Here is a 144,179-nt window from a genome sequence, read left to right as displayed (position 1 = left end):
TTCACAACAAAACAATGATAATGAAGTAGTTAAACCAAACCAGATATTAAATGGAACTCAAGTATTACCTAATGACAGACAATTTCATCCTAGTAAAACTATGCATGAAATGACACCAGGCCCAAAAAAATATCAAAATATTAAAAAGTCACCTGATAAAGAACCAAAATTTGTTCCCTATGAGCCATACAAGGCAGCAGTTCGTTCAATAGTGCCAGAGTTGGGTCAACCTTCAGTAGCCATATTTAAAAGAAGACTGTCGACTGCATCTAATTGCAGTAAAGTATCCAATGTAACTGAAGATAAAGAAGATGTGATAAGTATGCTGACTCAAGAAAAACAGGTAAAGAAATTAATATTACTTAATAGTTAATACATATTTTTAGCAATGAATTAATATTATATGCATCTTAAAATTTTATTTTAGAATCTAGAAGAAGAGATTGATAAACTTAACATACAGTTAGCTAATATGGATCTCCAAATGGGCTCGCAGGCACAAGTTAATAACGAACTTAAAAATATGCTTGTTGCATCTATTGGTGAAGACATCGAAGCCAAAATACAAATGTTGACCGAGGATAAAGTATTATTGGCACACAAATTGCTCAATTTTACAGGAGCATTAGCTGGTCGACAAGATCAATTAGAAACAGTAGCTGGAGAACGAGATGTGTTACGGAGTAAATTTTTAGCTGGCAGGTAATGTTATATAACACCACCTTTTTATTAGCTATACAGTATGTCCCAGAAGTCCCATATCACCCTTAGTATCTACGTGGAAAATCAATATATTTAAATGCAGTTTTTTTTACAGTAATAAGTATGGAAATTCTAATTGAATATGTGCCTTTTTTTTTTCAAAAATTCAAAAATTATCAACAACATTTTTAGGCAAATAAGTTTTTTAAATTTCCAATATAGCCATTTTGTTGATTGTATTTTATATATTATAATAAATATTAAATAATATTAAAATTAAATGAAAATCGCCCAAGTTAGAGCTAATTATTATTTTGAATTTCTAAGAATAATAGTTTTGTTACCTATGCATACGGAATTAGCAAAATACGATTTGCATGCTTTAATCAGAAATTGGAACGCTGATATTTTAAAAACTCAAAATAATAATTAGCTCTAACTTGGGCAATTTTCATTTAATTTTAATGTTTTTTTTTTTTTTTTGAAATGTCTTAAAAAATACGATCAACAAAACGGCTAACTTGGAAATTTAAATAACTTATTTGCTTAAAAAATGTTTGATCATTTTTGAATTTTTGAAAAAAAAATTGAATATGCTATACAATCAGAATTTCCATACTTATTACTGTAAAAAAACTGCATTTAAATATATTGATTTTCCACGAAGATACTAAGGCTGATACGGGACTTCTGGGACATATTGTATGTTATATTTATTTAAGTTAAATAATATTTTTATAGTTTAATAATAGAAGATTTATCTAAGTGGAAGACAATTCTGTGTGACCGCGTAGATAAATTAGAAGCTTCGTTACAAACCGTACTGGACGAAAATCGAAAAAATAGACATCTACTAAAATCGGCTCATGAGTATGTTAAAAATGAAATGTATGAAGCATTTAATTATTATGATTATTATGATTTAGGAATTTGAAGATATTACAAAATTATTATAAACTTGAAGTATCGAATAAACAAAAATTACTAGATAGTACTATAATAGCTGAAGATATCAACAGGATATCATTGTTACTTAGAAAACATTTATTAACCCCTCAAATTCAAGAACTCCAAGTACATGCTGCTATCCACCAGACACAAGCTGAATCCCAAGCTCAACAAGTATGTTTTTCTAAATTAAGTTTGCACATAACATAAATGGACCTTAGGATAAAAATATTAGATTAAAAAAGTGTGGACAACCGTCAACCAACAAATAGACTATAAGTCCAAAAAATATACAAATGTTTAAAAAAAATTTAATTATTTATTAAGTGTCAAACAATTTGACAATTATTGACAGTAAGAGAAATATGTTCCTACAATATTATAATGTGTTATGAAATAATATTTTATTATTTTGATAGCATTATTGGATATTGTTTTAAGAAAAACATCAAAAGTTATTATCAACAGCAATTGCTTTTTCTATGTAATAACTAATAACGTTATTAGTATACGAGTTGTTATACGAGTTGCACACTTGCTAATGTCACCAATTTATAGTCAACTTAGTAATTTTGTACTAGTGTAACATTCACTAATTCGTGTTTTTTAGTGAATAATCATTCAATTGTTTAATATTTAAAATACAATTTAACGTAAGATTAGCATTAGGATCGAAATTTCATAAAGTGAGATAATCAATCTCAATTAAACTGCAAAACAAATTTAAATATATTTTTATCAAATTAATAGTTTAGTTTGTGCAATGAAAATAATAAAGTTATGTTTTATATCAAAAAACAGTCTGTATCAAATTCCCTTAGTAAAAATAATTTAATAATTTTTGTCGTATTTTGCACAGTGTATTTTTTCCCCATTAAAAGTTCTAAAATTAAAATATAAAGCTAAAAATATTTATTATTTAATATAAACAAATAATCTGCTTTATAATATTGTTAATATAGGTAAGGTAATAATGTAAATCGTGTTCAATTGACAGTTAACTAGAGGTAATTAATATTTACATATTTAAATATTGGTGATTAAGTAGTAAGTACTGTTTGAACCATGTTTAGAAAATAAATTATTTAAGAATGTGCTTTTGTATAGACATGAGAATGATTGAGTTTAGAAGAATTAATTTTGTGTGGTTGGATTTAATATTAGAGGAAATTAACTTATCATCTTATCTTACAAACTTACAAAGGTAAAAGTATAAACATTATCTATGAGTGTACATTGGTTTTTTATGATATTTTATTAATTTATAACTCACTAGTCTTAAGCAGCTTGAATGAGAAATTAAATAAAACAATTTGTGGGATTAAAATTTATCCCCGCTGGTAAGAGTAATACGAATGAATAGCATTTCATAAGAATACTACATTAGTCCATTGTTCTTTCAATAGTCGATTATTTGATATAAACTATGCAAAACATTTTTCAAGTGTGCTTCTAGGTTTCAAACTCCGCAAGATATGCCCAAATGTTCTTTAGTATTTAGAATAAGCTCTGCCAATAGAGCAGTTTTAATCTATTTTGTTTTTGAAAATTAATAAATAATTAACTTGTTTTAATGATATTATAATTTTTTCGGTTTACTGCATAAACACACCGTACTATGATGAAATTATTATTTACTGTAGACATATTCCATTCATTTATGTGTATGTGCGAGTCTAGATGAGATCAAATAATAGTTTTGTGAATAATTATTATAATAAAATTAAAACTTACCATACAATATATATTTATTTTAATTATATTATATACTTGCTGCCTTGCCCTTGTCAATACAAAAAATATCATTATGATTGAGCATTGAAGTAGTTTTTTGTGTGAAAATAGTTTTGGTATAAAAATACTTATATTAACTTCTGATAAATAATTATATACATATAACTTATTTGTATTAAACTAAAAATTGCTTACTATAAATTTAATAATTGTATATAGTATAAGGGAAAAATTTAAATTTTAAATTTTATAAGTGACTACATTATGTTTATAGTTATAATGTATATTGTCCGTGAGAATTAAAATCAATTATGTGCATTTTTAAGGGGGCTCCAGTCGGTCACGTTGTAAGGAAATGAATATAGGCAATTTAACATGATGACATTAAAATGACTTGTAAGTGTATGCAAAGTAAACGAAGATTAGTATGTGTAAGTTTAATTTGTAATCCTTTTCAGTCAATATTTCCTAGAAATGTCCTGAATTATAACAGTAAGCCCACATATTACTACCCAGTAGGTCAGTTGTTATTTATATTCGCAGTCAATTAATTTACGCACGCGCAGGCATTGACAGAAATTTTAAACTACGATAAACTTTTTTCAATTTAAAATAAGCAGTTTTTAGACCAATAAGCTAGACAAAACTGGAGGAATTTGGTTTGACGAATTTTAATTTTGAACACGGATTATGATTGATTAACAAGTTTACTAGGTTTTGCCAGAGGTTCTAATTATTGTTAGTGTCATAATGAATGATATAAATACAAAAATATAATTTTTTTATTCTTGGATATTACAGCTGAAAAAATTAAATCCATCAAACCAAATTCCTCCAGTTTTGTCTAGCTTATTGGTCAGAGTCAATTTTTTTTCATCGACTGGAGCCCTATTAATAATAATAATAATAATATTTTATATTCTTTAATACAATAATTTATTTTTTTGTTTTAGATATTGATACAGAAAATGTCTAGAGAAAAAATGAATAATGTTGATGCAACATGTAATGCCATAATGGAAGCATCACAAGCATTAGAGTCTAATATTCAATTATGTTGTGGTCATTGTACTGGAACCGTTAAACTTATTTAAAAAACATTATTGTGTTTACTAAATTTAAAAATGTTTAAAATGTTTAAATATTTTATTACTTGTTTTATAAGCTAGAGTAAAAATTTTATAATTTATGTTGATGTTTAAAATTAAATTAACTTTTTTATACACATAACATGTTGTTTTTCAAATAGGCTAAGGAACAAAATATATAATATTATTATGGCATAACTTGAAAACTGTTAAAATATAAATATTTGTTATGTACTTTTCTGTGTGTGAATATGACTTGAATTAATTAAAAGAAACTAACAAAATATATTTTAACACAAAAGTAAAAAATTGTGTAGGTTTACTTAAAACCCATATTTAGGCAATTTCATGAGTACCATGTAGCGATGCAAACAAAAATATGTACACAAAGCCAGTTTTTGACAAAATCAATCAAAAATGAATAACCATAGAAACTTCGAATTGTCAGAAAATTATAACTTATAAAAGGAAAAAAAAAACATTGAGATGAAAATTCCCCTCCCCTGAAATATTACCGCTGTAAGCCTGTGCTTACTTTGCTTATTGGCTATAATACCACTGTATTATTACAGAAACTTGACAGAAATAATAATGATCCAGTAATTAGGAAGGAAAATTTTATATTAGATATTTTTTAATTGGACTGCAATTACCAATCTTATAAACTCAAATGATATTTGAAAAAATAGGTGTTAAATTCCTAAAGTACAAAAACAAATTACTACAAAGGAAATCAAAGTAAATATAACCTTAACACAATATTAACAAACTGATTGCAGATGATTGAAATGATATACTTGTAAGTTATAAAGCTTATTCAAAAATGTATATACAAACAAATTTCAAAAACAATAAAAAAATAACATTTATTATTGAAAGTTATAGACATTAAACATAATTTAAGTATTTATATTTTAATATGTATATCAATGCTTCATTTAGTGTTTATAATGTTAAATTTATATACAAATATGAGTTGAGTAAAAATGGAACACAATATTTATCACAGATAAATAATAAATACAAACAATAAATAACATAAAGTTATAAATTTAAAGGTTCAAGTAGTTCTGATACATTTTTTGAAATGTTAGATTTGTTAAACATTGATGAACAGCAAATCTGAAAATTAAATATCAATATAAAATGTTTATTTGTGATAATGTACAATGAAAATAAATACAATAGTATATTAATATGTACCTTTATCGTAGGAAGTCGTGCATTGTCAGATTTAAACTCGTATTCGTCTACATACAATGATTGTAAATATATCCATACAAAATCGGAATGTTTTGCATGCAGTTTTCTGTAGAATTCTTTAGATATTTTCTATAGTAAATTAACAATATTTATTATTTTCAATATTCAGTTATTTCATTTAAAAGATAATAAATATTAAATACCTGCAATTCGATTGGCTGATCTTTTTCTAAATAATGTGCAACAGAATTGGACACATCATACATATCTTTCTCTAAAAAATTCAAATTTAGGACAAAATCCGCTAAACCACTCAATATGGTATATTGCATTTTATATTTATGGCTTGTAAAGTAAACACTTCCTTTTAAAACATTATTACTTTCCTTTGCGTTAGATGCCAAGCGTTCTATTATAGTTGGCAAAACTTGTCTAGAAATTTTTAAAAACCACACGTTAGTATTTATTTAGTATTTCATTTTTTTCTAACCTACTTGAGTGAACGGGAACGAATGAAGTCTTTGGCTGTGGATGCCATTGTGGTCAACACGTTGAATGCTTCGCGGAATACTATATCATCAGTATTGTTATTAAATTTAGTACACAGTGGTGACCATATTTTATGAACCATTGGCAACAATTGGTTCTCATAGTTAGATATTACATTTAAACCTTCATTAAGAATCTACAAGAACAATTATATTCATTAACTCACACAATCTATTAATTTATAATGAATAAAATACTTGTAATGGAAGAGAATTGTGTTTTGATGGTAAATAATGCAATACGCGTTTCATTATAGAGAGGACCATTTGTATGTATGGTGGTAATGGTTTTTTGTTATCTTCATCATCTTCATCAATGTTTTCATTGTTTTCACTGAAATTAAAATTCTTTAATTTAATTATAAAAGTTATTAAAGAACAACAATGCAAATAATTATACCGCGGTGCATTGCTATTGATTTCGTTTTCCCAATATTCATCATCCAAATTATTTTCCAAATCCAAGGTCATCATTTTGTGATACCCCAAAATATTTTCTATTACACAGTTACTTGAAGATTTTGATTTTTCTGTATTGTCAGTTATTGTTGTACATTTTTGTTCCCGTTTTCTTACACACATCACGAAGATATGAAACACTTTCATGAAAGAATGCATATTTTCTGTACGATGGACATCACAACTCTGAACAAGAACCTATAAATTATAGAATTTAATAAACATTTAAACGTTTATTGAAAAAAAACATTTTTCCAACTTACTTCAGTAACCATTGTGTGGAAAGATTGTAGAAGATCATCACTGCCATTTAGATTCATCACCACTTTTAAAGCGTTTAATACTTCTGGGTGTTTACTAAGGGACCATAGCTTGTTAGTGAAATGATGAGATAAATAATCAGAATTTTTTACAACAAGATCAATTGGATTGCTGTATCCACCAGAGCGAGCAAGTAATGTTATAGCTCCTTGACCTAAAGTATGAAAACTATGTAAATAATCTAGTTAATTTACAAGGTATCAAAATATTACCAGCTAATGAAATAGGGCCATGTTCAGAGCCAACACGTTCTAGTATTGGATATAAACAGTGAATTAGGCATAAATGTTGTTGAGTCACAGGGAGTGATGAAACCAATTTAGCTAATCCCTCGGTCATGAGACAAATTTGTACTACATTTTTTTGTGCATCAGCTATATTTGTTGTAGAATCATTTTCAATACTAGTAGGCAAATACCAAAAATTACATTCTAAGTACAAATCTATTACATCCCTCACAATACTGTAATGGCACTCTCCATTGTCTATAACAAATAAAATCAAGATTATAATAAAACAATAAAATATGTAATTTATGATACCTACTTTCCGACAGAATCATATTCATTAATAGTGTTATTTCTTTTCGATACATTATTTTTGATTCAAATAAATCCATTAAATATCGACCAATAAAATTACAGTCACCATACAACCCAATTAATTTACAAATACATTCTATCTTATATAATGCTGAAGTATCGTTAAAATGTATTAGTTGCTTCCAAGGTACATTTATGGACATTTCAGTAGTTAAAGTTTGTATACAATTTAGATCTGATTGAAAAAAAAAAACACAACAATCAATTAAATTTTGTTAAAAAATATAATTTTTAGGCAATTAAAATAAAACAAATATTTTCATGATTCATTATTAACAGTAGTTGCATTTAAACAATTACTGCTATGTAGGATAATTACCTCCATTAATCATATGAGTATTTATGAGTTATAAATTGACAGATTTCACTAGAGCATATTTACATATACCCAGTTGTATTGATTATAAATACATTTTACAATGAATAAAAATAATAAACTATAGGAGTTGGCAATTGGAAAATGGCTAATATTATGCAAATATTGTTTTAAATTCTAACATCTATTTATTCAAAATAGGTATATTGAAATTATATTTAAAAACTATAAATACTAAACTCAATAATATATGGTTAAAATTAAACAACACATTATAAATTACCTCTAATTGATGACTCTTCTAATAAGGTAATTGTTTTATATTCTAGCTCTAATATTTGAATTAGGACTGTTGTTAAACGATCTAGATGAGCATATGAATTAAGCACTCGTGATAAATGAGTCTTTCCAAAAAGTTTTATATATCCACACAATAAGGATAATTCAGTTTTTTGTTTAATATAATCTAAAAAATTATATAATAATTAACTATGGAACAATATATAAGGTTTATGTTGAAGCAAATATCTTACTAGATGTTCTAATAAACCGTGGGATTCTAGATAATAAAATATAGAAACTTTCCTCCAATAATTCTAAAAGAGATTTCTTATTTTGTCCATCAAATATTTTATGTAATTTATCTACAGACTCATTAGCTAATTTTTCAACTTCCGGTTGTTCATCATCAGACAAAACAATTAACGTCTCAATTAAATTTGTGATTGAAGATTTCATAGAACTAATAATACATAAAATAATTAATAACATAATATCACAGGATTTAACAAAAGTATCATGAATACTATTTAATTTATAAGCTAAAACATCTGAGACTAGGAAAAGCTAATTGTTTTACAGTGAACCAGTGGTAGTTTTTATTGCGTAAAAAAACGTCAACACTTTTGTAGGTATAAATTTAAACTTATTTTTTTGTTTAGTTTCAATCAGCAGTGCAATAAATTAGAACAGAATAACATAATTTATAAAAAGTAAAACTATGAATACCTTATTAAAATGTCAATGCTGAAGATATATATTATATTTTCCATTATGTATTTGTTTACCTTGTACATTTACTCAGCAACACATCACAAGAACTAACCAATTGAAGTCTAACTCTCCAGTGTTGGTGCTCCCTTGTTTTAATCATATGTGTGGCTACAAGATTAAAATTTGTACTGTTTTCTTGAATCCAATCATTTAATATTTTCTTGTCATCATTTTTAACATTACAAATTGATTCTCCTAAATATGTATTGCAATCCTCTATCACATGATCATCACAAATTATTAGAGAAGTAATTGTGCTCCACAAATTTAAAGCAGCCTTGAAAATATTTACAAGATATATAGACTATCAAGAGAAACTAACTAATAGTTATTATCTTACCACTGTTATGGAATGGTGCTGGATATCTGTAGCATTAACTATGATACTACTAACAGATAAAACACCAGGTACGAATTTAATTAATCTTTGAATAATTTGAAAACGAATATTAGAATCAATGTTTTTATCCCAAATTGATGATAGAATTCCAATGCATTTTAAGGCTTCCACTCTATAAAGTTTAAAAATAAGCAAATTAGTTATTAAAAAAATGTACAAAAGGTTTATTTAGAAAATGTAAAAACAATTATATTTTACATCAAAGTGAAGCCATTAAGTTGTTAAATTGCTAGTACCTATTTATATGCTTTTAATTGTGTTGATAAAATTATAAGTTATATCTCAGATAATTCAAATAATATAATATAATAATTTAAATGTTGATTACATACATTTACTAATATTAGTATTTATAAATAAATGGATCATAAATATTTGTTGAAAGGTGGATACATATTATATAGATAATATACTGGACCAAATTACCATAATAAATTATTAGGCTGTTATATAAATGCATTTAGTAAGTTTAATGTAAGTATAATAAAACGTACAAACCTTAGAATATTCATTTTTTCATTTTTTATAACTATTGTGCAAATATATATCAAGTAACCAACATGTTTGCAATCAACTTCACTAAACATCTGATTCAATACAACTATATCAGCTTTTTCAACCAATGAGTTAAGAGCAACTATGATTGACAGTTTGATATCTTCGCTCAAATTCTCTGCTATAATACTAATAAAAATTAACATATAAAATTGTATAATATTTAAAAATTCAAACAAACCTTTATCTGATTTTTTTTCATGAGACAACTTTTCCACCAACATTTTATATATTCGCATGAACGTAGGCCACAAACTAATAGATGTTTTTTTCAACAAAGTCGTCAGCACATCCAACACATTTAACGTACAGTTTGATCTAGAAAATTAATTGTACATGATCATTCAATTGAAACAGATATAAATAGAATACAGTCATACACACTTGTTAGTTTTTAAATGAATTTCCAACGGGATCAGTACATACGGCTGAAGTTGTGTTAGAGCATATTCTGGAACCATTACCAATGCATTCTTTAAGAGCTTGGTGTTTACATCGTTCGGTTCCGTTATGAAAGCATCACAGGCAGGTTTTAATATGCTGAATGCTTTTTGGAAATGTGCCTTTTCGGTAGACATTGTATCTCGGTAAGTCTATTTGACAAAAAGGAACACATACGTTGCCGGGGATAAAAATGTATATTATTATACCCTTTGCACTGTAGATGACTGAAGCCGACTGGCGACGAGAACAATATTATAATAAAAATATTTTACTTATCCAGTATGACGTCTAGTGATTACTAGAGATTAGTACAGCCAACGATTAAAGATATTATATTTTTAATCGTGGTACAGCCACAGAAATACAGAATAGATTAAATGGTACAGCGATTTCGGACGGTTTGATTTGAATTTGATTATGAACAAGGTGAATCATAGATAATATAAGCACAGATTATTTTCATATAATCTGTGATATAAGCACAGAATAACCATAGATAATATAAGATCTATGAGAATAACAACACGGAATATTATTCTGTGATATAAGATTCTTATATTATCTATGGGTTCAACAGTTGTCCTGCGTGATAACGATTTCTCGGTTTGGATTTTTGAAAATGTTTCGTACTTTTGGTCGTTTTCAAAATATTTAAATATATTTAATATTATTAATATATTTTGTAAATCATTTACAGTATTTATTATGTTGATATTTTTAAATTTTTAATGTTTACTGTTAAAATACGTTGTCAACAAGAGAGTTCAGAGTTGACAAGTTTATCGACAGACGAAAATGCATTTATTATAATACCTACCTATCTACCTTGTACCGATACTTGATTATCGGTGTGGAATATTATTATATCCTCTACGCCATTATACGATGGACCTAATAAAGCATTACTGTGGAGACAGCGATGACGAGCATGAGTAACGTTTTACACTATTGTTACAGATTAAAGATTAAACTAAACATATTATGTATATTTAAAGTTTTATTTAATCTGTAGTATTATAATTTAACTATTATTGCACCAACACGCTTCAAGTTTTTCAATCTATCTGCCTACGATTAATAACATCTTCTCCTTGGTATTTCACAAACAATAATCTTCACAAAGACCTAAAAATTCCTACACTCAATCAATTACCAAAAGCCCATTACTCTAAATTTCACTCCAACTTAAACTCTCACAGTAATCCATTAATAAAGAATCTTTCTTCCACCTCACTTCCTGGCAATGTAATTAGAAGACACAAAAGACAGTATCCTAGAGACCTACCAAAAAAAAAAAAAACCACGACATCTAAAATGTACTCGGTCGGGTGGTGCTGCTGAGTGCCTGCCCAAAAATGTTGAATTCTGCTACTTATACTATATTAAATATACTATTTGCTCATTGTACATGTTGTATAGATTGTAAATTACTTAAATGAATAAAAAAAAAAAAAAACTATTATTGTTTTATTATATTGTGCTTGTGACTCGAACATTATAGACTAAAAGTTTTTATTTATGATAATAATTGTTGTTTTGCACCATAGTGATTCTGAACGAAAAGTGTTGCCAGTACCTGAAGCCATTGCGTCAATGTTTGATGGTAGACTGTATCATCCAAAGCCAAAAGACGAACCCGATTCCCACCAAGGACGCTCTCGTTTGTTTGAACATGAACGTGGTAATTGGGCTACTTACGTATATATACCGTGTGAGTCGGTAGTTTCATATCTTGTTTCTACTGTTGAGTGGTTCTTTGGTCATTATTAATAATAATGTACCTATATGTTTTTTTTTGAAGGTCCAGACATGGATTTAGTAGAGATTGTTCAAGATCAATTGACCGAATTTGGCCTAGAAATTATTAAACATCCCCATATCAGCCTTACAAAAACAGTTGTACTGCAGTATCATTGGATACAGCGTTTTATCAATGATGTAAAATCCAAATTGTCAACAATTCTAAGGTTTTTCCAATATAACATTATTCATTTATGTTTGAAATAATTTTAACATGTGAATACAATTTTTTTTAGATTTACAGTCACTTTTGGAGATTTAGAGGTATTTTGTAATGAAAATTGTAGTAGGACATTCATTGGTTTTCTTGTACATCCTGCAGGAGTTTTATCTCAATGTGTTGATCAACTAGATACTGTCTTATCCGATTATAATTTACCGAAATACTATGAAGTGAGTGTATAGAAAGAAAAATTGCACCTTATTATAACTACAGCACACTAACCAAAATAAGTGACTGACAATTAATAATGTTGAGATTGTTTTTTCATTATAACACAGAAGTTTTTTCTTTTAAACTATTATTCAAATAAAATTATTATATGTTACTCATAGTTACCAATTTTTAAAATTAATACGCGATTTAATTTTCTTTAATATTTATATACTCAATAATAAATTTTCTTTTTCTCACTATTTGATATTATCTTTTAATCTAATATTAATATTTAACTTTTTTAACAATATTTATAAAAGAAATTCCATGGTTTATCTGGCTGTCTACAATACTTAATAGTTTTTATCAATATAATGACTATATAACTATAATATGTTTTTATTTAATTAACACACTGTTAATTTTTGTTCAAGGATCCAAAATTTCATTTGAGTGTTGCCTGGTGTTTGGGCGATCAATCTACTCAGCTAAGGACTAAGTTAAAATCATTAGAATTAGAAATAGAAGTTGACACTTGTCGTAGTTTAAGAGTTGACAAGCTTATGTGTAAAACTGGTAATAAGAAATATAATTTTGATCTCGTTTAATAATGTCTAATGTGCATAAAAAGAAATAATATTTTACCCATTAATATAATATTTATTTTAAGGTTATATACCGTTATTTTATTAATTACACCAATTTCCTTAACAGTAATTACTAATTACTAATGATCTTATTTGAATCAAATCGTCTTTTTAGGATTTACATTTACATTGCAAAATAGTTTTAAATAATTAATTTTTTGTGGGCATTGATTAGATTGATACAGTTGACTTTATATTATAAAAACTTAAATGTTTAATCAATGCCGTAGGTTAATAGTACATATTATTATTATTATAAAAATATGATTTTAAATATTGTGATGGTGTATATTCAGGGCTGGGCAGTATCTTAGATACTAGTATTTAAGATACGTATCTTAGATACATAATTTGAATGTATCTTGTATTAGGTATTTAAATACTTTATTGACTTGTATCTAGTATCTTTTTATGATTAAGATACCTACATTCAAAAAATATGTTTCATATTTCATTTATATAAAAATTTTCCTAATTGCCCAATAAGTAATAATATGTTAGATAATAATATATTAGATTAAAGTAACTGGTGTCTGCCAATAATATTATATCAGCGATAAGACTTCGTTGATCACCAGTCGCCGACTGACGACTGTCGTTTCATATTCTCTGTCTGTCTCATGTGTATTATGCATCTGTGCGGTGTTTGTGTAGATTGACAAAGTGGCGAAAAAATTATATTTTGTGCATTGTTTTAATATTTGTAAATATTAATTTAATATCTAAATATCTGTTATTAAAAATATGGATAACCAAAATAATGCAATTGTAATTGTTAATATTCCAAAATGCTTGGATGGCAAATTTTATACGAATTTAAATTCTGATGAAATAATAAATGTGAATTCTAATGTAAAAGCCATGTGTGTAACATGTAAAGAGAAAAAAAAAGAAAACAGAACTATTTCAGGAGCAATAAATTCCACATTAAATTTTCGAGTATTTTATTGCAAAATAAAGACATTATCATTGTCCCCCCCCCCCTTCTATAGTTGCAATGTATCATGGTCAATCTGGTCCTTTTAAATGGGAATATATTATGTTTTATTTTTTACCTAATATTCTGAACAAGTTCAACCCAAGAATAATACACATAATGATTAAATATTAACAATATAATATTGTTTATTTATTACATTAAGTAAAAGAGTAATTTAATAAAAAAAAAAAACTAGTATGAAAGAGAATTTTTTTTTTAATGGAAAATTAAGAAAATAATTTAGGATTTTGTAGATCATATTTATTAGATAAGACCATTGAATATTCTGTATACGAATCGCTGACCTAAATAAATTTGTTGATAAGTATGTTTTCAACTCTTTCTATTTCAGATAAATAAAACAAATGCATTTAATTCATATAATGAATATCTACCTATATCAGTTTAATAATAATAATAAATAATAATTATATCATGTACATAAGCACATTTTATTGAAACACGTCAAATACAAACCTGTTTAGTAACAGTAACCCAAGTTTAAGCATATTGTATATTAGATACATTAAAATTCAAAATGATAGATCTTGCTTGTTACAATAAGGCGTCAGTCATTCATGAACAATTGTTATATAATGCTTATACTGACAAAGTAAAAACAAAATAAATAAAATACATTGTTTATCATCATGTGTTTTGTTGTGGCCTAGGTCTAAGTATTAATTTACCAGAATCATCACAAGACATATTAAAATCAGCCAGCACTTGCCTCGCACGTGATGTTATTATCGATGTTGCTATCACTTTTTTGTGCACTCCAGTTAAAAGTAATATCACTAGTTAAAATACAATTAAAACAATAAATTAAACACTATTGTTAATTGTTAAATATCTTAAGCATTCTTACTAAGCATTATAGATGAAATGGTGAACAATAAATGATTGTACAGCGATTGGACAAATGATACTTTAGCTGTTTGTGGATCTGTCAACCAATAATATGCACCTATTGAAGCACTTAATGTTGAAATAGCTAAAATTGCTGAAAAAATTAAAAATCACAATTACATTATATTATTACATTCAATGTGCTTTGAATAAAAATCCTCTTACTTCGCCATCGATTAGTTATTGGCTTGATGGAAGCAATCACCTCGGTTAGTCGCCGCTCAAAAGCTTTAAGATCTATAACATTTATTTATTTTTATGTTTAATGTATTATTCAAATTTATAGAACATATGTACTTAGGTTTTATAATATTGCTTTCAATACCTACAAAATTATTAAAAAAAAATTATATCTATTTATTAAGATTAGATTTAAGTGTTATTTTCTGCTGATTTAAGCTTGTTGTTTGCTTTTATAAATTAAATTTATATGTATTCAATTTTGATTTATACTGAGAATTAAATGTATTAATATATATATTGTAGTCAAAGCTCTTGTAAGTTGTAAGTAGGTATGAAAATTAATATAGTATAAAGTTGGAATAAAATAAGAATTCCTGTTTAATTTTACTTCATTATTTTACCAAATACCTCCCACCTAGTGCACAGTAAAAAAATATGTTATAAGACTACCCGACAATGAGACTGCTGTAGAAAATAGAATGCTCGGTGTTCTATATTATAAAAATTTACTGCGACTAAGTCGCTTTCGTTTGAAATCCAACAGAAACGAGCAAGTGTAGTGTTATAACGGTAGTAAAAAATGCAATTGACCGTGCCTACGACACTGTATCCAAATAAACAATGGTCTGTTGGAGCTGTACATCGAAGAGTAAATGGTCTACGCTGAACCGAATGTTATAAGAGTGAAAACCTTTTAGACTTTCGTTCAATCCGAAATCGATATGATAAAATATGACATATTTTACCGTCGCAAGCAGTCTGTTCGTACGACATTATTTCGTCTACTAGCGAGTTCAGTTTCTCGGGTAGTCGGTCGGTGTTCCCGGTACGATCGATCTTACGTTGTCCTACTCATCGCGATTGGGAAGAAGACGTCCGTCGTTCTCATCTGGCCATGCCAAATACAATTAATTCGACCACAGCTGCTTTCATCGGTGTGTTCCTTACGAATTAAGTGTTATGTTGCCCGAGGGTAAGAAAAAAATAAAATTAGATTAGTATTGAAGCAATATTTTACAATGTTAAAGTCGACAACAACGACGGTCGACGAGCGTTGACAGTTGTAGATTTTTTTTTATCAACGACCGCGAACAGTAGTTGTAAACACGATAATATGTCGTCTGATATCCAAACCGACTTTTTTTATTTTAAAACAATAAGCTGTAGTCGAAACTCGAGAACTGAGAACTCGACATCGGAAAAACGTTCGTCACTTCCATCTGATGATAATACTTCTCCCGTTATTTGTAGGTTATGTTCTTATGTGACTAAATAAAAAAAACAAATTGTGTATTTCTGCCATTTTTCTATCAGATTTTTGATTGATCGATGTTTGTAATATTTACTATAGTTACGAGTTACTCAACGCTTTTTGCAGCTCGTGTCTCGTCTCTCGTGTGTGATTTAAAAAATTAAACTCAGAGATAGTCGCAAATCAGTTTACCTCCTCAAACTACCATGTCCGTAAGTATTTTCGCGGTTTTTGATGTTTTGCTAAACCTATTACCCTATCAATAATTAATTACCATCTTAAACCACAAATATTTTTGATTTCAGGCAGCGGCGGTAGCCAAGGTGCAAGAAGTCCGGGAGATTTCCCGAGTAGAACGTATCGGTGCTCATTCTCACATACGTGGACTTGGGTTGGACGACAACAGGGAACCAAGAAATGTTTGTATATCATATTAAGTGTCTCCTGTTAATCAGTGTCTGATAGGTTTTGTTGATTTTAGGTTTCACAGGGACTGGTTGGTCAGTTGAAAGCTCGCAAAGCCATGGGCGTCGTGTTAGACATGATAAAAGAGGAAAAGATTGCTGGAAGGTCTGTTCTACTCGCCGGCGAACCAGGCACAGGTAATTTGACACTCACTGACTACTTATTGAACTAATATTAACTGACATATATTTTGTTTTTTTCTATAGGAAAGACTGCTATTGCCATGGCATTGGCACAAGCTTTGGGTTCTGATACACCATTTACTTGCATGTCTGGTTCAGAGATATATAGTTTAGAAATGAGTAAAACCGAAGCACTGACACAAGCCATCCGTAAATCAATTGGTGTCCGCATCAAGTATGTTTACAGTTGTTGTAGAATGTTTGGTGACACCATTTTTAACCATAATATTTTACAGGGAGGAAAGTGAAATTATTGAAGGTGAAGTAGTAGAGTTCCAAATAGAACGCCCAGTCACAGGAACCGGGTCTAAAGTAGGAAAGTTAACTATGAGAACTACAGACATGGAGACTGTTTATGATCTTGGAAACAAAATGATTGAAGCTTTGTTAAAAGAAAAAGTAATTAAAACTACAAACCATAATACTTAAGGTCGAACCGATCTTTTCTCTAAATTAACAAACCCGAACAGATCCAAACCTACACACTTTTAATCGAACCCAAACCTAACTCTTCAAATATTTTATCGATCTCAAACCCAATATTAAAAAAGTCAAAATTAGATATTATTTTATTTTATTTAATATTTAATATTTATTTATCATTTAGCCACCATACTACAGAATTATTGACTAAAGATTTTAGATTAGTGATACCTTATAGAACTAACTTTTATTTTTATTTCTCTGTTTCGATTTTCAAACCAAACAGTTCATAACATCTCTAATTAAAATCTATTTTTTTGATGCTTTTGAATAACTTATTATTGAATTTTAATTGTTTTAAGGTTTTGGCTGGAGATGTAGTAACCATTGATGTTGCTAGTGGAAAAGTTAACAAAATTGGACGGTCATTTACCAGATCAAGAGATTACGATGCATCTGGCCCACAAACTAGGTTAGTTATTAGTATAATTTGTAAATTTATACCATATTACACTCATTATATTAGGTTTGCATTCTAAGTAAATTACTCTAACAATCAATTTATGTTTAGATTTGTGCAGTGTCCTGAAGGCGAACTTCAAAAACGCAAAGAAGTCGTACATACAGTTACGTTACATGAAATTGATGTGATTAATTCCAGGACACACGGTTTCCTTGCTCTGTTTTCAGGTAAAATAAAATACCATTAGTTATTCCATGATGTGTGTTTAATTGAATGTAATTTAAAATAAATTATTTGCAGTTTTTGTTTCATACATATTTTTTTAATTTTGACAATACAATTTTTTTTTATTTGTTCATTGGCCATAAAGACCTTTTCCAGTTACTACAAAGTTTCACTGTCTGTCCATCGTTATTAAAATATCTTCATTCATCTTACTACCATTGCTGGGGTCTAACTGCGCTTACCATTTGTTTTATTCTTCAGTATTCAGTACATTCTGTAGTATACTCCCCTCTGATCGCTATACACCATTAGCCAATTCTAACAGAATTGATTAAACTTTATATTAGGTTTCTGATTTAGAACTCTCAGATCAATGTTTTTTTTACTGGATATACTTTCCTTGACCACTATTGATATCGTGCTTGAACTTGAGAAAATTATTCAAAGAAAAATATACCTGATTTGCTAAGTTGCTCCTAAGCTTATCTCATAAATCTTTTTTCAAAAAACATTTGATGTACTTTTGATTATCAGCGAGTGCTAATAATATTACTAGCTAATACTTAATAATAATTAACAATAAACACAGAATGCTTCTTCTAAAATATTCAACATTAAAAAAATAAATGAAAAACACAATTTTTAGAAATTATGTGTTAAGATCTTGCTTTGATAAACATAAACACTAAAATGCATTAATTAAATAATATTTTAGTATTAAAACTTATTTTATTTTTAATTTTTTTGTTTGTAGGTGACACAGGTGAAATCAAGTCAGAAGTTAGAGACCAAATTAACTGTAAAGTTAGCGAATGGCGTGAAGAGGGAAAAGCTGAATTATTAGCAGGGGTACTATTCATTGATGAAGTAATTATGATTATTATTTATTATTATTGATACTACTGTATTAATATTTCATGTTAAATATTAATGTAACATATTTTAGGTGCACATGTTGGACATAGAATGTTTTTCATTCCTGAACAGAGCATTAGAAAATGAAATTGCTCCAATTGTAATAACAGCCACCAATCGTGGAGTGACAAACATCCGAGGCACAAACTATAAATCACCCCATGGTGTACCACTTGATTTGCTTGACCGCATGGTCATAATTATGACACAACCCTATTCTGAAAATGAATTAGAACAAATCTTAAAAATTAGGTATTTGTCCATCATTCACAGCTTAAATGTTATTACTATTATTTTTACTGCAATAAAACTTATTGTAATTTTAATAAAATTTATTAGGGCCGAAGAAGAAGACTGTGAAATATCCAAAGATGCCTTGTCCATTTTAGCCAAGATCAGTAAATCAACTTCGCTGCGATATGGCATTCAATTGATAACAACTGCCCACTTAGTATGCCGAAAACGTAAAGCGACTGAAGTAACGGTAGATGATGTAAAAAAAGTGTACAGACTGTTTTTGGATGAAGAACGTTCAACTCAGCTTATGAAAGAATATCAAAAAGAATACATGTTTGATCATTATGCAATGACAGGTTGGTGTACAAGTATTGTTATGTTCTAATGCAGCTGTGAAAAATGTAATATTTTTTACATCAAGGTACAAAAATGTATTAAAGTGCAGTAGATTGATAGTTAGTTAATTAATGCTTTATTTTATTTTATAGTGACATAAAAATAAGTCAATAATTTAGATGTTAAAGTTTTTAACTTGATATATTATTATACTCAAACAGTGTAAAAATAATAAATACAAATAACATGTAATTAACTTAACAATAAATACTAGAATATGTAGATAATACGCTGCACAACATTGATCGTAAAAAAAATGATTTAACAGATACCAATATTCAATCACATCAACATAGATAATGAGCACAATATTTTTATCACTATGAATTATATTTATTTTTATAAAAATTGAATACTATACATTTATTACATGCTTTACAGTAAGTTGCTACGACCAATGGTTGACATCTCCTGATCTAATGTATTCAGGGTTGTTATGTTTAAAACACAAACTTTATAAACATTTTGTTAATTGTTTAGGACAAATATAATTAAGACAGTGTAAAATCCAATTAAATATTGTGATTTTTTCTGTTCAAAACAATGTTTTAAACAAAACAAATTGTTTGAAATTTAAACCGTTTTAATATACTGTTTAAAACTCAAACAATTTGTTTTGTTTAAAATAAAAAATACACCAACTGAATGTATTGGTTGGTTACCAATGTCCAATAATAAATTAATCATTTGTATAGGATGTTTAGATTTATTACATGTGTATGTGTACCCTAAATTATAATATAATTTTTTTAATGTTTTAACAGATGCTGAAAACGAAGAGGAGAAACTTGATGACTCGATGGAAGTCCAAAATGACAGCACATCATCCACATAATTAAAATTTTAAATGTTAAATCATTTTAGGATAGCAAAGTTTCTGTTTTTATAATTGATATAATAATTATAATTTACTCACACAATTCCATATTTTATGTTGTCTCAAACATTGTGAAATTTTGAAAATATAATGTTTTTTTAGTATTTTCTTATTTGATTGTTTTTTTATTTGTTTTAGTTTTTTTACAAACATAATTTATAAAAAAAAAAAATGTACAATTTATGTGGAAGAAATTATTAAAGATAAATTAAAAAAGGTTAATATAAATATAAATTAAAATGATTCTTTTATGTATTAGTGAGGATTTAATAGACGAACAGGATTGAAATGTTCAATATTTTTAAAACATAATAACTGAGCTAAATTTGCAATCATTATACTTATTAATACTAACTTATACTGCACATCTTAAATATTTATATTTTTTTTATTCAACACATTCTTAGAATTTGGATTTTTGAATTGTATCCTTAAATTGCTTTCACTCCGATATATCAATGATAAATACAAATTTATTTTTGGAATTACACCAGAAAACACCTTCAAAGTTAAAATTTGAATATTTTTACAGCAATTAAAGGTGATGACATAGTAATATGACATGGCAACAAGGCCAAATGATGCAGCTTCTATACTAACAGTTTACCATCTAGAATTGCTTATTGAGCTTCTATACTAAGAGTTTACCATCTATAAATGCTTATTGAGTAATATAATATTTTTATTATAAACTATAATATTATTAATTATTATTTTATAAATTATAATAGTAACAATATGTTGGCTTAGAGGTGTTTTAGATTCTAAACGGAACAATGAATGTGTATGGATTTTACAATGTGTGGTATTTTTATCTATGTGTGCGAGTTTGTTATCAGTTATCACTTTTTGCCTTTTGGGGCAATAGAAATGATTCAATTTTCTATTTCTGCGTCTTTTCTGGTGGGAATAAGAATCTAGTTGGTAAATGGGGTTTATGGTAAAAAAAAAAAACAAGTTTTTGATTTTGGTGGAAATTTAAAATTGTAGATACATGAAATATTCACCGAATGTTTATATGTATTAGAATTTTTTATACACCATACTATTTTGACTCTTTTTGGACTATTTATAGGCATAAGAAAATTTCAACTTTTATTAGTTTTAAGATTCTGAGTGGAGCCAGGAAGCTAGTGGTTTTACAATGATGTTTATTTTTTTATCCTGTAAAAAAATTTCTACCAAAAGGACTTATATTTCAACATATAGTATCTAATCTTTTAGAAAATTGGATAAAGATGGTACTTTAGAGAGATCATATTTCCTTGTGACCTAGCTACTTGTAACCTACTGTACCTATAGCAAAGCGACATCCACTTACCTGCTTTTTTTATAATTATAACCGATAAAAAAATTTTTGCTCGTTCATAACTTGAAAATTTAATACGAAGTTTATTATAAGTTTTTGTTAATGGAAATAAAAAAAAAGTTTAGCGTAAATCCACAAATTTTTTTTATAAGCGTCTGAAGTAAGAATTCTAACAAAACTCGTAAAAATTACAAAACTGAGTTTGAAATTCATAAAAAAACTTTCTGTTTACAGCTAAGATTTTAAAAGTCAATACAAAATTCCCCAAAAGTTTTCCTACTTTAACCAAAATAAAACATAAATTTAAATGTTTTCATAAGGTATCATAATTTAATACAATATTCCTCATAAGTCATAAGTATTTATAACATCAGTTGAAAAATATTAAAGATACAAAATTTATAAGATTCAACAACATTTATCAAAAGCTTAATAATTTACAAATTATTTACTAGGTAGTTACAAATGTATGAAATGTTCGCTCAGAATCGTTTTTCGTATAGGTACATACTATTATATACCTATTCATATTCAACCTATCCGTTAAGCGTTTTTTTAATAATTATTAAACAGCAATTATAATTATAAATATTAGGTATAATTATATTACAATAAATTACAATAATATTTATTATAAACCTCAACTCTTAGCTTTCGATGTAATAAAACGACCAAAGTATTTTATTGTATTCATTCAATTTTTGTTTCAGATTGGTGTTAACAATGATCGCACAACCTTAGTATGCGCCTACACCTATAGTCAATAGTCATGTGTGGTATAGCTATACAGGTTTCTAAGTAAAAGATGTATGCTTGTTGTGGGGCACTTAACGAATGCATTAGTGTAAGTATTACTATTACAAATTTTAAAAATCCGAAGAAAGGCAACGAATATCCAAGGCTGGGCATTAACGAGTCAAAAAGTTAAAGTTAAGTTAAAAAGTTAATTTTATTTTAACTTTTTAACTTAACAAGTTACTTTTGGGTTTTCATTAACTTAACTGTTAACTTACTACATTTCTTTCTTAATTAACGTGAAATTAAAAAGTTTATTTTTCATTTTAAGAAGTAAGTTAAGTTAATTTATTTTGTTTTTAATTTTAAAATATTTCACTATTTCAGTCTATTTTGTTTTCATGTCAAAAAATATGTGTCGTAAATTGTTTGAAGTTAAAAATTGACATCATTCGAATCTAACTTATATGGAAATACTGTATGAAGTATTAATACTATATCCTAAAATTTAGTTTTGGGTTGGAAAAAAATTAATTGCGCTAGCGTTGTATAAACAAATTAACTTTTTTTTAACTTAATAAAAAGTTAACAAAAAGTCTGTATTAACTTTTAACTTAACTGAGTTAAATAAAATCATTAACTTGCCCAGCCTTGCGAATATTTAATGAGTGTCCGTTGGCGATACAAACTTCTGTATTTTAAATGAGATCCCCCTTTTTTACAGTATATCATTTAGTGAATTAATTTTTTTGAAAATATCGTACCTGTTTGTGATTCTAGCTAGTAGTTGCTCAGTTATTAAAATGTTTATTCTAAGGATAATAGTTCTTAAAGATGGTTTTACAAAACTATAGGTAATATCAGATCTAGTATTTATTATACTTGGACCATCTTTACAAATTATAAATGTTGATAAATTAATATTAATTAGTAGGTACTTTAGTCGGGTTAGTTTTCTAATTACTACAATTTTTTAATCACCATAGTCCCTACTCTCTACATATCTTCTAAACCGCTTATCATGGACTATTCTCCTTAGAACACAAAGTTAAATAACTTAGAACTATGTACTCGTTTGAATTTTGATTTGATAAGTCATAATTTTCAGGAAAATTATGTGATGAATAATTTATAGTAGAAAAGGAAGACTATTATAATATGACAAAGAAAAGTTTGAATCACCACAGGACACTCCTTAAGTAGTAGATACGAAAAATCTCAATACTGAAAATATGATCTTTAGGTAGATACATTTAAAATGTCCAAAAATCAGCTTTTGAATAACTGCATTACTGAAAATAAAAGGGGTGCCATGTTAGGTGTATCACCCTGTATACTGTATATCTAATACATAATATATTATATTATAATAATATTCAATTCTCTGGTATAAATTATAAATAATACTAAAATACATTTGAAAATTGTATCATTGTTTTATATACGTCGGATTGTTTATTATTAAGTACCTAGCTGTATACGGTTAGGTTAGGTACGGCTATACATACCTAAAACATAATATTATACGTATTTTATACGTGTTGCAATGGTTTTAAGTACGATTTTCGTCTCCTCGAACCTCTGCACACAATGTGCTCCGTTGCACAACAATGATATTATGCAGACAAACCATTGAATTGCACGTGTGTGAACCCCCTATTACACCCCCTACCATGGTCAATATAGCTGCTTAATATTAATATTATTATATAATATTTGAGTTGAAAGGAAGTAAAACACAAACTAAAAATTCAGTCGTTTTTTTTAAGACAAAGGGACACGCAAAACCGGCTAGTCCGCAGAATAATAATAAGAAAAATCATATAATATAATAATATAATACACGAATAATTTATATTATAAATTGTAATAGGTACGTCCTTTGTATTCACTGAAACGTTCTCTTTTGGAGAAGAGGACTTCAACGAAATCCAATCTATATGTCAATCAGAGGTCACCGCCCACCGGGAAGAAATATTTAGTGTAAACTTTAAAAGGAAACACACTGTACTTGGCGTACTGCAGTTTACCTATACATCGCGGGGGCCTGCAGTGTTGTGGCGAACGTACAACTATTGTAAGCAATAATATTGTTGTCAATTCTATGGGTATAAACACAACCATCAAAACACATGTTCTAATGTTAGCTATGAGTAGGTAACCATGATCTGCTGACTGGCGACTGTTTTACAGTAGGTGTCGAATGTACCTCGTCATTGTGTAAGTCACTGTAATGTGTGTTAAAATAATATTTTTTGTAAAATATACATAGTGTCATAGTGATATAGGGTGACAAATCGTCATGGTTTTTCGTACTCTGAAATCTGAATGACTAACTATAATAATTAATAAAAGTAGTATCTCTTTATTCGTATGTGTGTCGTGTATGTGTGTATGTATGTATGTGTGTGTGAGTGTACGGGGGTAGAGACTAATAGGGTTTAACCAGAAACTAAAACTTAGCTAAGTTTATGGTTTTTGTATTTTTAAACATAGCAAAAACCCAATCACCCAATAAATATTGGTCCTCTATACCTATTCATTTAACCGTATAGGTAAGTGCGTATACCTACTAATTAACTATTATTGTTCAAAATTCAACTTTCATTATATTTTTCGAAATTCTAAGAAAAATATTCTGTTTTGAAGAATCAAAAGTGAAATAATGTACGCTGTATTGCTGTCACTAAAAAAAAGTTAAAATGTATTACGATATAAAAAAGTGAGTATATAATAATATATTAATGACTTAAAATAATGTTAAACAATAATGTATTTCCTAAAACAGAAACGCTTTTTGATAAAAAAAAAAAAAAGAGAGTTTAATTCGTGGCTTGCAGTACCTATTATATTATAATATAGAATATTAATGTAATATATGGATGCGTGTAATTCACCCTGCGGGACTACTCGGTGCTCGCGAAATATTTATGCTAAAACGCGGTCGCGAACGTCGAGTACCTATGCCTACATTATACGCATAATAATAATATAATATTATTGTTTAGGACGGCCGGCGGCAGCTGGTCAACGCAGTTCGCTCGGGCCGGGTCATCGCGGTCGCCGAAAGGGTGTAAACACAAAACAGACGTACAACTCGGGTAGGTACCTATGTATGGCAGTGTGCGGAGTGACTATGCGGATGTGGCCTATAGGTAACTCGGGTAATACAATGCACAATTGTGCGGGTATTATATACAACGTGTGCCGAAAAGAAACGGAACTAATAGGTACCCATAACGCGATTAGCCGCCGTTTATGGCCCGCCGAAGCAACACAAAATACAAACAGCTGACCAGATGTTTGTCGGAATCCGCTTTTATAATTATTATTATGCAGATATTCAACCCTCGAGATTCGTCCGTCCGTTATAATATTTTAATATGTATTACCTAATACATATTATATTGTACCTACCTATCGTCATAATATAATATGCGTATTATTATCAACATATTGTAAATGCCCGCAAGCGAACGGACAACGGACCCGCGTTATAATATAGCATTATTGTTATTATTATCATCATTATATTATTTTGTCCTGATGATTTTTAATCATAATAATACAATGAATATTGTTCGTTATCGCGTAGAAAAATCTTAATTACCCCACACATAAACATAATATTGTGCTACTATAATATATTATATAAGTATTAAGTAGGTACCTATACTACCTGCCTATATAATAATAAGGGACGATTCGCTTGAAGTACAACACTGAACGGCTGAACTATCGATTATCGTTACAGTATAATATCCATTATCCACACAGCAAAATTATGTTTTTAATACAAATTAAAATATTTTATTTAGACTGTCACAATTTCATTTTAAAATATCGTCAAAACATTTATAAATATTTTTTGGCAGACGATTACACCTTTTCACAATATTGTAGCTATATTTCACAAAATTGCCACTAATAGAACATCGACTCGTTAAATCAGTATCGTAATTTCAGGACTTAGAGTGGAATACGGATTATACTGTTGGTAAAATATAATCTGCATTCTACGCTGCAAACTAAATCAGCGCCGCTCGCTTCGCTTTCAAAATTCTTTGAGATTTTAAAACTATTATCATATTTTAATCAACAAAATAAAATGAAAATAATATTTTATTTTTATGTGTTTTTCTTCATCTTTGACTGCTATAATTGGCGCTGAATAGTGAATACAACGATTTAAAAATGATTTACTCGGGGAAAAAACTATAATATACGCCTTATCGTTATTCTAGACAGCATTAACTTTTGCTGATACAAAATGAAAACTTTAAATGTTTATCAGCCCAGGCCCGGGCATTACAATTTAAAAAAGACCAACATATCTGTAAACAAGATAATTTAAAAAAAGGAGTTGGTAGTGTAGTTTGTATTATACAGACCATACGTTAGATACTCAATACATCAATAATATTATGTAGACACGTTCTAAGTAGGCACATGATCGTACACGCACAAGTATATAATATGATATTATATAGTATACATAATATAATAAGGAAATTTCGACCTTATACCTTCTAAAAAGTATTCTTAAAAAAAAAGCACGCGCAAATAATGCATTATACTCGCCGAGAGTCATTACAAAATCGCGTATGCATATATGTATAGAAAACCATACCTGCACAATAATTTTAATAATGAATAATATATAAAATATATATTGTGCAATTTAACGGCAACTCGACGAACACGAGCGGATTTAACGAACGGATTTAATGCGCATAACACATGGCAATCGAACAATATACACCGCGTGCGTATAATATACGAAACGCAAAACGGGAGAAACGCGAGAGACTTAAACACACGCACTGAATGTATAGGTAAGTACGGACTATTATTTTTTTTTTTTATAAATATTCATCGGCTTGTCCCGCGGGGAGACCCAAATAAAATATTAACGCCTCTTATATTATATATTTTATTTTGTACACATTATCCGTCATCACCAGCAGCAGTGAGTCGCGATTTGGTCATCTGCCACGGCCGTAGATGACGCGCTGGTACACCCTTCGCCGCTACCCCTGTCGCGGTGGTGGCGTCCCGCGGAGCCGTTAAAACAAAGCGATCATTGTTTCCGGACAAGTGAACCGGTTGCCGCGACCAGGTGGACGGCGACCAAGACGCGCGCATTATAATATATTATATTGTAACCATATACGTGGTACCTACATAGTACCTATATTGTTTTATAACCCATTCGCGCGTACCTATATAATATAGTATATGTATAAAATTTTTAAACGCCGTGGAGACGTTATAATTTTTTTTTTTCATTAAAACATTTCCCTCCGCGTAATGTTTTATATACATGTGCGCGTGAAGCACAAAAACAAAAGGAATAATAATATTATAACAATGTGATGGATGGAAGGAGAGTGTAAAAAAAAATCGTTTTCGCCGTGGACCCGCGCACAACAATATAATAATATGAGACACACGTATTCTGTGTAGGGGCCACATGCTAATGTGTGCATATTATTCGTGAAATTATAAATAACGCTCCGGTGGTGTGTGTAGGTACGATGTAGAATGTATCCGATCCGGACCGGAGCGTAAAACAATGGGTGACCGGTTTGTGAAAAGAGTCCGTGACATCTTTTGTCTTAGGGTGGTGGCGGTACGACATATGCTGCAGCCAGCTAGCAACCCTTTTGGCGGCGTTCAAACGGGGAACGAAATGAAAAAAATTTGTTCTTCCCGCGGAGGCCGTGAGAAATTCACGTGTAGTCTACAATATAATAATAATAATAATAGTAATGTCATAGGTTGAGTAGGTACACCTTATATGGGGATTTCCAACCGGTTTCCTTCGTCAGAACTCTGCATGCTTATAATATTATTAGAGACTCATTTTGGGTGAATTTAATCAGTACCTGCTGCTACCTAACTCGCTCAATGTGTGCGATTACATATTATAAGTTCCTGCTTTACACGCAGCGACTAGGTATACTTTCTACGATTTAAGTAACAGCGAATAAAGTCTCCGTCTGACAACGTATATTCGCTGTGAACGATCCAAATTGTTCACGACTTCGAATAACCGCGGCTAGTAGACTTGATCATGTTCGTCGTATAAGTTGCACCATGTGACAATTCAATTGGCAGTCGTTACTAGTTATACGCCTATATACCCACCTAGTTATCGTTATTATTTATCAGTAGGTATTAACTTTGTTTATGTATTATTATCAGCCGTTGTTTATTTCATTAAGTACACTTTTGTTTATTTGTCATTAACATATTTCGTCATAGGTGACAAGCAATACGAGGCCTTAAAATAGAGAATATATTGATTCCACCGACTCATATCGATTCCGTTGGCTATTGATTTCGCCAGGTACTGTTCATATCAAGTACATATTATCTATATTAGTGGTTGATTCCATCAAACTATAAATTTTTTTAAAAATACAAAAAAAAATAAGACTTGCCGTCAAATATTAAGTATTAATATAGATATATTATATTAAAAATTTATAAACTGCAGTCCCGGCGGTGTCGATATTATTAATCAGTGAATCGATATAAGACCCTTAAAATTGTAATCTGGTCATAACATAACATAATTAAGATGTTTGAAAAAAAATAAGAACAATTAAGTATGCATGAAGCAAATAAAGTTAAAGAGTCTATATGAAAAGTGGCGCCGGAACTGAAGATTTCTATAAACCGAAGCTAAAATGTTTGAAGAAGCTGGTTCTTTTTTAAGAAACGTCATGACTGGTCGTAAATCCAACTCAAATCTTGTAAGTACCTTGTATTTTGTGAGTTAAAAATAAAACAATTGTAAATTATATAACTATAATGATAATACTAGTACTTACTGCCTACTGCAGGTAAGTGAATTTACTAGCTACTTACCCACTAATTTAATATTTTAATCGCTTTCAATCCAAATATTATCTTAAGATATAATATAATATACCTACCTAGTATTGCTTACTCACCTGCAATTGTATCCTCTGGCAAGTGGAACTGTTTTGTGTAATCGACGTGGTTAGCAAAATCGAGCGATCGGACGAGTTTAAAGTCTCAAGTGTAATCAACAGGGCTCGGATTTCATAGAATGTTCTAAAACTGTTATAGGATACAAATAAAATAGCAGAATGAGCTATAAATTTGTTTTATGTATCAGCTAGGGACATTAAATATAACATTTTATGCTACTATTTTTTTGCATATTTTGCACATTTTAAGTTTTTAGTGCTATTTTTCAAATGTTGGTGCTAATTTTTGCTAATTTGCATAATATTACGTTTTATTTTGTATTTTAATAAATCTAGTTGTATATTGTGTGATATGAAAAATAGAAAACTTTTGTCATTTATTTAAACTATATTTTATTTGAATCCATAGAAAAAATACGTATTACCAATCAGACTAGTTACCAAACGGTCATTCGCAAATGACTTTGTTCGACGACTCAGGGGAGGATATCACACATTACTTTTATTATTATTTAAACATGTGTATTCTTAAATATACTCAATTAATTATTCCATAGTAAATTGCGTACACATACCTATTATTACCAATATAGTTAGGCTTTTTCATTTATCCGCTGCCGTAAATTATATTCATTGCTTAAGAGATTATTACTTCACTATTATTAGTTTCACTATTTTGAACGGATACTCTATATATGTGTTGTAGCAGTGATTCTATATACGATTTATACAGTGAGTGAGTATCTGCCATCTGGAACATAATAATATGTCATACCTGATACTTATAATTATTAATAATTACCTATGTGATTTAAGCTTAAAATCTTCAAATCTGAAACCATTTATATTATATAATATAAGTCTCCATAATAAATTATTGTACCTATGTGTATAATGTAGGTATAATATTATTATACAGCAATAGTCTTAAATGGGAATTTTGTTGAGGCCAATGTTGAAAGAAAAAAATTATTCGTATACATTTTAAATAGCATGCTACTATATTGTTTTCCCCTGCAAAGAAAATTGAAGAATCATAGATATCTTTTTGAATACCTACCTATAGTGCTGTCAAAAAAAATCCTTTTTTTGAGGAATTTAATTTAATTTTTTTTTAACATAAATATGTTTTTGGGCTGGCCACAGATATTTTATTTTTCTATTTTGAAAAAATTGACGTTTTCGTTGTCATTGTCACTTATTTTACCCTCCGTCATACTCGACTTCCTCCAGTACATATAAACAACAAATACCTAATTTTCGACAAACGTCTAACATGGGCTACACACATTTACACAACAAAATTAAAATTAAACAAACGACTTTACCTTCTCAGACCCATCCACGGTAAGTCCTCAAAACTAACCCTGAAAATTAAAATTCACATCATGTAAAAACTTCTTCTAATAGGTTGTACGGTATACAGCTCTGGGGCACTGCCGAAAAATCGAATACACAAAAAATGCAAGTGTTCCAAAAAAATATTTCATATTTATATTGTGAGTTTTAACCATAAGCCCATAACGAATAATAAATACGATATTATCATATAATTAAAATAATAACTGATTACTAGTAATTTATTATAATGTTAATAATATAATATAGCTGTAACAATTAGAGGTGATATATTGTGTCGTTTTTATTTTAAATATGACAATCTCTCCAAAAAGTACGTCCTATTTTATTAAAGTGTATATTATATTTAAGTTTAATGTCTTAAATAGTTATTTTTTAGTAGCCACGGGTAGATTAACTATTGTAGATTTCATATAGGACTATCGCCGTGTTTCGGTTAATTATTGCGATATATTGATGTGTAACCATATTATATTATAACCATTATTTTAATTATCATTATAATTATCGTAATTATTGCTATTTTAACTATCGTTATTATAATTGTTATTTTAATTTACATTATTATTATTATCATTTGTATTTTGCAGGCCGAGGTCATAGTAAACTCGCCACAAAGTACTAACGATAATATAATAATACATATACGTATAAAAATAAAATGTTATAATATACCCACATCACGTTTTCCTTGAAGATTACGTTTTAGAGTTAGTAAAGATGTTCATGACCGGACAAAAAAATGTGCTATTTTTCCATTATTAAATAAAAACAGTCTTCGTATCTTACTATAATAATTTACTTATGAAGTTATGAAGTCACAATAAACACTACACGGACAACTCAAGTAATAATATTTTCACTTAACATTATTTTATCTTTTTTTTCTACAATTTCCATAAAATGTATCACAATGTTGTAGTTTGAAAACGATTCGTTAAGTTTTAAACTGCAACCTGATTAAAAACTGAAGAATTGCATATTTAAATATCTAATAATTAATTTTTCGTAGCATGTCTACGTATGAGATTAGGTACCCGAATAGTTCGTCAACTGTTTTAATTATTAAAACATTTTCAGAACTTAAGTTTCAGTTTATTACGATATTTTTTTTTTAAGCTTGTTAATGTGTTAAATTATAATACAGTATTTTGTGAAAATCTTTAGGGAAATAAATATATTTATTTCTTTGTTTTTTAAGGTTTTTTTTATATTCATCTTTAAATTAAAATTCCCTTCATGAATGTGATCAGTAGGTGTTTTCTCAAATCAAGTTTTCTTGTTACAAAATATTCTTTATCCTGGATATCTTAAGAATGTAAACGATTTAAAACCCAATAACATACATAATTTTTAATTAAATTATACTTAAGAGGATGTCAGCGCACTATTGGTTTTCTCCAGTGGTGTATTGGTACGGGTACGCGGGTATACGCCGTATACCCATCAGAAGATTTTCGATTTTCGGCGTATACCCAATGTAAAATCTTATTTTACGGGTATACGCTTCCAAAATAATCAGAAAACCAAATAAGATTTAAAATTTATTTAATATTTCATATAGGAAAAAAAACGTTATTCGTATTAATGAATTTATGTATTAATGAATTATTTATCAATTGAAGTAGGTATTGAATATAAGTTATATAACAATATGCGTTGTGTTTAATGTATTTTAAGACTTTAAGTTCAATTTAGTAAACCCAATATTGAATTCAAAAAATCTTTGTGGAAAATTCTATAGATTGTACCTATAATAATAATGTTATTATAATTTTAATTTTTTTGACATTCGAGTTGATTTTGTTTTATTTTCTATTGTTACATTATACAAAAATTAATAAAATAATGTTAAAAACTATGTACTAATTGAACTGCAATAACGTTATATAATATATACGATGATATAATTTAATCGTTTAGGTTACATACATATTTTATTGGTGCGTATACCCATAAATATATTTACCAATACACCACTGGTTTTCTCTCTCTGGCCCACGCGCAACATAGGCAAAACGCATTTGCGCAAATGCGTTTTGTCTATGTTGCGCGTGAGTCATAGAGAGAAAACTAATAGTGCGCTGACATCCTCTTAACACTTTTAAGTATTAAATGTGTTACTGTACAATATGACGGTTAAAAGTTTCTCTCGAAATATTACCTATGACATTGTTACTTATGATTGAGGTAATGGGTCTTTCGATCCTTAGTCCTCGCTATATGTATACAATAAAACAATAAACATAACTTTTCGATTGCTTTTCTTTGTATATATAATAATATCTAAAATACTGATAATAAAATATAAACACTACTCTTATGACTTAGTAACCTGTATCCGTAGGTACCTATATACGAGTATGTAGGCAATGTGTAACGCATTATTTAGTATTATATTATAAATGTTAAATTACGGATTATTAGATTTTGGTTTTAAGCTTAATTTAATATTATAATTAGGTATACCTATAATATTGATTGAATAAATTGTATATTCTTATATCGTGTATACCTTCTTGTATGGACTTTGTAAAAAACGTTGTCGGAAACGATTTTCTCCATCGCGTTTTTCATACCACACTTTTTTCTTCAGCCCCTGCCTGCAGCATATATATCATACGATCGGGAGGGTGACGAGCGCTTGTACCGATCTGACATTATTATCGTATACACAATATATATATATATTATTCACGATAATATAATCGATAAATACGAATCACGGGACTGTGATGGCGATGGCGGCCCGCGTGGATCACTGCTGCCCGCCCATTCGTCGGCCGCAGAGGGGTTACATAATATAATAATAATAATAATAATAATAATATCTTTTCTCGTCTTTTTCTCCCCCGACTGCACTACATATTATTATACAGTGTGTACATTATAATGTATACACGTACATATATATAGATATTTTTTTCCCCGAATAATCATCGACCACCCTCGCCCTTGAACGCGCCCATTTCGCCCCGCTCGTTTTATATATTTATTCCACAAATTTTCCTACTTCTACCCCCCATACACACACACACACACACACATAGTACATATAAGAGACGCGAGTACGCCCTTAAAGAAAAACGAGCACAACTATACATAGATATATAAATATATATAAAGTATATATAATATTATAAATCCTCGCATATCAACGTCAGCTGCGACTTGACGTCCGTCCCAGAATTTCAATTAACACTCAACGGCGGGTTTTCCGTGGCTCTCCCGTCAATAGTACATGTTGTCTCCCCCGCAAGCATAATATTAAATTTATTAACTTTTCTCGTTTGTTTTTTCTTTGATATATAATTTTTCCCCTCTGTCCCATTCGCTACACATATAGAATAATAATATAATTCTATGGCAGCTATACTATAAATAAGCATTACTCACTGCGACTGTAAAACGTGACCATAGATGACTTACCCGCCGCCGTGATCAATCCTGGTTTCACCGAGAGGTCCTCCCTTAGCTCTCGGTGAATATATGCTCTGGTATGCAACCTCCTATAATATAGATGCCACCTCGATTTTTAATAATTTTTCTATTTTTCTACTGCAAGAAATTGAAATTTCTACACGCCAATAAGACATGAACTATGTTATATATTATACCTAACAAACGTAATAACACGCATATTTTTTAATAATAAATAAACAATAAATATTAAATGTGTGCTCTTAGTATATTGTATATATATATTTTATAAACTCACTGTTATAATTGTAAACGTTTTCTATAGGTATTGTATAGTATTATAAATTATTCAAACTTGAAACAATGAGCTCTGTGCTGCAGAGTCTGATCAAATATTTAAAAAAAAGAACTTTACTTTAAAAATGTATTTAATGATTTCGTAAAAAAAAGTTGTAGGTACCAATTCATTGCCACTTCTTATTATTGCTTTCATTTTGAGATAATATTTAAATACGTCTCTTGCTTTTAAAACGAAATTTACTAAAGATAATATATAGGATGACGTTAAATATCGTTTTTTTTATAGCACAACAATTAAAAATATACACTGGCAGGGTACAAATTATTTATTTTTTATAAAATCCATTAATAAATTATTTGTTGTCATTTACTTATTTACGTACACGCGTAATATCTTTTCACCGTTTATGTATTAAAAAGGTTTAGATGGTATCCACGTCTTTCGACGCGACGCACATGTGGATTTAGAAAATTGCAATTTTTGTACATGACAGAAGTACGGGGTCTATTGACGTCGAACCATGATATCCCCTCTCCCTGAAGTACAAACATGCAGACAAATTATAATATAATTTCATACAAAATAATAATAATAATAAAGTAATAACCAATCGAAATACGCTCAATTGTCGACCGCTACGACTGTGATATTAATAACTTAGAAATATATATTACAAAATCAAATGAATTCCGTTACGATGACCAAAAAATACATTACCGTTTTTAATCAACTCAATTTTATCGAGTTGGCACCAAACATCGATGTAAAATTGTTGCTCTCGGTTTATTTGAGAAAACATTTTTTCCATTATAATAAATCGGATGATGTCAAAACCGATTTAAAAATATAATTGGTGATTATTTTTTTACAAAAATACTACAAAATTACTAAGAAATATTATGATATTTTATTCGGTTTAATGGTTTTATACTATAAAATATATTTGTTGTATTTTAATATTTATTTAATTTAATTTTAGAATATATTGTTTAAACATAACATGCCTAAAAATGTATAATGCACTATTAATGAATAGGTATTATATTGAGTTGCGTACCGAACAGTAACTTAAAGAATAGTTTCAAGTTGGTTATTTTAGTAAACAAAGACGTACCTAATAAAGTGTACACTCGAAGAACGATATCAATTTATATTTTATAATTTAAAGCTTTTAAACAATTAAGTAGTAGTTGAAGTATTTAAGTATCATATTTTAGTGAAAAATCTTTTAGTACAAACGAAATTAAAAATAAGTCTCTCTGAAATAGCCGTCCACGCAAGTTTCTCTTTTATGAATATAATAATAGTATGAAGGGTGCGATTCACCATTCACCAAACATTTACACTCTGATTTTTCCTTTAATACTGAATCTATTCAAATTTTGATGGAATTTTAGTATACTTAAAACCATATTTTAAAATACTGTTATGCTATTCAATGAGTGATAAAACAAACTTTTTTTCACTCTTTTTCATACTAAATTGTTAAGGGAATGTTTTTTTTTTTCGATAAAAAGTCATGAGTTAGACGTAGGTATACATCAAAATTCAAACAAGTATCTACCTAGTTTCTGAGTTATTAAACTAAGGAATAAAGTAAAGCAGTATTATTAAAGTACTAAGAATATTATAGTCTTTGATAACAAGTTCAGATGCTGTAAGATATTATGATAATTTCAGATAAAATTTTAGTAAATGATATTATTGTACTTCAATTTAAATATTTATAAAAATTGTCTGATTACAATTAGAACTATAATAAATTGACTACATGAATTATAATATATTTGATGTAAAATCATTATCAATTCAATATTAAGGAATATCCTTCATATATAAGTTTATGAACTCAGAAACTACTCGTTCGAATTTCGATGTAGATGCATATTAACATTTGAATATAAATATCATCCGGTTAACAATGTTCAGTAAGACTAGGGGGTTGAAAAAAGTTTATATTGATACTGGATAGACTTTAAATAGTAAAAATCATCTAAGTACTTGACAACTTAAAGATAGGTAGTAGATTCTTAAAATTCTAAAAATCTGAATATGTATAAATGCAAGGAACGCAGGATACAAACTGGGTGAGTTTGCTTAGCGAATCACTCTGTATAAAATAATACGTACAATTGTATTTTTTATTGATATATTATACATAGCGATGAATAACTTCAAAGACCGACACTATAAATCGATTATTATTAAACCTGCTTTACAGGATATGAGAAACACCGCACAGATAATATTATAACTGTGACATCCGTTCTAGTTTTGTCATCGATTATTGGAATGATGAAATTATGCGGTTCGGTAATTTCTTTTTAAAACAATACTGGCAAACATTCAAATCATCGGATATCATTTCAATGTAGGTATAGAGGTACCTATATACGTCGACATGTCTATTTTTTTATGCTCAGAAATTCATAATATTCAGGGTTTACAACGGGTTTAACTATATGACCTGATATGCACTGAGTTGGATTCGTAAAACTTCTGGAGCATAATTGCTATGAACATTATTATTATTACAGCTATAATTTGACATAACTAAACAAATATGCGATGCAGTATAACAAATATACTTTAATTCACAGCAATTGTTGCGAGAACACTGTTTCTAATAAACATATATGTTTTTTTTGTGTTGAATTTATTAAAGGTATTTTTCATTACGTAAAATTACAGGATATATCATGGATATTGATCATTATACATTACCTATTTTAAATGTAGACACTGTAAGTTATAGAAATATGAGTTTATACCTTATCCGATTTTTTTTACTCAATAACTATTCAAAATGGAAACTTAAAGTTTCGTAATTAAACAACTTTCCATTCATGAAAATTGTCACAATACTACAAAAAAACGAGCTGCAAATCACAATATTTAACAAACTATTTCAATAATATGTAACGTATTATTTTAACCGATTAACGTGTATCACCACTCATGTTATACTACAACGTGTATTTCAATCGTATTTAGAACAATCATCAATCATAATAGTTAACCCTTACCAGCTAATTGTAACTACAATCGCGCCCATAAGTGGCTTTATCATAATTAAATTATTATTTATTAAACTAGATGAAACGTACATATTATTGAATTCAGCGTAAGTACATTGAGAGTTTCCCGAGTGTATCCGGAATAAGGTATCACCCAAATGCAAAAAAGGTCATACTTTCACATTCTAGTTAATTTAGAGTTATCCAGGACGAACCACGACTCACGAGGAGATGAACTGGCTTATAATCCAAAAATATTTGGTCATTATTATTTATTTAACTTTTTTGGCTTACACCCATTTTTTAAATGTCGGTTGAGTGTACTAATATTTTATAATGTTTATAATTTAATATTTTTATTTTTAATTAATTATTCTATTCCAAGATTTTCATATATAATCGAATCCAGAGATTCGTTCAATTTATATTTTCTTTTATATTACAAAATATATCTTATATAAGATATCTTCAATGAATGAATTTTTTTTTTTGATTGACCTATCTAAATTAATAAATATTATAAGTACTATAAATTATAGACTACGGACACACTTGGGATGTACTAAAATTATTAGTGATGTTATCATGGACACTAGGGATCAAAATTTCCGAAAAAAAAGGTTTTCCGGAAAAATTGGGAAAATTTGGTTTTATTTAAAATTTCCGGAAAAAATGGTTTTGACGAAAAAAACTGGTTTTTTTCCTGAACAATTGAAAAACTGAAAAAGTAATGTATAGTAGAAACTAATAATTTATAATAATACAAAAATATATTATCGTATCCCGCATTTCCGCCAATGATGTTTTGTTGTTACGTATTTTCCTAATAATTATTAATTAATATTATCATTACTCATTGCTCATTTGTCAATCGTGCACTGTCTATATTTATCTACAACTTACAAGTAATATTAATTATATAACATTTAAAAATACAGGTGATTTATTTTCGGGGAAATACACTCTTCCACATAAATACCAATTTGATATGTAACTACGTTATTTTTAGAACAAATATTGAAATATCCGTATTAATATTTTTAACAGTTTCATTTTAAATTTTAATACAATAATACATTGATAACCGTATTGGAAAATGTGAAATGACAATGACAGGTTTCCTTATCTATTTTTTAAAATGGTTTTTTTTTACATAGATTATTTTAATTTTTAAGCGTAAATAGAATTTTTAATTTTTCAATATTCGGTTTTTTTTGGAAATGTATTATTTTAATATTTTTTAATTTTTCCACGTTTTTCTAGGCTCTGGGAAAAAAACTGTTTTTTTCCGAATTTTTTTCGGCATTGTGATCCCTAGGGGACACACTTGGGTTGTTAAAAAGGCGTTCGATATACTTAACAGGACGCACTCGGGTGACGCCTATACCAATTTGTAGCAAATAAGAGAACATCGAGACCCGGGAGTTTTTCAGATATTTTGTTTTTTATTTACAATAATTTTCCCATTACATTTCTTTATTCGTCATGTTCATAACTACAATATTTCAGTTGTTATGTTACATTAAATTTACATATACGAACACTAAATTGAATACAATTATATACTCTGTATAACGACCTAATATACTACAGCACAGACTTTGGAGGTGATCCAACCGTAATTATGAATTTCGTATGCTTCTTGTAAATATTGCTTGTTGGAAAAATTAATAAATCATTATTATTATAAATAATATAACAAACCAAAAAATAACAAAAATTAATTTGGCCGACGTCCGATATTTTATATATCTTAGTCCGATCCGCGCACCGTCAGAACAATGAGAATATTAATATTATTATAGTTCAATATCGTATAATATTTTGCGTCGCATAATAAATTTAAAAATGTATACACCGTGTGCGCCTATATCTACAATAGTAGATTTTTTTGTGTCCAGCCGCGGTGTTCCGGGGGGGTGTTCCCCTTTGAAACAATACATAAAGCAGGTAGAAAAAAAAAACTCGTGTGACAATCTCATCGCGTATATCAGCGAGTCCCAGTTGTTATATTATTATAATGTTACACATGCGTATATTATGGTGGTACCTACCTATCTACGGCGGTCACAAACGGCGGGGTGACGTGATATAATAATTATGAAAAAAAAAATAGATTGTTATAATAACCGAAACTGCAACCATGATGTAAAACTTGTTTTTTTCTTCTTCCAAACGGAAACAATAACAGCGGTATTGTTTTTAAAGGAGAACAATTATTCAGGAGAAAAAAAATTAATTTATCCCTTTGTTTCGAAATCTCGTCCGGGGGGATTTTACAGTAAAACGAGTGTGCATCGTTATACGATTCGTTTATAATAATATAACTGTCAACGTTTTACAGCGTACCTGGTGCTTTATTGTGTGTACAATATGTGTATTATATTCATATTACCTATGTGTGCAGGGCCGTTTTTTAACGTTGGTATAGTCTGCGGTAGAGGAAATTCCCCAAGTCGTTAAATTTTTCAAACACGCCAATTAATGCTGTCTACTATTGATTATAAAATAATACAAAATAATTAATATTGGTATAATGTATAGTTTATAATTAATTCGTATTTGTAATTATTTGTAGACTTACTTTTTTGTAAATTTGTAATGTAGGAATTAGACTACCGCCTATGGGTAATGTAAGTTCATATATTTCGTATAAGTATGTAATACTTTGATAGGTGAGTGTCGGGGAGAATGCTACAAGGAAGCTTATCGAGTTCGTCGATTTTGTATCGACTTCTGCACCGGCTACTGTTCTATTAATGCGTATCCTTCGATTCCGCTGAGTTTTAAATTTAAAAAAATGGTAGAAAACAGCCACACGTTTTAAAGTAAATTAATGTTTATATCAATCGATTTTTAGCAGTCATACATTTTATTTTTATCTCTTATAGTCTATAATACCACTGTACCACCGGATAGGTACTGTTTATACTATAAGTACCTATTGATTCCACCGAGTTTTAAATGTAATACAATATAATATAATATCAATGTTTGGTATTTTTCGGCAACGTTTAAGAAACATTTTTAACTGTACAAAATATATTATATTAGGTATACATTAATAAGACATGACGAGTACTATTTATATAAAATATTAAAAGCTTATAGTGGAATCGATAGTCGTTATAATATAATGACAAAATTGTATTGTATGATATTTGAACATTCATAATATTATTGTTACATATTATGTTCTTGCATTAACGCGCGATTAACGTGCTTAATTTCGATACGTAAGTATTAAAACGTTGATTATAATGTTAATTATATGTAAACATTATTATTGCGTATTATACTAAATCAGAAATAAATCTGCTATTACCTAAATACCTATATAACATTATAACTTTAAGACGAGTGGCCAAACCGTACTGAACTGAAAATTATTATTTACCATCAGCAATAACGGGAAAACTTCGGTTAAGGCACTTACCCGTAAAATGTGAACTTATTTCATGATAAATTTATAGAAAGCTACACCGGTATAGGTACATACACTGATGTTTGAAATTTAGTTTGCTTAGTATTATATTCCACGTATGGCTTAAACATATCCTGCATAATATAATATTATGTTTAGACTTTATAGTAACACGAAACTTTAATATGATACAAATTAATATTTAAAACATATACTCAACAATTCCAATTTTATGGAACTGCGATATTAATGTCATTATTATAAACGTATATTTATCCATCACACATATAGTTAAATTAAAACCGTCCTAAAACACGTGTTTTGACGTAGTTAACACGATAAATCCAAATAATAGTAAAAAATGGTAAAAGAGCGGTAATAATACTTAATAAAACTAAAAGTAGAGGTAGGGAAAACTTGGGTAAGACGAGGACTAGAGGTAAGATGGGACATCGTTGTAACTCAAAAAATATTGAGTTTTTGGAAAAAATGTTTATACTAAAAATATAGTACGATGGTCACACTATAATAATATTATTTGACTTCAACAAATAAGTCAAGTACCAAATACAATGCGTTGAATTTAACGGCAAAATGTGATGTAAAATTTTGTGACCATCAAATAATGAATAAGTAATTAAATAATTGTTTATTCTTAATATTAGTCTTATATAACTTCTAAAGGGTAGTTTTGTTAGGGTTTGATTAATGCGACTTTGGTAGAGTTTGTCCTTATTTTATAATAGAATAATAGACGCGTTAAATATTACTATTTGCAGTGGTGTATTGGTAAATATATTTATGGGTATACGCACCAATAAAATATGTATGTAACCTAAACGATTAAATTATATCATCGTATATATTATATAACGTTATTGCAGTTCAATTAGTACATAGTTTTTAACATTATTTTATTAATTTTTGTATAATGTAACAATAGAAAATAAAACAAAATCAACTCGAATGTCAAAAAAATTTAAATTATAATAACATTATTATTATAGGTACAATCTATAGAATTTTCCACAAAGATTTTTTGAATTCAATATTGGGTTTACTAAATTGAACTTAAAGTCTTAAAATACATTAAACACAAAGCATATTGTTATATAACTTATATTCAATACCTACTTCAATTGATAAATAATTCATTAATACATAAATTCATTAATACGAATAACGTTTTTTTCCTATATGAAATATTAAATAAATTTTAAATCTTATTTGGTTTTCTGGTTATTTTGGAAGCGTATACCCGTAAAATAAGATTTTACATTGGGTATACGCCGAAAATTGAAAATCTTCTGATGGGTATACGGCGTATACCCGCGTACCCGTACCAATACACCACTGACTATTTGGGGTAAGACGGGAAAAATACAATGGGACAAGATGAACCATGTTCTATGTTGTTATTTTTTTTTTCTTAAAGTTTTGAATTTGGACTTATGTTTATCCTGTTGTATGAATATACCTAGTATACTAAAGTAAATGTTTTATAAACAAATATAACTTAATAATACTACAGGTATTATCATTTAGACATTACATATGAAACGTATTACAATAACTACCATTTTCCTGATAAATGTTAATGTACATCAATGGTATGTGTTTTATGTCTTTAAACAATAAAAAAAACAAAGATTTTAAGCTTGAATCTTTAATCACCTATATGATATGAATTGATGGTCCATTGATGGGACAAAAATCAATTTTTAGGTTTAGTAAAAAATAAAAATGTATATATTTAATAATAATATAACAAAACTGATTGGAAATTTAGCAACTACACATCATTTTATGTAGTAAAAGATCTTTTTTTTTTCAATGAAATAAAATATTGACCCTCTTAAACACAATTAAAGTTGGATGACCCATCTTATCCAAAATAAATAAATATTTTGTGATATAAAAATATAAAATAACGGCGCATAACAGCTTACCCGTAATAATAATATATAACAGTTAACTATTTCCGAAAAAATCGGAGGGTGCTGAGGGTTTATACCACTAAGTCACAACTATCGGATTGATTTTAAATAAATAATGTTATTATGATTTAATTTACTGACATATTTATAACTGGTCAATCTGTGATGGGTACCTAATGCCTAAGTGATTATTTAAAATTACATTTTGACTGGGCCAAATAATATAAATATTCTTGAAAACCCACCGATACTGTTGTGCCACGATAGTTAATTAAGCATTCATATTTTATAACCACTGTTGTAGTAGACGTAATCGGTATAATATATATTTTATTTACTTATTAGTTACTACTTACTCTAGTACTAGACTATCGCAGTGTTTTTTCAAAATTCAACCATGTTAATTGCATGATTTAAAAGATAAAGTAGATTTAATGTATAATCATACTTTTATACAAGCCATAATAATTTATTGTAAAAATAATACTATTTATTATTATTTTTTTTTTTTGACCCAACTTGAATAACCAAAAAATGTATTTGCTATTAAATATTTGCTTGAACACGAATAAATTTAAGTTTAAAAGTACCCGTGTATTTTTCTAAGACTCGTTTGAACAATAAATGTATATTAATAGAATGCTTAAAAAAATATTTTTCCTTTGAGTACCTATAGTGAACTCATTAAAATCAACGGGTTCTTTGACGATAATTAAAAAAAAAATGTAAATTAAATATTTAGCTTGTTCAAAAAATAAAGGGTCTCACACGAGCGCGGATAAAAGAGAAAAAAGAGAAAGAAATCCAACCAACATCTCCTTCGATAAATAATAATTATGTAGCATAAAATCACCCTTCGAGGGTTTTATAAGATTATTAAAAAAGAAAAAGAAGGGGAAAAGTGTAAACTTTTTGCCAGCTTTCAATAATAATGATAATGCAGACCCGGAAACTCGCGGGGGGTTCTTTTTTATTTATTCTTTTTCCCCTTTTTGTGTGTTCATTAAACTTTTTTCTCTTACGCCCAGTTACATTCTATCGTCTGAAATTAAAAGACAAGGGTGGAAAAAGAACAAATAATTCGAAAATACTTCAATCTCCCCAACGTTAATATTCCGCCAATCACAACACGTTTCGCGAATGCCCTTGTGCAGAACGCGCGTGTGCCCAGAGATTTACTTGGCTGAAAAAAGTTTCATATATTGTGTAAATATTTCATATAGATATTTGTTTTAATCTGAAATATTAAGAGAACTCTGTCAAGTATTTTAAATTCTGCAGCTGCAGCGAGTAATCATAGGTTTAAAATTATTAAAGATATGTCGGAAAACTAATTTTGCGTAAATTTATGTGCTTAAAATCTTTCTATTATAGTCAGATATTCCTGCAATCTTACATCTAGTTTTTAGAAAATATTATATTTTAAACTATAATATGTAATATGTAGGACCTACACTAATACACTATAGATAAAATACTATAACCCCATCTCCCCAAAGTCCGAATATTTTCTAAATGCCATTATTTCAAATCATTTGTTATAAAATAATAAATTTCTGCGAACAAAAGACCAATGTCAAAAAAAAAAACATTGTTTGGAATAAATTTTAATTTAAAAATAAACCTATTCAAAAAAAAGTTATAATAAACAAATAATACAATACCGACTGCAGGAGGTTTGTCTCTAGCTGTTCCTTCGAAAAATAAACAGGTAATTAGTAAGTATTAAGTTTTTGAAACCGTGTGTTTTCTTGTTTTAAGTTATTATAGTTCTAAAACATCAGTCAACATTATTTAGTGATAAAAAAGTATTGATTCAAAAGTTTAAATTTATATTTACGGTAGGAACTAAGTATGTGCCTATGAATTTTAATTTAAACAATAATTGACTTAATGCATTCTCAAATACTTTAAATAATAATAAACTGTAATTTGGCAATTGAAGTTAAAACTAATAAAATAAAGAAACACATGGTGTTGTTCAATAGAAATTGTTTCTAATCCCTCCATATTAATAAAAGTCAAATTTTGGATTTAAAAACAATTTGTACTACCTATTCGAGTTAGCACTAATGGTCATTCTAATTGAAAAAAATTCATTAAAAATATTTTTAGAAAATATTCATTGTTTTTATTTTGAAACTTTAACATTGGTGTCCAAGTATATTTATTTAAAATGTTTTAGGTTTTTTAAACTGCAGTGAGCTAAATTTATGAGATTCAAATCCCGAAATAGTTTATTATTGTGTAGGTAAATATATTATTTATAATCTAATATTATTATTTGTCTTATATTTATAAACAATTTATATAGTTAAAGACACAATGAGAACTTGGGCTACCATACTATAGCGTAGTTTAAATGTACTGATACTATATGTAGTGATATAGTACGTATATATTTTCGATACTGCTGGCAGGGTTCGCATTATACTTTTTGACTACCTTTTTGTTTACCTGACAACGGCTGTTATTTTGTCCAAATTTATATGGTATGTTTTCAATTACACGCGAAATATTTATCGTCTGCTGTTCGATCCGGCCGTGTACGTTTACGCATTTTCCGATCAACACACACACGTGTTATAGTAAGATATACAATGAATATATAAATATTAATTACAAATGATTAATTTGTCACTCTATAGTAGTCTGACGTTATTATATTGATACTGTTATAATTAACTAACCATCATATTAATTTATTTACAGGACATACACGAACTCTTCTGTCAGACGAACTTCGCCGGAATGACTGCCTGGAACTCCGACACGAGCGTGCGATATCACACTTAGTATTGAGGGTGAAATATAACCATCACAGCAGAGGACAGAGGATAGGTATGCACACGTTTCCGTCCAACCCTCAGGTCAAACCGGTTACGTCCACAAACAGCATTGTCTGTTGGGGTGTTTTTTTTTTGTTAATTAACACACTCGTTCTCTCGGACAATTTTTATGATTATAAAATACGAGTAAGAAAAATACGTGTATAAAATATATTGTTCAAAGCGCCTATACTTACGACCGGTAAATAATAAAAAAAACTGTACTCACGCAATTCGACCCAAATTCGAGTTTTTAGCACACAATTCGGATACGGACAATATTATTATTACTTATATAATAGGTAAGTAAATAGCTGCCGTATATTATTGTACGCAATCACAGTCGCCATTGTACCCGTATAATATGTACGAATTTCGTAATAATATTATTATAATAATTAAAAATGTGGTTTTACGTGGCGCGTGTATAGGGTCAGATAAAGGAAATTGAGTAATAATTATTACGGCCGGGTGTCCCTCTTTATGTGCATTATACGAGCAAGTATAATATGTACACCTATGGTATTTGTATTATGCGTGCGATGTACATTTTATTATAATACAACGGAAATCAATAGAGTGAATGGCTCACAATAATCCTTATATCTATGCTATATTATACTTTTGATATGTACGCTAGTACAGCCATATATCATAGAGACGAGTAACAGAAGAAACGGATAAACGTGATTAATTTTAACTATATGTCTACGTAACAATATTTGATTAGAAATATTAATAATGTTAAATACTGAATGGCTTGTTGTCCGAGTGTCTTGTGAGTTATTATTTCTTTCTTTTACACTCTGCAGTTGTCTGTGTATTTACTTATAGATTCACCATATAGTCTATAAGTACGTTAGGCATATTATAGTTTACCACTCAAATAATGATAGAAATCGGTAAAAAAATATTTAAGAAATAATAATTTGTATGATTTTACCGATCATTCGTTATAAACAAACTGTCTATATTTTATTACGTTCCGCAAATACATAATATTATTATGATACGTTTTTTCTGAAATAAACGTTACGAAAACATAATAAAACTTACACAATGCAGAAGTTATCGTGTTTTTATAAAACAATTGTTTTTTATTTTAACCGATTGGAAGTACGTATTATATTTATACACAATTACTATGCGTTGTTCTATTAATTTTATCGAACTTCATCCGTTTCCAAATAACCGTTGAATAAATAATTTGTTAGCAATATTTTGTTGACGCGATACAAGCATATAATATTTTATGCCAATATAAATCGTAATACATATTAATACGCCTCGCTAGTTGTGCTCAATCTTGTTATCTTAATTATTTTCGGTCCACATAATCGTATTTTCGAAAATATTTTGCATCGTTCATTTCCTATTCCATCGATAAATTTAATATTGTTATCATATCAACCTCTTTAATATGCGTATAATTCCGGAACTTGTACGATTATCTTAATATGTGATAAATGCTAAAATTAAAACGTTTTATAATATTATGTTAATTTATTATCATATTTTTATTATAATACTTTTACCATATTAAATACTATGTAGGCATAACGTCTCCATTTCCCGTGTCAGCTGGTAGAAAACCACGAAAACAGTTTTGCCATCGTATCGTCGCTCAATCCCACGCTTCATTTATCATACGAATCGATTAAAAATATTAAACGATTCGGAATTTTTGCTACCATTCACAATGAGCCAAATCTTAATAAAATAATAAAATACGACGGAAGAAGAAAAAATATTATATTTTGTAAAATTTGTGTCACATTTTTTTAAAAAAAATATTTATTTTTTGAGTTTTGACTAAAAACTAGAATAAGTAATAATTATGTGACCATATTATATAACATAATATAATACCTGTTTATTATAGTTTTATACTTGATATTAATTTTTGAAAATTTTGATTTATTTATATTAATAATGATTACGTAATTGGAGCCTAATTCCTGGTATCCTCTAAAAATTATACATTTTATTCGTAATTATTACTGTGACGATATGGGTAGATAAAATGCAGCCCAATTTCCATGACCATAAATAATTGTCTGTTTCGTATGCAGATGGCGTAAGACTTGGCTTATATTCTTTATACGTATTATAGGTAATTTAACAGAACATGTAAGATCCCTGTACATGATAATTAGTTGAGCATGTTCACTCCGAATTTATTCTCAACGCATAATTAATTGTAGTTCCTATTTTTGGAATATATAAAACATGTATATTTTTACATGTTATACTTCTAAAAAACAAAATTCGAACAAATGCATACCAAATTATTAAACATGCGGGTGAACATGTTCGATGAATCAAAATGTGTAATATTTTAGGTGTATCTCCGATGAAATATCATAATTTTCACTCAAATTTCATCAGGACCACCTACATATAGGTACAAAGAAAAAATAGACGGAGTGTAGACTTTTCGATCGGTATCCAATATGACATTATATTATACCGTTTCGTAAAAAGCAAAAGATGGAAGTTTTTCGTAAAAAAAAAAACTGACACGAGTACTTTCCACGATTTATAAAACACGTATAAGAAAACATTACAGGACAGAGAGTCTGTTAATCATCGTCGTCGTCGATTATAATCACTTACAGTACCGCAGCCCGTTAACGAAGTAAACCCCTCGCCCAAGTCCCCCTCACATATTATATTGTGCCCACACGACTCCTCGTGTGCGAACGTATATATAATACGACACACACCCATCACTACAACACTGCGTACCTATCAGCTATACGGCACTCCATTCGTGGCTGGGGGCGGGAAAGTCGATTAAAATCTCAAATGATTTTCCGGTTCGTTTCGCCGGTACATAATAATAATATACGCGATTATTATTTTCTTCGTCGACTGCAGCACGACCTGCAACCCCGCGGGCTTTCGTGTCTGCGCCGTGCCGTGCGCACGTTACATACATACAATAATAATGTGTACATTATAACACGACGACGTGGTTTAGGGTAAAAAAAAAAAATTGAGAAAAATAAAACATATATTATATATATACGCGAACAACTGCTGTATGTATACGGGGCACGCGATTTACGATGTGCATTGGTGTGTGTGTGTGTGAGCGTTGGAAATATTATTTCGGTAATCAACTCGGTTTTTGGACCGCCATGTTTTCGTCCAAGGGTAAACGTTGTGCGGGGGGTGGCGAGGCTCCACCCTTATTTGGGCGCCGCGAGCGAGGCCCGACGGCGGCGTACAGAGTTTTCGAAACAGCGCGCACGGGAAGTGCATTATTATTAGACGGCGATAAATAATATACAATCGCATAATATGCCTACACACCACTGAGGTTAGAGAGAGTACCGTCCGATAACGATACGCGATAGCCAGTTTGAAAAAAACAACACAATTTTTTACATCACGTTAAAATGCATTGCATACGACGAACGGATAACATAATCAGTAATCGCTGATGATGGTACGAACCATTATAAACATTATACCGTGGTTATATTTTCTGCAAACGCCGCCTAAATTCGTATAATTTATATTATATAACATATTATTATATTCGATTATGTACCTACATAATGTAAAAAATTGTAAACAATTACTGTGCAGCGAATGAATAAAATAGTATGTTTGAATGAACTTATGAGTTCCGATTGTTCCGAGAATACTAAAACATAATGCTGTACCTACTCGGGTATCTACTAAGCTTTTAGATTTTTTTTCAATGTTTTATTACGCGTTTTTTTACGGTTTTCGTTTTACGACCTGTTCCGAATTTTGTTGATGTATTTTTTTAAGTGAAATTGTTTTTTTTTAATCTTATAAAAGCCAACAGCTCACAAAAACATTAGAATATGGTCTAAAATGTAGAAAAGATAGTTGTTTTTACCGGAAAACCGAAATAAAATAATCTGTAGGAACTTCTTCGGGGCTGACGAAGCTTTACTTTAAATGAAACAATAATAGTGCTAAACAAATTGATAATATACTGCACAATTCGGTTTATATATTTTGTATCTATTTGTGACTTAGGGCTTGAAACCGAAAATCTTTTTTCCTATTTCAATTTCGGTTATTGGTATTTATTTTTTCTGATTTTTATATCGGTTTCGTTATTGGTATTTATTTATTCCGATTTTGATTTCGGTTTCAGATATTTGTATTTATTTTTGGTTTTAAATATAGGTTTTTATTTTTTCCGTTTTCAATTTCGGTTTTGACTACTGGTATTGATTTTTTTCTATTTCGTTTTCAGGTTCGATATTTATTTCGGGTTTTAACTGTTTTAATACCGTGGTATTCAAAATTGGTATCCAATATCGGTTTCAAGCCCTGAATTGTATGTGACTGTTGGAAATAAATAAATACAAATTAAGTATGAAAGCGTTATACACAAATCCAAATAATATTAGTAATAACTAATTAGAGTCAAATCGTATTTTTTGTGTAGTTATTACTAGTTAGGTATAAATGCTATATAAACATCAAACACGATATACAACTTTTTATGGTATATATTTTATTACGTCGATGGCTTGACGGAATTATTGATAATAAGTCTGTATTTGTAAATATTACTTTATTTTTTATTTCACATAAAAAAAATTTCACTTTCGTTTTATGGCGTTCGCAAAATAAATTCTATTCGATTTCTTCGAATACTTCAAATTGAGTATCTATATACAGTATACACCGTATAATGGAAATAACTGCAAAATGTAATCAATTATATCATAAAACACTGTCGTTCGAGATATTTTTTACCTATTTTGTTTTTCATATAATCATAAGGATTAAGCTAAATTATTGTACATTAAATAAATAAAAACATTTCTTAAACTTATTTCTATGTGATTCACTTTGTATATATATTATACATATAATGATAACTACACAAACGTGAAACGAATATAGCTATAAATAATAAAATAATTATAATAACTGTGTAGGTACCTAATGTAATATTAATTATTAGGTACTCGAAAAGCAATTGGATAGAGTAATAACAGAATTTTCTATACAAAACATAAGTACCCAAACATTTCATTTTAGATTTTCGTATTAAAGTTAAATTATTTGACCAAATAATCAAGATTTTAACTAGTAAAAAAAATAACTATAATTTTGTGTTATTTTTAGGAAATTTTATAATGTTCAATGATGATATATAGACGATTTATCTATTATCTTTTAAGTTACATCGATTTTTTTTGTCACACGGCGTAGGCCCAAAAAAAATCATTATCACAAACTCCGTCGTATAACTTAACACGAATAATTGTATTAAAATAATAGTCAATTATTTTTTATTAATTTATAATAATGTTGTTTTAACGATGTAACTTTATTTGGGCGATGACAATAATTTTTATAAATTGATAAGGTGTTTGTTCAAAAAGGTATTATTTTTAAATAAAATATAATACATAATAACTTATAAATAGCTCACACGACAGTGAGTATAAACTAATAATATTAAGATTGTTTGTACAATAACAATATATATAATTATAATACAATGAATAATTGGATATTGCGAGAAATGTTAACAATCGAGATAAACGTTTATTTAAAACTTCAGTTAGGAGGGACATTAGTGGACCAATAAAATTAAAGAATTTAAATTAAAAATAAATTGCGTTATCATAGTTTAATAGTTGAGAATATTTCTAGGGGAAAATCATCAGTATTAACTGCTAGCATGAAGCTTCAGCATGGGACATCGTTCGAGGCTGAGCATAATATGCTTCTTGGACCTCGTTTGACGGAGCCTTTGGAGATGTTTTGTGAACATGGTTTCAATTGTGACGGTTAGGTTATTGATGGTATATGATGGTTTCTTGTGAGACAATTTGAAATGTTTGTACGACGGACAGCCTTTAATCTTGGCCGTGTGTGCTCCGGAACATAGAACGCACTTAGCTAGTAGAATCAATGTTATTAGTAATTTATTTTTCTCTAAGTACAGTATTTTAAAAACTAAGGTTTTCCAAAAACATCGCATTATATATTATATTATACTTATTAACTTATAAGTTATAAGCCAAATAACCATACCTTAGTACGGTATAATTAGGATCGTGGTATACTGCGGCATGAACAGCTTAATGTAGGTCTAAACATTTAATACGATTATGTATTTATGTACATAGAAACTAATAATATCCGAAATAATATGACCTACGATTCATCTTTTTTGATTTTTAATAAAATAACTAATACGTTTAAAGGAAAAAAACGTAATTTTACGTTTAAGAGGTATCGACTTTTGTCAATATTTGATCTTTATAATATGTCTATAAAAAAATTCTGAATGTTATGTACTTTTGATTTTTTTTTTAAATAACTTCTAGAAAAGTTTACAAGGAATCATGTACTAAATACTCAGGTTTTAGAAATAAATATTAAATATTTAATGCATTTTTAACTATACTTAATAATTTGAAAATATATGAGATCATAACTAATTTTGTCAAAGTTTAAACTTCAGATATTTATTAAATAAATTGTGCTTTTATATTTTCGATACTTCTAAACTTCTAACAAAACAATAATTTATGTAGAATCTTGTATTATAATCTCAACATTTTTGACTGATCCTAAATTTTAATTTTAAATGTAATTACTTACGCATACCTAATAGCATAAAATTATTAGACTTAATATTTTAAAAATTTCATTGTGTATAGAACATAATAATTAAAACTATGTTGAGATGTTTCAAGTTTCTACGAATATTATTTTATTTTAGTTACAATGATAATTTATTCATTTAAATAAAACCATAAAATTGTTTAAGGAGAAATTGTTATTTTACATCCGAAATTACTGTAGGTAAGAAAGAAAAATGTACGCAAAATCTTGTAATACATTTTTCATTCCTTAAGTTTAAAAATTAAAAATGTTATAAATTTTAAACTATGTAATAATTTGCAATGTTCATAATTTTGACGTATTTTTTCAAAATCTGATTTTAAATCGCTAATTAATAAAATACGTGTAACCATTTTTTCAATTTTTTTTTACTGCTGTGAGAACAAATTATGAAGAAGTTTGTACTATAATTTAAAACTTTTTGAAAATTAAAATGTATTTCTCTTTCTAAGTTATTTTAAAGAAAGCGATTTAAATGTATAATTTTTCCAAGAAAAATTATAATTTAGATTGCAGGCTTTTGGAAAATCAGCTATGAGCACAATTGATGAAAATATGTTGGGTTTCGCAAATGTATTACTAATGTAATTTTATTAACTTGGGAGGTAAGGATAGAATTCCTCGATATCAATAAAAGGATTGATGATTATCCGCACAACTATCGTACAAGTATTATTAAGTGAACTTGTAAAAATACAGTAAAAATTAGTAATAACTAATAAGTAATAACCATTATCATAATATAACAACTTATTACCTTACATATACAGGGAGCTTAAAAATTATTCATCCAATTTCAGTAGGCTATTGAACTTATAGTTTGTAGTGAATGGACTACCAACCATCAGAATGAGGGGATTCTCAAAATGTGACACCCCCACATAGTTAGGCTCTCGAAGTCAGCAGATATCTTAACGATAAGATATCACAGCGATGGATCAGTCGTTGCGGTGCTCATCCCGTTTTTCAGACGTTAAAGTCTGTGATTTTTTTCTTTGAGAGTACATAAAAGACACTGTTTTGAAACCTAACCCCCCCCCCCCACCCCAAAAAAAAAAAATATCTTGATGAACTGAAAAGCGGCATGCTTCAACATGTCTATGAAGAATTTGAGTATATTTTATGTGTGTACCGTCACATTAAACATTTGTGAACATTGCAACAAAAACTTGATATAATTGTTAACTTTTAAATATGTTCCAAACTTGTAATTAATAAAGTTTCACAGTAAATATGATTTTTTTAAGTCAGGTAAATCATTTTTAAATTCCCTTCATTAGTATTATTATTTTGTGTTTGTTGATTTTTTTCATAAATAAATGAATTGAGAATTTTTTACAGACTTAACATTATAAAACCTATAATGTTTGTCGTAATATTGATTGAAAACGTGAAAGTAGTGTGTCCGGGTGACCACTGGGACCAGTGGATACATTGCATTCGATTTCGAGAACAACTATAAATAATATTCAAAGAAAATTATTCTTAGTGGATCTTCAATTATCTCATAATATTATTTTTCAACATTATGAAAATTAATAATCTAGCCTAGATAATATTATTATGTACCTAATTAGTCATATTATTAAGGTGACACGGCGTGTTAGATAGGCAATACAGCTACATCACACTTTCGAGGGCCTGCTTTTCTCGTATTCATATTGTAATACTTTACGAATATAATATATCGCATAAATTAACGGACCTTATGTGAGTTTTTAATAAATCTTTCAAAATAATGTAATGTATTTACTTTAATAAATATTGAGTATGCAGTACCACAAAAGATAATTTATTAAAGATGCGTTTATTTATTATTAAGTATTATAAACTTATATTTTATTAGGAAGCCAATTATATAGGTACTGATATAATATAATATTAATTGTATTGTATATTTTATGAAATTTTGCTATAAAAGAAGTTTATTTTACTATTAGTAATACCGTATGTTGAATAATTTTTTTCTGAAAACATTGCATTTGAAAATATTATCATTGTGTGATAAAAAATAAGAATATACTTCAAAAGTTTCAAGTAGGTACCAAGTACCTACGAATAATATTTTTGAATTACAACAAAATAACTAAAATATTTCAAATAAAATTACTTAATATGACAATATTTTCCACACAAGACCATTTTCCAATTATTTTTACTCTTTTTGATATATTTATACACTTGACATTTTAGATTCTTAGCGGAGCGAGGAAGATATAGTAGTTTTACAATAGTGTTTATTTTATTATATTTTTTAAAAATTTTTTTTTTTTTTATATCCTGTATACAAAATTTCTACTAGAAGGAGTGCTTCGATTTCAACATAATATAGTACCTTATCTTTAAGAAAATTGGATCAAGATGGTACTTTAAAGAGGTCATTTTTCGATTTTCTCAATAGTTATTTAATTCCACAGGAAACACTACCGAAAAAATTACGAAAACCGGCCAAAAATGGGATTTTAATTTCTAACGCTTTTTTCAGAGCAACGAATAAAAAATAATAATAATATTATAATATTAATTCAACTAACAGGCTATAATAATTAATAATAACAGTATAAAAAATCCAGACTGACACACCGTCTCCGCTCAGAATTGTTTTTTTTATACAATGATATTATATCATTGAATTCAAGTTTAATACAATCCATTATACATTGACCCATTCTTAACCTACTGTACAGCAGAGCGACATCCACTTAACTGCTTTTTTGGTTCTTAATTTTTTTTTTCCATAATGAAGTTGATAAAATTGTTTTTATTTAGTTAAAAAATGTAATACAAAGTTTCTCATAAACTGTTCATGTACCAATTAAAAAATGTCCACAATACATACACAAAATATTTTTTCATAAATATTTAACTTAAATGTTCAAATGCAATGCTTTCGGCAATTACTGTTAAAATATTATAAAATAAAATATATTTATATTTATATTAATTGAACATTTTACCTATACTGTATTAAAAATAGTAAAATAAATTACTTTAATAGCAATAATATCATAAAATATGCTTAGCAATGTACATTGAGAGACCGTCTTCTCTCAGAATCGTTTTTCGTACACATCAATTTTATGTCATTAAATTTAAATTTAATAATTTAACATATACATTACAGTGGCATAATTGACATTTACTGTACCCACTTTCTCACATTTTGTATGGTTTAATTGTATAGTTTGTTAAACTTTATAAGTTGTATTGTTGGAATTGATAATTGGGAGCGGTTCTAGAACTTATAGGTGTACTGAGCTATGATCACGATAAGCCCACCTCCCCCTTCCCTTCCAGTATTCGCATCGAACTTCTACTTATGTACTTATGAGCCAATAAGATATGTGCTATACCTGATACCTATATGCTGTGGCGCTGAACTACAAAAATGCAGTATGGTAAATATCAAATTTTAATAGTAGGTAGGTACATCCATCTACTAATTTGTATATATAGTTTATATAGAAATATATGATAATATAGTTTTAGACTTAAATACTTTCATAATATTTACACATGTGCTATGTGTCACCCACCCACCACATAATTGACTATGACAGTCACCGTACTTGGGTATAGGGTCGGCGCCACTGCCTATATGAACCAAGAAGTTCAATACAATACTTAAACCTACTGATATAATTCACTATATGTTTAGGTATACATCGAACTAACCAGTTATAGCCGTGCGCAACAAATCACTCAAACATATCTATTATACTTTGTTGTATGTGCCAATATTACTTTCTGCTTAAATAGTTTAATGTTTCATATTCGTAATAATAGGCCAACGAAGCACTTCGTAAAATAATATTTAAGAACGTATGCACCACAGTTGAGGGACAGTGCGGGTCCTCGAGCGAGGCACGTATGTTTGTAAGCGATCCATTGAAACTCGTATTTTTGTGTGTTTGTTTTATGTTTAATAAAGTTATTAAATCGTGTGAATATTCGAATATAATACATCAATTATTTTGTGTACCAACGAGAGATAGGTATACGACAACTTTTAAGCTATAATATACTAAAAAATTTACTATAGAATTTAGATACTTAGATACCTACTATTATTATTAGTAAAAGGGTTAAAATTACTATTTTAATTATATTATCTGGTTATGTTTGTTAAAATGTATAGTAGTTATTATTGAACAATGTTAACTATAGATACCTAGGGTACCTATTTATATAAAATCTCAAAGGTTCAAATGTTATGGTCAAGTTGATACACAGAGAATTAACACAAAATGGACATTTTTAATTATTAAATAAAGTTAAAAAGCCATTTATTACTACTCCTATGATATTTTACAATTTGATTTATAAATTGTATAAAATATAAAATAATATATTATATGTGTATATACCGTGTACTGTATTATAAACTGTTTTTAAGTATTTCAAATCAATCATAACATATTAATAAACGTAGGTACTAAAAAAAAATTTACAACGTAGGTACGTAAATAGATGTTTCAATGCTTGCATTTATTATATCTTCAAGCTTTTTGATCGAGGAAAAAAGTTTTTGTCAACATATTATTATACAGCATGTTAATTATTTGGAAAGTTAGAATGTAGGTAATGGGAATATTGTTGAGAATTTTTTTTCATGTAATACGACGAGTTAGGACGAGTTCATGACCTTAAAAACACTGAAAAATGCACTCAAATATACCCTTAAAAGTTAACACAATAAAATACCCATGACAATGGGTTATTAATTTTTTCATTAAAAATAGGTACTATACATATTTAATAGAAACTACACGTTTCATATTCTCACGCGACAGTTGCGACACCAAAAATAATAGGCCATAACAAAATACATATCTATTTTACTTTTGACCTCCCCCCCTTCTCCAAGTACCAACTAGATTACCTTCCTATCAGAAACAATGCTGAAGTAGAAAATTGAAGAATTTTTACTGACCCAAACGGTAGCGAGCAATAACAAACACAAAACAATTTTTTTTTTAAAACACTCATCAATTTAAAATCAACAATTCGCTCCACTCTGAATCTAAAAGTGATTAAAAGAAAAAATATTTAATTTTTACATGTTACGACATTTTAAATGCATTTTTTTCTTACATGTATTTATGTTATATTATCCTTCTTAATGAACACAACGGGTTTGTAATATGTTCAGTTTTATTATTTTTTAAAGTTTCATTTAAAATTTTTATGTACATTTTTTACATGGATATCAAATTATAATAAAGGTGTCTTGTAGCATCGTCAGATAATTAGAAAGCATTTTAGTTTTTGTTGTAACCATTTTGACGACACGAAGTTTGTCAATTCTTCTAAACAACATCTTAAATCCTGTATCATTCCTGTTATTTTTAGTTATAAAAGGAAAGTTTTGTTACTTTATTTCTCAACATTTCATTATTAAATATAATATACTTAGTTGTGGTATCAATGTAACTTTGGTTTAGTATTTACAAACACTCAAAACTCGATGTATCACATTAAACATATTTAGGTAAGTAAGTAACAAAATATATTGTACTTAAGTGATATATTGAGTTTTGAATGTTTGTTTTGTGTTTAAATGTTCAGTTATTTTTTTACATTTTTCTTATATTTTAATTATCATATATTGCTACATTTGACGCCGTTATTGAATTTATCAAAATTATCAATTATTAAATAAAATATACCTAGGGACGATAATGGGCATTTACAACTGTATAAAATTGTATTATACGAAATATTATACGCATGGTATAGGTACAAATATTTTATACAGGTGGTATAAATAAAAAAGTGTAAGTTATTATTGATATTAATAAAATTATTATTATTCATTATCATTTGTTATCGCAATATGTTGTTGTTCAATCGCTTATTCATTCCACAGTAGTATACTATAGATATAACTTAAATCGACTTTACTAGTATAGTCGTATATTGCTATAAGGATAAACGATGATGAGACAGCACACACGGATAATTTGTAATGTTTATTTCTGTAAAATAATTTATGAAAAATAGTTTAAATGATAAAGTATTAAAATATTTTTTTTTGATGCATATTAGGTGTGTTTGTTTAAACTTTAAACTTTTAAAGATTAAATAATTTAGTTTATATTATATCTGAATGTTACTGCTGGGTGACTTCCCTCTTTGCGTATCTGCGACTTGTAACTATATATATATATATATTATCCCACATATGCTTATTGTAAATACCATTACGGATTGTATATAATCCAATAAATGTTAAATATATATATATATTTTAATACTTTTTTAAACTTAATTTCTGATATTAAACATAAGTAGGTACTTACAAGACATAAACATGTGTGAGACCTTAAGTTAGATGATATATTTATGTGTTAAATATATCTATATTTAAATATTTATAAGTTTGGTGGTTAATAAGGTTATCTAAGCTCTAATTTATGTCAAAATGTTAAACATAACCTTAGAAAATTAATTTGTTATTTAAGAATATATTATCTTAGTGTGAAATGTTTCTACTATATTTTAAATTAAAATAATTGCCAGTCACTAGGTATATCAGGATTGGTACCATGGTCCAAGACTTCAAACATTATTAATTTACTTTTAAATATTTCTTGTATTATTGTTGATTTTAAAATCGTTTTCAAAATTATTAAGTCGTTTTGAAATTAGTCATCAGTTGTATGACCTGCGTGAAACTGTTGACAATTTATGTTACTACGTACCTATTGTATACCATACAATACCGTATAATGCAATACAAAAATAAAATACCGCATTATAACAACTCTAAATATACCTACGCATCCTATCGTGGTATCAATGTGTATCTATTTGTAATCATTCAAAACTGAATATAATACTTAATACATTTGACACTGGTAGCGCTTATCTCAGCGCTCACTATTCGTAAGCCCAACATTTAGTTTATTACGATGTTCGTTTATTATTATATTACGATATTCGTAATATATTTGTCATTGTCGGTTGCGACTGGTTAAGAACCATCTCACTTTTCGCTTAAGGTCGTTTCAAATTTTTTTTTTACAATAGCTGTTTGTTATGAATAAGTATTAACTTTGATTTTAAATTATTTTATCAACTTTTTAAAATCGATTTGTTCGATCCTAACAATTCCTTTTATTCAACTGTCAACTAGTAACTACATACCAACATGCCTCAGAATAATATATTATCAATATCTAGTTTGAATTTACGTAGTCCAATAAAGTAAGGTTTATTACCTCATAATTCGAATTACATCGTTTATAATAATTTAGTATCTGGTCGTAGTTTATGATTTTTTATAATATGTAAAGTAATTAATGTTTTTTAATTTTTTTTCCCAAAAGATGGAAAATAGTGGCGACAGTTAAAAATCTTTCAGACATAAAAATGGGACCAACCGGGAAATATTTCTATGTTGATTTAATTGATACTACAGGAGAAATCAGGGCCATGGCGTATAACTCAGAAGCTGATCGGTTGTACAAAAAACTTGAAGTAATTTTATTTATCATTAATATAATTTTATACTTCTATGTGTATTAAAATACTTTTCTGCATTAAAAAGAAACTACTTCGGTAATATTTTTTTTTATTTTAGTACAAAAGTAAATTATTATTATAATAAAGTAGCAAGAGATATTATTTTTTAATATTATTCATTAGAAGCGATAGAAAAGAATATGTCATTATTTTATTTTTATTGTCTTATAAGTCTAGCTCTAAGTAGCATCTGTTGATTAAGTTCGGAAACCATCAGCAGTACTAATTTTCAATTTTTAAGTAAAAACAAATGTTTCAATGTATATTAATGTACAGTAAGTAGGTTAAAGTAGTATGAATGAGACATCATTACATTTAATTTTTTATTATCCTTTACAAGTAAAATATGTTTGATAAGTAGTAAGTAACAAATGTTTTATTTATGTCTACCAATTAGGTATATAGTGTTTATTTAATAGAAAACGGAAAAATACAAAAGGAAAATAAAAATTTCACAACTGATAACAATTTTGAAATTATATTTAATGAACATTCCGTCATCATAAAACAGGAATCAAATGATAATGCGCCTAAGCTTGGAAAATTACTTTCAAAAGAAAAAGATTCAAGTGTTGGTAAGAGTAAAATATTTTTAATTATATTTACGGTATTAAGTATTGACATATTATTATATGCGTGTAACACTTTATTATAGCTTCACAATCACAACACAATGCATTGCTTGAAGACCGTAGTCAAAATAGTATTGCCAAAGACAAGGTGTTTGAAATTGACAAGAGACTAAAAGAAATAAAAAAAGAAGAACTTGTACTTGCCATGGAAAAATTAGATTTGAAATATGAAAAAAAATTTTTATAATTTTAAAATAACTAATTACTAATTTATTATAAATTATGAATGATATTATATCCCTTTAATAGTATAATGATTTAATATGTTTTACTTAGCATGACAAAAGTATAATTTCATTATTTTATTTAAATGTTTTTGAAGAAATTATAATTAGGGATCATTTTATTTTTGTCCTAATGCAAATTATTAACTATCATTATAATAATATTATTCTATGAACATTTACAACTTAAAATCTGATGATAAAATATTAAAATTTTATTTTAATCACGTACAGTCGTACAAGTTAAGTGTTTAACAATAAAATAATAATAATAATATAGTGAAGTTTACAATAATAGGTGACGAATAAATGATAGGTATTCTTTTTTTGAACTCTTCAATGACACATCCTCAAAATAAACATTATTAGCCATTGGTATCAATATTTTTACTATATCAGTATTTTTTATTTATTCATTGTATTATAATATTAATATTAACCATAATATTTAATAACTTTAATATAATAAAGAAAAAACACAATACATATAAGATAACACATTATTATAATTACCTATCCATGACTGATATTTTAACCGCAAGTGAATCCGTCGGTCGACGATTATAATTTATTTATTTATTTATTTTAATATTGACGGGCGGAAGCCCATTTAAAATAATAGAACAGCTATAATGGTATTTACAACTAAAAATAATAATATACAGAAATATACATAATATAATATATTATATGGATACAAGATGAGAAATAAAAACAAATATGAAATATGACAAAACAACATATTCAACTGGAGTAGGGAAAGGAGGTGTCTTGATTGGCCTAGCTGTCTCATACATCGAGTGAGAGGTTCATTTAGGGTAATTTACAGGTAATCAGTCGGGTGCATAATGGAACAGAAAATGAAGCAATGTTATGGGAATATCGTGAAGGAACTCTGAAGCTAATATGTTGAAGGAGTGAGGGATAGACTATTTTACCACAAATGATATTCTGAAGGAAGGTGGAACTGTTAGGTCACGGGCATTACGGCGATCCGCTAGAGATAGTAAGTTCAAATAATAATATTATATGCAATATTTATATATTTATCAATAATTATTATATGAATTTTGCATATTTGTACCAAGTGTATAAACGTCTAGGGGTTTTTAAAATGTTCATATAACACCGAATTTAAACACCAAATTTATATTGCATATTTTCCATATTTAGAGGAATATTGCATTTTTGTTCACAAATGCATACAACATGCATATTTAATGGGTTTTTAGAAAATTAACTATTTTAGTTTAAAATAAACACATTTTAGTAATTTTAAAGGAGAAAAAAAATCGTTTACCTAGAAGAATATTGTTAAAATATTGTCATTTATGCAATACTTCATGAGATCGGACCACGTATAGATAAGATATTAACAACAATAAATCATATACACCTGCGTTCCGGCATACTATTATATGTTGTTACTTTGAATCGCACAACAAATAAGGCAGTAACTCAATTTCACAACTTTTTTGGTTATAACTATAATATTTACAGATGATTTTAGTTTTTTCATATTTTGATTGTCTGTTTTTTAAATTGTCTGACAGTTTTAGACATTGTATTTTAAACAATCTGTAATAATATGAAAAACGACGATTAAAAAATATTGCATTTTGATTTTTAAAGTATTAAAATTTTAATTTTATAAATATTTTTTTGTTTCTGATAAAATATCTAGTACCTACTTGATATTTTTACTTGGTGTAAAAGTGTGGTTTTTTTTAAAAAACCACAATCTATAATGGATAACATAACATGGCATATAATTTCATATTTAGCCACTTTTTTCTTGCATATAAATCCAAGCTCTAGTAATGATATATAATAAAATGATTAAAATATCGATTTCTACAAGATAATAATTTTTTCACTCAGTGAAATAGTAAAAACTAAAAAGCTTAGTGTATAGCTTGCTATATCAAAAAAATAAACGGCAAAATAAACGATAACATATTGTTTACGCGGAAATAAATTATAGTGTCCGACGTGTCCGTTGTGTGTATTAACTACTTTAAAATATGCCAAAAATTATTATGCCTCGGCCCAATTTCTCTCAAAAATACACTGCCATTAATTTCTATACATTTAATATGCGTATATTTGATGATAAAAATATTATGTCAGTGCATCGTATAAATTTCTCCACGCTCGAACACGAAACAACATGTTAAAATAAAAATAAAAATACCAAAAAAATATTTAACGTTTGTTGATTTTAATAATTAATTACGTGTCATATTATTATGAATTATTATTGTAAACAGTGATTTAACATATATATATGACGTTTCCGTCTCTATACATTTGGAGAAAATAACAACGAAAACGGTAATTTAGATATTATTAATTAAATACAAATTGTTTATCTACATGTCCCTTATTTCTGTATCTATATAAACTCAAAATAAATTACTTTTGAAAAAACATAAATTTAAACCATCAAATAGGTTTAACTTAATTTTCTCCATATAAAAAAATGCAAATCATTTATTTACTTTTACAATAGAAATTAACAAAGTTGTGATAAGTAATATATTTATTATCAACGATTAACGGTATTCATGTACTTACATGAAAAACCAAAAATAAATAAATATTTTAGATTCTGACCGGAGTGAAGAATGTATTGATTTTACGATAATGTGTATTTTTTAAAAAAAATTTGTCTGTCAGCAACATTTTGGATGGATAGTGAAAATACTATGACTTTCAGATCAGCATCTTTTCTGATAGAAAAATGAATTTAGATGGTACTTTTGGGAGGTCAAAATTTAATATTCCAAGTAGTTTTAGAAAGCTTCAAGAAAAAAAAGGTGGGCAAGTGGATGTCGCTCTGCTGTACTGTAGGTTACAAGTGGGTCACTGTATAATGGATGGTATTAAATTTGAATTCAATGATATATCATTGTATAAGAAAAACGATTCTGAGTGGAGACGATATGTCAGTCTAGGTATAAGACATATTATACACTTATCTATGGTATTAAAAAAAAAATTGACCTATAATAAATTCCAAATTAATCATATCACAATATCCATTAGGTACATATAACGCGTTATACATCAACAACAAACCGTGATACTATCATCATAATATATCGATGAAAATATTACAAATTAGAAGTTTCAAGTGCCCACGAATAATATTATACAATCACAACAAAATAACTAAAATAGTTATTCTAGGTTTTTATGTAATTTCGTCCAAATTTGAACTTAAAATGACTATACAAATAAACTGTGCTTGTGTATTTTTTAGATTTTTTGGTAACCGAATTATCTATTTACATGGAATCTTGTTTTAAATTTTCAATCCTTAGCTATAAAAACTGAACATTTTATAATTTATTAATTACAATGGTTGATAATTTTCGAGATTTTGATAAATTCTGTCCAAATTTGATCTTTAAATGCTTATAAAAAAAAACTGTGCCTATGTATTTTCAATATTTTTCAACTGCTATTGTAAAAATATATCAGGAGTCTTGTATTAAATTTTTACACTTTTTGGCCCAACAGATAAAACTTTATTGATATTTATAGAAAAAAAAACTAAAAAAATTGAAAACTGAAAATGCCCGTAAACAGCTCAAAAAGTGTCAAAATATTTTCAAAATTGTATTGTGTATAGAAAATGCAAATATAAACAACCAGTGAAAATTTCATGCATCTACGGTCATTTGTTTTAGAGTTACACCAATAACCAAAATCGATTTTATTAAAAATCGATTTTGCGTAAAAATTCCCGTTTTTCCTTAATTTTTCTTTTGTTTTTCACATCGCTTTTGAAAACTACTGGGAAATTAAAATTTTGACCTCCCCTATGCACCAACGATATTCACTTTCCCATCGAACAAGATACTGAAGTCGAAAATCGAAGCATTATTTCGACTACTTATCGTGTACACAGACACAAAAATAAAAAAAAAAATAAAAAAAAAAATAAAAAAAAAATAAAAAAAAAAATAAAAAAAAAAATAAAAAAAAAAACACACATCATTGTAAAATCAATACATTCATCGTTTCACTCAGAATCTAAAATTAAAGTGAATACTGACAATTTTTACGCATAACCAATTATTGAAAAAATCGATTTTATTTTGTTGGTGTAGTTAACTCAAAAATTAATAACTGTAGAACCTTGAAATTTTTCATCAATGTTTTTTTAACTATTATATTTGATTTTTTATACAAGTATTATAATATAGGCTGACACAACGTCTTCGCTCAGAATCGTTTTTCGTTTGCAATATTTCAATTTCCACTAACATCAACTTACTTTGTATTACATTTTCAAGTTTTTCGACCGACTGAAAAATGTTATATCCACAATAGTTAAAAAAAATGTAATAAAACTCAAAATCTTCATATGCCTATAAATAGCTCAACATGAGTCACTATATTTTGAAAATTGTATAGTGTCTATAAAATGCTTGTATAAACATTCAGTGAAAATCAATTTAGTCAAAAACCAATTTTGCGTAAAAATTCCCGTTTTGAATTAAATTTTTTGTTTGTTTATCCCTAATATACTGAAAAATACTGGGCATTTTTTACTTTTCACCCCTGTAGTACTAATTAGATTCACTCTCCCATCGGACAAGATACTGAAATGGAAAACCTCCCCCAAAAAAATTTAAAAAAACAGTAAACACACATCATTGACATCATCCACTCAGAATTTAAAAATATATTATTATTTTACGTACCGTAATATATTTTTTTATTTTTTTAAAACTATAAAAATTAAATGTATAAAACATATAAAAATCAAAATAATCAAAATAATTTAAATGTTACTTTTTTTTTTCAAATTCAACTATTAGTATTAAAATTCAGCTCTAGGTGTATAAAATTAAAAAAAACCCATTTTAATTTAGATATTCTACCCGATCTAGTCTATGAAATTCTATCAAGTCTATGCAATGTTTTAATATTGTCTATACATATTATATTGCTTACCAAAGTCGGTCAGAACCGAGTATTGGAGCAAGGTACTTATATAGTTTATATACCAACATATCCATAGAAAAGTATATTACAACTACGTTTAACAACATACATAAAAATGTTATCTGATCAAAATATCTCTGATAATTCTGATTAATTTTTTTTGAAAAAAATTGATTTGTGCACGTAGAATAAAGATTAACGTTAAAAACCCCATCGTACTTGGTTTGCACAACCCGCACCAAAACACTACAGTGAGCTGGAATAGGGTAATGACCCTCTAGCCACCAGATAAAGACTAAACAGATGCTAGGCCACATGTGCAGGTTCATATTATTATTATTATTATAAACAATATTCGTAGATGAATGTGAGGAAAATGCGTGGCTTGATCCTTCCGACCAGTTACCAGGTAAACAATCTTAAACTAGACTAGTGTAAGTTGGCTTATAAGTTGTATCTATATACATTATTATTTTAGATTCTGAGTGAAACGATGAATGTATTGATTTTACAATGATGTGTGTTTTTTTTTTAATTTTTTATTTTTGTGTCTGTGTACACGATAAGTAGTCGAAATAATGCTTCGATTTTCGACTTCAGTATCTTGTTCGATGGGAAAGTGAATATCGTTGGTGCATTGGGGAGGTCAAAATTTTAATTTCCCAGTAGTTTTCAAAAGCGATGTGAAAAACAAAAGAAAAATTAAGGAAAAACGGGAATTTTTACGCAAAATCGATTTTTAACAAAATCGATTTTGGTTATTGGTGTAACTCTAAAACAAATGACCGTAGATGCATGAAATTTTCACTGGTTCTTTATATTAGCATTTTCCAAATATTTTGACTCTTTTTGAGCTGTTTACAGCCATTGTCAGTTTTCAATTTTTTTAGTTTTTTTTTCTATAAATATCAATAAAATTTTATCTATTGAGTAAAAAAGCTTGAAAATTTAATAGAAGGCTCCTAGCTTATTGTTTCAAAGGCAGATGAAAAAAATTAAAAATCCTTAGTCACAGTTTTTAATTATAAGCATTTAAAGTTCAAATTTTGACAAAATACGGAAAAATCACGAAAAATAGCAAATTATTTTGATGAGAATTCATAAAAATTTTTCTTTTTAAATCTAAGATTTGAAAATGTAATATAAGATTACTCATAAGTTTGTCTACCTTTATCAAAAAAAAAATGTCTAGAAGAAACTTAAATTAAATTTTTATGAGCGTCTGAAATTTATATTTTTACAACATTTGATATTTACTCGATTTCTCATGTAACGATTTTTTTATTTTATTGTAATTAAAAAACGAATGACTGTAGATACTTGAAAATTTCACTGAATGTTTATATTAGCATTTTCTATACACCATACAATTTTGAAAATATTTTGACTCTATTTGAGCTGTTTACGGACATTGTCAGTTTTCAATTTTTTTAGTTTTTTTTTCTATAAATATCAATAAATTTTTATTTGTTGGGTAAAAAAGCGTGAAAATTTAATATTAGACTCCTGATATATCGTTTTAATAGCAGTTGAAAAATATTAAAAATACATTTGCACAATTTTTTTTTATAAGCATTTAAAGTTCAAATTTTGACAACATTTATCAAATTTATAATTTATTAATTATTTTGTGGTTAAAAATTTATAAAATGTTTAACTTTTATGGCTAAGGATTGAAAATTTAAAACAAGATTCCACGTTAATAGGTTATATATAAATTACTTTATTCACAATAATATCATCAAATATACTTGGTAATATCATAGGGTGACTGACCGTTTTCGCTCAGAATCGTTTTTCTTATACAATGATATTATATCATTGAATTCAAATTTAACACCATCCATTACAGTGACCCACTTGTAACCTACCGTACAGCAGAGCGACATCCACTTATCCACCTTTTTATTTTTACGGTTACCACTTTAGTAATGTGTTTTTATGATTTATATTATTGCGATTTGTAAAAATTAAGCTGTGTAACTCCGGTGTAAGTAAACGAACCTAAATTGCCTACCTAATACGCCGTGGCGAATTGATATGACTTTTGATATTTTAGTGTTTTGTAGTAGGAATATATTATATGACATTTTACAAATTGTTTTTAGATTCTGAGTGAAACGATGAATGTATTGATTTTACAATGATGTGTGTTTTTTTTTTATTTTTTTTTTTATTTTTTTTTTTATTTTTGTGTCTGTGTACACGATAAGTAGTCGAAATAATGCTTCGATTTTTTTTTAATTTGAATAATTTATTTTAATTAGATTTTTATCAATTAAAGTGTACTAATAATAGTGCTTACTTTATAATTTACTTGTAATTATTTATGCACATAACCCTGCGGTTAGTACTGTATTCTACCTACCTACCTACCTACTTAATAGGTACGTAAATTTAATTCGTTTATTACGTTTCACTGCAATGTTTACGTTAAAATCTTTCATTTAATAGATGATGATATAATAATAATTAGTGTTTCAGAAAGAAAGCATATTATAGTGCGTAATTAAAAAAACGCAATCACTTTTATACTATCCAATTGAACTACTGAATTATATGGGATGATGGTAAACTATTGATTTTTAAAACTAGTAAACTCTCCCGATGGTAACCTCTTCCTAGCCAATATTATTTTTAACTGTAGAACATTTTTCATTTTTTATTTTTACTAAGTATAATCTATACACCTGGATTTTTTTTAAATTTGTGTATTCATATTACCTATTATAAAAATTAAATTTTAAATTTAAATGAATATTCAATTTAACTAATGATTTTTTATTTTATTGGTATCTCGACTGTTATAAATTATTGTAGCAAGTAGCTAAAGAAATTGATTTATATTATTTACAACGCTTTATTATTTAGTCGTTTTTCAAAATTATAGTTATAGAAACTAAAATATGTATTTCAATAATGCCCAATATTTGTTATTTTTCAAACGTACTTTCCTAGCACTATTTAAAGTAAAATGAAAATTCGGGCCTTCAACAAACCTAAGAAAGTTCTCATCTTTAAAAAAAGGAATTATCAAAATTTGTCATATCAATATTGAGAGCTATTGAGAGTTTTTCCTATGAAGTCATTCTTGTTGATATAATACATGAGTAGGTAAATTCCCTCATGAATAGGTAGGTATCGTAGATCAGTAGAAAAGTATTATAATTAAGGTAGCAACTAAAATATAAAATATAATTTTCAAATTTTATAGTGGAAAAATTATTGTGGAAAATTGGAAAATAGAAAAACCGTCACTTAACCAGTGCTTCACTACGATATAACGCAGTTCTTACTTCTTATAACCATATTGTTTTATTACATTGTCTATTTTAATAAAACAATGATTATAAATTACTATTTTTTAAATATTAAGTCTTGGACATAGAGGCCAAGTTTTTACTTTTTAATTAATAGTTTCATACGTATATGTGTAATGTGTGTGTGTGTGTGTGTGTGTGTGTGTGTGTGTGTACAATATGTTTATTTATATAATTTATAATAATAATTAATAATCAGACGCAAATAGACTATTAATTTGAGTTTATCACTATCATTATTATTATTTAATACATAAATATTAATAATTTTATATGTATGTATTTATTCTATTAAACAAAATGGTTATTCAGTATTTTAAATTCTAATCTAAATCCAGTAATTTTTATTTTATTTTATGGTAGTAAAAGGATCGAAGACTATTGCTTTATTTTATATTTTTTTTGCCTTCTTTACATAATATTGTGACAAAATTCAATGGATAAACTATAAATCTTTTTAGTTAATACAAATCTACCGATTTCACCGTATTTTTGGTTTATTTACCGTTAAATTGCTCGGTAATTTACCAAAACAATATTATTGTTTACGTAAAATCCACATTACTATAAAATATATATCGTTGTACACCCGCGGAAGTTAGTAATGTGCAGCTGCTGCCATCTACGGGATAAATGCACAACGGAGTGTCATATTGTATGTTGGCGTTCCCTCGTATAGATGGCCAAGAGTGTATAGGAATCTTTGCACAAACGTATATAATTAATGTAATTATTGTATTGTACTCTGCTTATAATATTATAATATTAAAACGTATATTATTAGGTATAATATATTGCGAATAATTATGCATCGTCGAATTTTTATACGTTTTTTTTTATGTCTGTGCTATTCGTATATTATTATCAAGGCTGGGCAAGTTAATGATTTTTTTAACTCGAGTTAATATGCACCAATAACAAAAAGTTAAAAGTTAATTTAACTTTAGGTCAACTCAGTTAAATTAAAAGTTAATACACACTTTTAACAACTTTTTATTAAGTTAAAAAAAGTCAATTTGTGCAATTAATTTTTTTCCAACCCAAAACTAAATTATAGGATATAGTGTTAATACTTATTCATACAGTATTTCCATATAAGATAGATTCGAATGATATCAATTTTTAACTTCAAACAATTTACGACACATATTTTTTGACATGAAAACAAAATAGACTAAAATAGTGAAATATTATAAAATTAAAAACAAAATAAATTAACTTAGCTTACTTCTTAAAATGAAAAATGAACTTGTTAATTTCACGTTAATTAAGAAATAAATGTAGTAAGTTAACAGTTAAGTTAATGAAAAACCAAAAGTAACTAGTTAAGTTAAAAAGTCAATATAAAATTAACTTTTTAACTTAACTTTAACTTTTGGACTCGTTAATGCCCAGCCTTGATTATTATTATGATGCTATGCCCTATTCTATATTTCCGTGTTGTGGATATTTATTTATCTCACTAAAGATAGATGTCGTAAATGCTGTTTGTTATTATTTGTAATAAAATTCTTTCACTCTCGTGATAAATAATACGTACCCAACGTAAAAATCTACCTCGGTTAAAATATTGTAATATAATATGTTCATTTTAAATAACATATCGGTTTAAGGTGTCTCTAATGTGAGAATTCCATCGTCGTCGTAATGTTTTTTATTTTTCTCTTTCCTTTATAATAGATTATTACTTATTAATTATTGTACAAAATGTATAGATTGTAAATTCTCAAATAAAGATATATCCATTTGAAAAAAAATTTTGTCTAATATAGTTATAATATATTATTATTCTCTAGTGTCAATAATTACCAGTACCTTTCGTGTCAATTTTTCTATTTGTTGTTTTTATTTACTTTCCTATAACTACGCAGGTACTGACTGTAATCCATGTGATAGGCACTATGAAATATCTAATGGCAATAATTCACCTACATAAGGTAATAACAGTGAACAGGACCTGAGTTGCTATCACTAATAATTAATAACAAAATCACTAACCATATTTTAAGCTCTACAGTACCATATCGGGACTTTGGGTGGTTAATCTTCAATTGCAAGAGATTTCGACGAACTCTGTGCCTATGCCTCAAGTTTTGTAAAAAAAGTACGAATTTTTATATTTCTTTGAATACGATTATCTATAAATAATATTATAATATGATTATTAATTTTTATCAGAATAATATAAAAAAAAAAGAAATTATTAATTCTTTTGTCGGATTTGTAATTTGTGATTTACAATACCTAAATATATTGTACTTGTCTCATTTGCGGTGATTTGTGTATGTAATTAAACTAGTTCGAAATCTAAACTGTGTATAATTATTATATGTAAATTTCGCGTTTTAATCTTGATCTCAGTATTAGTATGGCGTACGACTATTATAATATTATTATACGATCGTCTCCGTTGTCGTCATCGTTTGCAATTATTCCAAAGTCAGTGCCTAATCATCACACAGCGATCTCACCTGTAATATTTACACATATAATTGGACGAAACTTTTGGTCGTTCGTCACCGACATAATAATAATAATAATATGGCGCAGACACTCATTGTTTTTTATTATAAATATTTTTCCGCAAAACTGTTTTGCGCTCGCTGTCGGTCGATTCCGATTCCCGTTACCCAAACCGTTTAACGACCATGTAATTAGAATGACGTTTGATATACGAATGAAAATAAAAAAAAGACCGTCGTCAATTGAACACGATTAAAGCATATTATTCTGATTTCGTCGTCCACGTGCACAGATAATTATTATGGTTTTATGTTCGTTAAACGATGGCATATGCACAATTTATAATATTAATAATATTATACATTACATTACAATATGTATTATATTACTATGTACGGTTTATTGGTTTACATAAAATCGGATCAAACGTCACACAATGTCGTAATAAGGAGTCATTAGAGTTGTTATTATTATTATAATAATTATCATCGTACGTTCGTACATCAATTTTTTGCTGTCTTATAATAATTACGAAAAATGTTTTCCGTTGAACGCGTTTATCATCTCAGCACTGTGCAGTACACACACAAAACGATGATGTCTTATTATTATCATTATATTATTGTGTAATTGCGCACTTTCCACGGAATTTACTATCACACATAGTATCGTGGTAAGACATAAAGCATATCGCATAATATAAATATAATATAGCAAGACAATAACGCACATAAGACGACCGCCGCCGTTTCAGGGGAATTATGACAATATATAATAGTAATACAGCGAGTCTAGACAACTCCAATTTTTTTCTCGCCCTTTGTTTTTAAGTCGTGTTAGGTATGATATACAACTAAAAAAAATACTCGAGTCGAATTTATATTAATATTTTCCTCGAGATTCGAGTTATATCGAGACTCGACCGTATTTAAGACGTCATAACGATTATTATGTAATTATTATTATATTATTATCATTACGGACAGACGCGCGTGCGAATGAGTGTCGAAACGAATATTTTCTCTAACATAATTATTGTTTTGATAAAACAACGTGGGTAGATATAATATTATAATTATTATATTATTATCGTGTGCGCGGTGTAAACGCGTTTCGTTTTAAATAATTTTTTGGAAAAAATAATGCAAAGGAAAGGAGAAAAAAAACGTCTGCTGCTGCTGCTGCTTGCAGGTGTGCCGCCGCGGGTGCACTATACTACCATTATAATGGTACGTATTATAGGCACTCATTAAGGCTGTGCTCTCGTATAAGGATAACAAATGGTAAAAACCTATAATGCTATGTCTATCGCGCACAAAATCTCCGGAGAATTTATGTATGTGCCCTCGTCGTTAATTAACTTTAAAAAAAAAAAAAAAACAGGAAGGCATATTATATTATAATATTATATTACCTATACGATCCGAATTCCATGTACCATAGGGCCCGTTAGCCCCGTACGATAATAATTTACATATTATATATTATAGGGAATTAATTTTGAACTCATTTTTCAAACCGATTTTTTTACTCCACCTAGATTTATGAGGGTTATCAATTCATCGTGATATTATGATAACCCGTCCGACTTGGACGCGTATACTATGTATTCTAAGAAAACCAGTAAACCGTTGTTACAGTATTATAATATTATTATGATTGAAATAATACAATATGTATAGTTTAAAACAATAATGTAACGACCGATACGCTATATTATATATTTTGAACCCAGTAACCATCGTCATTAATTTTATATTCATCGTTTATAATATTGCGATAAAATGATAACATTGGTTTTTAAATAATTATGATAGTTAAAAAATCTCGTTTGGAATTCACGAGCACAATGAATTATTACGCTGCACGATTCTATCTATGTAGAAAATAAAAATTAAGAAATGCTTTCAAATCTGTTAAATAAGAAAATGTATCATAAGACATTTACTCAGACGTATACATATTTATATCATCGGTACCTATATGTAGGTAATTAGATTATCATTAATTTAATAAATGTTTAAACTTTAAACTCGATTAGCACCTTTGAACATTCACAACTATAGTATTAAATAGATTTTAATATTTAATTAGATAAAAACTATTTACATTTTTTACACGTAGACGCACGGGTTCGAGTGTGTGTGTGTGTGTGTGTGTGCTCTAAAAGTTTCAAGTTACTATAATATTAATAAACTGCCTGTTAAAATACTAAAGCACCAGAGAGCAAACTTTAAAACGGTATTTACTGAATTTTACTTAATCCATAAATATACAAGTGGAACAGAGACTTTAGACAGTCGCGCTAGCTACAGGTACGATTTGGACGAAGTTTAGCTCGCTCTAAGTATAGTTAATATATAATAAAATTAGTGTTTATACATTATTACGGTTTTAAGCAAATATTTAATCGTGACATAAAACTTTTTACATTTTAGATTCTGAACGGAGCGATGAAGCTAGTGGTTTTACAATGATGTTTATTTTACTATTTTTATCCTGTAAACAAAATGTCTAACAGAAGGAGTGCTTAGATTTCAACATAACATTATAGTATCTCATATTTTGAAAATTGGATCAAGATGTTGCTTTGAAGTTGTCATTTTTCGATTTCCTCAATAGTTTTTTAACGCCACGGAAAAAACCACGAAAAGTTATTTTCTAACCAATTTTTTTTTTTAACTCTTTGTTTATCACCATCGAACCAAATATAATTTTAAAATTACCTAATTCCCACTAGGAGGTATATTATATACAATTTGGTTACTTATTAATACATATTTATGATTTTTATCGAATGCAATCATTGCATTCAAATCGAATACTGTAATAACACGCTATCCTATACGAGGACCGAAGGGACGGTAGACAAATTTTCACCACCCCTGACCTACTCCACCTCGTTGCACTTACTCGCTTTTAAAATATATATAGTTTGAAAATAGTATTTAACCATATAGTTTTAATGAATTGGCATATACGTTATAAACGTTAAACGTCTTATTACCTGCGTATAGAATAAATTATATTTTTTTGGTTCATCCCAGTACCTAGGTGATATAATATTATTAAAATATAACACATCGCAGTTATAACCTGACCTACTCCACCTCGTTGCACTTACTCGCTTTTAAAATATATATGGTTTGAAAATAGTATTTAACCATATAGTTTTAATGAATTGGCATATACGTTATAAACGTTAAACGTCTTATTACCTGCGTATAGAATAAATTATATTTTTTTGGTTCATCCCAGTACCTAGGTGATATAATATTATTAAAATATAACACATCGCAGTTATAATAATTACAATAATAGGTAGGTACGCTGTTAAGTTGTACCGCGGGCTTTTAAAAAAAACTTTCGCTCGGGGGCAAGGTGCCCCACCCCCTCTGCCTACCCCTTAATCCAGTGCTGACGGTAACGTTAATTCAAGTACATAAATATTGTTATAACAATGATGTAACTCCTGTCCGTGATGTGTATAGTTTTTCATAAATACGTACCGTCGTAATATTAAACCGTAATGACACGTCATTGTTATCGGCGATATCGATTCGGAGCCTATAATATAGGTAATAATAATAATAATATTGTGGATATCATATCATTATAATTGGCTGAACGAACATCGATACGACCTAGTTAGCTGCGAGTAGAGATGTCACAACAAACCACCCCTAAAACGACACCCTTCCCCGACAGCCGTGCCGGAATTTTTATGGCCATTTCGCTTACGCCCCGTGTAGGTATATTATATATAGTTATCGCGAATAATGTCTCGCGTGCACGTTTGGTAGCCTATCCGGACCGATGTGTATATTAATATAAATATTATTATAAAACACGAAAGAGAGAAATAACTTAATAATTATAATATGATAATATTATTATTAAACGGCTGTAGAACGAGGTGACACAGTATAGTATTAATTATTTTAGGTCTGTGAATGAAATTATTCGGATAAAATCCAAAAAATGCGTCAAAACACGAATTGACAATATAAAAAAAAAAAAATTGTTTCGTGAGTATGTAATAATTAAGCGTATACCATTCGCTTATACCATTCGCGACGACGAATGCGGTTTCCGGGCCGTAATAAGTATATCTTTTTATTTCAAACGATATCGGCGCAGAATATACATATTAAATAATATATTTACGAATAAATAAATAAAATTGCTCGTAGGTAGGTATTATACATCTGGTGTATAATACTACATAGTTGGTACACACACACCAACATCGCTTTTACGGCGGTGGCCGATCGTCGTAAAAAGCACCATGTGCTTATAGGTCTGACGGGGAGGCGAACCTCGGGCTGCAAATAATATTATTATATTATACAGTGTGATTTTTTCGCCGGTTTATCGCGAATCGCAGCAGGCGACATCTGAACAAATGCGGAAGAACTATATAATATATGGTTAATATTTTATTAATTGCTATTTTAATACAAAACTAATAATATTATTGCTACGATAATCGTATATCATAGAAACGCGCGGTGATCAGTCCATATTATAATATCGTTTTCAAATGTAGAAAATTGATAGTAATTTTAAAAATTCCTCGCCTGCACAAGATGTCACCCGGTTCGCGGCGAAAGAATCACTCTGTACAATATACTTATACGTTTTTAGAGGCACCCGTACACATAATATTATAATGCTCGCGCGTGTATAATGATAATAATAATAATAATGTGTGCCCCGCTCGTTCTCTCGGAACGCCGTAAAAGAAAAAAATATAATATATAAACCGTTGTTGCGCGTACTTATATATTATATGCGCGTGATACATTATATCGTGGTACCTATAGATATATATACATATTATTAAATTATATCACATTTATATACGTGCCGTAATGGGACATAAATTTTAATCGAGCGAGAGCATATATTAAGGCGGGGCAAACTTTTCGAAATGCTACTTTAATACTCATGTTATAATATTATATTTCTGGTGTGCGTCTGCGCCGGTCGAAATATAGAAATAAAAATATATTATATTATACTATTTCCCGTTCGCCCGTCGTAAAATTTAATAATATTATTATAAATATAGTTGGGCAGGTATATGCGACTGCACCGCGAAGACGTATTAGAACTATATAATAATATACGACCTGTGCTCGTTTTTGATATGACCGCAAAATATGTTTAAGTACGTCGCGTTGTATATAGGTAAACCAACCAGCATCGCTATCGAATCTGCAGAAGGGAGCTTGAGAAAAATTCCGATAGCAGAAATTTACATCGATTCGATTTTTAACGAAATCTATGCCGCGAAATGTACAAATAAAAAAAAGGTGGATAAGTGGATGTCGCTCTGCTGTACAGTAGGTTACAAGTGGGTCACTGTAATAGATGGTGTTAAATTTGAATTCAATGATATAATATCATTGTATAAGAAAAACGATTCTGAGCGAAAACGGTCAGTCAGTCTATGATATTACCAAGTATATTTGATGATATTATTGTGAATAAAGTAATTTATATATAACCTATTTACGTGGAGCCTTGTTTTAAATTTTCAATCCTTAGCCATAAAAGTTAAAAATTTATAAATTTATAAATTTTTAACCACAAAATAATAAATAAATTATAAATTTGATAAATGTTGTCAACATTTGAACTTTAAATGCTTATAAAAAAAAATTGTGCCTATGTATTTTTAATATTTTTCAACTGCTATTAGAACGATATATCAGGAGCCTTATATTAAATTTTCACGCTTTTTTACCCAACAAATAAAAATGTATTGATATTTATAGAAAAAAAAACTAAAAAAATTGAAAACTGACAATGTCCGTAAACAGCTCAAAAAGATTCAAAATATTTTCAACATTTTATGGTGTATAGAAAATGCTAATATAAACATTCAGTGAAATTTTCAAGTATCTACAGTCATTCGTTTTTTAATTACAATAAAATAAGAAAATTGTTACATGAGAAATCGAGTAAATATCAAATGTTGTAAAAATATAAATTTCAGACGCTCATAAAAATTTAATTTAAGTTTCTTCTAGACATTTTTTTTTTTGATAAAGGTAGACAAACTTATGAGTAATCTTATATTACATTTTCAAATCTTAGATTTAAAAAGAAAAATTTTTATGAATTCTCAACTCAAAATAATTTGCTATTTTTCGTGATTTTTCCGTATTTTGTCAAAATTTGAACTTTAAATGTTTATAAATAAAAACTGTGACTAAGGATTTTTAAATTTTTTCATCTGCCTTTGAAAGAATAACCTAGGAGCCTTCTATTAAATTTTCAAGTTTTTTTACTCAACAGATAAAATTTTATTGATATTTATAGAAAAAAAAACTAAAAAAATTGAAAACTGACAATGTCCGTAAACAGCTCAAAAAGAGTCAAAATATTTGTAAAATTTTATGGTGTATAGAAAATGCTAATATAAACATTCAGTCAAAATTTCATGTCCCTGAGGTCATTTGTTTTAGAGTTACACTAAAAACCAAAATCGATTTTCTCGAAAACAGATTTTGCGTAAAAATTCCCGTTTTTCCTTAATTTTTCTTTTGTTTTTCACGTCGCTTGTGAAAACTACTGGGAAATTTGTACTTTTGACCCCCCAAAGTACCAACTAGATTAACTTTCCTATCAGAAAAGTTACTATTGAAGAAAATCCAAGCACTTTACTGTTAAAAGGTGATGACAGACACAAAAATAAAAAAAAAAACACACATCATTGTAAAATCAATAATACATTGAATGCATGTAATACATTCATCGCTTCGCTCAGAATCTAAAACACACATCATTGTAAAATCAATACATTCCTCGCTTCGATCAGAATCTAAAATGTTTTGAAAATGATACACAATATACGGCCGTTATATTAAGCTTTGACCATTCCACCAGTCATATAGCTATCATAATTAACACGGAGATTCCAATTGTAATGGATGTTATATTCGAATCATCGAGAAAAAATATTATAAAGATATCGGTGATGTGTGTTTTCTATTCGTACGAATGTTATTAGAAAAACGAAAAATTACACTAATATTATTCATAATACATTTTCGTTTTTTTTTTTAATCACTCTAAACTTCTATTGCTATTCAAAAATAAAGTTACGATAGTAACTTCCGAACCCTTTGTTACTTCAACGCAATCGGCCAAAACTTTTATCGAACACCAATCATTTTCAGTATCACTCGATTGATTTTCGCAGAAGCAGAAAGAGTAGCTGATGTTTAATTTTTTTTAACCAGTATTCGAAATATAGGGTTTCGGATGTTTCGATGAAATGAATGCGAACGAAAAAGTTTTTCACAACAAAAGGCCGTAATGGTTTAAATTGTTTCGACGCGTTCAATCAGTTTCATCAGTTTAATATTTTATCGACAATCATCGTTCATCATAAATATATACCTAATTATAATATTTACTATGCATTTAAATAGATTGTTATTCTTATTCGTCTTATAAGTGCATAATATCTAATACAATATCTCGATTACTTCTTTGGAATGCTCAAATAACATTAATTTAATAAGTACATATTTTGATAAACCTTTAGGTATACGATTCTATATTATGTTCGTGCGTAATGATATTTATAATATTATACGATGTTGTCCACTCGCATCGGACGGTTAGATAATCACATTTCTATCTATACTTTCGATGCATAAGTTATGGTACGTTATATTAATAATTGTTCTATCGCAAAGCTCAGTCTCAGTGTATCATTATTTTCGGCGATATTTGACTATTTTTTTTATTTATTTATTTTTTTTTTTCATTGTTACTTAAGCCCGGTTTTTTGACTATTATGCGCACACCTACATACTATTATTATATTACATCTTTAGCATTATAATAATATATTACGTTGTGTGCGGAGTGTATGTATAGAAAATAATATTCAATAATTGTTTATGCGTTTCCTAATGAATATTTATGATATCGTTTTTCTCGACGCGCGATCGAACAGGTTTTGTCGATTAATTTTACAACTCACGACGTGCCTATATAAACGTGTATAATGATAATTATATAAGCCCCGAAAGTTGCTGTAGATGGCAAATAAACATAATATCCGTATAGTGGTCCTGTACAACGACGACGGAGCGCATTGTGTTATCGTATATATGCTAATAAGGCACTTTCGACGAGAGAAAAAAAAATATTCAAAATTCTCAGTTTATTCATAATAAGATATCGTTTAGATAGGACCGACCGATATTATTTTACCCGTACTACCTATCTCTATATTATAATAATATATTAATTTACTCTATTCCGCGTTTGTATATTATGTGTTCATAATATAGGTATTATCATAAAATAAATTTCAGTTGAGCGTGCCGACCGGACCTACTCTGTCGCCGTATAATAATATATATTTATTGTTTTATCTCATTCGATTTTTTTATGTTTTTAATGCGCGCTTTTACTTAAAATTAATTCAATGTGTCCCTTACGACATAAACGATTTTCCAACTCAAAAACACTATCTCACAATAATGTGATAGTATATTAATATAATCTGCGGCATCGGTCGTTCGAATGTATATTATAATTTATAAGTTATAACGTATATTATAATTGAGTACCTACACAAGTTTACGATATGGGAAACTGGTTTCATCGTAATGGTTATAATTACGTTTTTTTTTTATTATTATTTCATAAGAAAAATTTACATAAACCTATACAGCTTTGCCGACAAGACGCTGTTAAAGCGCCGCTCTAAAATTCAAAACGAAATTTGTCAATTCTTTACGATGACCTACGAATGCATAATATTATTATATTATCAGCCGCTGGTCGACCGTCAAACGATTTTTTCGGATCTTTGAGTTACATATCAATTCACAGGATCGTTATCCGATTGAGGTCTTTCAATATTTTCGGTTTTAAGTACACATTAACGCCAATCGCTCCTTTACGACCCCCGTCCCTAATCATTGTGGCCTCGAGTGATGGTTAAAGGCCGTTCTGTAGCAGGTATGATATATTAATATCTAATACTATAAAATTATTTTATAATATAACAAAAGATTATTGTATTCCGTATTATTGTTATCAACTATAATAATTATAAATAGTATGGTCTGCGGCCACCGCAAATCGGCTGAAAAAAAACCGATGGTACGGACCCGTTTGCGCGACATGTTATAATATATGTGTTATATGTATATGATAAATAATAATGCGCCTATACCGGAAGCTTAAGTTTTCTTTTCTTTTTTTCGTCCTAGTTCTTCGATAACTTCCGAGTCCACACGAATCTCGAGATTTATTTTCGTTTATCTTTTTTCATTCGTCACGACGTAGTCGTCTTGTCCTTATAATATAATGATGACATCTCGTGTTGGTTTCAAGATTTGTCCGTAATATTTACATATTTTTATATTATGTCATATTATTATTATATGCGAACAACGATGTCATAATAATAATAATAATAATAATAATAATAAATACTAATGATGACGCGTGTTGCGCACTTGCGCGTGTTGTATAAGTTCAAATAGCTCATAATATTATACATTCGCAACCTCCTTATAACGAGCAGCGTATAATATTATAATATTATTAAAGTATTAAACACATTACGGTATACGCTATACGATCCGCTGCAGTTAGCATTCTTTTAATATGATTGCCGTCGAAACAATAAAATAACAATTAAACCGGAAAAACTGTACTTTTACGGCCGAGAAAAATATCTCTATATTACAAAGCCATATTGTTGGGCCCCGGGGCATACAGCGCACTGCACCACCCCTTAATGTCAATATTACTATGGTTTGGTATTTCATCCACGGTCGACGGGAGTGTATATAGATCCTTCAAAGTTTCATAGACATTTTTTCAACTCTTAATATTTGATATTATACAACAATAATCAATAATCATTTTGGACATTTTTTTATAATAAAAAACATAATTTAATAATGCAAATATATGTAATAATAGTCCACGATAGTATACATTATGCAACCAACAAAAGAAAACATTTTGTAGTTTTTTAAATAATTTCATTTCCCGTTTGATAATAGAGATAATAATTGTCATAACATATTTTCGCCGATTAATTTAATTCAAACTCACGTATCTATAGTTTTTTTTTCATGTCCGACACTAGTTCATACAATTATTGACGAATACCTATAAATATTAAAATATATATTACCTACAATGATTCATTACCCATACAGCTATTATATTGTAATGATGGAGCTCGAGTATTATTACATCGGAACTATAGCCGTCATACGGAATGCGCAATAAACATAATATTATATATACATAAATGTCTATGTACGTGCATGTAAGTATACGTGTGCAAGTATATAATATGTATGTATAACGACGGCAAAAGTAAACTTTGTTTTAAAACTAATAATTATTCTCCGTTTTGCATTTTAAAGAAATAATTTCCCCCTTGGTGGTATATTATGTACATGCAGAAAAGTTTTGCTCGTCACTAGATCTGTTTTACGTTTATACACACTTCAGTAGTTTGGTATATATAGGTATATGGTATATAATGTATATATTATATTATTAAGGCGCCTAAGTCGATCGTGTTCCATTCCGTATTTTACCGAGACAATTTGTAATTGGATATGCCATTGCTGTTGGACTCGCCATTTTTCAACTAAAATAATATCTTAAAAAAAAAAACACCACGAAAACAATAATATACAATTGCTACAGAACAGACACCGAACACCACGCGATTCTACTTCACGATAATATAATATACTCATAATATTATATTATGAGTACGGAGAACCGACCTACAATTGTTTAGTTGCACATTAAGTAAATCAAGTATATATACAACATTAATAATAATTGTTATTCATCGTACAGTATAGTTCATCACGTATAAAAAGGGCTTAAAATAAAATTAATTACAGTCGTCCGTATAATAATATATTAGGCATTATATTATTATTATTATTATTATTATTGTCGTATATACACCTGCAGTAAGCATATCGCTCGCTTCACTGGTGCTAAAAAAATATCGCATTATCCTCTCTGCGAACTAAATCAAACATTTTCAAGGAAAATAAATTATTAAATTAATCGACACCATCGGATATTCATGTAAAATGGTATAATAATAGAAATACAATAACCAGTATAGAAAATAACACGTTTAAGATCTTTTATACACGAATTATTGATATAACATAATTATTATTGTGGCAAATACTATATACTTCATAATCGCAATATCAAGTACTACGAGCTTTTGATCGAATTTCGACTGCTTTCTTTGGAACACATCGGCTACTACCCCTGACACCCCGACACTATAGCCTACGGTGCAAATTAAATTTTCCGCGGTCGGCCCCTAAAATTTACAAATCACTTACAAAACGTTACTTGCAGTAAATCAACAAATTAATTACTCGTTATTCAATATAATCATTTTAACGCGTAAAATGGAACTGCCCTACATCCGAAAACCGCTAGAAAACGATAACTACTGGAAATCACACTTTAATGTCTAGTCTCGGTGTTTGTTTTCGAGACTGCTGCAGGATGCGCCAAACATTAAACTATTACGCACCTTTATAATATATGTTTAATAATTTGCATTTAGATATTGATACCCACACACACACACACACACCACACAGCACACACCCGCGGTGTGTATATCTTTGAATAATAATAATTTGTTGGAAAGGTGTGGAGGGTAAAAATAAAAAAGAATATCGAAACAGTCGTCGGGTGGTTGATGGGGTCGGTGTAAGGGAGTAACACGACCACGTATATAGTCGTCGTCGTATACCTTGCGGCGGCAGCATCCTCGTCGTCGTTTACACCTGACCGAAATCCCACGATCTCGCCAGCCCGTCAGTGCTGTGTTTATTTTAACCCTTTTCATCGTTTCTCTCTTCTCTCCACACACACGCTATTGCCGTTATTATTATGCAGATGTCGGCCGTGCTGTGGTCGTCTCTCTCTTTCTCTTTCACACAAAAACACATACACTCACTCACTCACTCTGTAGACTGTAGTGTATAAACACGACGAGCGCGATAGAATTCTTTCGACTAATGGAGCGAACCCTTCGACGACGACGACGACAACGAGAAAAAAAAACACACACACACAATATATTATTATTATATAATTTATACTTTGCGCATCGAAAATAATCACCTTTTTACGCTGCCCCTACCCGCCCGATGATGGTATATATTATAATATTATTATTATTACAAAAATCCCTCTATATCGCCGATGATTTATCGGTGGTGGTTCCGGCGGTCGTGGCGGAGGCATTATTAGGTACCGCGCATAATAATATATTATATAATATTATGTGTTATATTATTATCATTTTATATAATACGCATATATATATATATATAAGCACATTATGTACTAACCGTGCTTGACGTCGTTTACAGGGCAGGAACGAGGTTTGTGGGTATTTTAACGGCGTATATAATATTGAGGCTGGAGCCTATTTTTCAATACTTTTGCGGGTCTAAATTAATTGTCTATAAGCCTTTATAAGCCCACGTTGATTTTTATGTTCATTACCTAAACGCTTTTATATTCGTTAAACGCCGATCAATCGCTTCTCGTTCAAAAAATATATAGAAATTAAACCTTATATGAATTGGTATAAATGCCCTTTCCGAGAGATGTTCGTATTATTATTGTTGTATGATAAAAAATTATACCGGCGTTCTGCTACGGGAGAGCTGCACAAAGTAATAACATAAATGCACTTGACCGGGACAGATTACAACCCTATATGTTATGATGCATACCGCTATATCGGATCCACTGAAAACGTTTTTTTTTCTTCCTCGCCGACGGTCAGTAAACGAACAACATTAAAATATTATATGATGCGGCCGTAAAAAGACGAATTCGCCCGTAGGTACCTACCCATTCATATAGGCGTCTTATTTAATATAGTATAATATATCGTGTGCCGTTTACTGCACCGCAATAATATTGCACTCTGACCGAACGGACGAGTGCACTGCTGCAGATTTACGACTGCAGCTGCAGCAGCCGTGGATTCCACGGAGACCATATCGTAATTTCAATTTTTTCAAAGTTTCCTTCGGGTAATGATGTATACCGCTATATCGGATCCGCTAAAAACGTTTTGTTTCTTCCTCGCCGACGGCCAGCAATCGGTTTTGAACAACATTATAATATGCGGCCGTAAAAAAAACGAATTCGCCCGTAAGTACCTACCCATTCATATAGTCGTCTTATTTAATATAGTATAATATATTATCGTGTGCCGCTTACTGCACCGCAATAACATTGCACTCTGACCGAACGGACGAGTGCACTGCTGCAGATTTACGACCGCAGCTGTTGAGGCAGCTCTTCCACGACGGAGACCATTTCGTAATTTTATTTTTTTTCAAAGTTTCCTTCGTCATTTTTCGACACGTTTTCGACAGGTGTGTACGTGTATTTTTAGATCGAACGATGCAAACGAGAAGCGTATTTTTCTACGGGCGTATTTTACGATCCCCTAGACTGGGCCGCTATTGCTATACGCATATTATAAATAATATAATGCCGCTGCGGCCTTTAAAGTCGTTTTAAGTTTTTCTCACGTTGCAGTTTATCATGGGTTTACTATGTGTATGCGTCATAAATTATTATTATTTATCCTCGCCGGATTCACGTATATTATGATGTATAATATACTAGCTATATATAGCTCATGTCCTGTAGGTTGTATAACATTTTATATAATAATATTATAATAAACGCAAAACGAATAAAAACGTTTTTGATCGATAAATAATTGTACCTGCCTATATAATAACGTTATAATATATAGCTGGTAGCCGGCACATATTATATATATTTATATTGTATAGGCACCATAATTTATTGGGCGCAGTAAATAAACTATAATAATAATATAATATAACGAGCGTAAAATGTTATACATACAGTGTGTTAATAAACTCGATAGACCTCGGATTTATTGCTTAAAATTTGAGAGCGATAACATAATTTGTCGAATACAAATTATTTTGGTACGGCCACTGTACAATATATTATTATACACCCATTATATTATTATTATATGAATATATAATGTGAAAAATTGTAAACGAAATAATTTTGTCGTTTCGTGTTTAAAAATATAATAAAAATAAAATAAGAGACTCGCCGTGAGGAAAAAAACATTTTTAACGAACATTCGACGAGAGCTTCGCCCAATTTATATATTTATACTGTATACAGTATATACAGTGTAAGGTAGGTACTCGTAATATTCGTAGAGTAGTACAAGAGAAAAATAAAATAACTATACAAAAACAGAACTCGGAGAGAGTGGAAAAAATATGTTTTAAAGTGCATTTTTTTTTATTCCGCTCCTGTATATAGCATTTGTCGGTCTGCTTTTAAACACGCGTCGAGTATAATATATAACTATAAATTGGTCGGCACACGTTTCCGAAATGGCTTTTAAAAGCTTTTAACCAATAAAGGCGCGTACTACTTACATACATATATAGGTGCGGTAAATACGTACTATATATACATCGTAAAGGTACATTTTGAATATACGAGAAATGGCACACAACAATATATACCTACATATTATAAATATAAATATCCAGGGGCTGTGCGACACAGAGGACCAAACGATTAAGTATACCTATAATATGTGTTATAAGCGTATGCGTATTACGGTTTGGGCAAGTATAAGTAGGCTGTAGGTATAAGTAGTTATAGTTATATGAGTACAAGTGGACAGAGTGCTTTTAAAAGCAATCGACCAGCGTTCGCGAGTGTAAAATTGAATATTCTAATATGCGTCGCAAACGAGAAAATATTTTTAAAATACATTTTCAGTCGATGACGTGCGACGTGTGACGCTTAAAATATTACAGCGTGATACGCGTTCGATCGGTCGTCGTCTGCAGGTTATCTCTGCCTTCAGGTCCCAACGACATTACTTATAATATTCAATTATTATTTTATTTTATTTATTTATTTCAACGGATCAACGATCCGATTACAATAATTTAAAATAATATAGTTCAAAACTGAACGTTAGAATACAATAATAAGAAAGAAATAATACAATAATAATAAAATGATAAATGATAATATTCAATTATTATGTGTAGTCCTTCGTTTTGAACATTATAGTGGTAGAAATGAGTACATTAATGGCGACCGCACCAGCAACACCAGCTGACTTAGGGGGAGGAAAGTGTCACCAGCGGAAGTCCCTTAAAACTGCAGCCCGCAGCGAAGGGGTCATCGATGGGTCATCGTGAAGGGTCAAGGGTTATAGGTTGATGGTAAAGGGTCAAGGGACCGGCACTAGAGTCGAAACAATAATACGATATCTGCAATTAATATATATATTTTTTCTATTGTGCAGGACATGTCATCATGCACCGTCGTTTCTACCGAGACAGTTCGTCTAGATGCGTTCCGTCGGGTCGAGTCGTATAAATTCGTATTGCATTAGACGCATGTACCATCATAATATTGCCATCGTCAAGTCTGAAACCAGAAAAGAATATTACTTCACGCACGTAGGTAACTTATATATCATTTCTCTGCACATAGTTTTGGCGAACGCTCGATTGAAGCGTAAAAATGTGAGTCACTCACAAAGGCGAGTAAAAAATAAAAACCGAGTGCTAACTCGACAGAAATCTTTCTGCTATGCCTTTATAATATTGTATATAATGTATTATACATTGTATATTTACATCAACTAAGTATACAAAATATATACAATGTGTATATATGTCATCTGTGTGTGTACCAGTCATCTTGTCATCGCGCGTTCAATATATAAGTATATAATACACGATGCGCCAGCGATGTGTATGGTTCAACGAGAGCTTTTTAATAATTAAAAAATATATATATATATATATACGTTATACACTGAACTCCGAGTGCGTTTTTGTATACCAGGAGAACCCTTTTTTTTTGTCGTCGTCGTTATTATTATTCATCTTTGGTACGCTTCGGGCGAGGAAAACCGTATGCACTATACATCATAATACACACACACACACACACACATATATATATATACCTACGTTATAATGACAATAATAATATATTCTCGCGCAAAGGACACGTCAAGATTTTCCGTTCCCATTTCATACCGCCGACGTTAAATATGCAATTATTATTTATTTATTTTTTTTTGTTTATTCCGCGTCTCTTCCGCATCTCGACACAACCCCCTCCCCCCGCCAACGTAGCGCGTCGTCGTCGCCTCTCACAGCGGCGTATATACATGGAAAAAAATCTGAGGCAGACACTTAGACTTGTGCACGCACGTCTAGTGGAGAGATGATACGTATATAATAATAATAATAATAAGTAATAACCGTACGACAACAGCAGCGCGGAGAGCCCGCGAGCGAAAAAAAAAATATAATAATAAAAAAAAAAATAGAAACAAAAGATGAAATGTATATTATAACACAAGAGCTCGGCCGACTGTATATATACTGCGACGAGCTTAATAACGTCGTAGGCGACCAATCAAAAGCTACGACCGCCGCGCACAGTAGTATTATTATTATTATTATATATTATGACGAGCAGCCTAATGAGTGTTCCGCCGCGCACGACAAACGATGACGAGACCACTTGGGTTTGTTTGCTCGCCGTCGCCGTTTTTCTCGATAACGTCGCTCCAAATTATGCGACGGTGATGTTTGTACATATATATATATATATATATACACGCATATAATATTAATGGCATGCTCTCCTCGGACGATGACGGCGTTTCGTGTCGTTTCCGAACTATACATGAATATAATATAACGACGGCACACACACACACACACACACACACATCGTATTTGTTGTACATGATATTGTGTACATGGGTGCGGTGCATCGTGAATAGAAGCGACTCGTGAATTATATATCATACAGTCAGGTGTATACACCTCTATGCAGGACGTGCGCTGCAAGGGTGCGGGGTGGCGAAGGCGAGAGAGACTTGAAAAGAACCGAACGGGACGAGACTTGAGACATCGAGTTTCACGTCCCGAACGATTGGACGCGTTATTATTATCGTCTGCAAAAAGCCCTCATACGGTATAGGTATATTATATACCACACACATGATGTGTACCTTTACAGCTTTGAGTGCGTTTTAAAAAGCTTTCGCGGGTCTCGGAATTATTACTGTTTTACCCGCGGCGGGCATGTACGTACACAATGCATGTATAATAATATATGTATATGCGGAGAAAATAAATTATGTTTGCTCTGCACTGAAACCGTATACACTATAACCGAGGTGGGTCGCACGTGACGAAAAAAAAATAAACGACGACGTTCTTATTTCACGAGGGTACATGCGACACGATGATAACAGGACAAAAGACGTGTGTTTCCTACGAACAGATATAAGTCTCGGACGAAGAAAAACGCTTTGTCCACCGCGTAGGGACTGGCTGGCAGCTATTCAGCAATAATTAATAATTATATATTATGCATGTTATACGTACAGACCGTGATAGTATGTAGGAGGTCAATATTTTAATGCGATTCTTTACGTCAAATATAACAGATACTTACAATATCGAAATAAAAGTCGTTCGATTTGTTTTTGTTCTGTTGAAATTAAAGTTGGTTAGTTACTTAATTTTTTAACTCATAACAATTATTAGAAATGAAAGATGAAACTAAAACAACATTTTACCAAATTGATCTGATTTTTAAATGTCAGTACAGTCTAATTATAAGACATCTTGTATTACAGTTTAAAAACTTAGACGTTAAAATTATTATAATATTTTTTAATTTTTATATTGAAAACGGATTTGAACTTCTTCATAATTTATAATTATTTAACGTAGATGATAAGTATGATAAATACTGATAAATAACATGACATAAACTATGATTTGTACTATAATATTAAATAAACTAATAAATGTCTATACCTACATAAAAAATTATCATCTAGGCTAAATAAAAATATGTCCCTAACTTAGTGTGCTGCAGTATGACCTATGCGATATAGGTTAAATGCAGTATGAAAATGAAAATATTTTATACCTACGAGTAAAATATGTGTTGCTTATTATAATTCGTAAATATTTCCCAAAATAATATTTAAAACTTTGCCCCGCGCACACATACAATTAATTCTTTATACCTATTCCGTGGCCAGCAGGCAAACTGTTTACAAATAGAACGCTAAAGTTATGCTACAATGTTCCTAAATTCCCTACAGGAACGACCCACGAGACTTGTGAGTTGTGACTGCAAAGACCCGCAAGTGTTTGAGCTGAATATATATATATATATATACCGTGTGAGACGATTCACGATGCCCCAGAAAAAGTGAATTCGACAAAAATCGATGGTTTCAGTCCTCGCGAACCAGTCGAGCGATAACATAACGATGATGATGAACAGTTTCCCCTCAGGCTCGGGGAACGTATACTAACAGTAGACCACCTGATAATAATAATAACAATAATAATATATTGTGTAGTATTAAATTTTAAACAATGGCTACTGCCGTGTACTTTTCGTTTAAATACAAAAGGATAAAAAAAAAAAATGTGTTACCTTATTTTTCTTTAATAATTCGAAATTCCGTTTCACTGCCCAACCAAGCTGCGTATAGTTGTTATATTGAATACAAAAACATTCGGTCGTCCGCACAATAATATTACGCGTATTTATTGTTGTTTAAAACACTAACGATATCGCACGACGACAACGACGATAGTGTAGCGAACGATTTAATAACAAACAGCATTGTTATTATAATCAGCACACGTGAGCAAACCGCAGCCGAGTCACAGATATCCGAGGAAAACCCGTAAAAAATGTTGGTCATTCGACGTGTTATACCACTGGTACACGTGTATACCACCGCGAATTTTCGACGTCATACAAACGTGCGTTTGGAATAATATTGTGAATTTTTTTCGCCCACACAATCCATCCCATTCGAACATCAAGTAAGTCGTGCATAACATTAGTATATTAATTAGTGCGATCGTGTCTGGAAAATTGTGTGTAAATCGCGGAAAACTGTGACAAACTATTTATTACCCCGTACACGCGTACTCACACCCGATGTAATTGTAGCTGTGAATCTGTTAACTTTATTGCTTTATTGTACACATGCCTGTGAAGTTAGTTCCCGACTGATTTTTCCTATCGATTCGAAAAATATGACCATGTTTTCCAAATTAAATGCGAATGATTGCAAATGGCTTTTTTTTGATTCAAAATCATTGTATTTTTTTCCAAAGCTGACAAGTATTTTTATTATTACTTAATACATAACTATTGTATTAAAAATATTTAAAATTCTAAAAAACAATTTGCAATTGATTTGCAAAATATTGTATATTTTTCGAATCGATCGGACAAAATCATACTTTTATTGGACGGGTAGTTTATGATAATATCCTGGGCGTTTGACCGATTTAAATTTCCAACATTTTCCAAATACTTACCTAAAAAATAACGATTATTTACATTATTTTTATCATTATTTGTAATACATTTTCACTCGTATAGTCGCACGCATACCAATGACGACGGATACATAGAATTTTGACTTGGAAAAAACCTCTTCCACAAGTAGATACACATATAATTAAACAATAATGATGTGTAGAGTGTAGACGTGTAGTCCGGTGTAGGTACCTAGGTGGACCGTAAATAGGAATTTGCCGCCAAGCGGCCACGTAAAAACCACCCAATTATACGGAAAATTACATTTATTTTGAAGTGGACTTACCTAGACATATTATGTTAAGACACTTAGCAATTCTTGTGGTAATTATTTAATTATTTATTAATATCATATGTTATATATAATAATAAATAATTGACGGCGATGGTTAAATCATTACAGATATTTAATGTACAATTAATTAGTGCTAATGTGTTAATATTAGGCAAAAATAATGGTGTAACAGATAATTCTAAGCTATAAAAATATACTATTGATTGTAACCTGTCCCCTAAAAATCAGCCACCTGCGACAACTGTCCCCTGCCCCCCTCCCCATAAATACTGTCCTGTCTAAACACGCATCGTATTATAATATAATATATATAAAAATACATATTGTTTAAATTGTCTCACAAGCGTGCGTATAATACAAAATTCGTATACTTTTACACGTACGTATAAAAAGATTGCAAACTATATAACACGGGCACTCTGTATACTCTAAATATATAGTTTAATAAAGGCGAAACTTCTTTTTTTCCTTTGTGAAAATACACACACCGAGAAATATAACGTTTAACCCGCGGAGGAAGTTTTGGCGAAATGCGAATACTAATAATAATAATAAAAAATATACATATATACATATATATATATATATACATAAAAGTCACGGAGAGAGAATGTCGTTTTAATAAATTCAGTCGCGTGTGTATTATAAATATTTCCTGAAAATATGGTTTGTTCCTCGTGTATGACGTTTTTCCGTCCCGCACCCCTCACACCACTGCACTATCACCCGCCAAATCCAGCGCGCTCTTTTCTCCACTTCTTTTTCCCTCGTTTTCCTTCGGAAATATTTTCACCATAAAAAAAAAAAAAATGAAGTCGTTTTAATATAACGCACGTATACAGCGTGGTGGCGCGGGCGGGGAGGCAGTGAAATTCGGGAACGTCCCGGAATTAATGGCCGGGACGAGCGCACGTCGGCGGCAGTGGCGGCAGCGGTGGCGGCGGAGCGCGAAAAGGAGGAAGAAAAAAATCCAATTTAAGAGAAAACTGTATTTCCGTCGTCTTCGTCTTCATCTTCTTTTTCTCCTCCTCCTACTCATCTCGTTCCATATCTCTCTCTCTCTCTCACTCTCTCTCTCCCTATATATATATGTGCATATATTTATATGTTGTATCCCTGCTAACTCTCTTATACTCTACCCGCGTGACTAGAAAATATTATTATTATTATATTCAGCGCACACTGCTGGCGCGCGTGTATGCACACGAGAGATAAAAAATAAAAAATGTATTTGCTCGCTGAGAAAAAATGAAAATAAAATATAATATCGTAAAACCCGACGGAATAAGAGCAAATAACAATATATAATAACTGCGTAAGACGTTACCTGCCGCAGCACTTAGAATCCTTCGTGACTAGAGTTACAGGGTGGTGGAGGGGGGGGGGGATGGTTAAACTTTTTCGTGAACAATCGATATCGTGGGTCCGATCGAATCGAAGTGTTTCGAGACGGTCGTGATAAGGTAATATTTTAATAGGTCGTTTGTCAATATTGTCATCCGTGTTTCGTTTTCAGATCGGTCGTGATTGAAATATGTCTATTCGTAATAATTATTATCACAAAAAGCCACGAGCTTATGCACATAAACTTGCAGCCAAACGCGCACTAGTAAAACTTCTCACACAAAACGTCGGACATATATTTTAACGCGTTGAAAACAGCTTGAAGGATAAGGTCGAATTCGTGTGTCAATAAATTATAAAATTCCACTACAATGCTATTATATTGTACGACTTTCCGTTAGGTACAATTACCCCCACGGGCGCAAAAGAGATTTTAATGCTTGACGTTTTTGTCTCCATCCCAACAACACGATTTTTCGTTAATTTTTTTTACCAATTTTACGACCTATTATCACGGTATGAGACCGAATCAGAAATGCAGTTAAGACGACATGCAACCAAGACAATATTATGATACGCAGCTATTATATAATATATCAATCCTCAATATTATTCCTTGAACGGTCGGTGAGTCGCTTCGCTGCAGTGAAATATTAAAATATTATTTCATATTTATTTTAAAAACAAATCATTTTCGAATATCAACATTTTGTTCTCGAAGTGTTCTGACGCTGATAATCCAGATGAAACGACGAGTGTAACAATCAATAGTTAATTAGTTAATGACGTTCACGCGTGGTAAGTAATGGAGAGAGTAGTACCTGAATGAAATGTAAAAAAACTATAGATACTCAAAAAGTGTAAGCTCAAACGGCCGATTACACTTAATTAAAAACATATTACTAATGCACCTGCGAAAAATATTACTTGAAATGTAAAAATAATAAGAGCTAAACATAATATACATTTTTTCATATCCCTAAAAAAACTTATAATGTATAACTTTTTTTTAAAACTGAAACAAAAAAATATATTATTGTTTTAATTTAAGCGGTTTTATTTTACATAACCGTGTAATTTCGTCCATTTAATTTACGTGCTTATACTTTACTATTATTATTACTATTACTATTACCAATTAACGTTTAGGTACCCATTTTATTGTCACGTGCACCTCGTATTATATATTATATATGAACCATACTTAAAATATATTTAAGTGAACGCGTGAAAGCTACAAATTTATTAAATGTGTTTGTTTCTTTTTATGCTTTTACCTTAAACTTTTCAATCAAATTAATACGACGGTTTGCTGCAGCTGCAAACAAGTTTTTGTGTAAAAATCGAAATAAAAACGACTTGCATCAGAATCGCGCGTTTTCAGAGCTGGATTGTTAAACTCGACACTTCTTTTTAAGATTCCAAAATAATATTATACATATTACATTTTAAAACGACGAGGGTGAAAATAAAATTCACCACCGGTTTTCAATTTTTTTTTTTTTTTTACCTTCCCTCTCACAGGAAAAAAAATCGCGCAAGTCGTATATACCTATAATACATAGGCGAGCTGCAACATGGCGGTTCGTGCCGGTAATGGCAAACGGTAAATATATTTTTTAAGTATCTACACGTTGCATATATACATATATATTATATATAAGGAAGGTAATGAGAAACAGTCGATAATCGAATTTCGTTCAACACACGCACTACACTGCTGCGGCTCCATTATAGCTGCGCTGCACCGTTTTTCCCTGTCTCCGTCCTGAAGGTGGTCGGACGTAGTTTATAAAAAAAATTACTTCGGGTAAATATTGCGCGTAAGTTTTTTTTATTACTATTATTATTATTACGGTTTTCTCTACCCACCTCCTCCAACCACCCCACAACCTCTCTGCCCGGTAACACTTGAGCTGTGCGGTAAATCAATATTTGCGTAATATTCTTATGTATGTATATAATATTGTACTTTCATACGACTGATTGTGTTTACGAAAAAATATTTATGAACCGACGGAAATCTCGCCGAGCACCGCGTCGACAAATAAATAAATTGTGCGGGGAAATGTTTATGTCATTTTATTATTATTATATTTTAACGGCGATTTGAAGACGCGTATTTGCGTTCGGTTTGATAAGATTTTTGCAGTGCACTATAACTTCATCCGATACGACGCCACGGATTGTAAAACCATACACTGCGGGTCGCTATGAAAACTGTACACATAATTAAGTAATATTATAATATTGTGTGGCGAGACTTGCGGAAAAACATACGAAACGTTCTCGCCAACTGTATAGTTGACAAACATATTATGAACATCATCGTGTCGGCGAAAAAAAAATATCGTGTTCGTTTACCATTGTTCGAGATCGTTTCAATAAAATATTCCTCATACAATATAATATATAGGTAGGTATATTTTCTCAGACGTCCTAAGACCGATCGTGAGAAATTATACTTATGTATATTTATTATTATAATATTTCCCTCGCGCCGAGCAGCTCCGAGAGAGAGATGTAGCCTTTTAAATTAACATATAAATAACTTTATGTATAGGTATATTGTGCGGCAGTATCCGCACAGTTCAATGTGCACGCAAAAAGGCTATTTAGGGTTTCAAATTTATGTGTCCCTACTTTTTTATTAGCAAACTAAAATTGTGTTATACAATCGAAATTACCATTTAGGGTTCATTCTTTGAACGTGCCCGGTTACATGCCGAAAGGAGTTCAACGCGAAATTCTACCTTAGACCGTACCTCTATGAATATAAATTAGACTATTCGTACGTGTATTTTATTTACCTTTCGTTTCTTTTGTTATCGGAAAATAATAAGAGAGCAAAAGTATTTTTTCTAGAATATATTTTATTCAAATTATGTGAATATCCGGGAACAACGGCCACCGCGTATCTCAAATAAACGTCTACATTCTACTTAGTTTCGATTTTCAAACTAATTCGATCAATATTATAATAATTATTTATATCTATTACAAAGTTGTCGTAAATATCACCAGTTTTTACAAGCGACAAACAATTATAACCAACGAATTTCCGATTTTCAAACTGTTTTTAAATTAAATTTTATTAGCATAATATAATAGGGTATAATAAGACGTATACTAATTTTCACTATTCTGCAGACTACACGACTAAATTATTTAACCATTTTATAACTCATAATATTATTTTCAATATCCACTTCATTTTATCTGTATCTTCTATAAAATTGTTATCACTTTAATATTGGAGGCTTTATTTTTTATATAGATGTAATTGTTGAATTATTTCTTAGTTGATATACTAGTGATTTTTTTCAAAAATAAAGTATTGTTACTACCTATTAAATTGATTGTCATGATTAGTTATAATTCTGTAATTCTATGCTAAATACCTCATATTTCTTCATAATAATAGTATATAAATATAGATTTTGTTACATGACAAAGTGTTTGCTTAAAATTTAATGCATCATTTCAGTTTTAACGTCGAGTTAAATTCGTTTTCGAATTCAATTTATTTTAATTATTATTAACTCACTATAGTGAATACCATTTGCAGAATATAAGGATAAATTTAATGAATTTTGGTCAACGATTTTCTAAGTTACATCCTCAAGGAAACAAAATGGACTTTTTTTATACGGTTTTGAATATTTGTTAGCACCTATTGAACATAATCTTATAGGAATATTATCTTCGTCGTAATATTGTGTAAAATAATGTGTACGTATTTTCAGTAACAACTTTAGATGGCAATGTCTCATTCTCCTTGATCTCATTTTTTTCGCCTTATTTATAGAAAGTTTCAAAACAAGTGACTACCTGTCACAAATTTTCATACTCAATATCAAATCGTATTATCAATAATTTAATATATTTTCACGTTATGGCACAATAGCTATACTGAAAGTACAACATGAATGCAATATGTGGGAATTTCAAATGCAAAAACGATGGACTAAGAATTTACAGCAAAGAAAATGGGATTTGATGCTTGTGCAAACAAGACTACGACGGCGAACACTACGGGGGACGAAGTGGCCGAGCGGATTAAGGCGTCGGTGGCGACGCGCACCGACGCCGGTTCGATCCCGGCTACGGGTGTCATTTTTCTTCGGCCAGTCACGGTATCTGGAGAGAAAGGCCGCCATCCCCCACCCGGCCATGGCAGATACCTATGGGTGCCCACTTAAAAATTCTGCCAAACCCAAACACTCACGTGTAAAAAAAAAAAACTCACAGTTCAAAACCCTACCATCACCACAATACAACCCTGCAAACAGCTAATGGCCATAGATGCCGGGCTTAAGGATCTTAATATAGATGCCTAAGGATATTTTAAGTCGAGGAAAAATAATTCAATTAATTGAAAATATTACTTTGCTTTACTTTACTTTAAACACTATACATAAATACCAAACTTAAAAAAAGTTAAATGTTTATTGGATACAATTCACCGTCGAAATATTACAATATAAATAAACTAATTCTATTAGATTAAACAGTGTATAATCGTAACTTTTTTCCGTGCATGAACGGTTGATTTTCTGTGGTATATGCTCGTGGTACCGATTTCTACTTATTTCACGCCACGAATTGTGTAGGGCACATCGTTTGAAATCGATTTCACGATAATTCGAACCGTTGACTCCAAAAACCGCACATTTCTGCGTTCGACAAATCTCGACCAATCCGCCCACTTTGAGTAGGTTAAAACCAGTAGTATTATAGTAAATGGTTCCGTGGTAGTTATCCTAAATATAGTAACTATATAGGAGATACTTAGGTGACTTAAGTTGTGCACCTATCCAGTGTGCTTTTGGCCATTGTTTATTATTGTTATAACTTATAATTTAATACTTGGCCTGCATTAGCATAATATTGATATTAAGTAGCACCTAGGTAATTTCAATAGTTACTTGGTGTGTTACGTATAATAACAAATACTTGGCAACATAATAGTATAAATATATTATAGCTGCATAAATGCTAATTTTCCAATTCTCATCATTGATCTTAGAATTGTGAAGCCCGTTTTCATTGATTTATTTGTATCGACTGAAGATTATAAGACTAGATTTTGCAGAACTAGTTAATACTCTATACACAAATAACTACAAGTAAGGTATATTTATTTTATGTGACAGTAATTGTAATTGTATGGATAATATAAAATTAGTCCTTTTTAGTATAATAATGTGGTTTATGCAATAACACTGGTATAACATATTATATTTCCATACAATTACAATATACCTAATAACTGTGTTTTATATTAAACGTATTTTATTATAAAGAAGTAAATAATTAAATTTTTGATTTAGCCTTTTTATTTGAGTTTTGTAATCAGTTTCTAAATAAAATGTTGTATTAATTTATTATTATTATTAAATTTAAATCAGTTTCTTTCTTATAATTTATTTTATTTTATTTTCAGTTGATTGTTTGTACTGCAGTTGATAAAATTGAAAAAAATCATTATGGAACAAATTAATAACTCTGATGTAAGTATTCAATGTTATACACGATGTTACACATTTATAAAATTTTAATGCTTCTTTGATATATAATTATCATGATATGTTAAATAAGTTAAATTGTTCATTATTACAAGATATTTAATCCAAAGTTCTAATGCCTGATAGAAACAATAATCAATATCACAATTAAATGGTAGGAATATGTAGTCAGGATACCTATGTCTCTAGATTGCTATTTCCTACTTTATTCTGCCTGGATGAACATAATCATCGTGTATTAATATACACAACATAGAGATAAAATAGTTATTACTCATTTTTCTTGCACTTGCACTCGTGTAAACAATTAGAGATTGAATAGTTTTAATTTATTATTCATGCAATATTAAGTGTTATTTAGTCTCTATATATTTATACATTTTAATCATTAGTTTTTAAAATTTGTATTATTTTAGCAAGTATTAAATACTGTAAGATCGATTGTTTATCATTTAAATGATGTCAACTTGGCTAAGATGACACAAAAAATGATTGCTTTGCCAATACATAGTGTTAAATTACTCGAAGATATAACGGATATAATATTTGATCGAGTATGTATATAATATCATTACCGATTAACATCTAATGGAATTTGTATAATATTATCATTACATTTTATTTTATCTATTGCATTTTATCCATCTAGGCTTTAAAAAGGCAAAACTATACACACATATACGCCCAAATGTGTGCATGTATGATGAATGACCCTAAATTTAATAAACTTGCTACAGATACTAAAACAACATTTCAAAAAGTTTTATTAAAAAAATGTTCTGATGTATTTCATACAAAGTATCAACAAGAATTAAATAAATTAAAAGAGAAGATGAAAAATGATAATATGGTAAATAGTTATGTTGTCATTATATTTTGTTATGACTTATGATTATTATTTATTACTAATATTATCATTTATGGTTCTTAACATATTATAATACCTTTATACGTTTTTTTTTTATTCCTCATTCCTGTATAAAATTATATGTAATTCTGAATTCAAAATAAGTTTACTAATTTTTAAAGGTTGGGTTAAATAATACTTATACATACTATTATTTGTTTACCAGGTACCAAAGAAGTGTATATCCACTTTAAATAATTTTCAATTCGATTTTAATAAAAAATCCATATGTAATTGCAGGTATGTTTTGAATTAATATTATTTAATTAACTATTACCTTATTTTCTTTTTTATATAAATTATTATTTTTGATAGATTTATTGGCGAACTTTTTAAAAAGGGCGCTTTTCCAGAAAAAGCTATTCTGTCCTGCATTACAGATTTAAGTAAAGAGAATGATGAAAATTATGAACTACAAATGCATTGTTTATGTACAATATTACAATTAGTAGGACCAATATTATCCAAGGTAACAATAAAAAATTTCTATGAAGAAATTGTTTAATATAAATAGTTTTTTTTCTAGACACATGATTTGAAAAGACCAGTTGATAAGCTCTTATCATCTATTAATAACCATGGTATGTCATCGACACTGAAACGTTCAATACATCAAATAAAAAGAATGCATTCCAAGGGTTGGATGAATGAGGGTAATTGTTTTAAGTTTTAAAATCATTTAAAAAACTACTGCTGTATAGGTAAGTGTTGTGTATCTCATTATTGAGTCACTGTAATGGATATGTTGGTATTTTTTTTTTTTTATATATATAATAATTATATGATAAATCATTGCATATGAAAAACAATTTTGAAAGGAGATGGACTTGTTTTTTTAGTAATTTTTATGAATATTTTAATATATTTATATTGTTATTAGTAATTTATTTTTCTATTAGTCATATGGTAGGTTTGTTGCTAAAACAAATTGCATATAATAATATTATATTATTATTTCATGTCATTTTTCCAGTTGTTATTAAGAGAATGTCAGTACACTATTTTTTTCTCTGTCTGACCCACGCGCAACATAGAAAATTCACATTTTCTTGTTCATCAGAACCGATCTTGTGTTGTTGTCTTTAGTTTTAGGGTGAATTGACCTATTATAAAACAAAGTTAAGAACATGCCGGATACGTTAATTTTTATATTGTAACATTTTATTCACTTATAACAGTCATAACCAGGGTTCGGGATTTAGATCACCTATAATCATCAAAAAAGCACTTAAATAGTTCATATAAGCATTCATATAGCACTTAAAAATATTAAAATAAGCAAAAAAAGCACTACAAAAACTACCTACATAAGTTTTTTCTATATTATCGTTTAATTTTTTTTTTGTATTGACAGAGCCTGTCAAATTTATAGAAAACAATCAATCTGCATTTTCTGGTTTACCAGAACACTTGAAAAATGTGTACAAGGTAAAATCAGATATAATTATTGCAGAATGGATATATGATGAGTGTTATGATGTTCTTATGAATTTTGCTGACAAGAATAAAATTGATGTATGTTCTAACATCCAATATCACTGTAAAATATTTTCTGATGTCATGTATATAATATAATTTCTATACTTACAGGAAGTTATACAGTTATTAAAGATAAGTAATACCTGGAATTCCTACGATCCAGTTTTATTTGTAGTCTCACTAATTCTTGTAGCTATAGAAGAAGACCAAGTAATAAGAAATAAAGCTGGAAAACTTTTAAATAACCTTAACAGAAAGAATAAATTATCAAAAAGTTCAATTCAATCAGGGTAAATAGTGTAAGAAGTAATTAAAATAATTTTTTATATGCTCGTTAATTGTTTCAGAGTCAACAAAGTTTTGAACGATTCGGGCATGAAGGAAGAGCATTCAAATCTATCAAAATTGGTTTTAGATATAACTGGTCAGTTTTTGTATTCTAGTAGCTCTAAAAAAAATTCAAAGGAATCAGGATGGAAAAATTTCATATAATCTTCATAAAAAAAAAATTATAAACATGTTCTATTCAATCAGGGTAAATAGTGTAAGAAGTAATTCAAATAATTTTTTATATGCTCATTATAATTGTTTCAGAATCAACAAAGTATTGAACCATTCAAACAAACAAAACAAGAGTATTTAAATCTGTCAAACTTGGTTTCGGATTTAGTTATATATCAGTATCTAAACATTAAAGTTTAGTAATGTCTGTTAAATTTAAAATTATTAATTGATAACATATCTTGTAAAATTTTGTATTAAATAATGTTTTTTGTCGAATTATCTTCCTTGTATATTTTATTATATTAAATAGATAAACCTATTTTTATATTATACTACAGTATGCAATTAGGGGTATATTTAAGTTATTATTAATATGACATTTTTTATTTTCCCAATTGTCATACTAATAAATATAATGTATAGGTTGACTTCATTGTTAAAAATTATAAACTGTTAAATAATTATTTAGTTATGAAAATAAAATTAGATAAAACTTTATTTATTTATTGAAAGTACGGTCTGGTAGCCCAATGGACAATGGTTACATTACATTTAAGTACATGGTTGAAATAAGTATTAACTAGTATTTAATAAAAGATATAATAAGAAACAAAAAACAGCAAAATTGTATAATGAACACCTTATAACAAAGAAAATAGAAAATATATAATATACAGTGGCGTAGACAAGGGGGGAACGTGGGGGGTCAGATCTTCTCCCATTGGCTTTGGAGTGGATAATCTTCCATATTGTGTTTGATGTGAATTTTGAATCAATTCAAATTATATTTATTGTTCCTTATTGTTTAATATTTTACTACCTAAGTAAAAAGTTTTGAGTGGGTGGTGGTTTCTCATATTTTCCCCTTCCATTTAGCTATGACGTTTTTTTTTTGATTCCCCCTTTCAGAAATCATACGCCACTGTCGAAAATATGCAGGAGTAATTTTGTATTTAATAATTGTTTAAAGCTAGGTAGGTATACAAAAATTGCTGTCCATCGTCCATGGTCCTTAATATTATAACTAGGGCCCGGATTTAAATGCACTTATAACCATACAAATATGCTCTAAAAAATAGCCAAAATTGTTATTTATTAATTTATTATTTTATTAAAAAAATTGAACATTTGAAATATTGACTGCTATGATGTTGACACGAATATGTTTTGGCCGTTTTTGGGGAAATATTATTCATGCTAAACATACCAAAATATATATTAAAATGTATGTAAAATTAACATTCTAAGTAAGCCTATATTGTACTAACTAAACTTTGAGCATTGCATTGAAAAAAAAAACTGTATCGAAAAAAATTTGACAATGTGTATGTAAAAACCCAATAAACCTTCTTAAATATCAAGAAAATAATTTATCTTTAGATAATATTTTGAATATGCTAAATTTTATATCTATATTGAATAAATATGCATTAAAAACCAACAAATTAACCCAATAATGCTAAAAATGCTCTAAAAATGAAACGACTTCGAAATATGCAAAAAAATACAAAATAAAATTAGTATCATTCAAACTCTCGTTACATGAAACGAATTATGTACTTAGAAAGCATTGTGTATGATCAACCAAAAAAATATGCACTTTGCATTGAAATCCGGGCCCTAATTATAACATATACTTATCAATTTCATATTTTGTTATTTATGTATATTACTGTAGCCCGTAGTCGTCGTCAACAATAAACAATACTAGCCAATACAGTATAATATCAATTTTATACTAGACATAGAGTTTATACGTCATAATAATATAATATTAACAATAGGTATATAACGTCTTTGAAGTAGTATATTGTGTGGCAAGAGCTGGAACTGAGCAATTTATGTCGCCGTCGACGTGTGTATAGCGAGCTGCAGTCAAGGGCTGCATCTCACTAAAGACTGAAATTGCCTTCCCGCAAGAGCCACACATACTATTTTTTGTCACGCCTCTGCTAATCTGCGTTCATCGATCACGGCAAACGTAATGCACTATATGCACTATACACTATTCAGTGATCTATGCAACAGCCACACTATTCTACGAAAACAATTTCATGAAAGAAAATTGTTTGCTCGTCATGCAGGGAAGTTATAATATTAAGTAGTAACCTAAAGTTTATGTTTTGTAAGGACCGTGAGTGTTGCCCCCAATAACTTATTCGAGAGGGGGTAACATTTTTTGTCAGCATATATGCTGTTTACGGTAATTTTCCTCTTTTATTTTCGAAATGATTTACACAACATGCGATCCTTCTACAACGCCGCAGCTATATATCTATTTATTTATTTACATTATTTATCAATTTATCGAGTAATTATAATATGTATATGAATGGTAGGTATACGTCATGATCACACGCCACTGTTATTACAACACTAGGTACAAAATATCTACCGATTCATACGCCGACCTCAAACCGTTCGATATATATTATGTATATAGATTAATTCGTCTACAACAGCTGTATACGCAGAAATACGCTATAATGAATTTTTTATGACATATTAATTCTATTATTATATAAATTTTCTACCGCCACAGCCAACAATAAATTATGGATAATTAACACTGACTACCAAGATTACCTTTATTTTATATTTTATGACTACTTGGAATTTATTCATACTATGTAACAGTAGTATTATATTATATTTTCTATTAAATTACATTACAATGGTTTTCGAACACAAAATATAGGTAACTGAAATTTTCATCTAAGATAAATAAAAAGATGAACAGTAGATTTTAATATAATATAATATATAACATATATTACTTGCCATATCTCTATGTATTTATATGAATACAAAATAAACACTACGGCGCCCACGCCCTATACGCGGGGGTTAGGGAATGTAATATTATGTACGGCGGCGGACTGCGTGGGTGCAGGTCGGTGGTGGTGGAAAACGGGCGAGAATATTATATTATATACGTGGAAATCCGTTTTTCTCTCCTTTTTTTACCGACCGCAGGTGCCGCTTTTATACACCCTGCTCGTAAATACATATATAGGTATACACACATTATATAGCGTACTCATCGCGACTGTCTGTACACAGATATATATAATAATATATAAATGCGTGTGCAGTGCAGCAGTCTCCGCCTACACCACCACCACCACCACCACCACCACCGTATAGTCGACACCGACAACCCTTCGAAAAACCATAATATATTATACACGTACATTGTACGCACACCACACACGTATAATACACACATGTATATAGGTTTAGTGCGAGTATTTTATTATTCCGCGAATACAGCGGGTACGCGGCTCATACCACCTATAAAGGCGCGAGGAAAACTCGCGACAAGACACGCCCTCCCCGGTGGACTTACGCATATTACTCTATGTTATATTATAAATGTATGCGTCTTACGTATATGAGAATATAACTATATTATACGCGTAAGTATTGTATACCGATTTCCGGTATAGTCGGCGAAATGATCTATTCGGTCTGTCCCTCCCCCCCCCCCTCGCCCCCTCCCTTAATCGCTTACAAAGCAGCCATCTATACGCGCGTTCGACCTAGTGTCGATGACGGGCTGAAAGGCGATAGTGAAATCAAAGGCGGTGTCATCGGTGTGGTGGTGTGCTCGAATTAGCAGCGTCCTAGCGACCTATATATTATGTATACAAGGACGGTCGGCTGACACGGTTATTAAGAAGAGAAAGGGACGGGGCGGCTGCAAGTTCGTTAACCCGCGGCGTAGCGGTGACGATCGCGACCTTGGCCAACATTTTCCGCCCCGAGATAATTAAATGCGTCTTGGCCGCCACCGATGCCGCGTCTACTCATTGCCAGGGCGAGGGGGTGAGAGTCGGCGGCCGTCGTCGCTGCAGTGGGGTAGGGTCGGCGTGTTTATATATATATAAACGCAGTCTCTCTAATTGATTCTTCCCCGTTCTCTCTCACTCTTTCTCACTCTTTCGCCCCACCACCCTCCACCGCCGACGACGACCGGTATAACGTGCGTTTTAATAACGCAGACGACGACGAAAACGAAGACGACAACGACCGCGGAGAAGAGGCGAATAATTAGGGGAGAAAATCGACTCTCAGACCTGCAGTAAGTCGAGGGCGGGTGGAGTCGGTGGTGGTGCGGCGGGTCAGACCAAATTAAAACGAATGGCGCGCGCGCCCGAGAAAACTTAAGCGGCAACAGGTATCCTAACCGCCTCCGCGCACTCACGCCACCCCGAGAACTCGGACGTTTACGTTATAATTGTCGGACGACCTATTTAGATTTTGTCCCTCTCGGAGCGGCGCAACAGCTGCAGCGGCGCGGCGGCGGTGACGTATTATTATATTAGCCGCGTCGGATAAATCTAGACAATCGCGATGTGGATCGTCTCCGTAGAAGAAAGACGACAACGATTCGACGTCATATGCATAAACGCACCTCTGGGACAACGACCATTACACGACAAATGTGATATTAGTTATATTATATTTCGATGATGCAGCGCGTAATATAATATATAATACGCATAGAAGCGGTCGCGTGCGGAGGACCGACTTAAAGTCTCTTACTGTATATTGTCGTCTCCCCAATCGGTGTGTGGAAAAAGAGCACCCACAAAAGAATGTCGCGTTATCGATTTACACGGAAACCGTTCGCGCTTGTATTACATAACAATATACCTAAATATTATTTCGTTTCGGCCGCGTATCCTCTCATACCATTTCGGGGCTTCCACTACGTCGCGTCGTTCGGCGGGAATTCACCGCGGCCAACAGCGTATTTTACGGTCAGCCGATGAGGGTCAGCTGCTACGACATCGCGACATGAGGGGATTCGTGGACACCACGAGTCTTGGCGTTTACTACAGCACTCTGTATAGACGTCTCATCGTATAGGTACTTGCGAGAAAGTGTATGATACACACCATATACCCTACACATTGTAAGTGTACATGTACCACAGACGTTATTCGCATACACCCTTCGCGCGAGTTTTCATCCCCCGCTGCAGACACACACACACACACACGAGTTCTGCGCGAGTGAGCACACTTTCGCCGCCACCCGGGCACCACGCCCACGCGCTCCGGCGGTGACCCGTCGTCTCCCGCGCGCGTAAATCGATAAAAAGACACAAAGATGGCGCCGCCCGCCCGCCCGCTGACGCACACACACCCACACTCGCCTCGTGTATATGTGAGTATACGCAAATATATATGTGCACCCGCGCGCGCACCCACACACACACACACACGCTTGCGCGGTCTGTCGCGAGTATAGACTTTGGCAACCCCTCTGACGGCGGCGGCGGGCGAGAAGTTCTCTGGAGCGCGACAGAGAGAAAGAGAAAACGATGGGTACGAGAGAGAGTGCTTATGTGTGTGTGTTTGTGTGATAATAAGAAATCGCGCGCGCATTCACCCACGCCACCACCACCCCCGCCACCCACCTATATGCATGTATATATACCGTGTTCGACCTAAGCGCGGGCGCGCGCGCACACACACAAAAATTCCTTTTCCGTTACGTCCCATACCCTCCCTCCCGGCCGCAACCTCTACCGTCGATCCGCCACCACGCGCGACCCGTTCGCCGCCCGGTGCACCCTTCCGTGAAATTGATTGTTCAATATTTCCCAGGGTTTTTCTCCCCTTCCACCACCACCACCACCCCCCCTCGAAGTCCCTCTCACCCATCCCTACTCCCTCCCATCCCTACTCCCTCCCCTCCCCCTCCCCCCCACTTACCGATCTCTCGGGAGTTTTATTTTTTTTTTCACGCCAAAAGGATCTCCTTACTACACTGTGCGTATAATAATAATATACGTTTTCGGTGATGTCGTCTACTGGCGCGCGTGTATGACATATAAACGTGTACGTGCGTGTCACAGTCGGTATAACTCGTGCGCGAAAAAATACCATCGTTTCTAGACCATATAATTTATGTTTTAAAGACTCTAAAATATTACACGCGGCTCGCCTAGTGGTGCTGCCAATATAGTAAAACGTACCCTCATAGTTTGTCGTCGTCGTCGTCGTCGTCGTTATTATTATCACCGACGTGGCGTACGACAATAATCATAATAATATAATACAATACATGTCGGGATCAAACGCTAAACCGAACGCACGCGTATATTATTATTTTGGATACTTAAGGATTGTCTTTAATACAAAGTAAATTGGGGTAGTGAACGACGACGACGATGATGACGACGAGGGAGAGTAAAACGCGTATAATGATCCGGCTGGCTGCAGAGGCGAAGGGCATAAAATCGCGGGAGCGGTGTTTCTCGGCGTACACTCCTGCTGCAGCTACAACTGATATATTTCAATGACTGAGGCTTAACGTTTTTTTTTTTTTTTTTGTCTCTGTACTTCTCGTCCTTTTAAATCGAATCATTAATTCGCTAAGCGAAAAACATTTCCTACGGAATATGCACTGCGCCGTACGCGCGATTTATCGTTCTTATTTATTTTTTCCACGCTCGATTCAAACCGCGTACTTACGCCATATCATTGTAATATACTATATGTATATGCGTGCGTGAATATTTCATATTATAAAATAATAATATTATCCTGCATACGAGTGCGCTGATAACTTTTGACGACATCGAAACCGCTCCATGGATAGTTGTACGTTTCGGCGATCCGTTATCGCGAGTAGAAAAATCGCAAAAAAAAATAAATACTCGCACATTATATAATCTGAGATAATAATAATATTGTATTGTACATGGAGGTAAAAAAAATAATCGCCACGCGTATCGCATTACTCTCGTTCGTCATATATTATATTGTTGTTATACCGTCCGCATATGTATGTAAATGCGATTCGTATATTATTATTATATCGTAACGAACTCCCGTCGCACCGATATACGAACGACCGCACGGTTTACCTTTGTTTTTAATAAAATATAATACATATATATATATTATACATATCCAAACAGGACGTCGGAGTGTGCACCGAAACGAATTTATTATTATTATTATTATTATTATTCCAATTCACCGCCGCCGCGCGTTATAATAATAATAGTTATTATCATATGTGCTCCAAAACCGTATAGGTACCTACCTAAATATTATGCACGCCGAACGATTAAAAAAAAATATGACGAGCAACAGAACACGACCTGCAGCGGAACAACGAGCGGTTTGAATTTTAAAATATGTTAAACAGCGCTTAATTATAAAACCGTCGGCTTTTCGTAGGTACACGCACATTAAAATGGTATTGTTTTAACTAGAACGATTATAATATTACGTTTTCCTCCATACCGTATATGAAACCATAACTGCGAGTACCTATACGCTCTACTGTGTGATTTTTATTTTACAACAGACGCGTCGAAATAATTATCCTAATAAATAATAATATAGGTACCCACGAACAATATCAAATTTATAATTGGACCGAAATAAAGTATGACTTAATTGCCGGAAATTAATTTCGAAAAGGGTTACTTTTAAACGCGCAAACGTTTAGCGAATCGTTAACAAATTAAAAAGTTCTTATTGTGTTTGATTCGAACACAACTTACAGTCGAAAACTCGAAACCATAGGTACATGATAGTTGATAATACTATTATGTGTTCTTTGAAGTAGACGGCTTTAACGTTTTAAAGATATTCTCAATTATTATTTAAATGTAAAATACCTTAATAAAACTTTTATCCCAAATTAGATTTCTAATCGAATTACTTACCTTATAACAATGTGGATGACTTTTCCTTATTTCCTACTTAAGTAATATTACTTACCTTTAAAATGAAGAATCATAGTATGTGAAATAAAGACTTTTTTTGTACTTACATAATAATTCCCGAAACCATAATATGACATGTTCACCTGTCAATATTTTGTCATCCCTCTAAAACGAAATTAATTTTTCTGACTTTTTTTAATTGATACATTCGTACCTTTTACACTATACATTCTAATTCTTAATCTAAACTATTCTTCTTATCTAAACTGTGTAATTAAAACAATTTTGGTTATTTCGTTATGTATCTCTATTCTATCTGCCTATGTATTATGTCTATTACCTATACATTATACCCGTCAAATATATATATTTAAATTTCAAATAAATGAATAAGGTATGAATACAGTAAATCTTACAGCGACACATGAGAACATCAATACGACAGAAAGGATACGGAGAAAGTTTACTAAATTTAAGAATTTCTGCAAGAGACTATTATCATATTGTAAATTGTGAACAAAAATTTAAAATTTACCTTGAACCACATAAAACATAAAATTATAAGGTGCACGGAATATTATAATATAATTATTCAAAGGTTCGTCTTCGTGACACAGCAGAGTCTGGATAATAAGTTATTGTATTATATTATAAATATTTGTTGTAGTATTGTATGTCGTTGGCGGCTGCACCAGAAAATATTTAGGGCACCCCACTTTCATTATTTTCATCAGACTGCAGAACAGTGGTTAGTAGATTTGTTTCGTAATCAGATTTACTACCGTTTATCAACGTTTAGTATTATTTATGTACAAAAGTAAATACAATTACCAATCGTTAAATACTGCTACCGAAGTGTAAATAAAGTGTATTTAAATACGTTATTTTTTTCTGAACATTCAATTTTTGTTGTTAAAACTTTAAATCTCCTCATTTCGTCCGACTTAAAAGTTGTTACAAAACATATTAAATCTAATAATTATTCTGATATAAAATATCAACCAAACTGGCAACTGCATTATTAAAACAATAACACAAAGTTATTCGTACAGTTTTAAACGTTTGGCTACACGTTTTACAACTAAAGTTGTTAAAGTAATATCAAATTACTTAAAAACTCACTACTTTTAAAACTAATAAAATTCAAATATATTTATATTGTGGGTAAGTATATACCCAACTTTTACCATATTTTTTTGATTTTTTTTTTCTAAACGATATCAAATTATACGTGGAAATTGTAGAAGTAATGATTAATATATATTCACGAAGATTGAACGTATAGGTATTATATTATTAGATTTAACTTTCGATGTACAAAACATCAAATCCTCGTGATTGGTACGCCCAAGATAATATTTTATAACCATAGTAACATAAATTAGTAGTATTACAATAATACTGTAGGTACATCCTACAAACTAATTAATATGTACCTGCCTATAATAATTGTTGTAATCGTTCGATCGTACACTGATTTATTGTTATTATTTTTTTTAACAAACTTATTAATTATTAATTTGAACAAATATTATATTTATTGTTCTATAGTTTGGGGTGTATTTTAACCGGCGTTTAGAAAAATCTAATATTATATAAATTGTTCGTACTTTAAAAACCGTAGTCAATCATACATAACATTAAAAACATAGTGTACACTAACAATGACGTACCTCATGGCGTACAATATATCAGATTATCGTAATTTATTGTTAAAACTTCTCGAGATCGCTTTACCGTCGCCGTCACGCTGTATCGCATTATACGCACAGAGTAAAAGGCACTTCCTCGATATTTTTTATATAGGTGCAGTGTATTATGCGCTCAAACCGTATACCATAATATGTAATGTTATAGGTAATCCAACCCATTCCCTTCGCTCCATAATTGTTGTGGCACCACGAGGGCGGGAGACGGCGAGAACCCGAAAAGGGTTTCATACAACGACGGGGAAAAAACATACCTATATATACACGCTATCGGGTAAAAAAAAACACGAGCGACGTTAGGTATTGTAGGTTAGGTATAGATACGACGGATTCGGGGTGAGTCGTATACCTCACCTACCATCTTATATACATAGGTATACGAAAATGTACGGTGAAGTATATAATAATATATAAGTGTATAGTATATAGCTGTCCGTCGGGCGCACTCACACGCACGCACCCACACAGATATACGGGGATCTAGGAGAAGGAGACGTAATTGCATTCTCCTCGTCGCCTCGTCTGGGTACTTTTATATACGCTTATATTATGTGTGTGTGTGTGTGTGTGTGTGTGTATGTGTGTGTGTGTATAAAACCCGCCCTAGTGACGTCAGGCGACCTGCCAAAGCACTTTATATATATATGTGTGTGTGTGTGTGTGTGTATAAGACGTCCGTGGCGGTGAGGAGTATTCTTATTATTTCCGCGAAATTCAATTTTCTTCTCGACTCACCCCATCCCCATCCAACTGCACGCTCACTTATACCGACCCGTAGTACACACATACACACGCACCCACACACCCACACTCGCGATCGCGCGCGCGCGCCCTCTCGTACACAGCACACCCCCACCGGGGCCCGTGTAGACATATATATAAAAGGTATGAGGTTAGCGCGAGCCGCGCGACTACACCGCCCATCGAGACCCCTTAAACGGATTATTGAATTATTCAGACAAGTTGTTCGAACCTGCCCCCGCGTGAGCCAGAGTCGTATATAGTGTGTGTGTGTGTGTTTGTGTGAGTGAAGGAGAATCTTCGCGAGTTCCTTAGCCGACGAGCACACACACACACACACACCCCAGCAAAGACCGCCACCACCGAGTACTATGCCGAACCTATATATATATGCACACGAGCCACCCCGCACGTGTCGTTTTTAGATTTAAAAACTTTGTTTTTCCATCGTTTTACTTTTTTCACATTCCGTTTGTTTATTTATTTTTTTTCGCGCCCCACTTTCCACGCTTGCAGTGCAGTACAGTTATACATATACATACACCTCCGTATACATACCGCGAGTGTAGATTATAATATATTTTTTATACCTTTCCCCGAGCTCATAACCGTATTACCATTTTCGTTTCGCGAATTTGAATAAGCTCGGCAATTTCTCGTTGTGTACACGTACATAATAATAATATATAGTCGGCGGACTCGTCAAAAATGTGCTCTCGAAAACTCTTTATTTTCCTCCTGCGCCCTCGTCCCAGGCACGCAGCGTATAATGTGATACCGCGTTCGCGTCTATAATGGGGGCTCTTGTCCGAGACGTGTGTACGCGTAAGTATAATAATATATATTCACGCACTCGAGAAAAAAAAAACGTATCCGCCAGTGTTATTTTCCTCTCGAAAATCGGTCACATTGTCACGGCGCACCGAACGAGTTTCCACTCCAGGTCGCAGCACTTCCCTCGAAATAGCGATGTGTGTGCGTGTGGGTATCAGCTATGTGTGTGTGTGTGTGTGCGAGCGCGTACTATGATTATTATTATTATTATTATTATTATTTTTTTTTTTTCGACCATTGTTAGTCTGCACCTCAAGGCCAATACCCGTCTCCAGTGTACAATGGTTCCACTTCAAAGTCGGCAAAGTCTAGCGCCGCGGGGTTTTTCCCGAACTTCCGGAGAAACTCTCCGTCGTACATATTATAACACCACCTATATTATATAATATTATATACATATTATTCCTCCGCCGTCGTATTTGCGGTTCGACCTAGAAAGCGCGAGAACACAATTGATCGTATATTATTATTATTTTTACTCTCATTCTGCATATTGTAATATGTACAGGCTGGTGCGTGTACATAACATACGAAAACAGGGTGGCCCACCCTATCTATGACGTAGGTATGGTAATACTCCGCCACATGGACATGGATGCACGCCATTTGTATGTGGGTATAGACCGTCAACGATTTTCAATTGGTTCTTAATATCCACGCAGCACTTGATCAGCCCCTGCGCTAATACTGCGCAGTTTGGATGACCGGCCGACCGCAAGTACAGTACGATCGCTTCCACTTTTCTTGGCTCGAACACGTCCGAAGTATATGCATTCGTCGTGGAGCTAGGACGTCGGCGAAGTAGCAGCCCCGCGGTGTCGTCCACGATCGAGTTGAAACGGGCGATTTTGTAGATTTATTGAGTAGATTTGTTTTTTGTATTTCAATATAATATAACGAAGGAGTGGAAAATGAAATTAAAAATAAAAATAAACTCCCAGAATATATTTAATAAGTGGTTATATTATTTTCATTACTAGATAGAATACTAACGCTCGGTGGTATAATATATTATATGACCTTTATGCAGTTTTCCTTATTTATGGACCTGTAACATATTATATAGTCCTCGGCAAGTCTGAGTAACCGCTTATTGGGTCTTTGGCCGTGATTTATACCAAGTGCCGGTACAGGTCACTATCGCGTCACTCTCTCACGATTTTGACGAGTCATATGAATTATCTGTAAATAAAACAAACAATGCAATATTATTGTCATACGAATATATAACCATAAGCAATTATCATCAAACGTGTAAACAACATTTCATGTGGATTAGATCAAAAATAAAATATACATTTCCAGAGGTGAATTATATCATCGAAACCACAGATAACCTAAAGTTATTCGTACTGTTCGCAACAAATGATCGCAAAAAAATCGAAAATATCCCCCCCGAATTGCTATGCAACATTACCTCAAGGGTAACCGCTGTATAACCTCTCTTATCACTCTGGGAGAACTGGGGTATAGCCACAAATGAATACTGGTTAGTGATCACTGTAACACAGACACAAATTATAGATTTTCCAAACAATTATACACATGGCAACAAGATTTTTGTTATTTTTGTAAATGTTGTTAATCTAAATGTGTCTTGATTTTTTAACATAATAAAAATAATAATATTATATAGGTACGAAAATTATTTATTAAAATCTTATTTTTTATTTTTTAGTTATACTGCTCAAGTACAAAAAAACTAAAAGTTATTTATCATTTAAAAAAATCTATCATTTTTAGATTTAAGAAATATTGTATATGGCCAAAGAAAATAGAAGATACAAAAAATTATTTTTAAAGGAATAGGAACGTGAATTAATACCTTATTTTTAATAACGGGAACGTAAATATTATAATTATTTTGTTCTTCTCGGAAATGTTTTCGGATTATGAAATAAAAGAAACGTTAACAACACTGTTGATGATAGTATGATACTATCGATGATTTTGCCACGTGACATAACAAATCGTACAAGTCCTACAAAAATTATTAGGTAAAATTGAAAACAAAGTCAAATTTAAGATTTACTGGGAATGAGATTATATACTATATGGGCACCAATATTACTGGACGGAACATCTTCCTACCTTACTCCAAAATGAATCTACCTACAGGTATTTGGGTGAAAACTAGTAAGTTTATCGGGATCCGCATATTTATACGTAGTCTGTCCTATAGCTGCGCAATTGATTAATATATGAATGGAGTCGACTATATTGTGTTGTAACACAATATCCTTCGGGTTCTTTGTGTATTATCTTTTTACTGTCGTTTATTAAAAATATAGCTGTTTTAGGGATCGTTGAGCGCGTTTGTACCGAATATTTGGTAATCTTGAACTGGTGCCAATACTATCTGATATATTTCAAAGATGAAGTATGACATAGATCGGCTTACAGTACTTTAATAAAATCGTCAAGTGTGTAAAAAAAAATCAACCAACGAATTTCGGATGGACTATCCAACCATAAAAGCCATGTCCAAGTCACAATGTATATGTAAAAAATCGTGAAAACGACAAACAGCAATAGCTATTATTATTTCAACATCAAAATCACGTCGTTCACGCAGTTATACGAAGTCCTCTGAAACTGGCATTTGACAATACCTATATATATATATGATATGTTCGCTTGGGTAACACGTCTCTGGAAATGACGTATATAGATGGAATAAATGGTGTTTGATCAAAGTTCGCGACCGAACACTCGAAAGTTTTTGATTTAAGCGGGGTTCTATTACTACACGCCCGCGCGTTTCGTGTAGAGTTAAATAATATATTATTCAACTTTATAGGTAACGCATTATTTTTTTTTACCTAGGTATCAAATATATTATAGGTAACACGACTTGGCGCCCCGGTGTCTCAGCGTATAGTGTGAACTTTATCGACAAACTTGATAATATAACTTCTAACGGGATACCACGACACTCACCCCTTCCTCGCACGGTTTTGGATAAAACCGGCATAATTGGCGCGGTATATAACATAATGTAACGCGGTATGATATGTACAACACACTCGGGTTTTGAACTCGTATTAGTCGTCGATGGCTTCCTCGACACTCGTGCCTGTCGATCACGGTGTATAATACAGGCGTTTCGAGAGGGAATAAACGTGCACCCACACACACTCGCACATGTTTATAATATAATATAACAACAACGGCGCGGTTTGTGCACGGCTTCGCCACTAATATAATAATGTGCTCGTATTATAGTGTGGTATACTGGTATATGACACGTCGCAAAGGAAAAGAGAAAAAAAAATCGAAATACTTCACAACCGATAACGTTTCGGGAGAAAACGACATCCCCGCGTTTATATAATAGATGATAAACTATTTATATTATACGTCTACGTCCCCATACGAACGGACTTAAAAGTTTGGTTTTTTTTTTTTACGAGAACCAGCTGCATAGAGCTGTTACCACGCGCGGTGTAGACACTGCACCACACACGTCATAATATACATAAGACATCGATATAGTAACGAGTAGAATGTATTCTCTCGTTCTATTTCGCAAACGTGTGCGGATATACAGTTTGACATTTTCACCCTACGTACATTTTTTTATAACCATTTTTTTTCTCATCGACGTTTTTCTATTGGTCGGCGCCGCTTTTGCACGGCACACGGCAGCTGTGTATGGAATTATGATTTTCTTCGGTTAAAAGTCAGTCGACTTCTCCGCCGCCGTCCCATCCAAAATATTATATTATGACGTCTAAGTTCCCGTGCTCCCCAAACGAACGGACTTAAAAGTTTGGTGTTTTATTTCTTTTACGAAAATCAGCTGTATTATATAGATCTGTTACCACGCGTGGTGTAGATACTGCACCACACACATCATAATATATATAAGAAATCAATGTAGTAACGATTAGAATGTATTCTCACGTTCTATTTCACAAACGTGTGCGGATATACAGTTAGACATTTTCGCCCTACTGTACATTTTTTTATAACCATTTTTTCCCTCACTTAACGTCAACATTTTTCCATTGGTCGGCGCCGCTTTTGCACAGCACACGACAGCTGTGTATGGATTTATGATTTTCTTCGGTTAAAAGTGAGTCGACTACTACGCCGCCGTCCCATCCAAAATATTATAATATTATGTACCTGCATATTATACGTCCACATCACGCTTTCATCTATACATCCATCAACTCACTCCCCACCCCTAAGCCCGTCCCTTACGCGGTCCACCCCATGCTCGCTGACGTACCCCTTTTGACGGGATTTTTATTCAGCGGCCCCGCGTATTACAATATATTATTATAGAAGCACGGGGTAAACCGGCAAGTTACTGAGACGGAGAAAGCTCAGCTGTTTATTATTTATAGTATATATAGACGTTTTCGATTAAATTACTACAGCTCCGACGACGGGTTGACAGCGGTATTAACAAAATCGGAACGTTCGCATGTCAATTCGCGTCGAAATATTGAACGAAACACCGTCGTCGTCGTCTCCGTCGCAGAAACACTGACACATATTATGTATAGTTTAATTTCAAATTTGATATAATATAGGTGTATGTGTGTGTGTGTTAAGAAGCGTGAACGGAAAAATAAAAAACAATAATATCTCCTCCGCCGCCGTACCACCCGCCGACCGTTTCTGCACAGTTAAATGGTTTTTATGGTCGTTATAATGCATAGATATATGCACGTAATATAATTGTGTACAGCGAACGAGAGGAAGAAAGGAAAATCGCATTTCCTCCTCCGAATTCGGGAGAGAAGTATTTTATATTTTTCTATACAAGAAAATGTATTTGAGGCGAGAGAAGAAATCCTTTTAAAAAAAAAAGTAGAAATGACGTTTCTCAAAATCAAATTTTATTTTTAAAATATTATTAACAACAAAATGCTGTCGAATACAAAGGTGTTAGTCGCGTATAATATATACATGTTATAATATATTTGTTAGTAAATTCAATTGGAGTTTTTATTTTATTATGAATAAAACCTATATATATATATATATATATTTAATATATTATTATACAATGAAAAAATACAATTTCATCTTAATAATATACGTATTTCGTGCACCGTGGTATTGCATTTTACGGTTGAGATTCATGACTAGTAAAAATAAATATCAGTATAGGTAAGTAAAATATATTCGGATGAGGACTACGCCTTAACAAGCTAAATATTGTGTTTTATATGGTAAATAATATTCAAAAACCATTATTCGACTTTGAATCGTACTGCCACCAACACCGGCAACACTCTCTGGTCTCCTAAATACTGTGAGTATACTGTTTACCTAAAGGACTAGATAATGCCCATTATAATAGTACTCCGGTCAATAACATCTGTGACTCGGTCAACGTAACAGTTTTTCCAAAAAAAGTTTTCAAAATTACTCCATTTTAAACTCCAACTAGTATATTATCATGTTCCTAGGTACATGAAAAAAAGGATCAACTGTGTGTGTGTGTGTGTGTGTGTGTGTTTGCGATATACTGATACGTATAATAACTCACGTGTATTTCGGCCGGTTAAAATGTGCACGTAAATAATGGTATCGACTTTACCGGGGATAATAATAATAACGAAATGACATCTCAATGTTTGGATTGCAAACACGCGAATCAACTGCGGCGGCGGTGGTGGTGGTGACGAGGGTAAAAACGAGGTGTAAAAATACCACAAAAACTTATAAGCCCAATGCACATAATACACCTATATAATATCATTACTACCTATATATTATATTATATACGTGTCGTGCACCCCTTTTGTTATCGTCCGGGTCATTATTGTTGTTGCTGCTACAACTGCTGTTGTTGTTAATATTATTATTATTATTATTATTATGATATTATATATCGGGTGCAGTGTGTGTGTGTGTTTATTTTACCGAAAACTGGGGATTATTATTGACTATCGGTCCGTGTCCCTACGGGCCTGACAATGGTTATTGAAAAAAAAAACCGCACAGTGATTTACGGGCGCACTCCACTTACCTGCGGGTAACACGGGTAGTGGTATATATATATATATCATGATGCGTGCGCGTGGTGTAAAAACGGTCAATTGAAATTTCATTAATAAAAAAAAAAAAAATATACAAACAAGACAAAAAAAAGACACATCGGCGCCCCGACTGAGCGGGCTTTGTACGACGATATTACCTTTTTTTTGGGGTTTTTTTTTCTCCCATCCCTCCATCGTATCTACCGGTTTCTTCGTTTCGCGAAATTTGTCAAACGTCAACCGCCGCCATCGCACCCTTTATTTATATTATTATTATTTATTATCATTATTCGCAGGGAGTTTGAGCCCAGAAATATTCTTCTCGTCACACACACACAACGACGATAATCTCACATCCTGGTCGTATATATGGATCCTTAGAATCCACCGGATGCACAGCCGTTAGTAATCGTGCGCTCACTGCTCCAGCGAAAACATCTTTTGCCATGTAAACCGACTTATAACGACGATAGCGATATATTATGATTGATTTGCGGTAATATTACATTATATTTTGTTCGCCGTTTACCTTCGAGATTTGAAAAATGTCATTGTTTTCGGACTAAAAACGGTATAGTTTTATAATTATCACATTATACTCGTGCGAATGTCTATTATTCTATGAACATATTATACAGTAGCGACGTAGCGCACAGTATTCTGCACGATGAAATAGACAATAAACCATTTTGTTCAACTACGGTCGCGTCAATAATTAATCGTATCCGTGTCGTCATCGTTTTAGGAATACGTTCCAGACACGACGACATTAGTTCAATTGGCGCGCTTGACTTCACGACATCTATGATATTGTTCGTAATCGAGTTGTTTTTTTTTTTATAGTGATCACGCGATGTATTAAGTTCGTCTTTGAGTTTTATTATTTAATAACAATAATAAGGAAAAAATATTATAGATCGGTGTTTCACTACAGAATAGGAATTTAAAAAAGTCTTCTTTTATATTTTTAAAATATATATACAAGGTCTAACCCTAGATAAACGCTTAACCTGGAGCCCACTCATAAAACATAAGCGTGAAACAGTTTTGTAACCCTAGATTTCACATCTAAAGACCAATCTTGAAATCCAAGCTCTTCCTACCCAATAAACTTATCATATAATACAAGTCAATAATTTGACCAGTTTGGACATACACGGTTATGGGGATCGGCAAATCCCTGTCTAATACCAAAACGTTTCAGGCGTTTCAATCCATCTGCTTACGACTATAAACGTCTTATCCTTGGTATTTCACAAAGAAATATCTTCATACACAACCACAAATTCCTGCCCTCAGTCAATTAGCAAAATAATATGGCTTTAAATTGCATATGAATTAAAAAAACTTAAACATGAATCATTAATAATACAACGATCATTATCCATCTCACTTCCCGATATAATGTACGTAGAAGAATCAAAAGACAATAGTCTAGAGACCTACTAGGATAAAAATAATAATACCTAAAATGTATCAGATCGGGTTGCACTGCTGAGTGCCTGGCCATAAATACTAACCTTCGGTCACTAACCATTAATATGAAATTTACTCACTGTACTATTATTGTTCTGTATGTAACTTGCAAATAACTTTAACAAAATAAAAAAAATATACGAAAGATGATTCACATGTTTTTTTTTTTTTTTTAAATTTCATATCCGCCCGTTTAGAATATTATATATTATATTTGCGGCAAGTGCGCCGTTCGTAAAAACGAATCATACGGTCAGATGGACAATATTCTAATGCAAACACGGTTTGACGATATTTCACGCCCGAACGCGCAAAATAGTAATTTTACAACGATATTATTATTGTGTGAAATGTACACCGATCCGAACTCTGCACACAAACCACATGCCTAATATAAATCACAAGTTTTTCTGTGTTCGTATTATTTATATATGAACGTTTGGTAGCTCGATGTGTATAAATGATCATATGGACCATAACTTGTACATATTTAAAAGTGCGCATTGGTATAGTACGTAGGTACCTAGCTTATATACGGAGTGATTCATTTAACGTGAAACACTGATTATTTTAGAAAACACAAAACTTATTTTACATAATTGTGTACATTTAATTTTCATAGCCACATCGATAAAATGTTACATTATAGACACCAAAATCCATCTGACTTCGATTTTTTTCTCTGATTATAGTTGTTTTTTAGTTTATTTCTATAATATTTTATTCCTTACCTATGTTGTATGTACTTTACTCTCTGCCCTCGCAGGCGTTTCTATCAATAAATAAATAAAAAATATTTTAAGTTGTTAGAAAACAGCATTTTTGGGATAAAATTATAATCATTTTTGTAAATTTTTACTCATTTGAATATTACAACATACATTTTCAATTTCATATTCTGAGTAATATTAATAATATTGATATTATTCGGAGTATTTTATCTACAAAAATCAAATATTGAACAAGTAGTATTTATTAGTCATAAGTATTTTTATTGATCGAAGTACCCCACAAAATATTCTGCATTGGAATAAGGAATCATAAATGCACGTTTCCACCCCATAAATTTAAAAAATATAACGATAAAAAATAGAGAAAAATATGTTTCTTAAAAAGATGTTGTTTTTTTGATAATTTAAAAATATGTAAAAAAAAAAATTTGATGATCTTAAATAGTATTCAAAATAATCAGTGTCTTACGTTAAATGGATCGCCCGGTATAATAGGTAACACAATAACATAATATAAATGTTAATTAATCGCTGGCAGGATAGTGCAAGTCAGTAGCCGGACCCCTGTTCATGATATAGAGCGAATATTTTATTGCAGTTTTTTCAACGTAATATATAGTATTATAACATAAAATATATCATGGTAAATGGGAAACCATTAGTCGTATAGATAATAGGTAGAAATAACATTACGAAAAAACTGCTCTAAATCACATCCTGAACTAGACTACTGAATTTTCAATTAATTAATACACTGCAGCAGTATAATATAATAATGTGCACAATGCTGTTTAAAACTCTCCAAAAGCGTATATGTATACATAGTCGAGGTGCCCGTACACAATTACTGGCAGGCAGACAGCAATTATTACTATGCCACGACGATGCACGGTTTTGGGGAAAAAAAAACTGTTTTCAAAAAAAAAATCCGTTACGTGCAATTGCCTCGGGAAAACGGGTAAAGTCGGTGGCGGTACGATACACCCTGTATAACATAATACATATCATAATCTGATAAATTGTATATATGTTACTCGCGTGTCTGCGAAATATGTACACACAATTACGTACCTAGGTATATGCGCGTTATTCGTGACGCGTACACGTCCTATCCCCGCATAATATAATATAATGTATATTATTGTAATATAGGTATACCTTCCGGTTAAAACGAGATTCGTCCGCGAACAGAATAACATTTCCGGTGCACACACAACGGGGTATAATGAAGAATATGTAGACCGGGGGCCCGAAGAACCCGACGAAATAGCCGTGATGGGCCCCGACGATAAGGCGACGGGTACGAACAATATATAAATATAATATACATAACGCGATAGTATTACATGTCTATATACATTTTTTCCCTGTACGCACTGTACAGTGTACATAAATGTATACGAGTGTATATATATATAGTATCAACATTATTAACACACAAATTACACTGCATTACTGTAGAATACAGCAACGTACTCAATATATATATATATATAAGACGAAAAACTTGGGTATAACTTTGATATAATATCATTGTATAAGAAAAACGATTCTGAGCGAAAACGGTCAGTCATCCTATGATATTACCAAGTATATTTGATGATATTACTGTGAATAAAGTAATTTATGTATAACCTATTTACGTGGAGCCTTGTTTTAAATTTTCAATCCTTAGCTATAAAAGTTGAACATTTTATAAATTTTTAACTACAAAAAAATTATTAAACTTTAAATTTGATACATTTTGTCAAAATTTGAACTTTAAATGCTTGTAAAAAAAAATTGTGCCTATGTATTTTTAATATTTTTCAACTGCTATTAGAACGATATATCAGGAGCCTTGTATGTAATTTTCACGCTTTTTTCTCCAACAAATAAAATTTTATTGATATTTATAGAAAAAAAAAACTAAAAAAATTGAAAACTGACAATGTCCGTAAACAGCTCAAAAAGAGTCAAATTATTTTCAAAATTTTATCGTGTATAAGGGGTATAATGAAGAATGATGGGCCGTGATGGGCCCCGACGATAAGGCGAGCGCGGCGGCGACGGGTACGAACATATAAATATAATATACATAACGCGATAGTATATTACATGTATATATACAATTTTAAATGTATACGAGCGTATATATATATATATAGTATAAACATTATTAACACACACATTACACTGCATTACTGTAGAATACAGCAACGTACTCAATATACATATATATATGACGAAAAACTTGGGCGAAAAGTTTTGGAACGATTAATCGCGACGCGGTTTCGCGTGACGAGATAACGATTTTGGCGATTCGCGGCGGTTTACATCATACTATACGGTGAATATTACACGATTGACCGCAAACAATACAGTACAATACAATACAGGCGCAGGACTGCCGCAAAAGTCCATGATGTATACAGCGAGGCACGCGATGCGTATAATATCCCAACACATTATATAATACGCACGTGGTGATCCATTTACATGTACGGTATTTTAATTTTCTGTTGACATTTCTTGTGTCGTGTCTGCACTTGCACTGTTCGAAGTATATCTTGTGACTTTTTGAGTCATAACGATAGCTACAATTTCAAATAAATAATAATACACTTTTACTATTTTTCATCGCAATTCCTTAGATTTCTTAGGTTTTTTTTTTCATGATTAATGTCGTATTATAGCTATAGGTACTAGGAAGCATAAACGTTTTCGAAAAATTTTGATGGATACATAATATATTGAACGCTCAATAAATAGGTTTTAGGAAGTAGGAACAAAACAAAATCCGCAAAAAAATCGCCTTAAATAACTGGGGTAGCACTGTAGTCATTCCGTATGTTTATAATATTTCCGTGGCTATCCGTTTAATATTTCCAATTTTCATTATCATATCATGCTGGCTTGGGAAAAAAATTGAAGCTTCTAATATCATAGTATATTATATAGGGGTGCCTCTATGACTAAAAATCGATCGGTAAATGGAAAGTAAAAAAAAAATGCCGCTCCTTTGCAATGATAAGGGCGTTTGTAGACATTTAATAAAAAGACAAAATATTATGTCTATATCATGAACTAAGATAGTTATATAGTTATAGTTATATCTTAGTTCATGGTCTATATATATCATATACGTACCTATAATGTGTATAGTCTCTTACGATAGCTGTCTATCGATCGTAGGTATGATAACGTGCGTTTTTTGCTGGCACGATCTATGGCGGCGCCCTATGCCTGATTCCCTGCACATGTACCTAGGTATATAATAAATTGCACTCGTCATTTGAGTCGATCGATGACCGCACGACGTTCGCATTGTTTCGTTAACCGACTACACGTGAAGATCTTTAGATATATTATGACGTGTAACACTGCAGTTATCATATAATATATATATATATATCGTGTACTCGCGTACATACGGAGATGCCAATCCGTTTCGGGCACGAACTCTCGTATTATCGTATATATTAAGGACTATTATAAACTAATACTATATTATATACATAACAAGTATAACGTACGTCGATTAAGATTTTTTTTGTACACGTTTCCTCCCCCACCCCTATCCCACAGACACCCGTATAACGTGTCTATATATACCGCCGCATCACCAAGACTGCCACCTTGCCCATTATAATATACACATCACAAATAACATAATATTGACCATACGCGTGTTAACACTGCTGCGCGCGTACATCCACAAACTGCAGGACCTCCAGTTTGCCAGCATAAAAAAGTCCCGCATAAGGCCGTAATGACTATTAGACGAGTAGATGACTATATTAGGAACCTACTCTGCGCATATTATTATTATTATTATGCTGGCATATAAATTATCATCATATTGTAATAATCGTACCGTCAGCGGGGGCACCCGAGATTTATTTTCGGTTGTGAAATTCGAGAAAACTGCCTTGTAGGTATACGACGTGCAGTTTACTCGGAAACGCGAATCACCCCGTTTACTATTTTTGTCACCCAAGAACGGGGTATATTATAATAATAATTGTCGTGTAATTTACGCATCGCTGCACAGTAAAAAAATACCCGCAGCCCGCGTGCGAAGAGTGAAATAAGATAATAATGTTATACATATTACACATTGGCAACACGTCAAACGGCTTCGGACCGTTAATATTCGTCTCGTGTGTGTTTAGATATAGGTATCGACTATCGGATATGCTCGCAACGGTTCACATGATAATATGTAGACATACGATATCGAGGCGAAGAAAATAATAATATTATATAATATCAATTGCACGCCGCAGTAGACGTTTACCACCCTATTTGACCACGAATTTGTATAGTACAATGTGTGGCCGAAGACGTGTGTATAGTATTCCTGTTTACTATGGTAGACAGTGCATCTACTTTTTTGTTCAGTTAGCAGAAGAGCAAAACTACCTCGAAGCATATATTACAGTATTAAGGTACCTATCTATATGTATGTGTTTTGCATAAAATATAATATAATTTTTTTGTCGATGGGCGCGATAGGAGATCTTTACAAATTCACAAGGGCAGGCTTATGCCGAAAAAACTACGCCACTTATCGCACGCATCTTCGTCGGGCCTTAATCGTTATTATAATATTATTACGGTATTATATTTCCGGAAAGCACTCATCGGTATATGCGCTACATGAGTTGTACTCCTCGTGTACATCCGGTGCAATACCGGACACGAATGCGCAATAATTAAATATATTATAAGACGACGATCGTCTGAGTGAATATTTTAGACACGACCGAGTCATACTCGCGTACGACCGACGAGGAGTATGGCTGAAAAAATGTATAAAATAGTCGAATGCATAACAATATAAAAATCAAATAAACCGACCTTTCTGTCATAGCAATATAGCGACGGCGGCGGCGGCGGTGACGATATTTCGAGGGGACTTGAGCGGCGGCGGCGAATAATAACCTATACGTATATATATATATAATTAATACGTGTGTGCGTATTACATACATAATAATATAGCACTTTTATATATAGACGGGACCCGCATCCTGCTCAATTGACGTCGTATGGAGAACCCGGTCGCCACTATGCCGCCACTGTCACCGAGCGGCGACGACAGTACAGTAGTCCTTTATTATAATGCGTTTGCGACATTCCCCGGGACGACTACTTAAAAAATATAAATTGAATCTCACTCACTCCTCTCTACGCCGCTCCCCGGAATGAATCGAATCCTAGTCCGGGCAGGACCACGTGCACCATATTCGTATATTATTATATGATGTGGGTTACAGCAATACGCTTATTACATAAATTATAATATAATATACGTCCTTAGTTCAGAAAAATAACATTCTTATGTCAAACGATCATAATATATACTAGCGACTAGCCGATCCTGCAGGGCCGTGAAAAGTCAAATAATGCCAGTAAATGTACACTGTCTTAAGCTCCGTTAAATGTAATCTATACATATTTGTATCGCAGTCTTTCAAGTGGTTTTCACCAATACGTGGTTTAAAATTATTTTAACAGTAATCTTAAAAACGTTTTATTTTATGCAACTCAAGCAAAAAAATATTCGATTTTTATGAGCCAACAATCCCTGTGTGTGAGCCGCTCATTACACTGCAAAATTAAAATAATTGGCTTCGAGGAGCACATCTTCGGAAATAGACTGTGGATTGATTACACACACATACGCATATCATTTTTTCCTTTTATTAATATCATCAGATTCCATAGAATATTATGACACAAATCGAATTTTTTATTATTAACATCATTATCTTGAGTTGTCACAAATCCCTCACATACCACACCAATATACTTTGACTAGATCTTCAACAGGTAATATTTATGCCGAACGTCATCGATAGAAGGTGATGCCACGCTGTATATGATAACTTGACATAAATATTACTTATTATGACATTCTCAACTGTGAATCAATCCATAAACGTAAAAACCTTACGTATATTTGTAAAATACCGACAACAAGTTAATATATTTTTTATATGTAAAAAGATGTGCACAGATTTCATGCTGTGCGCACACATCGATGCGGAGGATCCTCTTCCTCTATACAGTCGATGATATACACTTTATATATTAATTTTATACCATGGTTCAGATCTTCTCGCTGTGACCGTGGCCTTTCGATGCTTTGGTCCTCGTACTCGCTGTCGCAGCTGCCCACCTTGGAGTATATAAGTATCTCGACCGCCGTTCGTACATGAAATATAATACGGAATATGATTTATTTTTATTTATTAAGAAATTAACGCGTTAAAATCGCATACGATTTATACGATATTATTGCCACAGTCGAAAATGTTTATATATTAATAATATTTATAATATTGATGGACGCGGTACAAACTACAAAGGTAAAATAAAAAAACGTACACTCGCAGTGTGTACCTTCTGCACATATAATATAGAGGGCAGCACTGCAGCCGATTTATCGAGTGGTAATGTTATAATTTTGAAATTTCATGTCAAAACGTGTCACGCGGATATAAATTGGATTCTGTCAAAAGCATACGTTCTACGCGTTTGTATTTGCTCTGCACGCATTTTCGAAGTTTAAATTAAATAGTATATATAATACAATACCAATCGGTGTCAGAATTTATATATTATCTTCGAAAAAAAACCTTAAAAACGTCATCTTGTAAACGTGTAGAGATAATTTGATGAGTGTAGTATACAGAGACATTTTCTTTCATAAAATATTTCGTTTTGGTATTTTTATGTTTTTTTGTAAAACCCAATATTATAGTCCTTTGAGAGTCAGTGCTCGATAACACCAGCTATACATGCACTCATTCTATACATCTCCATAAAATAATATATTTTGTCTTGTGTAGGACTTTAATAGGAAAATGACGGGAATTTCATGTCGCTTCGTAGACGACTCGCGTATATGAGTGACGTGTATAAACATTTTTGGTATGAGCTAAGAAAATACGAAAATTGTGAACATGACGTCATTGAGTCAAATTCTCATGTCAAAAGAGAAAATATTTATGTTTCGGTATACATTTATCAGATATGTCTCAAAGCCTTTTAATTACCGAAAGTGGGAATTTTATCTACAACATAACCTATTTACACGACCCATCCCTATATAGGCGACTCCTGATTAAAATTTTAATATTAGTATACATATTATATTAATACACATCGAGTTTTCCACATATTATTATTACGTATGAAAAGTCATTTAAAGATCTGTTGGTTTTGCGATCGTCCTATATGAATACACTGCGTATATCTCATAATATATAATTCACTGATCCATAACATCGTATATACTTATACCAGATGTCCACGAGAGCGAATTTCGATCAATGTACAAGCGTATCGGTTTCGGCGGTGCGAGCATGATTCGATTAATATAATAATAATACAGTCGTGCGATGGTATCTGCAGCAAGCGAGCACAAAAGCCAGACGCCCACCCCTGCGAAGACGATAGGCTGCCACGACGACGACACTCTGTTTATATCGTGAAAGAGTGTATGCCGGTGGAAATAAAGAAAAACGCGAAGAATAATACAAGAAGGAAAAAGTGTATATTAATATAAATTATTATTATATACGCGTGTAAGTACGCAACGGGTGAGTGGCGGGACAAAAAAAATAAGGAGAACAAGTCTGACACGAGTGCGTCTGGTACAGATAGGCTTTTGAACGCGAGTCGAGTTTTTCCGTCCCTCTTATTATTATTCGCGTTTTCCGGGGCGACACTCGACCGTTTTCTTTTCGGTCGGATTGCAATTATACGCGGCGGTGGACTCGGTGGAATGTATATTATTACTGTACATAATATCGTATATATAGGTACTTACCTTTAGCGAGAAGATGAGCAAGTGTCGCGTATATAGTTATCGTGTTTGTTTCTTTTTATTACCTCGCATGTTGCAAACGCTGCATCGCTATAATACTGCACCATAACCACTTAAAGTATACCACCTCGAGAGACCGCACGTCGTATATATAATTTGTATAGTAATAATATATATGCGCGCGTTGAAGTGCAGTAGCATAATATAACTCCGGGACGTCGTCGTCTCTTTCGAATTATTATTTGTCGAAATAAATAATAATACTATATTTTTATACTTCGATTTTTTCAATTTTTTCGATTTCCATTTTAAGTCATGACAAAATTACTTTTTATGAAACACGTTAACACTGTTTCGAAATCCCGTGACTGATTCGTCGATAAAATCGACACAACTTCAAAACGCGGTGTAGTCTTGTAAAATTATACGATTTTCGAAAACCAAACTATGTAATGTAAAGTATATGACATAATAATATGTAATAGGTCATCGCTATAATATATATAAAAGGTAGATTATAACTTTGGGTCTTATAGACTAAATAATATACTATAGTAAAATAAATAGAAATAGAAATTTGGAACACATCGGTATTATGGGTTTAAGTACCTATATTTAATAACGTACCTACCTACTATTGTATTATATTATACACAGAAAGCGGCTCAAGTCTTTGAAAAAGATTGAGTTGAGTTAGACGATTGCAATAAATGTCAGCCTCCGGTGTATTACCGCGAATATAATAATATTAATTATTAAATTAAAATACGACTACGAGTGACTACGGCCTTGCATATTATATACAGGCTGTTTCAGGGTTTTCCGTATGAACTTTAAGAATGGACTCACGTTAGTACTAAATAGGTACATAATCTGGTATGTAGTACCTATACTGAATCAAAAGCGTTAATCAGAGTTTTACCAAGGGAACTCGATAAATTTGTCATTTAATCGTAAACATAATATTGCAAGAAATGTACTAAATGCAACATCGTTAGAAAATCTCAAAAACCGTGTTAGGCATAATATCAAACTAGGCACCTTATCGATACAAAAATTCTCTCGGAGAGAATCAATTTTTTCATTAAAATAGCAATTTAATAACTTATTAATTGAGTAATTATATAGCCTACCATAAGCATATTATTTAAAATAGTAAATACCGCATTCGTAAAACGCAAAATATGGATTTTCGATTCCACTCTGCGCTTACATGAGACCATTCTCAGAGTTTTTACGAAAATCTCTTGAAACACTCTGTATATACTATAATCTATCATTTTGTCTGCAAGTCTAGCCGTGTTTAGGGTGTTTATAATTTATATTGTATCCTATCCGGTTCATTGGGCTCAGTTAAAATTGTGCACAAACGAACGGACTCGCACAATAATCTTTCATCTGTATAATAATACGCGTGGTGTATTATAATACGTATATTCTTTAAAATCTATATAATATATTACATTATGGCCCAAGTTTAATATTTTCTTATAAGACGTCTCGCTCAATCACATTTCATAAAAGTAATTTTGAAATAAAAATTTAAAAAATGCAAACCGTCGTTTCCACCGATCGTCCACAATTTAATATGCATTGAAAAAACATCTCTATACGCGGGTCATCGTATAATGATATCGATGGAAACTCGCAACGAAAACAATTCTTATAGTAACAACTGCAGTAGGTATTAACTATAAACCTCCTATTGCTATAATAAGTAAGTACCTACCTACTTCAAATTTTTTTTCACACGTGGCACATACAAACAATTCGGAATTAATATACATCTATACATGTACAGTGTACACGTTTGAAATTATAATGAAATGAAGAAGTTAATTATTCGCATAGGTATATGTGTATACCCGTGAGTGTATGTGTGTGTTGTGTACATCAGGACACGTAATATCCCGACAACATGTATAGAAATAACTATACTATGCGGTCTCCTCTATTAATGGGTTTATACTTTGTAGTGCCTATAAAACTAGCCTGCGGCCAGGTGACATACAGAGTGGACGTTTTAAACACGCTCGCCACATTATTTCAATCGTTAATTTATACAATTAATATTGATTCGTGTAACCTGAATAATATTCGTATCAAAAGCTATAATACTTTCAAACATTTATAATATCTACTAATCACAAATTGTTGTGTAATTTTTTTTCTTAAGATATTGTACTGACATCGAAAGAGTAAATTCTATATGAGTTATTCTGCTTTACATACTAACGATAATTGTCTTTTGAATATTTTAACATAATATTATACATATATAGTATGGGTTTATAACCTGCAGTGATGGTTAAACAAAAAATATAATTTTAACAAATAAACAACACTATAATAGAGTATAGGTTAATACCTATTTATTTTATGTGTGATACAGAACCTAACCCAAACCAATTTATAACTATTTTACATTAAAATATTCAATAGACTATTATAATCCTTAGTGCCTCGTATAAAATATTGTAAAATATGCCCTATATACTATACTTTCCAACTATAGTCATTGAAATTTCGATTTCAATGTACGCCAACTTCATCAAAAACATAGCTTAGGTTTCAACAGAAGATGGTTCTATAGACTAACGTAAAAACAATAAGTATTTAAAAACCCTCAAAGTAAACCAATCACTAGAAAATTCCGAAAACGGGAAAGTTTAAAAATAAACGTACACCTATCATAATATACAGTTGGATACTTGGATAATATATAAAAACGTGGGTTTAAAAAATCACTCTGTATATATACAAGTTTGACGTCGGTGTGTATAGACTATAGGTAGGTATAAAATTAAATAAGCTTCGGCAGTCCACGATATGCGATATATACATAGGTTTCGATTCCTCGAGACAATGCGTAGGTATTTGTGTGTGTAGGTGTGTTATGGTTATAACCTAGCTTAACGTTGTAAACGTGCCGCATCGGTAACCGGATACCGCGGAGTGCGTACCTACACGACCTATATGTGTATGTGTGTGTGTGTGTGTAGATACATAGCTTAAAGCCCCTTGTCCGAAAAAATAATAAGAAAAAAACGGTGAAACGGGACACTTTTGGAGATTCCCTACGTATACCGCAGAGCGGTCTTCATTTTTTTCGCTTTTTTTTTTTATTTATCCTGCACCGTTATAGTCGAACCCCATAAACGGATTAACGCGCTTATATTTGAAAAAAAAAAAACATACCTGGCATACAGATGGCCATATAGTGTCTATATGGCTAGTGCAAAAGTATAAAATAAAAAGTCAGAAACCCGTCTTAACTGGGGAAAAAAAGGGGAAGTTTTAGGACCGTTCGCGCAAGAATTTCGACGGAATAACTAGTACTTACCTATGATTTTCCCGTTGCAGTAGGCGCGGTAGTTTTTTTTTCCATTCTTTAATAAGCGCTCGCAAACACGTAACGTTTCTTTTTTATATTTATTAATAAAATATGCTAATCGAAAAAACACTAATAAGCGTATACAAAACCATCGTACAGTAAAAAAAATAAATAATAATTTGGTACCTTGTTAAACTTAACGACGTCGCGCGATATCGTTATAATACATAGTAGTTGTAATAATAATACTATACGCGACGCGCCTTATTCGTATATATCATATATATCTATCAGTCCGACGACACTTATACAGTCGACGACTTCCAACATAATAGTATTATATACGTGTAAGCAATCCTGTTCGAATGACAATAATAAATAGGCAATATTATTACTGTAGTATATTTTAGGCGATACAATCGTACAAGTAATATCTTTCACTTTGAAGTGACGACAATACACCGAAAGACTAAACGACGCGAGTATATGATGAAAATATTTTGAAAAAAGTTATTACGTTCCAAATTCATTTAATCAAAAAATATTGATACTTGTTTTTTAAAATTCTAAAAAATTACTACTTGACTTAGATAAATGTTTTTACCATCAAAATTGTTCTTATAATCAGATTCACAAATTGAATATTTTGTATAAATTTTGTCTTTAAATTTATATCATTTTTTTTATTTTCATTGTTAAAATATAAAAAAAAAAAATTTTATAGTATAATATGTGCAGCGCAAGTGACTATAAATTATATAAAAAAACATAACATTAAAATATTGGTTAGAACAAAAGTTATTCCAGAAGTCAGTTCAATCAATTACACCCTATGTATAGTTAGGTATAGCTACCGCTGTTGTAGCAATTTATCGGTGGCCGTTTCGAGTAAAAGTACCTTTATTCGTGATAAAATGTTGTTTTAGACATTATTTTTAAAAACGACACCTCCGAAGTCTCGTACGAAAAGGCGAATATGTCTAGTAAAATTTAAAAAAAAATGAAGACTGTTGAAATGAAATTCGGCTCGAATCAACGCGCGGATGACTCACGACGACGACAACAACAACAACAACAATAATAATATAAAACTCGTAAGTTTACGCGAACGCACACAATGAAATCGTTTAAGTCTGACGCGGCGCGAGGGCGGGCGGACGAATTATATTATTATTATTGTTGTTACCAACTCTCGTATGTTATGCACTTTTGTTCAATTGTCGGTGTCGTAGACGGCGTGGCGATGAGAAAATACGAGTCGAAGGATATCCGGTCGAGGCCCACGAGAAAGGGAAAAAAACCTACGCTCATTTTGGACGACGACGACGACGACGGTCATTGCGGTTTTATAATTTACTATAAACTTATGTATGTGTAATGTGTATAGTGTATACACTATATTATAGTCACTCGGCGATCGCGTGGCAGACGGTTTTCGATCGGAATTAGCCTCACGTAGTCGCCGTTGTCATCGACCGCGATTATAAGTCGCCGCTGCAGCCGATCCTCGACTATCGAACTGTACCTATATCTGTATATGTACGATGATATAATACATTAAGTACCCATGTGCCCCAGAATGACCGTTGAAATGTTCATATAAGTATAGTATAACTATCTGATTCAGACTGGTATTATATTCGTAGTTTTTATTTCCTCGGCATGAATGAGGTCAAATCACGTCTGGCGATTGTATATTTTTTAAAACCCTCACTCCATTTTTTTAAGCCACACTATTAAATCGGGCATTTTTTTTTTTTTGTCAAAAGAACCATAAACGCTTTGTAATCTTATATTTGATTTCCCTGGAAGGGAGGTTTTGGAAAATATTCCATCACAACATCGTTTTGGCAACTATCTCGTACGCGGAATAAAAAAAATAATGAAAAATACCCATCTCAACCAGAGTTATGGACATTTTGACTCATATTCTGTATACTATGTAAATTTACAATGCTACATAATATATTATTTAAGATATGTACTGGTTTTCAATATCCAGAAGTCGCAATAATTTTTAAATATCATTTACAGTAAATGATTTCCGTACGTTGTACTCTATTTTTAAAGTCATATAAATCGTATTTTACGTTAGATCAATTATAAGCAGCTAATTAATATCATATGATACGATGCCACTATTATTCCCACACAGCATTTGGGAAATGATAATATTTTGTGAATAAGTGTTTGAATAATAAACATTTAACTAATAATATTTCATAAATATTTACTTCTCATTATAACAAAACATTGTACTAAATGATTGCATAAGAATGTTGACTTAATATTTTTATAAAGTTTCCGTAATAATTTTTTTTTTAAATATATGATTAAAATGTTTTTTATAAAATATCTTCAAAATTATGGACATCTTGGCCAAAGTATATAATTGAAATATATCCTAATTATTTACGCAACTTTCTAAAATATTTTGACAACTATTATTGCTGTGTGGGTTACCAAACTTGAGTTTTAAAAAGAAGAAAAGTTGGTATATAGATAACCTCTGTGCAGAACAATAGTATTCGAGTGTAGTTTGTCATTGAGTATAATCACAGTAATGGATGTGTTAAATTTGAAGTCAATTGCAATTCAAATGTCTGCAAAAAGAAAACTGTGCTCATATATTTTTTAGATTTTTTGGTTTCAGCATAAACTACTTACGACGAACCTTGTAATACATTTTCAAGTTTTTTGGTCGAGGGAATTTTCCATACGAAATATAATAGTATGCCAACCATTATTTTTAAACCCTCGTCAAAGTAGTAATAATAATAATTCTAAAAATATTCAACATCGGTCACATGTTTTTTTTACATTCATTATATATGACGTCATTCATTAACAATTATTTTATAAATCAAAATTGTTTGTTCATTTTTAAGTTGGATGTATTATACTTGTGCAAAAGTTTACTGCCGAAAGTCCATTCTCTGTCACCCCCCCCCCCCCCCCCCCCACGCACTGGCTTCGAACTTTCGGGATTGCATTTCGTTTGTCAGACGCGACTTACTTGCAAAAAAAAAAAATAATAAAAAGCGACATAGCACGCAAACATAATATAGTATATTATCGTAATTTTGCGGCCACCATTCCGAGGCAATTCGACACTGTGTCGCGTGTACGCTATCGTTTATCGCCCCGAGCGCCCAAAGTATTGTGTTGCTGCACCGACGATATGCGACGTTGTCGTATCGCATTGTTATTTATATATTTCGCTCGGTTTACTTTTAATAAAGTCTATGCGAACACATATTATATATACCTACCTATATAGATTTCGATATTCGCCCGGGCCGCGTTCTCTATAACCCGCGTACGAGACGTATACATAATAATATGGGTTATTTACTCGGTTATTTTTTCGAGTCGGTTTCCGTTTTCACTTCCGCCCGGCCGACCGCTCGCAAACACACACACGGTCGCCTTCTCCTCGGCAGTCACTCAGGGCACCGCCTTTGGGGAAAACGACCGATTTCCCGCGCACACGCCCGCCGAAAGCTATTTCGCCGCCTGCCACCGCCGCCGCCTTTCCGATCGTCACGCGCGTTATCGATGTAACTCGGCTCGAGACGTATATACAACAGCAAAATCACCCCCCGTCGATGCCACCCATCCCCTGCACCCCCCCGCGAACCCAGGCAAAGACGCTCCGCGAGGCGTTTCTCCAATACTTTACCGAATCCCGATCGACTGCTATATACGCAATACGCATCAGTATACCGTATCATAACAGCGGTTCCGTAGGAATTTAATACTACGATTTTGCAGAGAGCACTGAAATTCGTGTAGAATATTTAATTCATGTGTGTGTGTGTGTGTGTGTCCGGACCTTTTCGGAATTATTTCACGTCCGGACGAGAAACAAAACGCGTCTTTGAGATACGTGATAGAATTAAACTAAACGATCTATCTACCGTTATTATAGCACTCGAATCCGGTTCTCGGAAACCACACCCGCCTATCCGGTCATCCGAGCTACCGACGCGTATTAATTCAAAAGCTTCGAGGAAACCTTTGATGGGTAGGTGCACTGTGAAACTCGCAAATGCACCATTTACTATTTGACGTCTGGAAACGTTATAAATATTTACCATAGCTATATTAGATTATAATTCATTAATATAATATGCATGTGATTTACGCGTTGGTCTTTACATTTATGGGTTTATCAACTTTAAGTATATCCTTTAGATAACATAAGCTTACCCGATCGGTGATATAAAGAAAATTCAAAATCATTTTTACTCCCCCACACCGATATCTTACCTCCAAGTTAATGTTTTTAAAATCTGGTTCGTGCGTATTGTATATATATAGCCCCGATATCGGGCTAACAGACGTTCGGACTCACGGGTATAACACATAACGTTTGCGACGACCACTACGTCACATACCATGTTTTTAAATGGCTGACATTACTGGCCACTTCCCAAGTACACGAAAAAAAACGATTCATGAAAAACACATGCGTTGTTAAAGGTCAAAATAAATAAATCGTCGAAAAGACGAGGACGGGCGACCGCGAGAGCCGAATAATATATATTATCATATTATACGATAATATATTTTGTCTATCTGCTCACGGCGTGCACAATTCCGCGATTTCTTGTCATCGCTTGAATTATTGTCGTATACTCGGTCACCGAACATTTACGGTAACAAAAGGAAGAGGAAACGTACCTATATTAAAGCTGAAAAAAAATTCGATTACGACGATAATAATAAAAACAAAAGTATTTTCACCAAAGTTCGCGCGTGCAGCACTATCACCAGTAATAATAATATAATTATACACTTCAGGACGGTGTAGTGCGAGTTATCCCGTAAGATTAAATGCATGTGCATTATAATTAATTAAGGACGAGGCGGGGAAGTTGCGCGAATTGAATTTTGATGACGAGGGGATGTTTTAATTATTTTTACAGTATAATATATATTATTGTACTTTTATAAATGTTAGAGCTGCACAATACCGTGGTATTAATATTTCGATACGATATATATGAAATTTCTATGATAGTCACACCTATCGAGCTTATACATCAATAATCATAATGCATCGGAAAATCGCCACAGGGGCAAACAATACATATACGTAATTGCAATACGTTTTTAATATGCCTACAATATAAGCACCATTTAGTCTATTTAGTGTGTATCTATAAAATAATTTAGTATTGACGGGTTGCTTTGCTCGAACTGTGTCAGTATATGAACTACTATTATATTCTACTCGTAGCGTCATATCATATATATTAGGAATAGATACCGGTAGATAACAAATCATCCAATTAATTTAGTTAACTATTTCCCAAAGACTCGAACATTAATTTTAAAAACATCGACGATAAATGTCATCGGTTCGTCGACGTAAAACGAGTGCGATAATGTATGGAAAAATTTTTGTTTGAATGTTGACATATCCATCGCAATATTCCAATACGAAATCTAATAGATTAAAATTATATCGATATTAAAAAAAAATACTATTGTGTAACACTTGTGAATAATATTATTATTAAAAATATGCAATAGAATTATTTATATACACACAATTATGTTTACAAATGACCGAAAAGAGAAATTTAAAATGTTTAATCGACCAATGCGTAAATTGAATTAATTTTGTATCTATTTTGAAATCAATTGATTGATGTCTGTGAAAACATGCAATGAGAATCAGTTTAAAGCCATTAAACAATCATCATTACGACTTGGCTTAACATTTCGTCTTTATAATAGGCAATTAATGAGTTTGAAATGTTTGCGACACAAGTTGTAAATTGTAATTATCCGATTTTGATATAACTCTTGAAATCGATTTGCGAATATATTATAACTAGATTATTAAACGAGTAGAATTATTTATTATTCAATCCACTCCAATAAACACGTTGAACGTACAGAGATCATTCTCCGCGGTTTGATAATAAGGCTTACTGCCCTCGAGCTGTCTTTACTGTAAATTATTAAACATATTATATTTTAATTCTACTTTTGACATTTTTCGAAAACTAGTTCATTTAGACGTTACAGCGTCTACATTTATTATGATTAAATATAAAAAAAATTTAAACCAGTCATGTTAGTATAGTTTTGATGACACGCGTGTATAAACTTACATTTTACGTAGGTAGGTACACGACATTACAGTGTACACGCGTTATTGTAAACGTAACGTCGGAAGTTATATTTTATTCAAACTTTAGACGGACCCATGTACGTCAACTATGTTTTAATGTTGTACATAATATGTGCGGTGTCTTTACGGGCCGGACACAATAGTATAACGATAAACACTTCATCAGAAGAACAATGAGGATAAAATAAATTACAAGTTCTCAAGTCATTTCGAAAGTACACGTCATAATAATATGATATTATTGTTATTATGTGTCCCTCAGTAACAATAAACCAGTTCGAAATTGTCGTTTTAACTACAAATTTACGCGTGCATTAATATAATAACTCGTGTTTAGAATCACACTACGCTCCGTATGGGGTAACTATAATAATATGTCCTATGTACGTCTAACACATATTAAAACCATTACGATGACTCCAACTCGGTTTGTGTGGGTATAAATAAAAAAACAAAAATTACATAAATGTTAATGTCTTTGGCCGTAATAAAATAATTTCCGCGTTCAACCCCGCGGCCGACATGGTTATGGTAAAAAAAATAAATAAAACACATTATATAGTATTCAGATACCTAGGTATACTACATCATACACCGGCCCGAAAGCATAACAATAACAATAAATGCACGCCATCGTCGAGCGTACATGACGGTTATTTATTTACAAATGATATAATTAATTTCAAACGAGACGATAGTCGTTCGTCTTCGCGTGGCTCATATACAATTTCTACCTTGAACCGTCCACCAATAATCATCTCCCTTTTATGGGGGACTTGGAAATTCTTCGTTTATGTAGGTACCTATTTTTGTTACCTGTCTTACCTATTTTTGCGCGTCAATAGCTGAGAACTTTAATTATACCCGCAAATGACGAGAGAAACTGTACGAACTATATAACGAAATGTCCGACGAGATCATAATATTATACTATTGCGTATATACATTTGCAGATGATATCTGCAGTAAGCCGGCAGCGGCGGCGGCGTTGTTTAACTTTAACTTTTATTATATTAATACATTGCACAATAATAGATTCATATAGGAACCAGCAAACGCGCAATATAATTAAAACTAGTCTATATCGTTTCAGCTCGTAGGACTTAGTTTGGTCGTTGGGCCGCACCCCGACATCACACTGGTTGTATATCAAGTTTCCCAAGTCGAACACCTAACTCTGTGTTCTCGGGCAGAGTTATTTTACACTCTGCATTATATATCCACAAATCGTATAATAGTTTAAAATAAATACATTATATAATTACCAGGCAACTAAACAGTCAACTTATCGCATTCTAATCAACCTATCCTACCACCAGACGTGAGACTGTAACGTTACAATAGATCACCCAGTGTCTCTGAAATGTACGAGGCGCAGATTAGGGACCACTGCATAATATATGTCTTCACCGATAAAGCCTACAGACATTTTCCGAAGAAAAAATCTTTCTGAGTGATGGATTTTACGATTTATCATTCATTTTTATTTTTATTTCGAGCGTTTAGTAAACGATAATGGACCACGCGGTATTGTAACTGTGTGTCTGTGTGTGTGCTTGTGTTTTCCGATTGAGACGGTTTTTATTTTATTATCAATGGTTACGTTGATATCACAACGTCTTAGTCGGTCTTAGTTCGATAAGTACGATATAATTATGTACATCCGAAAATATTATATACATCATACTAAAATACAGCGGGCTGTACATTATAATGCGTACTTCAAACGGGAACAAACAAACTATATGCGTCGACGCATAATTCGTTTCCGTACTTCATATTATACATATATATGTATATGTTTATGTATAATATTATGTGTGCGCGAAAATTTAAACGACGATCGATATCGCACACACAATGATAATGTATTATAATCGCTAAAGAAAAAAATCGTTTTCATTATTGCGCCCAACCTTTGAAAAATATGCCACGAGGACGTGTTTTTGCATATATTATAATATACGCGTATATAGTATATACTTCTACATGTTATGCAATAATAATTATAAATTTATTATAACAATATACGCTCCGTGAATTCTACGCGACAATAGTGACGCAGGACCGGAAACGCGTTTTTTTTAAACAGCACGATGACAATAAGTAAGCAAATTGGTGCAGGGTACCTACAACTAAATGTACTGCCAAACGTTTACATATTATTTTAGTGTCTCGAGGGTACGAAAATCGTCTTACTTACTGCTGAAATTGCTGATCATTATCACACATTACCGACTCAATTAGTGTGCAGCATGATATTAATATACGAAAGAGGACGCTTTGTGCAAGATCAGCTGCGTGCGCAACAGCATGACCGAAGTGATTGCATTTTATCGTACGTCGAGTTCATGTTCGCGTTCTCGTTACTTGTCCATACAATATTGTTAATGAGTTAAAATATCATACGACAATATATTATTGCAATGAAGTGGCGGCTACCCTCGAATTAGAATTTATTTCTGGGGACTTGTCTGAGGATTGTCCTGCGTACGAAGGATGGCTGAAATTAGTAATCAACACGAAAGAGGACAAGGAGTGCATGCAGGATCAGCCGCTAATACACTTCGCACGACCGCAATGCAATAATATATTGCAGTTTATCGCACACCGAGACGTTAGTCTTCGTGTTCTCGTTTTCGTTCATAGATGATCGTACGCGTTTCGATAAATTATTATTATTGTGACGGAATAGCACAATTATACAGCTCCACAATACGATGTATATATATATATTCGCGTGGGATTGCATCTGCAGTCATTGCGTTACTCGTGCATTCGCACATGGTTCTCCGACATAGGGCCATATAGTACGATATTTGGTTCAAGACATAACGCCAATTCATAGCGCTGAAAACCAAGACCCTTATATAATATACAGGACGCGTGGTGTACATGCAGTCCCGCGTAGCGGTCCTCGAGAAATACATTTTCTGCTCGTCTGCAGCTCTCGTCCGGGCGATCCTTTTGCGTGAGACGGTTTTTGGCGAAACGAAAAAATCGTGACTTATCACCGCATGCGTATAGGTCCTGTATACACGACAGGTATGTGTATATAGGTACGCGACGTATATCGGTAATAAGCAATACGCATTCGGGTCGGTCGTCCGACCGCGCCACGAGCGATGCGTATAATATGGAGCGTAGAAACTCCCTCCGTATGTATTACCGTATCCGCTGGCCGCCGCAGTCGTTTCGCATTTTTTATATTATTATTATTATGTTAGGTATTTTTTTTTTCGTCCGACGTCCGTTCTTATTTTTTCGTCGAATCGCGTCGTACGGCGCACGACTGATACGTACGGTGCATTGTCGGCATATTGATGCACATGACGTTACAGATATGGTTATAAACCGGCGGCGACGGCGGCGGCATATATGGTATACTCGTTATACCGGTAATACCGCGCGCGGTACGGACCGGTTATCGTTTTATACATAGTCCCGCGGGTTTACGGTATGCGTGCGGCGACGGCGGCGGCGTTAAAACAATAACGACTGTTGTATAATAATATATTATACTATACCTGTACACAATAATAAGGTAAGTACAGTACACACACGACGAACGGTATTTCGTTTTATCGCGATTCCGTTGGTCAATCATAATGATGAAAATATCGTCATTATATCCAGGTACACGTACGCGCCTTATCAACGCAATGTAATAATAACATATTATAGGTACCTAGTATATTTGTATACCGTGGTATGCGCGATTTTTTATAATCTAGAACGCATTTTATATATGGCTATAGGTACTAACGACTCCGACGACTATATATACCGCGACGGCGGTATGTGGTCAATGGTACGAATAACGGTTGTGTTATATATTATTATACATTTTTAATAATAACATCGTTCGACTAATAAAAGTAATAATAATTTTTTTTATGTACGCGTATAAAAATAACAATATATTATATTTTAATGGTATCATATCATTAATAATAATATAAAATTTGTGTTTAAATTTTTTCGTACCAATAATTCTTAATATCGAGTTAGACGAATAACCGCGATCTACTATTTAATTTTATTTAGTTTCATGCGGGAAAATATCTCTTTTTTAGATACTCGTGTAGGTACCTACATACTGTACTGTAAAAGTCATGCTAAATAATAAATGTTATGTTTCCGTCGAATTAAACTACAATCCTTTGTCAATTGAAGATAAGATTGCCATTACGAAACACAATATAAAGAGATATTACATTGTTAACTGTTTGTAAATGGGTACTACAGCATACGAAAATTCAATGTAGTGGAGATGAAATATTAAATTTCCATCATAAGACAATGTGTGGTCCACAGGAAGGCAACATAATATTTTACTTCGTCGAAGAAAAACAGTTAAACATCACAGCACTATGTATACGATTCTATACGTCGATATAGTGACGATTTTGCATGGTTTTATAGGTTTATAGGTATAATAGCCTATAGGTCGTTAAGTGGCGCCAAGTTAAAAGTTATAAAAGCTAAAATATTAATACTATTATTTTTTCTACGTATCCAAAAATAAAAGTATTGATTATATTATTATAATATAATATAAGATTTATTTGAACAACGGCCGATGCACTATAACTGTTTTCTATTAATATTTAATATTATATGAATATATAGCGCCATAAACCATTTGTTAAGGTCAGCAGGCCACGGCCATTGAGTAAATATTGTGTATTTGTATATATTAATGCAATATTATTTTTATTTACACAAACTCACTATAGGATATCTCAAACAATTATTGACGATGGTGGTAATCCACTAACGTTTGCAATGTGCGTAATAGTATATACATATGGGATAACACAAGAGGATATCTTTCAAGACTTAGCAAAATTCGTCTATCGAATGAAATAAAATTTTATGGAGAAAAAAAAATTATACAGCCTTCCAACTAAGACTCTTCCGTATACGAAATTTTTAGGTGTATATAGGAACTCGGCAATGCCCCCTTTTTGGTATATTTATCATTTGTATACACCATTGATATTCTATACTGTTTGTTTAACATCTGCTATATTGTTTATATTAATGGTACCTATATACTATAATTTTTATGTTTTAAACGTTTATATAATTAAACTTAAAAGTAAAGACATTATAATATATATATTATTTTGTATTTAAATAATATACTTTTGTATATTTGTGTTGAATACTTCGTTATTTCCAATGTTACTTTATACTGTTTGTTTTTATAAGCTAATTCTCTATGTTGATATTATTTTGTTTATGTTTTGAATACAATAATATATTTTTATTTTCAACTGTTTTATTACTTAATAGTTGATACTCTTTAAATTACTATACATGTATGGGGTTGAAATAAATACAATCATGTTAGTTACGTAGTTTTTCATCCGTCGTGACTTCGTTTTTAAACTAAAAACCTCAGTTCAGTTTAACTTGCACAAAAATATTCGTATCTTGAAGACTCGAAAGGTCGGGCGTTGAAATAAAAAACCAAATGGCGATTTTATTGAGACAAATCAAAAGGTAAAATATCTTCTCGTCCATCTAAGATGCTCATATATGATATTATGATATCCCACAGTAACCAAAAGGTGAAAAAATTAAAATTACTTTAATTAAAACATCGTATAGTAGTTGCAGTGTTGATCTGGCCCACCCGGCTATCCGGCCATCACCTTGGATATTTTATAGATTTTATAGATTGTGGGCCTAGCAAAATGAGAAAAAAAAAATGTAAGTTTACTCGCCATTCTCACGAATTACCTAATGTAATATTGTTCAATATGACAATATATCCACCATGTACTACTTTCATAGTTGTGTACCTCGGAAAGGGATTGGGCACCAACGATGGAATCAAAATCATAAATAGCGTAAATTTGGTTTTGAAATGCTTAAATGGGAGACATGGAGCTGTAAGAATAATCGCATATACACCTAACCATGCTGTCGATTTCATATCGTTGTAACGAACACACGAGCGAAAAACGAACAAACCTATTACATCAATCATCCCTTAATTTGAGATCGCTCATATTTGTTTTTGTTATATTATATATTGGATATGATTATATTATAGCAGCGGTTGGGTCAAAACCAAATTAACCCTAGAAAAATTTTTTTAAAAAAATACGTGTATGCGACTAGCCCGCATCATGTCCCGAACGGACATAAAATATTATTATAATATAATACGTCATATTATTATATTATATATATATATATAGACAATAATATTAATCGATACTCGAGGGCATTTGCTTAAAAAATATACATCATCGTGTGTGTATGAAAATTATGTTTCTGTTATTATACGCCGGGAACGAAATATTATGACATAATGATACGTTATTATTATCATACCTCGACGTACGTTTAAAATGTTT

At 31.0% G+C, this 144,179-nt stretch overlaps 7 protein-coding genes and 1 long non-coding RNA gene across 12 annotated transcripts in view; 5 read left to right on the top strand and 3 right to left on the bottom strand.

Annotated features, from left to right (window-relative positions):
- The window catches only part of LOC132952796 (golgin-45), a 5,447-nt gene extending 340 nt beyond the window's left edge, over positions 1–5,107 (top strand). The window contains exons 2-6 of one of the 2 annotated variants that reach the window (XM_061025231.1): positions 1–343; positions 428–702; positions 1,444–1,572; positions 1,629–1,824; positions 4,338–5,107. The exon at positions 1–343 is cut by the window's left edge and continues 28 nt beyond it. In XM_061025231.1, coding sequence (XP_060881214.1) covers positions 1–343; positions 428–702; positions 1,444–1,572; positions 1,629–1,824; positions 4,338–4,478 — 1,084 coding nt within the window. In that variant the 3' untranslated portion in view covers positions 4,479–5,107. The remainder of the gene's footprint in view (positions 344–427; positions 703–1,443; positions 1,573–1,628; positions 1,825–4,337) is intronic. The other variant, XM_061025230.1, reaches the window with a different exon arrangement.
- A 212-nt stretch (positions 5,108–5,319) lies between these two features.
- Positions 5,320–10,972, bottom strand: LOC132951836 (TELO2-interacting protein 1 homolog). 3 transcript variants are annotated; one of them, XM_061023837.1, is made up of 16 exons: positions 10,314–10,972; positions 10,111–10,247; positions 9,873–10,050; positions 9,315–9,486; positions 8,989–9,251; positions 8,455–8,663; positions 8,205–8,387; positions 7,550–7,780; positions 7,216–7,488; positions 6,946–7,157; positions 6,624–6,880; positions 6,422–6,557; positions 6,170–6,360; positions 5,879–6,107; positions 5,676–5,804; positions 5,320–5,594 (listed from the first exon to the last, which is right to left on the bottom strand). In XM_061023837.1, the coding sequence occupies exons 1-16, from the start codon at positions 10,505–10,507 to the stop codon at positions 5,517–5,519; spliced, it is 3,072 nt and encodes a 1,023-aa protein (XP_060879820.1). In that variant the 5' UTR covers positions 10,508–10,972; the 3' UTR covers positions 5,320–5,516. The 3 variants fall into 3 exon arrangements, with proteins under 3 accessions (XP_060879820.1, XP_060879821.1, XP_060879822.1); XM_061023838.1 differs by having other exon boundaries at positions 9,873–10,047; XM_061023839.1 differs by lacking the exon at positions 10,314–10,972 and having other exon boundaries at positions 9,873–10,058.
- A 1-nt stretch (position 10,973) lies between these two features.
- Positions 10,974–13,225, top strand: LOC132951838 (U6 snRNA phosphodiesterase 1). The gene is made up of 5 exons (XM_061023841.1): positions 10,974–11,305; positions 11,921–12,084; positions 12,175–12,340; positions 12,410–12,566; positions 12,984–13,225. The coding sequence occupies exons 1-5, from the start codon at positions 11,259–11,261 to the stop codon at positions 13,155–13,157; spliced, it is 708 nt and encodes a 235-aa protein (XP_060879824.1). The 5' UTR covers positions 10,974–11,258; the 3' UTR covers positions 13,158–13,225.
- Positions 13,226–14,600: 1,375 nt separating this feature from the next.
- On the bottom strand, positions 14,601–16,380 carry LOC132951839 (nuclear envelope phosphatase-regulatory subunit 1). Its single transcript, XM_061023842.1, has 4 exons — positions 16,014–16,380; positions 15,250–15,321; positions 15,044–15,178; positions 14,601–14,972 (listed from the first exon to the last, which is right to left on the bottom strand). Exons 1-4 carry the CDS (start codon positions 16,039–16,041, stop codon positions 14,824–14,826), a joined length of 384 nt encoding a protein of 127 aa, XP_060879825.1. The 5' UTR covers positions 16,042–16,380; the 3' UTR covers positions 14,601–14,823.
- A 148-nt stretch (positions 16,381–16,528) lies between these two features.
- Positions 16,529–20,814, top strand: LOC132951837 (ruvB-like 2). Its single transcript, XM_061023840.1, has 11 exons — positions 16,529–16,731; positions 16,825–16,938; positions 17,001–17,121; positions 17,191–17,341; positions 17,403–17,565; positions 17,952–18,061; positions 18,161–18,279; positions 19,032–19,144; positions 19,224–19,444; positions 19,532–19,785; positions 20,590–20,814. The coding sequence occupies exons 1-11, from the start codon at positions 16,726–16,728 to the stop codon at positions 20,658–20,660; spliced, it is 1,443 nt and encodes a 480-aa protein (XP_060879823.1). The 5' UTR covers positions 16,529–16,725; the 3' UTR covers positions 20,661–20,814.
- Positions 20,815–31,773: 10,959 nt separating this feature from the next.
- LOC132952328 (replication protein A 70 kDa DNA-binding subunit-like) lies at positions 31,774–61,495 on the top strand. 2 transcript variants are annotated; one of them, XM_061024608.1, is made up of 5 exons: positions 31,774–31,914; positions 45,879–46,007; positions 59,968–60,118; positions 60,561–60,738; positions 60,819–61,495. In XM_061024608.1, exons 3-5 carry the CDS (start codon positions 60,011–60,013, stop codon positions 60,980–60,982), a joined length of 450 nt encoding a protein of 149 aa, XP_060880591.1. In that variant the 5' UTR covers positions 31,774–31,914; positions 45,879–46,007; positions 59,968–60,010; the 3' UTR covers positions 60,983–61,495. The 2 variants fall into 2 exon arrangements, with proteins under 2 accessions (XP_060880591.1, XP_060880590.1); XM_061024607.1 differs by lacking the exons at positions 31,774–31,914; positions 45,879–46,007 and adding an exon at positions 59,553–59,845.
- An 11,461-nt stretch (positions 61,496–72,956) lies between these two features.
- Positions 72,957–101,569, top strand: LOC132952625 (uncharacterized). Its single transcript, XM_061024962.1, has 12 exons — positions 72,957–72,990; positions 87,171–87,331; positions 98,344–98,410; positions 98,842–98,979; positions 99,075–99,275; positions 99,499–99,572; positions 99,648–99,801; positions 99,859–99,985; positions 100,687–100,847; positions 100,923–101,101; positions 101,159–101,346; positions 101,406–101,569. The coding sequence occupies exons 3-11, from the start codon at positions 98,387–98,389 to the stop codon at positions 101,301–101,303; spliced, it is 1,203 nt and encodes a 400-aa protein (XP_060880945.1). The 5' UTR covers positions 72,957–72,990; positions 87,171–87,331; positions 98,344–98,386; the 3' UTR covers positions 101,304–101,346; positions 101,406–101,569.
- Positions 87,080–90,746, bottom strand: LOC132952626 (uncharacterized). Its single transcript, XR_009665479.1, has 3 exons — positions 90,356–90,746; positions 90,093–90,241; positions 87,080–87,295 (listed from the first exon to the last, which is right to left on the bottom strand). It is a non-coding gene; the product is annotated as an uncharacterized LOC132952626 (long non-coding RNA).
- Positions 101,570–144,179: the final 42,610 nt, after the last annotated feature.

This window comes from Metopolophium dirhodum, chromosome 9 (assembly GCF_019925205.1).
Source record: "Metopolophium dirhodum isolate CAU chromosome 9, ASM1992520v1, whole genome shotgun sequence".
Taxonomy (NCBI): domain Eukaryota; kingdom Metazoa; phylum Arthropoda; class Insecta; order Hemiptera; family Aphididae; genus Metopolophium; species Metopolophium dirhodum.
The sequence above is the reverse complement of the archived record's forward strand: the minus strand, read 5'-3'. Positions and strand labels throughout refer to the sequence as shown.

Excerpts from the sequence above, each read along its gene's own strand:
- LOC132951839 (XM_061023842.1), bottom strand. The coding sequence starts at position 16,041 with ATGTCGTACGAACAGACTGCTTGCGACG. Across the intron at positions 15,322-16,013 it reads CGAACAGACTGCTTGCGACG|ATCTTAAAGCTTTTGAGCGG; the intron begins GTAAAATATGTC and ends TAAATGTTATAG. Across the intron at positions 15,179-15,249 it reads AATAACTAATCGATGGCGAA|CAATTTTAGCTATTTCAACA; the intron begins GTAAGAGGATTT and ends TAATTTTTTCAG.
- LOC132951837 (XM_061023840.1), top strand. Across the intron at positions 17,122-17,190 it reads CGCCGGCGAACCAGGCACAG|GAAAGACTGCTATTGCCATG; the intron begins GTAATTTGACAC and ends TTTTTTCTATAG. Across the intron at positions 17,566-17,951 it reads AAGCTTTGTTAAAAGAAAAA|GTTTTGGCTGGAGATGTAGT; the intron begins GTAATTAAAACT and ends AATTGTTTTAAG.
- LOC132952625 (XM_061024962.1), top strand. The coding sequence starts at position 98,387 with ATGGAACAAATTAATAACTCTGAT. Across the intron at positions 98,411-98,841 it reads AACAAATTAATAACTCTGAT|CAAGTATTAAATACTGTAAG; the intron begins GTAAGTATTCAA and ends GTATTATTTTAG. Across the intron at positions 99,573-99,647 it reads AAATCCATATGTAATTGCAG|ATTTATTGGCGAACTTTTTA; the intron begins GTATGTTTTGAA and ends TATTTTTGATAG.
- LOC132951836 (XM_061023837.1), bottom strand. The coding sequence starts at position 10,507 with ATGTCTACCGAAAAGGCACATTTCCAAAAAGCATTCAGCATATTAAAA. Across the intron at positions 6,881-6,945 it reads TCCACACAATGGTTACTGAA|GTTCTTGTTCAGAGTTGTGA; the intron begins GTAAGTTGGAAA and ends TATAATTTATAG. Across the intron at positions 5,805-5,878 it reads ATCAGCCAATCGAATTGCAG|AAAATATCTAAAGAATTCTA; the intron begins GTATTTAATATT and ends AATTTACTATAG.
- LOC132951838 (XM_061023841.1), top strand. The coding sequence starts at position 11,259 with ATGGACCTAATAAAGCATTACTGTGGAGACAGCGATGACGAGCATGA. Across the intron at positions 12,085-12,174 it reads TACTTACGTATATATACCGT|GTCCAGACATGGATTTAGTA; the intron begins GTGAGTCGGTAG and ends TTTTTTTTGAAG. Across the intron at positions 12,341-12,409 it reads AAATTGTCAACAATTCTAAG|ATTTACAGTCACTTTTGGAG; the intron begins GTTTTTCCAATA and ends AATTTTTTTTAG.
- LOC132952328 (XM_061024607.1), top strand. The coding sequence starts at position 59,790 with ATGCCTCAGAATAATATATTATCAATATCTAGTTTGAATTTACGTAGT. Across the intron at positions 59,846-59,967 it reads AATTTACGTAGTCCAATAAA|ATGGAAAATAGTGGCGACAG; the intron begins GTAAGGTTTATT and ends TTTTCCCAAAAG. Across the intron at positions 60,119-60,560 it reads GGTTGTACAAAAAACTTGAA|GTATATAGTGTTTATTTAAT; the intron begins GTAATTTTATTT and ends TCTACCAATTAG.